Source organism: Procambarus clarkii, chromosome 12, assembly GCF_040958095.1.
Source record: "Procambarus clarkii isolate CNS0578487 chromosome 12, FALCON_Pclarkii_2.0, whole genome shotgun sequence".
Lineage (NCBI taxonomy): Eukaryota > Metazoa > Arthropoda > Malacostraca > Decapoda > Cambaridae > Procambarus > Procambarus clarkii.
Genome location: NC_091161.1, coordinates 12507353 through 12644434, shown reverse-complemented (window position 1 = coordinate 12644434; position 137082 = coordinate 12507353). Strand labels below are relative to the sequence as shown.

Below are 137082 nucleotides of genomic sequence, written 5' to 3'. Positions count from 1 at the left end.
AGAGAGACAGAGAGAGAGACACAGAGAGAGAGAGAGAGAGAGAGAGAGAGAGAGAGAGAGAGAGAGAGAGAGAGAGAGAGAGAGAGAGAGAGAGAGAGAGAGAGAGACAGAGAGAGAGAGACAGAGAGGGAGAGAGAGAGACAGAGAGAGAGAGAGACAGAGAGAGAGAGACAGAGAGAGAGAGAGAGACAGAGAGAGAGAGAGACAGAGAGAGAGAGAGAGACAGAGAGAGAGAGACAGAGAGAGAGAGAGAGAGAGAGAGAGAGAGAGAGAGAGAGAGAGAGAGAGAGAGAGAGAGAGAGAGAGAGAGAGAGAGAGAGAGAGAGAGAGAAAGAGAGTGTGTGTGTGTGTGTGTGTGTGTGTGTGTGTGTGTGTGTGTGTGTGTGTGTGTGTGTGTGTGTGTGTGTGTGTGTGTGTGTGTGGAGCCAGTGGTACAGACACACACAAACCAAGCCTTACAGTATGACATTACAACAACAACAATGACACCACTAGGCTACATGTGGGTTATTCTCCCCAGCCCCAACACGGAAATAATGCCCCTCTGGCCACCTCTCACGCACCTTTGTGCCTTTAGCGTTCAACGAGAAACTTTGCCACCTTTTTCACAACTATCTTTAGAGTAATAATAACACAGTGATAGTAATTTGTAATATCCGAATGGAGAAACCTTCATATACTGACCTCACGATCTTCAAATTCTGAGCAGACAATGAACGTATTACAGTGAGAGAAGGAAAATTAATTAAAGTGACCACAGTGTCAAATATCAAGTCATGATCTAAATAACATATTCACACTACCCAGGTAATGTCAGCACCTGAGTACGGAGAACTCAGTTCCCCAACATACGCCATTACAAAGTGATAGAAAAACGCAAATACCCTCTTTTCTATGCATGAGTAGGCTACAGGTTCGTTAGGTGGCGTTTCTGCTTAAGTTAGCACTGTGTATTTTAAACCTTGTGGCAAATGAAGAGATCCGGGGCTGCCCACACAGGCTTAGGAAAAGCTAAGAATGTATAAATTCGTGACTATTGATACCTGGTTGATGGGGTTCTGGGAGTTGTTCTACTCCCCAAGCCCGGCCCGAGGCCAGGCTATCACAATAGATACTTTCTAAACAGGAGGATGGGTTGCTCTCTCTCTCTCTCTCTCTCTCTCTGTCTCTCTCTCTGTCTCTCTCTCTCTCTCTCTCTGTCTCTCTCTCTCTGTCTCTCTCTCTGTCTCTCTCTCTCTCTCTCTCTCTCTCTCTCTCTCTCTCTCTCTCTCTCTCTCTCTCTCTCTGTCTCTCTCTGTCTCTCTCTGTCTCTCTCTCTCTCTCTCTTTCTCTCTCTCTCTCTTACACACACACACACCAGGGTGAAGTTTCTATCTAATTCAACACAGAACTAAGCTGGAGAAACTGCAGAGGTATTCAATGCTACCGGTCAAGTCCCAGAACTAAGAGGCAAGATTTACGAGGAAAGATTGTTAAAGTTGTTAAACCACGTCACATTAAGGAGAGAAACAGAGGAGATATGATCACATACAAAATTCGTAGGGGAATTGACTGGGTAGACTATTTAACACGGATAGTACACAAACAAGGGGGACAAAGATTACAACTATCCAAATTAACCACACACACATTAAAAAATGAATTGGTGGAGGCAGGACTCCACTTACAGCTACAAATATAGCTATGACAAGAGGCGGAACCCAAGAGGCGTAGTTCAACACACCCGTCACTCCATTGCACCAGCCTCGTCACCGCTCTCCAGCGAGATGGGCTTCACAACCCGTCCACCAGCACAATACAACAGGAAGTGCTTTGCTTCTCACAATGAAACAATGAACAAATGCCTGGATTGTGCCACTAGAAGCCACCGGCGCTAAAACGTTTGTGGCACATTACTGTGAATGATAGTGCTGATAACATTACTGTGAATGATAATGATGACATTACTGTGAACGATACGGCTGATGACATTCCTGTGAATGATACGGCTGATAACATTACTGTGAACGAGAGAGTGTGGGGGAGAGAGCGAGTGTAATATTAGGAGAGTGAGGGACAAAGAAGTGTAGCCTAAGACCAATGAGAATCAAAAACTACATCACTTTAGCGACTGTAAATACGTCAGAAAACGCGGGCTCACAACAAAATTTGGCGGGAATGTGGCGGCCATTGAGACTGTATTATTAATTACGAGTACCAAGGTCAAACCTGGCGCGTACACACCTGGCCGACACACCTGTAGCTGGTGGACTCTCTTTCTCTTCCCCTGCGTTCTCTCGAGCGTTTACAACGTCACTAAATTGATGTGCTAAATTGCCCGAGCCTAGCCTAGCCGAAGACCCACACAGATGGAACTTCGTGTCAATTTTTGCAAGCCGCTTTGATTTTTTGGTTTTAAGACCTGTATTTATTACGTCAAAATGCAATGTACTATTAGAGAGGATGGGTTGCACCAATCCCCTTCACTCCCTGTGATTTCTGTACCCAATCCTCCAGCCAACGGCCACCAATCCTCCCATCAACTGTGTAACTAATCCTCATGCCAACTGTAACCAAACCCCCCGCTAATTCTGTCGCTAACTTTTGCGCTTACCAAAACAGTTGGAAACCCTGAAGCTATCATCAGCTCTTGTCTACCTCCTCTAACGTTCTACTATTTACAATAGCCTAAGTCCTATTGTAAATCGCATTGGTGTTGTCTTAGCATCCTTATGGACCCTTGATGTCTAGCGTCCTTGGCTTCCTAGTGTCAATATCGTCCGGCGTCCTCAGCATGACTCTAAGCACAACACTCTCACACACTCATTATCTCAGTAACCAGGTGTAACAATACTGCGGGGGTTGAGCTCTGGCTCTTTGGTCCCGCCTCTCAACTGTCAATCAACTGGTGTACAGGTTCCTGAGCCTATTGGGTTCTGTCATATCTACACTTGAAACTGTGTATGGAGTCAGCCCTGTACCTTGTTCAGTCTCATCTGTATCTTGTTCTATCTCACCTGTAACTTGTACTGACATCTGAACCTTGTAATCATGTTCTGTTCAGGTATTCACATTCACTAGGCTAATTCTTACGTGACAAAGGGTATTCATTCAGCATAAACTTCAGTGATAGCATTAGGCCTAAAGTAGTAACATTCACTTAGTAATATTACAGTTTTAATATTCACCTTCAGAGACTAACCCATCCTGTGATAATATCACACTCAGTAAGCCTAATTGAGAACATTCACATCCAATAGGCCTAGTCTAATTTCATCTTTCTAGTAATGGCATACTTTGGAAGACTAATTATATGTATTTTTTTTCAGGGATATTCCTGCACGGGCCCTAAGCCTCTGGCTGGCCCACTGGGCGGGCCCTAAGCCTCTGGCTGGCCCACTGGGCGGGCCCTAAGCCTCTGGCTGGCCCACTGGGCGGGCCCTAAGCCTCTGGCTGGCCCACTGGGCGGGCCCTAAGCCTCTGGCTGGCCCACTGGGCGGGCCCTAAGCCTCTGGCTGGCCCACTGGGCGGGCCCTAAGCCTCTGGCTGGCCCACTGGGCGGGCCCTAAGCCTCTGGCTGGCCCACTGGGCGGGCCCTAAGCCTCTGGCTGGCCCACTGGGCGGGCCCTAAGCCTCTGGCTGGCCCACTAAGTGTTGCTTGTTTCTGTTTTACTTGGGCATTCACACACTCAATGTCTCAGTGACAACTGATCCGTGAATCAACTGGTTTTTCATCGACAAATCATCACTGAAAATAGCAAAGTACACCCAAATGAATTTTAAAATTACAAAAGCCTAAGAAACTAAGAATAGTTTTAGCTCCATCTATTAATTCCAGAACCTAGTAGCTACAAAATGGCAACTTGGCTTTGTCATACACTAGTCAAACATTGTTGTCTCACTAGATGACAAAGATTTTCTTCACTTGTATTTATCATGGCCATTTTAGGCTAAATAACTTTAGGAATATCATTAACAACTTCGTTATTTTCTTTTACATTTTGAGCAGGTTGTAATTATTAACACAAGATAAATATACCAGCAGGCTCCCGACATATAATATCCACAAATATTAGTTAAAAAACTGTAAACTCATTGACAGAGGATTTTAAGACGTCACTTAAGACGGGGAAAAGTTCCACAAGAGCGATTAGTGGCTGGCAAATGTCATACTGATTACCGATAATAAGAATATTAAGTCTTTTTCCCTATAGTCTAAATAATCAGCTTCAGCTCGGTAATAAACTGGAAGCAATTACTCAAAACCAAATAGCCTAGTTTAAAATTTAGTCATCATCTAATTAAAATTTCTATCATTATTTTCCGTGATCATTAATGTTAAGCAAATTATTTACTTATTTCTCTTAAGATATGAATATTTGTATCAGTCTGGGTTTAAAAACTGGTTATCTGGAAGGCAAACAAAGTGAAGGCCTTATCATAAACCTTAATATAATTAGAAACAAGTGGTGCGCAACGGCTTAGAGCATTGGCGCACTTTTGTTCTGTTCATTGCCGCCAATTGGATTGGTCATTCCCGCCAATTGGATTGGTCATTCCCGCCAATTGGATTGGTCATTCCCGCCAATTGGATTGGTCATTCCCGCCAATTGGATTGGTCATTCCCGCCAATTGGATTGGTCATTCCCGCCAATTGGATTGGTCATTCCCGCCAATTGGATTGGTCATTCCCGCCAATTGGATTGATCATTCCCGCCAATTGGATTGATCATTCCCGCCAATTGGATTGATCATTCCCGCCAATTGGATTGGTAGATAGAACGACGGGCTCCTTTTTTCGCGGGACCGGCTTTCTGACCTCCCTATGGTCCAAGGGATTGGGCACCATTCCATCACTTTCTCCCCATAACGGAAATGCTTTCTATGTAGTCATGTTAGCTTAACGCTTTCTCCTCGTAATTACTTCACCCCTGTTCTTAATGCCATCGATAGTGAGTTATATAGTAGGTATAACGCCACAAGTCAGCTATAATGTAGTTATAAATATTTGAAATGTAAATGGTAAGGCAGATTACTGGATGAACACTAGAGAGCTAGGTCTAATGAAAGTTACTGGAGAAAGGTACCGTGTACTAAGGCTGCAAAAAATGGGACAACAAAGAATTAGGCTTCTTTGGAAATGCTATACTGAAGGTGGAGTCATTTTCTATGATTCAAAGTTTACACTTCAAGCACTTGAAAACTTCTCTTGCAAGACACCCAAAAACCTCATAGCGCAGTCATTATAGTTAATAACCTGAGCGACGCACAGAATAAAGAGTTAAGAATATATTTTGTGAGGATTCCATTTTATATAAATGTTACATATCATGATGACTTAGACAAAGCAGCCATTTAGCATGCAACAAGAATGAAGTTGAAGTAGATCTAGACATCCCCATCTCTGTTATTCAGACAATATTGCTCCAAACATTCAGGTTTAATGGGAGAGAAATCACAAACTCTCAAAGGCCTAAAAGCCCCAAATGTTAAAATTGTGCTTTGTTTGGATCTAAAAACCTATGTATATAGGCAGCACAAAATGTCCACCCGTCAGTGACCTACTAGTTGACAGGATCAGGTTGGGCTACCGTTACTTTAGGCAGCTTGCCACAAGACTCGAATCTCCCCCAACCCTGAGCATTCCATGTGGAAACTCTAAGCAAGAACTCTGTCATGCTCTCACACATTGCATGTGAGGTACCTGGAGCTTTATAATTGCTTTATTCACTCGTGTTCAAGAGGATATCTTCATACTGTATCCGAGGTTTGAAAGCACAGGCAACTGATCCAGTCCATTCTGGCGGGCGTTGCACAACGTCAAGAAACTGACGTACTAACATTCCTTATCCTAACCTAACCTAGCAGACGACCCACGAACAGAGAACGGGACATTATGCAAATTTCAAGAGCCGCTGCCATGTTCTTGCTCGACATTTTTTGGCATTAGGTCTGCCCCGAAACGCTTTGCGTAATAGTGGCTTTAGGCATTGTATGTACTAGCTCTATCTATAAATCCATCAATTTTTTGTATCTCACTTTGTACGTATGTACTTTACCTGAATAAATATTTGTATTTAGGTAAAGTATACGACAATATGCTAACCATTAAAACCATTGAAGTCTTAAGAATATCGTGCAAACATTGAAGATCGTGCAATAAGGCGATCAAATATTACACGATCACATATAGCAAGGGAAAAATGGTTTTTAAATTCACAATACAAACAAAATTCCCCTCCATGGCGCCTCATTTCCCCCTCCCTCCCTCCCTCACCCCTCACTCTAACCTCTGCAACTTTTACTCTCAGGTGGTGTGAGCAGTGTTCCCACCAACCACTTTCACTTTCATGACATTACACCTGGCATCACTTTCTCCTCTCGACTCATTCATACCAGTTCTTCTCACTTTCATGTGGGGTGCATACAAGTTTCTCAGACTGCAGCATATCAGTGCTGCATTTTGGGTCAACAACATTTAAACAAATAATGGCTCCGTTATATATACTGCATATTTACGTGTGCAGTATATATATCGTAAATGAAATGATTATGTCTAGTATGCAGAGATTGAACGACTAGGCTATTGGGAATTTATCTAGCCACTGAGTACCTTTAAACTCAATGGAGGTGGAATGGTATTTTGTGACTCTAAAAGTGCTCTACAGTCTTTAAATAACCCATCACAATTAATGTCTGAAAATAGCTAGTAATAATATATGGAATGTGTTTTTTTTACCAGTGATAATAAATTTTGTATAAAATTTTTATGAATCCCATCCCATGTTGAGGTTGGAATGTATTATTTTGCAGATCGATTGGCCAATGAGCCTTGCAGAAAAAAAACACTGATTATGGCTTTGGACCATTTAATGCAATTATTAAAAACATTCAATTTAAAGAGATTACTTCAGATTTGGAACTACTTATGAATGCCCAGAGACCTGAAAGCTTCAGTATTAAAAGTTATGACAACTTTTGTAATAATAGGTATTTGTATGGTCAGCACAGTAACCGGACCAGGCAATGTGATGTAATCATTGCTAGAATTTTCCTTGGCTATAGACACATCTGGCAGGTTAGTGAGGCTGAACCACTACCACAATATTCAGATTGTAAACTCTGTGACAAGCCATTAAATCAGTCAATTGAATACTACATTAATGATTGTGAAATTGTAAAATATTTTAGACCTCCTGGCTTGTTGTACAATCAACTATGTAATTATTTCAAGGAATCTGGTATATATTGAAATACATCTTAACCATTTATCCTAAATTTGCTTGTCTATTCTATAGAATGAAGAACTAGAATTTGATTCAATATTTGTTAAGCTGTATATCAATACAAATCCATCCCTGCCTTGTGTGGTAGTGAACAATAACATGTTGCATCTACAAACCCACAAAATGAAACATGTATAACATCCTATGAAGTAGAATGTAACTTCATGAGATGTGTAAATCAATCTACAATTTAACCCTATTATCTTGCCTATGATCCTATCTTGTGTGGCTATGAGTAAAGGCAGTATTTCACTGTAATAAAACCTATTTGAATTACTCAGATTTGGCAAACAAAATTAATTTGTCAATAAAGATAATAATAATAATGTGTGTTAGACTTTCTAAAGCTTTCGATACATCCCTGAGCACAATGTTACATTGTTCTTTTATCGACATGACATTGGCTATATGTTCATAGATCAAGGCTATAGCTGTATGGAACCCTTTGGGGTTTCTGAACCCATGTTGCCTGATATCTATATTTTTAGTTCCACTTCCATTCTGCAGTTGATTATTCTTTCGAATCTCGAGCAAGGAAACTGGCTTGTAATTCTCTTTGTTGGTGATTTACCAGGCTTAAGAAGTAATTTGATTGTGGTATTTTCTAAGTTTTTTGGTATAGTTCAGATGCAAAAGCTAAATTTCATGTCCGTGTAAATTGCCGTTACTGGAAATTGAAATTGAAATAAGTTTATTGAGGTAAAATACACACAAAGGGATGAGGTAGCTCAAGCTATTCTCACCCCGTTCAGTACATCGTGTTAATACATACATATACACACATCACAAACAATAAACATATTACCAAACATTCTGAGAGATAAACATGTACATTTCCTGTTACTGGAAGTCTGTGTATCTATGTATTTACGTATGTAGGTTAGCTTAGCATTTTAAAAGCACCGAATCACCTTCTGTGGTTGAGTGTTCAATAAACCCCTGAACTCTATGTTTAACATTTCTCTAACCCTGTCCATGGAGGACAGAAGAAAATGTATATATGCTGGTTAGCATTGTAAATGTGTGGCCACGTCTGTGGTAGAAAATAATAATAATAAAAAAAAAAAAAACTGGAAGGATTGCGAATATCAGTTTGTTTATTTTACAAATGCCTAGCATCTTGTTCTTAAACTGTTTTTTTGAGCTCTTCAGTGGTTATGTGGTTCATAAGATGGCACTCATTGCGTATGCCTGGTTGATACCTGGTTGATGGGGTTCTGGGAGTTGTTCTACTCCCCAAGCCCGGCCCGAGGCCAGGCTCGACTTGTGAGAGTTTGGTCCACCAGGCCTAAGGTCTATTAGGTCTATTACTTAAGGTCTATTACTTGCGATGGGAATAAAGTTGCAGCTCTGTTCTCCACAAGATTTATCATGGCTGTTTCCGTCTTGGAACAAAAGTTGACGCTTTCTTAAGGGTTTGTTCTGAGTGCATTTTCCCAATACTTCCTGAATTCTTGTGCCCAAGTTCTGTCTTCCTATGACTTAATTCCTGAGGCTTCTATGATGTAGTGCTTCTTCGGTTGAGGCTCCCATTGTTTTTGTCTATGTTTCTTCCAGAACTTTCCTGGGCTTTGTGATCTCTTGATTGTGCATATTATTATTATTATATCATCCCATTTTGGGGTGTATTCTGTCTTGCATAAATCTTGCCGTTCATCCTGAAGTTCCCTTTGCAATCTTTTGGGCTCGTCTGTTAATCTGCTGTGTGTTGTTAAATCTGATCTGTTGTAAGTTTTTATTTTGTTTTGAGATATATAGAAGAGTTGTTACATTCTTGTAGAGCCACTAGTACGCGTAGCGTTACGGGCAAGTCCCTGGAATACGATCCCCGCCGCGAAGAATCCTTGTTACAACCAAGTACACATTTTACTGTTGTGTTAAACAGAGGCTACAGTTAAGGATTGGCGCCCAGTAAATCCTCCCCGGCCAGGATACGAACCCATGACAAAGCGCTCGCAGGACGCCAGGCGAGTGTCTTACCACTACACCACGGAGACTACTAAACTGACATAGAGACTGAGATGGGTTGGTTGATTTGTGTGTGGTGTTCATCAAGTTATTAGTTCTGTGCAGGACGCTTCCCTACCTCTGAAATCAGTGAGAATTTCATTGGAGGCTATCCCTACCCATCCGCCCCTTCCCCAAACCCCCATTATATCCTACCCCATAGGATTATCCCCCCCCCCCTACCCCTTACTCCCGACCTTGGATTTGAGGATTTGAGTGTAGTTTTATGTTAGGCTAATACTCCCACTTCCTGCCGCGGTCTCTACTCTCACCCTCCACTCACCCACGCCTTCTCTAAGGGGTTCCCCCCTCCCTTCCCTTTACCCCTGCTTGAAGGGGTCCCTTTCCTTTTACCCTTCCTTGATGGGCTTCTCTTTCCCGTTACCTCTCAAAGCGTTCTCCAAAATCGCCCTTAGCAACTCTGGCCCTCTGGCCGCACCTCTCTCCTCCCCCTTACACCTTTAACCTCTGAAACCTGCCCCCCTCCCACACACACACACACACTCCCCCCAATATCCTGCCTCGATTCCCATCCCACCTGTCTACCACCGGAAGTTCTGGTAGACGCCATATATATATATATATACCTCCTTGGTATTGTATCTACCCCACAGGAGACATATCTCCCGTCACGCAGGGTGCAGTCGCACCTCCACAGATCTCCAGTATCAGCTCTTGATACTGGTTATGACTCAAAAGGGCCACACCACTTACGGGCTATTCATGCCCGTGCCACCTTTTGGGGTGGCTTAATCTTCATCAATCAATCTGTATCTACCCGTCACATCCGGGAATACTGAGAAGATTCGGTCCTCTTGGAACGAACATTCAACAACAGTTATACAAGGCTTTAGTCAGATTGTATTTCTGATAGGGCATTTCTGATATAATGTACCCATAGTAGGAAAACAGCATGTAAAGGATTTGGGAATAATAATGTCTGACGACCTAACGTTTAAGGAGCATAACCAAGCAAATATTGCGACAGCCAGAAAAATGATAGGATGGATTACGAGAACTTTCAAATCCAGGGATCCCATCACAATGGTTGTACTCTTCAAGTCACTTGTGTTGTCCCGTCTTGAGCACTGCTCAGTACTCACTTCCCCCTTCAGAGCAGGAGAGATTGCTGAAATAGAGGGAATACAGAGAACATATACGGCACGCATAGACGAGATAAAACACCAAAATTATTGGGATCGTCTCAAAGCCCTCCAAATGTACTCACTAGAAAGAAGACGAGAGAGATATCAAATAATATACACCTGGAAGATACTGGAGGGCCAAGTACCAAATCTACACAGTAAAATAACAACGTACTGGAGTGAACGACATGGAAGAAAATGTAGAATAGAACCAATGAAGAGCAGAGGTGCCATAGGCACAATCAGAGAACACTGTATAAACATCAGAGGTCCGCGGTTGTTCAACGTCCTCCCATCAAGCATAAGAAATATTGCCGGAACAACCGTGGACACAAGAGGAAACTAGATTTATTCCTCCAAGGAGTGCCGGACCAACCGGGCTGTGGTGGGTATGTGGGCCTGCGGGTCGCTCCAAGCAACAGCCTGGTGGACCAAACTCTCACAAGTCGAGCCTGGCCTCGGGCCGGGCTTGGGGAGTAGAAGAACTCCCAGAACCCCATCAACCAGGTATCAACCAGGTATATCCTCCGAACCTTGCGGTTATCATGCGGTGATTCCGAGGATCAACGTCCCCGCGGCCCGGTCTCTGACCAGGCCTCTTGGTTGGTGGTCTGAGGGCCTGATGTATGAATCACAGCCGGCTTAATCAGATATCCTTTAGAGGTGCTTATCGAATGCTTTCTTATGTCCTATCCTGATTTTGCTTGTGTAGGCTAATAGCTTAGCCTCTTGTTTCAAGTTCCACCCTGAGAGATAGTAATAATAGATAAACTTATAGCTAGTTTTTGATTGGATACGGCAGCCGCACATTGTTGTACTCACCTAATTGTGCTTGCGGGGGTTGAGCTCTGGCTCTTTGGTCCCGTCTCTCAACTGTCAATCAACAGGTGTACAGGTTCCTGAGCCTATTGGGCTCTATCATATCTACACTTGAAACTGTGTATGGCGTCAGCCTCCACCACATCACTGCCTAATGCATTCCATTTGTCAACCACTCTGACACTAAAAAAGTTCTTTCTAATATCTCTGTGGCTCATTTGGGCACTCAGTTTCCACCTGTGTCCCCTAGTGCGTGTTCCCCTTGTGTTAAATAGCCTGTCTTTATCTACCCCTGTCGATTCCCTTGAGAATCTTGAATGTGGTGATCATGTATATACCTGGTTGATACCTGGTTGATACCTGGTTGATGGGGTTCTGGGAGTTCTTCTACTCCCCAAGCCCGGCCCGAGGCCAGGCTCGACTTGTGAGAGTTTGGTCCACCAGGCTGTTGCTTGGAGCGGCCCGCAGGGCCACGTACCCACCACAGCCCGGCTGATCCGGAACTTCTCTTAGAAAACCGTCCAGTTTTCTCTTGAAGATGTCCACGGTTGTTCCGGCAATATTTCTTATGCTCGCTGGGAGGACGTTGAACAACCGCGGACCCCTGATGTTTATACAGTGCTCTCTGATTGCGCCTATGACACCTCTGCTCTTCACAGGTTCAATCTTGCATTTTCTTCCATATCGTTCACTCCAGTACGTTGTTATTTTACTGTGTAGATTTGGGACCTGACCCTCCAGTATTTTCCAGGTGTATATTATTTGGTATCTCTCTCGTCTCCTTTCTAGAGAGTACATTTGGAGAGCTTTGAGACGATCCCAATAATTTAGGTGTTTTATCTCGTCTATGCGTGCCGTATATGTTCTCTGTATTCCCTCTATTTCAGCAATCTCTCCTGCTCTGAAGGGGGAAGTGAGTACTGAGCAGTACTCGAGACGGGACAGCACAAGTGACTTGAAGAGTACAACCATTGTGATGGGATCCCTGGATTTGAAAGTTCTCGTAATCCATCCGATCATTTTTCTGGCTGACGCGATATTTGCTTGGTTATGCTCCCTAAACGTTAGACGTTTCTGAGCCTATCTAAGTTTGTTACTAAAATAAAAGGCCGCCACCAGTAATAGATAAACATACCCTTCAACATTTGAATGGAAAGAGATCAATGTTTCTTTTCTTCGTGTAAGTATTGCTAAGTTTGTTTAGTTATCGTCTTAGCGACAATGTTGCCAAACTCTTCAATGTTTTTTAGAACGCAAGAATAAACGAATTGAGTTCCTCACGCGAGGCTATTTATAACTCAAGCCCACTCTCGCTCTTGTAACCTATTTGTCCGACCTGCGCTTGAAACTTGCCAGGAAAGTGAGTGAGTAACGGTCTAAAGCTACACTTCTTGTTAACTTATAATCTCAAGCCAAACTTTAGGCTTCTGTCTTTGGTAAATATCTTCAAATCACTATTTACATCCACTTTGGTCACGCTGCACTTCTGAAATACTTTCCAAAACTTCTGAAATGCTGTACTACTATCATGTTAAATTTGTAGCCACTGTAGTCAAAGCTACAGGTTAAAAATCTTGCCAAACCTTTTATTGTGGGGTTTATAAAGTAGGACACATGTATCCTCTTGTACCTCTGGAGGTATAAGAGGACACATATGCCCTTTAATGTCTCCTCTGGTACCTTTGGAGGTACAAAAGGACACATTGAAAGACACTCCCCCCCTTTACTCATTATAGGAACATCCGGCCACCTTCCACTCATTATAGGAACATCCGGCCACCTTCCACTCATTATAGGAACATCAGGCTACCCTCCACTCATTATAGGAACATCAGGCCACCCTCCACTCATTATAGGAACATCAGGCCACCTGCCACTCATTATAGGAACATCAGGCCACCCTCCACTCATTATAGGAACATCAGGCTACCCTCCACTCATTATAGGAACATCAGGCCACCCTCCACTCATTATAGGAACATCAGGCCACCCTCCACTCATTATAGGAACATCAGGCCACCCTCCACTCATTATAGGAACATCAGGCCACCTTCCACTCATTATAGGAACATCAGGCCACCCTCCACTCATTATAGGAACATCAGGCCACCCTCCACTCATTATAGGAACATCAGGCTACCCTCCACTCATTATAGGAACATCAGGCCACCCTCCACTCATTATAGGAACATCAGGCCACCCTCCACTCATTATAGGAACATCAGGCCACCTTCCACTCATTATAGGAACATCAGGCTACCCTCCACTCATTATAGGAACATCAGGCCACCTGCCACTCATTATAGGAACATCAGGCCACCTGCCACTCATTATAGGAACATCAGGCCACCCTCCACTCATTATAGGAACATCAGGCCACCCTCCACTCATTATAGGAACATCAGGCCACCTGCCACTCATTATAGGAACATCAGGCCACCCTCCACTCATTATAGGAACATCATTCTCCCTTTCCCTCATACAAGATTAACCATTCCACCCTTCCCTCAAAGTATTATAGGTTACAGCAGTCTTCACTAATTGTATAATAGGGTACAGCTTGCAATTACAGTTACATTAATAAGGTACACCATACTACCTTATACTCAAGGTACAGTAGGGGGCCCTCTTTCCTTTCATACAAAATACATATGGATACAGCTAGGTACAGGAAAGCCCTTCACCAAACTGCATATAGGTACAGCAAGGTACAGAAGAGCCTTTCACACAAACTACAGCTGGGTACAGCAAGGTACAGGAGAGCCCTTCACCCCAACTCCAGCAGGGTACAGCAAGGTACAGAAGAGCCTTTCACCCAAACTACAGCACGGTACAGGAGAACATTGAGCCCCAACTCCAGCAGGGTACAGCAGAGAGCATCCTGACGTACCTGCAGAAGAGTTGGAAGCTGCGGAGGAGCCAGGAGAGAGAAGTGTACCGTTCTCTCCGTCTATCCGCATCCTGTACCGTTTATCCGTCTTAACCGGCTGCCTGAGAGACGCAAACCGGTGTTCAATAGTGTTCACCACTGTTCACTCCTCCACGGTTCTCACGAGAGGCATGTTCAGTGTGTGAGAGACACGCTGCCTATCAGCCCTTGTATTTACACTGCTTGTAAATTACTCGCCATTTCTATAAAAGCAAATATCACACTAATTACGTATTTAACAATGTATTTTTACACTCAACTATGCGACGAATGATTTTTAACACTTAACACTACACGTTTTATCAAAAGTCAGTCATACACATTCATGGATATTAGAGGAATTGCGCTAATTGTTAATGTGTAAGGTAGAACGAGTAAGATGGGTAGGAGCGCCGCCGCAGTACGTCCTCCTCTCACCGACTCTAACAGCTGACTGGTGAGTTTTTTTGTTTACAGTCGGCTGTGTGGCAGCCTGGTGGTAGTTGCCAGGTGTCGCTTTAATCCCTTCTTTAGCGCTATTGTTACATAGTGTTGCCTGCGGCTGTGTAATACACACAGGTTCATTATCATCCCTGCAGTGCAATCATGCAGGATGATCCATTTTTGTTCGGAGGTTGATAGGGTGCAAGGGTAAAATAAATATATCAAAGTTGTAAGATTCATCTCAATCGCGCATGCGCAGGAAGCGCATTGAGCCAATCTTACAACTGTGTGAACCCAGCCAAAGGCATCGTATAATCTGTCGCCTCTAATCATCCAAATCACTCCATTGCTCGTATTCATCACACCATTCTAGTCAATTCGCTAAAGTAATAGATCATGAGAAGAGAGAGAGGGAGAAGCGTGCGAGCTCAACAGGTGAAGAAGGAGATGAGAACACCTGCCGGAGGGTACACAGCTCCCGCCATACCCACCTCTCTTGTTCAAGTCACTTCCGTCAAGGACATTTACACAAACTCTCAGATGCAACAAAGATGTGTTGCTTAAGGACTCTTAGTTCAGAAATTACGTCTATATATACACGATATCAGGATAATATTTTAGACGGGGTAAACGGGGACAAAAAAGCATTTACAGGACAGGGTTTAGAAAAACATTTATACTCACCATCACTATTTTTGCTGCCATTATCATATGCATGATTAGTAAATATATCCGCCACAGATGTAAATTTCCAGACTTGGAGACTGTTAATTGAGGTCCAGTTCTTGAAGCACTTTTATTATAAAATATTATTGATCCATACATTAATGTGTAACTAGCCTATCAAGACTCTTAAATGCTTAGCTAAAGGAATTTTGGGGGGTTCTTGGGCCCATTATATCTAACCCTGTCCATTACCCCCCCACAGGATAGGTATATGTGGTCCACTACTCCCCCCCCCCTACACACACACTTGTTGGAACAAGTTAGGTGAGAATGTGGTGGAGGCCAAAACCATCAGTAATTTTAAAGCTTTATATGACAAGAATACTGGGGAGAAGGGACACCACGAGCGTAGCTCTCATCCTGTAATTACGCTTAGGTAATTACACACACAGGATAATGACCAGACCACACACTAGAAATTGAAGAGACGACGACGTTTCGGTCCGTCCTGGGCCATTCTCAAGTCGATTGAAACGTCGTCGTCTCTTCAATTTCTAGTGTGTGGTCTGGTCATCATACTTCAGCCACGTTATTGTGACTCATCGCCTGCACACACAGGATAGGTATGTGGTCCACTACCGCCCACGAGAGATGGGTGTGGGGGTGCATAGTAAATGCATAGAATCGTTATCATTTACTGTTATTATATCTGATAAAGATTAGGAAGAGCAAGAGCTAGGTTTCCACCAATGGGCCACGACAGCACTGAGAGGGTCTGCCACAACTGAACAATAATACCTATCGGTAGGGCAGAGACCACCATGTCTCAGCTGAACGAATCAACAGGTCCCCTAATTGTGAGCAGATTTCCAGTTGTTTGTTGTTGTTATAGATTCAGCTACTTGGAGCAAAAAGTTCCAAGTAGCACGGGCTATGGTGAGCCCGTAGTGGACTTACCTGGCATAGGAGCGGGGCAGGTAGCACGGGCTATGGTGAGCCCGTAGTGGACTTACCTGGCACAGGAGCGGGGCAAGTAGCACGGGCTATGGTGAGCCCGTAGTGGACTTACCTGGCACAGGAGCGGGGCAAGTAGCACGGGCTATGGTGAGCCCGTAGCGGACTTACCTGGCATAGGAGCGGGGCAAGTAGCACGGGCTATGGTGAGCCCGTAGTGGACTTACCTGGCATAGGAGCGGGGCAAGTAGCACGGGCTATGGTGAGCCCGTAGTGGACTTACCTGGCATAGGAGCGGGGCAAGTAGCACGGGCTATGGTGAGCCCGTAGTGGACTTACCTGGCATAGGAGCGGGGCAAGTAGCACGGGCTATGGTGAGCCCGTAGTGGACTTGCCTGGCACAGGAGCGGGGCAAGTAGCACGGGCTATGGTGAGCCCGTAGTGGACTTACCTGGCACAGGAGCGGGGCAAGTAGCACGGGCTATGGTGAGCCCGTAGTGGACTTACCTGGCACAGGAGCGGGGCAAGTAGCACGGGCTATGGTGAGCCCGTAGTGGACTTACCTGGCACAGGAGCGGGGCAAGTAGCACGGACTATGGTGAGCCCGTAGTGGACTTACCTGGCACAGGAGCGGGGCAAGTAGCACGGGCTATGGTGAGCCCGTAGTGGACTTACCTGGCATAGGAGCGGGGCAAGTAGCACGGGCTATGGTGAGCCCGTAGTGGACTTACCTGGCACAGGAGCGGGGCTGTAACTCGATGCGATTTCCAGACACAAGTCTTCTAATAACGAGCCGCTACCCCAGGCTCCTTGAAAGGCGGAAACAAACTGCCCCTCTCCTGGGAGCCCAGGCCGACCTAGCCTCGGTTACGTTCAAGTACGTTTATCAAGACAATAAAATAAATCTGAAAGGAATAGAGTAGCTTAGGCTATTTCTACCCTTCTCTGCTTCAAGTGCCTCAAGGGACGCACAAACCACAGTACAAGAATCACATTTAACATTACAGGTTAATATAGTAAACAAAGCATTTAAGTGTTACACTCTTGGGTCAAAGTGCTTGTAGCTCCTGCGTATTCTATCATACCATTATCACACATCCAAACAATTTGATGTGGCACGTTCGCCACCGTGTCTCAATCAGCAATTCCGAGTCTCCACTACCACTGACCAGTTTGTGGTTGTTCCGCCTATATTTAAGACATTCTGTAAAACATATACGCAATAATTAGCTACAATACTGTGTAAATATTTATATTCAGTCTTATTGAATACTTTTTTGTTAACTCTAGATACTAAACTAGTCTATTAACAATGTTTCATAATGTAAATATCGATGACATCACGGAGTCTCCCATTTTCCATCCTGAAGGGAGACTGTGTTATATGTGTGTGTGTGTGTGTGTGTGTGTCGGTTTCCCGACAGTGACCCTTAAAATGTCACCCTAAAGACGTTAGCAAATTTGTAACACAGGTCACAGTTACAGGTTCAATAACCTCAATGGGACACTTTTAAGTGTTTGGCCAACGTTTATTTATTTATTTATATATATATATATATATATATATATATATATATATATATATATATATATATATATATATATATATATATATATATATGTTGTACCTAGTAGCCAGAATGCACTTCTCGGCCTACTATGCAAGGCCCGATTTGCCTAATAAGCCAAGTTTTCCTGAATTAATATAGTTTCTCTATTTTTTTTCTTATGAAAGGATAAAGCTACCCATTTCATTATGTATGAGGTAAAAAAAAATTTATTGGAGTTAAAATTAACGTAGATATATGACCGAACCTAACCAACCCTACCTAACCTAACCTAACCTATCTTTATAGGTTAGGTTAGGTTAGGTAGTCGAAAAAGTTAGGTTAGGTTAGGTTAGGTAGGTTAGGTAGTCGAAAAACAATTAATTCATGAAAACTTGGCTTATTAGGCAAATCAGGCCTTGCATAGTAGGCTGAGAAGTGCGTACTGGCTACTAGGTACGACATATATATATATATATATATATATATATATATATATATATATATATATATATATATATATATATACAAGAAGGTACATTGGGATTGTGAAGATACATAGTATAGTAATTACAATCTTGTAAAGCCACTAGTACGCGCAGCGTTTCGGCCAGATTTTTTTCTTTCACCCTTTCACTCGATGCACCTGTTCACCTAGCAGTAAATAGGTACCCGGGAGTTGGGTTGATTGATAAAGATTATCAATATACAAGAATTAAGAAGTGTTAGCAACATACTGAAAAATTTGATGATTCAAGAAATAAAGCAGAAATATTTTTAAGAATAGTTTCTAATACTGTAAAAGAAATCAGATTTCATTATTTGAAGGAATTAATTATACGACAGCAATTTTCCTCTTTTATATATATATATATTACATAACTCACTTTATATCCTAGCCTTAAGATTTGAACCTACGAAAACAGAAAATGTATTTAAGCTATATTAGTGTCATTTATTAAAACATTCATAATACATCCTTTCAAATTTGTTCCTGCATATGCAGGCGATGAGTCACAATAACGAGGCTAAAGTAAGTTGACCAGACCACACACTAGAAGGTGAAGGGACGACGACGTTTCGGTCCGTCCTGGACCATTCTCAAGTCGATTGGTCGACTTGACCGACTTGAGAATGGTCCAGGACGGACCGAAACGTCGTCGTCCCTTCACCTTCTAGTGTGTGGTCTGGTCAACTTTGTTCCTGCATTTTATAACACTAAACCAATTAAGTCACGAATCCTGCTATTTACTGAGTAAATAAAATCGCTTGCCATAATGAAAAGTTTCTCAATAATGGAAATAAAAGTGCCCTAGGCAGATTACTGACACAGATATGTAAAACTCAAAAGACACAGATAATATTATAAGATCACCTCCAATTTCTACAATACTGGTAATGGCCTTAAGTCAAACAATCCTTGTAAATATTTATTGTATGTATGTACCTTACCTAAATAAAATTGTATTGTATTGTATTGTATTAACAATAATCGCATCAATGTAAACACGAAACCTGTCAATCTACCACCAGTAATGCCATCTAAACACCTATTACCATACAGAACATCATCAAAACTCCCGAAATAATATGTATGTAATGTGCTGTAAATCTGTAACATAAATACTCCGTACTATATATATTATCCTTGAGAGACTTAAATGCGACTTTGGAGAAATACATTGATATCAAGCAGACATTTGTCACTATCTTAGAAGAGTTTAAAGCCTGCTCCACCACGTGGGGAGTCTGTACCCGCTGTGGGACTGCCAAAGAGTGAAGAGAAAAAGCCCGAACTACTCGACTCTTGAGCACTTTCACCATCACTTCCGAAGTTGAAATTAAAGAACCCTTCATTTCTCTTCGGCGACGACGGGTCTCCGAAGAGAGAGAAATTCACATTCGATTCTTCCTGTTGGGGAACTTCTGCAGAAGTCTCTGAAAATTATATACGTCAATAACATTGATGAACAAAATCTAAAATATCATGTTGACCAGACCACACACTAGAAGGTGAAGGGACGACGACGTTTCGGTCCGTCCTGGACCATTCTCAAGACGACCATTCATAATCGACTTGAGAATGGTCCAGGACGGACGGAAACGTCGTCGTCCCTTCACCTTCTAGTGTGTGGTCTGGTCAACATACTTCAGCCACGTTATTGTGACTCCTCGTCTGCCTAAAATATCATCATTAGATTTATGGAAGATACAAATATTTACTGGTGCTGCAATTTGTAAAATCAAGAAATATTACTTGGAATTAAAACTGCTTTTGCTAGGTGTTTCCAGTCATTCACAAGAGGCCAGATTCACGAAGCAGTTACGAAAGCACTTACGAACCTGGGGCCAGATTCACCAAGGAGTTACGCAAGCACTTACGAACCTGCCCATCTTTTCTCAATCTTTGGCGGCTGTGTTTACAATTATTAAACAGTTATTGAGCTCCGAAGCACCAGGAGGCTGTTTATAACAATAACAACAGTTGACTGGCAAGTTTTCATGCTTGTAAACTGTTTAATAAATGTAACCGAAGCCGTCAAAGATTGAGGAAAGATGTACACGTTCGTAAGTGCTTGCGTAACTGCTTCGTGAATCTGGCCCCCCTGGCTGTTAGCCACTTCATCTATACGTTATACTCAGCCATTCATGTTTTCGTTAATATTTCATACATTTTCCACAGCCAAGGTAACAGTGTGTTGACACATGTACACATATGTTTATTGTTTGTGATGTGTGTATATGTATGTATTAACACGATGTACTGAACGGGGTGAGAATAGCTTGAGCTACCTCATCCCTTTGTGTGTATTTTACCTCAATAAACTTATTTCAATTTCATTGTGTTGAGTAGGAAATGACTTAGTTTGTAATTCAATTGTATTGTCTGAATGTGCAGAACGATTGGGCTAGTCTCAGTAATAATATTGGGTGTATTATGAGAGTATTAATGGAACCTGACTTTAACGGAGAAATGGAGGAAGGGGGGAATTATCAGGGGGAAAGTGCCAAACCATTACGACTATATATAGCTCCTAAAAGGGGTTAGGATAAGGATTTGGGATGGGACGGGTTTAGGAATGGTACCCAACCACTTGGACGGTCCGGGATTGAATGCCGCTGACCTGCATTAAGTGAGGTCGTCGCTCTACCGTCCAGTCCAAGTGATGGAGATGTTGAAGATTGATTGATTGATGAAGATTAAGCCACCCAAAAGGTGGCACGGGCATGAATAGCCCGTAAGTGGTGGCCCTTTTGAGCCATTACCAGTATCAAGAGCTGATACTGGAGATCAGTGGAGGTGCGACTGCACCCTGCGTGACCGGAGATGTCTCCCGTGGATGTTGAAGACTGAGGAATAAGGCTATATATGAACTGGTGAAGCAAATGGGCGACCTTACGGGCTATTCATGCCCGTGCCATCTCTTGGGTGGCTTTATCTTCATCGATCAAATGGGCGGCTGAAATTTGTGTTGTGCACATGAGGCGACTGATCTGAACACGTCGCTATGTAGTCTATGTAAAAAGATTATGAAGCAAGGTCTGTGTCTCGGGCTATTTAAAAGGCACTAAATATTACCCAAGATTCTTTATGGGAATTGCATTGCCACAGTGTCACGTGACATCCTTTGCAATGATGACAGCTTGAACCCATCCATGTTGGGCACATACCCAACAGCAATTACTGTTAAAAATGGGACTAGACTAGCCCCAAGAATCTGACCTCCAACCTCGAGGGAGGGTAGGGACAGGAAACTACCAGGATAAAGCACCAAGTGTGAAGGATAGAAGAAATTGTTTATGTAATAATCTAAGATGAGGTCTGATAAAGACCTTTTGTGCCCTCTGTAATGCTTTTGCGCTACCGCTCACAGGATGAGTATGGGGTGCACAATAAACTAGCTGCCTTCGGCGGCAACAATCAAACCATTACAACGGGTAAAAAAAAGTAGCAAAATTACAAAAATTAATTGAAGAAAATTAAAATTAAAAATTAATGAGACAAACGCGGGACAACAGTGTCCCCGAGCACATACGTGTCGCAGGTGAGCCAAAGAGACTAAATGCTCCGGGAGTCCTGCCCTCATGCTCCAGGTCCTTGCCAAACATGAGAGCATAACTGGAAGCTGTAGACAAGCAGCTACTGGGTGAGGAGTCTTGCGTGTGACCACCCGAAGCGCCTGGCCTCAGTATTGGGCTCATTGTATACAGAGAGTCAGACGCCGGGGATGTGTGGAGATTGGTAGCCGGGGAGTTGGTGCCTCGCTGCGTGCCATCACTTGAACCATGGGGGGAGCTGAAGAGCAAAGGCTTCCCGGGCAGAAGACTGCTCTGGGGTGATGATACGACATTACTTAATGACTTCTCGGCCGCAGACGCTGGCAGTGTGTGTGAGGAGGTCACGGATAGATAGAGTGATCCCCCTGCAGGAAAGCTACGCGACTGGGGAGAAGATCCAGCCGACACATTCCTGCTAGCCGGCGGCTCAACAACCAGTGAAGAGGTTTGCAGTCCTGTCGATGACAGATGATATGGGGACGTATCCTGTAAAGAAAATATAAATACAGTTTCAAGATTGTGTTTCACTTGATGACAAGACCACACACTAGAATGTGAAGGGACGACGACGACGTTTCACAATCGACTTGAGAATGGTTCAGGACGGACCGAAACGTCGTCGTCGTCCCTTCACCTTCTAGTGTGTGGTCTGGTCAACATACTTCACCCACGTTATTGTGACTCATCGCCTGCTTGTGTGTCACTTCTCTCCTGCTGAAGATGTAACCATAATCTTAAGCCTAATCAAAAAATTCATCCATCAGCTAATGCATAAATGTCCCTCTTCAGCCCATCGTGGTCAATATGACATTACAGGCCAAACTTGTATGCATTTAATGGATTTAAAATCTCCATTCAACTACGCACTTCCCAGAGACAACTTTGTGTTTCACTCACAAACAGCATACGAATCATAAAATTAACAGTGTATATTAAGAATGGTATAAAGAAAAGTCAAAGAAAGTTGTAACAGTACAGGAAAAGATTCTTTTGCCTCTCACAAGAGGGCAAATTTTTAAGTCGCGCTTGTTAACTTAGATGTTATGAGATTAAATAAATGAAGTATATCACTTTAGTAGTAAATGAATTTCAAACAACATTAAAGTCTGTAATAACTGGCGGGATAATTGGAACAATTAGGAAAATCACTTTTTTTTTAATTTACAATATCAAAATAGGAAATGTATATGTTTATCTCTCAGAATGTTTGCTAATATGTTTATTGTTTGTGATGTGTGTGTATGTATGTATTAACACGATGTACTGAACGGGGTGAGAATAGCTTGAGCTGCCTCATCCCTTTGTGTGGATTTTACCTCAATAAACTTATTTCAATTTCAAAATATCCTTTTTAAAAATAAATAACCTACAAACAAAATAACAACATGTAAGCAAAATATTGGCATGTATGCGAGGAGTCACAATAACGTGGCTGGAGTATGTTGACCAGACCACACACTAGAAAGTGAAGGGACGACGACGTTCCGGTCCGTCCTGAACCTTTATCTCCAGTCGATCACTTGAGAATGGCCCAGGACGGACCGAAACGTCGTCGTCCCTTCACCTTCTAGTGTGTGGTCTGGTACACATTGGCATGTATACTCGCCATTTTGGAGGAGGATGGGATGTGGGTGTCCATGTCCGAGTCTTCTGTGAGGTTGAATCCCTGGGAGGAACTTAAATGGTCTTCCATCTGTAAGAACAAGAAAGAAGAGAGTAATTTCACAATCGACTTGACAATGGTCTAGGACGGACCGAAACGTCGTCGTCCCTTCACTTTCTAGTGTGTGGTCTGGTCAACATATTTCAGCCACGTTATTGTGACTCCTCGCCTGCAATCAATAATATATGTATTGTACAATTTATGTAAAAAGATTTTTTCAGGTATTAATTAACATATAACAAGAATGAAGATTTACACAGCAGCATTTTCCTTTTAAAAGGTGAAATTATGTCATTAAAATACTGCTTTCCGAAGGTAAAAAGGTGACACAAACTCCAGAGAGAGAGAGATACAGTTTACAGAGCACGTAAATATATTCCATAAACAACACCTTATCCTGGAAGTGAATCCACTGACCGTGTCATCGGGGTATAGAGCAGTGTTGTTGTGGTAAGATACAGAGGTGACGGTACTGGAGGTTTCTGCCACACACCCACCACTACCACTACTGCTGCTGCTACCACTCAGTGCTGCTGCAGCTGCTGTTCGTCCTGGTCCAGCTGCTGCCACACACCCACCACTACCACTACTGCTGCTGCTACCAATCAGTGCTGCTGCAGCTGCTGTTCGTCCTGGTCCAGCTGCTGCCACACACCCACCACTACCACTACTGCTGCTGCTACCACTCAGTGCTGCTGCAGCTGCTGTTCGTCCTGGTCCAGCTGGTGCTTCACTCTCACCACTGACTACTGCTGTTGCTGCTGCTGCTCCACCGCCCACACTGGCAGCTGCGCCACTTCTTGCACTACCTGTGCAAAATATCAAGTTCTGCATGATCACACCTGCTTCCTCGGCATCATTATTTACTGGGGGTTGTTTCAAGAGTAGGTCAGACTACTACTATATTTACCTAGTTGTGTTTGCGGGGGTTGAGCTTTGCTCTTACGGCCCGCCTCTCAACTGTCAATCAACTGTTTTACTAACTACTTGAATGACTTTGGGTGGATATAAATCGGGGGGCTGCTTCCTGAGGCCTTCAGCAGTTTTATTTATTCTTAAGCTCTTATTACTGTCACGTACTATTATCTCCTCCTTACACACACACACACACACACACACAAAGAACAAGAGGTCATAGATTTAAACTAGCTAAACACAGATGCCGAAGAAATATAAGAAAATTCACCTTCGCAAATAGAGTGGTAGACGGTTGGAACAAGTTAAGGGAGAAGGTGGTGGAGGCCAAGACCGTCAGTAGTTTCAAAGCGTTATATGACAAAGAGTGCTGGGAAGACGGGACACCACGAGCGTAGCTCTCATCCTGTAACTACACTTAGGTAATTACACTTAGGTAATTACACACATACACACATAGAGGAGGGCCTCACAGCTGAGTGGACAGCGCTTGGGGGTCGTAGTTCTAATGGCCCGGGTTGGATTTCCGGCGGAAGCAAATGGGCAGTTTTTTTTTCACCCTGATGCCTCTGTTCACCTACCAGTAAATAGGTACCTGGGAGTTAGACAGCTGGTACAGGCTGCATTCTGGGGATGTATGTATGTGTGCATGTGTTAAGAGATAAATAAATTAGTAGATATAATAGAAAAAAATAAAATGATTGGAAATTCGGGGTCAAAGAGCTAATAGCTTGATTCTGCATACACAAATAATATTAATATTTAATACACACACACTCTCTCTGCAGACGATGAGTCACAATAACGTGGCTGAAGTATGTTGACCAGACCACACACTAGAAGTTGAAGGGACGACGACGTTTCGCTCCGTCCTGGACCATTCTCAAGTCGAAACGTCGTCGTCCCTTCAACTTCTAGTGTGTGGTCTGGTCAACACTCTCTCTCTCCAAGTCTTTCATAAATGGTATGTGTCTGTAACTACCTAAGTGTAGTTAGCTAATAACGACAGCTGTGCTTGTGGTGACCCTGTGAGCATTCATTATTACCCAGACGTCATTAAATAATGACACTTGAGCGGTAGTTCATTACGGGGCTATTCATGCCCGTGCCACCTCTTGGCTGGCGGACGGGAGACATCTCCCGTCACGCAGGGTGCAGTCGCACCTCCACAGATCTCCAGTATCATCTATCGATACTGGTAATGGCTCAAAAGGGGCCACCACTTACGGGCTATTCATGCCCGTGCCACCTTTTGGGTGGCTTAATCTTCATCAATCAATCAATTGGACACATTACGGGAGACATCTCCCGTCACGCAGGGTGCAGTCGCACCTCCACAGATCTCCAGTATCATCTATCGATACTGGTAATGGCTCAAAAGGGGCCACCACTTACGGGCAATTCATGCCCGTGCCACCTCTTGGGGTGGCTTAATCTTCATCAATCAATCAATCAATGGTTCACATACCTGGGGTTTGGTCCTGACAAGCAGCCTCTGCATCTCCCCCGCGCTGCTCTGATGTCTTCTGGCTTTCCAACACAGGGATTGAATACGTCATCTGTAAGAATTCAGAAATCTTGAAAACCCACAGCCAATAAAAGACTTATTCACTTATAAATTTCTTATAAATTAAAATCTGTGTAGATTAATCTCTTTTTTTAACAATATGTAGAGATTTAAGTGTTGAGAAAACTGTAGGTTTTTTAAGTATTAACATATTTTCCGACATCATTTTATAAAGTGTTGAATTTTCGGCAACTGGGAAATTGTACTGTGGTGGACCAGGTACACTTTTCTCAACCAATAGTGACACTTTCTTCACTTTCCATCATTTATACTTTACTGTTCACCGTTAATCACTAACCACTTGGGCTGGACGGTAGAGCGACGGTCTCGCGTCATGCAGGTCGGTGTTCAATCCCCCGAGACCGTCCACAAGTGGTTGGGGCACCATTCCTTTCCCCCGTCCCATCCCAAATCCTTATCTTGACCCCTTCCCAGTGCTATATAGTCGTGGTGGCTTGGCGCTTTCCCCCTGATAATTTCCTACCCTTCACCGTAAATCATCTCTACATTACTTTTTTCACCGTAAATCATCACCCTTTCCATTACCAGTAACAGGATCGGTATAAGGCGCATAATAAAGATGAACTCAAATAAAACCTACATATAGTTTCTCAGGTGTGTTGGTGTGTTTTAGTGTGTTTAGAATATATATATATATATATATATATATATATATATATATATATATATATATATATATATATATATATATATATATATATATATATATATATATATATATATATATATATATATATATATATGTGTGTGTGTATATCACGAAAATAAACACGTGATTAAGAATGTGACAATGTCAGACCACGAAGGAAAAATGAAACAGGAAATTTCCTTAAGTACTTTCGTATATTAAATACATCTTCAGAAGGTCCAACCTTCTGAAGATGTATTTAATATACGAAAGTACTTAAGGAAATTTCCTGTTTCATTTTTCCTTCGTGGTCTGACATTGTCATATATATATATATATATATATATATATATATATATATATATATATATATATATATATATATATATATATATATATATATATAATATCACAAAACACTGATCCAAGTATGCTGAAAAAACTACATGTGAAAAACAGAGAATGCTAAACGCGTTTTCGGCTTAAATCGCCTTCATCAGAGCAAAGTAGAATGAAGGATTTGTATTTTTCTATTTTTCACATGTGGTTTTCCCGCATATATATATAAATAAATACAAATAAATAAACATACACTGGTCCGAGGCGACTGACGGTGGTACTGGATTTCAGGACTGGGCGCCAAGGTGGCGACATAGGCTCGACGTGCTGCTTCGTCAGGTAGAGTGACGGTCTCTGTAGAAACCTTCTCTGTACTCGCCTCACCTACAGGGAAAGTCACACCGAGCTATACACATCTTGCTTGCCAATAACAAGTTACAGCCCCGCTCCTGTGCCAGGTAAGTCCACTACGGGCTCACCATAGCCCGTGCTACTCTGAACTTACGTTTGATGTTGCTGGAGTCGTTACATAGAAACCACCCTCGACAGCCAATCATGCAAAAGCATCTTGAGGTTATCTTGAGATGATTTTGGGGCTTTAGTGTCCCCGCGGCCCGGTCCTCGACCAGGCCTACACCCCCAGGAAGCAGCCCGTGACAGCTGACTAACACCCAGGTACCTATTTTACTGCTAGGTAACAGGGGCATAGGGTGAAAGAAACTCTGCCCATTGTTTCTCGCCAGCGCCTGGGATCGAACCCGGGACCACAGGATTATGAGTCCAGCGTGCTGTCCGCTCGGCCGACCGGCTCCCTCAGAGCATCAGAGACAAAAGAAATAGATATATATATATTACATCATAAGCATTACCCAACTTTACACTTGCCAGGGCAGACTAGCAAATATACGTTACAGATATTAAATAATAAACCATTAGCAAAATCCTTCATTACACCATTGATAATACAACGTGTTGTGATAATTACTTTGGCATCGTCCACCACTTACTGGAGCGCATGCAAGTGCTTGTAAACACGGGAGACATCTCCCGTCACGCAGGGTGCAGTCGCACCGCCACAGATCTCCAGTATCATCTCTTGATACTGGTAATGGCTCAAAAGGGCCACCACTTAAGGGCTATTCATGCCCGTGCCACCTTTTGGGTGGCTTAATCTTTATCAATCTTGCTTGCAAACCTAAGTGAAATTGCATAATTAATACCTTGCAACATGCGCATACCAGCTCTACGAGGGTCAACACATCCTATAAGTCCAGTAAGTCCATCCTATAAGTCCAGTAAGTCCATCCTATAAGTCCAGTAAGAATAAGAAACCCTCCAAGGATAAGTTCTCATTGGCAAGTATAGTTTTGCATCTAAACTCTGTATGACATAAGAAATTGAAACCACATCCAAGTTCCTTGGATGCCTCAGCATCCTATTACGCTGTTTTATTCCATTCTGGAAAGCGGAGAACCTACGAGAGAGAGAGATAAGATTAAGCCACCCAAAAGGTGGCTTGGGCATGAATAGCCCGTAAGTGGTGGCCCTTTTGAGCCATTACCAGTATCAAGAGATGATACTGGAGATCTGTGGAGGTGCGACTGCACCCTGCGTGACGGGAGATGTCTCCCGTGAGAGAACCTACCTTTCTCAAATGGTGAAGTTGCAACATTGCCGGAGTCTCCAGCTCTTGCATAACTTTGAACAGTCCAAGCCGTGTCAGTACGCTGCTCCTGGTTGGTGGTATTCGCTGTTCTCCTGTCTTCCCGTCTCGTCTCCGAAGTGGAACCGGGTTCACCACGAAGCTCCTGAGTGGCACTCAGGCTATGATTACTGTTACTTTTTAGGGAGCACGGAGAGGCACTGGAAGGAGCGGTGTTGCTGGGGAGAGAGACACTGGAAGGAACAGTGTAACTGGAAAGAGAGACACTGGAAGGAGCAGTGTAGCTGGAAAGAGACACACTGGAAGGAGCAGTGTAGCTGGGGAGAGAGGCACTGGAAGGAACAGTGTAGCTGGGGAGAGAGACACTAGAAGGAGCAGTGTAGCTGGGGAGAGAGACACTAGAAGGAACAGTGTAACTGGAAAGAGAGACACTGGAAGGAACAGTGTAACTGGAATAAGAGACACTGGAAGGAGCAGTGTAGCTGGAAATAGAGACACTGGAAGGAACAGTGTAACTGGGGAGAGAAACTGGTAGACTGGTGGGTCGCTTTACTTCAGTGTCTGAACCTTCACCAGTTACAGGCACGGTAGCAGTCAACTGTATTCCCCTACCATCCGTATGTTCCATCTCTCCTGAAGTCCTGTACCGTCTCTTCCTCTCTTCATATTTTGGAACCTGGGCAAAGTAAAAAAAAACTTGAATTACTTTGGACTAAAGTTCATTTATAACACTGCATAAAGAATGTGTACCCGGCCAGCAAACTTTACAAATTGTCTAGTGATACCCAATCGAGAATTCCCGGTTTCCAATCCCGGCCGAGACAGAAATGGTTGGGCACCTCGACTGTCCATTTGCTTCCGCCTCCACCCGGAATCTTAGGACTACGAATCCCAAGCGCTGGCCACTCAGCTGTCAAGCACCCCCCCCCCCTCGCACTATCCTTGATCAACTACCTGATTTAATTATCGTTATAAACTATTCTTGTCTGAGGTCATACCTGAAGTTTGATGAGGGATAGTTTACTGCTAAACACGGTCTTAGTTCGTGGTGTATCTTTCCTCTGTCCCTGCTGGCACGCTTGTAAACGCTGTCCTGTATCTTGCCTCTGTCCCTCTGTTGTGACGGAAGCGTCGTACCGTTGCGTATCCTGTCTCTGTCCCTCTGTTGAGACAGGAGCGTGGTACCGTTGCGTGTCCTGTCTCTGTCCCTCTGTTGAGACAGGAGCATGGTACCGTTGCGTGTCCTGTCTCTGTCCCTCTGTTGTGACAGGAGCATGGTATCGTTGTGTGTCCTGTCTCTGTCCCTCTGTTGTGACAGGAGCATGGTACCGTTGCGTGTCCTGTCTCTGTCCCTCTGTTGAGACAGGAGCGTGGTACCGTTGCGTGTCCTGTCTCTGTCCCTCTGTTGAGACAGGAACATGGTACCGTTGCGTGTCCTGTCTCTGTCCCTCTGTTGAGACAGGAGCATGGTACCGTTGCGTGTCCTGTCTCTGTCCCTCTGTTGAGACAGGAGCATGGTACCGTTGCGTGTCCTGTCTCTGTCCCTCTGTTGAGACAGGAGCGTGGTACCGTTGCGTGTCCTGTCTCTGTCCCTCTGTTGTGACAGGAGCATGGTACCGCTGTGTATCCTGCCTCTGTCCCTCTGTTGAGACAGGAGCATGGTACCGTTGTGTGTCCTGTCTCTGTCCCTCTGTTGTGACAGGAGCATGGTACCGTTGTGTGTCCTGTCTCTGTCCCTCTGTTGAGACAGGAGCATGGTACCGTTGCGTGTCCTGTCTCTGTCCCTCTGTTGAGACAGGAGCATGGTACCGTTGCGTGTCCTGTCTCTGTCCCTCTGTTGAGACAGGAGCATGGTACCGCTGTGTATCCTGTCTCTGTCCCTCTGTTGTGACAGGAGCATGGTACCGCTGTGTATCCTGTCTCTGTCCCTCTGTTGTGACAGGAGCGTGGTACCGCTGTGTATCCTGCCTCTGTCCCTCTGACGGAAACATCGCACAAAACTGACGCATCTCTTGACTATAAATTTCTCTTCTAACCTCTGTGAAGTTGTGTTGAAGGTCCAGATGACTATCCACACTCTCCTTGTCCATCAGTTGCTCCTGTAAAGATAATGCTACTATAATGTTGGCATAGATGATAAGATTATGCAAATGATAAGCCATCAGGTAAACACTAAAAGAGAAAAGATGACCTTGTAACATCCTGAGTATGTAAATGTTATATCCTATGTTGACCAGACTACACACACTAGAAGGTGAAGGGACGACGACGTTTCGATCCGTCCTGGACCATTCTCAAGTCGATGTTCATTCTCACAATCGACTTGAGAATGGTCCAGGACGGACCGAAACGTCGTCGTCCCTTCACCTTCTAGTGTGTGGTCTGGTCAACTTACTTTAGCCACGTTATTGTGACTCATCGCCTGAACACGCATAGCTCTTCGGGCAGGTCCGAAATCGGCAAAGTCCGAATGCAGGTCCGAAATTCATCAGCCTTAATAGCGTTTCGGGCAGGTCCTTACTGATTTTCTCATTGCTACATAATGTTAATGTGATTTCTCTATGCATAAATAATAGGATAAATATTTGGGCCTTAAGCCCAACAGCTCAGGCGATGAGTCACAATAACGTGGCTGAAGTATGTTGACCAGACCACACACTAGAAGGTGAAGGGACGACGACGTTTCGGTCCGTCCTGGACCATTCTCAAGTCGATTGTGAGAATGGACATCGACTTGAGAATGGTCCAGGACGGACCGAAACGTCCGTCGTTCCTTCAACTTCTAGTGTGTGGTCTGGTCAACAGCTCAGTTTAGGTCCAGCAACTGACGTGGATACAAATGTGCTTAGAGAGGAAAGAATTCCCCCAAGAAGCTCACTAGGAAGAAAAAAAGTGTCTTAGAACAGCTTTATCACAGTGATTTGAGGCTTCCTGGGCAATTCCAGAGCCAAACCTATGTGGGTGCTGGTTGAGACTCTGGTGAAGAACTACGGAATAATGGGGCTGCAGGAGTCCATATATCCTTGATGCTCGTCTTGATAACTTTAAGGAGAACATGGAGAGCATAGACGGAGGATGTCCCTCGAAGTCCATATCCTTGAAGCTCATCTTGATAACTTTAAGGAGAACATGGCGAGCATAGACGGAGGATGTCCCTCGAAGTCCATATCCTTGAAGCTCATCTTGATAACTTTAAGGAGAACATGGCGAGCATACTCGAAGGAGCAAGGCAAGTGCCTTCACCAGGATATACTGGACTATAAAAGCCGTATATACTACAGTATATAGTGGCATATACGGTATACCAATCACAGTATAACAAGATCATGATTAGGAGATGACAATTGGGGGGGGGGGAAGAGTCGTCAAAAAGATTTATAGTATAATTATAAATCTCGAAAAACTACTCCGTGGCAGCAGTCCCCGTGGTGTAGTGGTAAGACACTCGCCTGGCGTTCCGCGAGCGCTATGTCATGGGTTCGTATCCTGGCCGGGGAGGATTTACTGGGCGCAAATCCTTAACTGTAGCCTTTGTTTAACGCAACAGTAAAATGTGTACTTGGTTGTAACAAGGATTCTTCGCGGCGGGGATCGTATTCCAGGGACCATAGGATTAAGGACTTGCCCGAAACGCTACGCGTACTAGTGGCTCTACAAGAATGTAACAACTCTTGTATATATCTCAAAAAAATATCTCAAAAAGATGCACATACGTCCGTTTTCTCATTGGAAATATGCAGATTCACACACACACACATATTAGAAAGAACTTTTTTAGTGTCAGAGTGGTTGACAAATGGAATGCATTAGGAAGTGATGTGGTGGAGGCTGACTCCATACACAGTTTCCAATGTAGATATGATAGAGCCCAATAGGCTCAGGAACCTGTACACCTGTTGATTGACGGTTGAGAGGCGGGACCAAAGAGCCAAAGCTCAACCCCCGCAAGCACAACTAGGTGAGTACAAGAATAGGCAGATTTCAAAATATATCTATCCTAAATCACAGTAGCAAAATTTGCGGAGAATGATAGACATTTTTTTGTATACAGTCTAGACATAAGCAATTAGGAAATAACACTTACTGCCCAAGAACAACAATTGTATTACATTGTATAATGAATGTACACGAATGATATACAAATGTGAATAAAAGGCAGTAAGTGATAGCCTTTATCTCGCCAGCACACACAGATTTAAGAACATAAGAACAAAGGTAACTGCAGAAGGCCTATTGGCCCACACGAGGCAGCTCCTATTCTATAACCACCCGATCCCACTCGTATACATGTCCAACCCGCGCTTGAAACAATCGAGGGACCCCACCTCCACCATTTCATTGCTTCATTACACAACAGCGGGATGTATCACGCTATTGTGATTTGTGTGTTCGTTAGTGGCGCACGTGGTGACCCAATGTCTGAAGAACAAATCCACAAGGGCCGTGACGAGGATTCGAACCAGCGTCCGAGAGCATCCCAAGTGTATGTAGTAAAGTAAGGGCGAAGAGGTAGAACGGCCTATTGACATAGCTCGAGTGCAGGGGGGAGTTGTGTAAAACCCTGGTTTGTGCCTCGGAGAGGCTGCAGGATCCAAGTAAGTCCAGTAGAACTTCTGGTTTCAACTCTTTTTGACCATGTCGTAGCTCAGTCGATTAAGGCAGCGTCTGGGATCATCTCGGACGTAGGTTCGAATCCTCGTCACGGCCCTTGTGGTTATCTTGAGGTTATCTTGAGATGATTTCGGGGATTTTTTTTTAGTGTCCCCGCGGCCCGGTCCTCGACCAGGCCTCCACCCCCAGGAAGCAGCCCGTGACAGCTGACTAACTCCCAGGTACCTATTTACTGCTAGGTAACAGATTTGGATTTGGATTTGTGGATTTGTTCTTTGTTCAAATAATCATCCCATAACACCTGGAAGCAAAATAACGACACTAAACCATCCTGGGAGATGGGGACTTTTAGTATCACTGCTTCCTTATTCATTCTTGTGCAGACGATGAGTCACAATAACGTGGCTGAAGTATGTTGACCAGACCACACACTACACGGCGATGGGACGAATACGTTTCGCTCCGTCCTGGACCATTCTCAAGTCGATTGTGGTCGTTCATTGATTGATTGATGAAGATTAAGCCACCCAAGAGGTGGCACGGGCATGAATAGCCCGTAAGTGGTGGCCCTTTCGAGCCGTTACCAGTATCAAAAGATGATACTGGAGATCTGTGGAGGCGCAACTGCACCCTGCGTGACGGGGGATGTCTCCCGGACCAAGTGGTGACCAAATGGGGTCGTTCATTCTTGTGGTCGTGGTGATATCCTCATAATGCACCCAGAGTTTGTCAATGCAGACTACTGATCACATGCCTCTGTATGACTAACCATCCTCTGTGATGGGGACTTTTAGTATCACTGCTATCTTATTCACTCTTGTGTTGATGATGATATCCTCAAAATGCTCCCAGAGTCTGCCAGTGCAGACTACTGATCACATGCCTCTGTATGACTAATCATCCTGTGTGATAGAAGACTTTTAGCATCACGCAGCTAGCTTTTTGTGACACGCTGTACTCCCCTTCACATAGTCTAGGGCAGCTGCACAAATGCAGCTGTACCTAACTGTATTAATAACAAATACAAACAAATAAAAAGACACCATACCTGGTGACCCCGAGAGCTGCCGGCCCGCTCTTGCTCAGTGGTGTCCCCAGCTGAAGCTTCTTCGCGTATCCTTACATCCTCCTTCAGTTTTCTGAAACACAAGTTCATAAGAATGAAATCAACTTCCCACCCTTTTGCTTGAAGTCAAATTTAGTGCCCAAATAATGGGAACCCTTATCAAATGCAGGCGATGAGTCACAATAACGTGGCTGAAGTATGTTGACCAGACCACACACTAGAAGGTGAAGGGACGACGACGACGTTTCGGTCCGTCCTGGACCATTCTCAATCGACTTGAGAATGGTCCAGAACGGACCGAAACGTCGTCGTCCCTTCACCTTCTAGTGTGTGGTCTGGTCAACAAAATTGGGAGGATTTTGTTAATAAGCCGTAAACAGCATATTCCCTTGAGCAAAGTCTGGAAAGGCAAACAATTATTGGTAAAAATGTTAATGCCAAAGCTAAATATCGAGTGTTTACGATGTCGAGTGCTTACGATGTCGAGTGCTTACGATGTGGAGTGTTTACGATGTGGAGTGCTTACGATGTCGAGTGCTTACGAGAGTAACCTTTACAAAACAGGCATTAGACGCCGACCTCAAATAGATATAATGACCTCTTCAATCATTGTATTAATCAACACAAAATGGAACATATATATAATGGGATTTAACGAAAGAGAAAGACAAACGACGATACAATAAAGAACTTACTGGAGGGACGTGTTAAGGAGCTCAATACTGCCTTGTTGTGAACGAAGATCTATCTGCACCTCAGCCATCTTCACTACCACCTCCTTGAAGGCTTTCCATTCTGGAAGGAACATATGTGTGCAGGCGATGAGTCACAATAACGTGGCTGAAGTATGTTGACCAAACCACACACTAGAAATTGAAGAGACGACGACGTTTCGGTCCGTCCGAAACGTCGTCGTCTCTTCAATTTCTAGTGTGTGGTCTGGTCAACATATGTGTCATACCAATAAGTTCTTAATAAAATCGTAAGTAAATCCTTTTAACTGTAGCCTCTGTTTAACTCAACAGTAAAATGTGTACTTGGTTGTAACAACGATTCTTCGCGGCGGGGATCGTATTCCAGGGACCTGCCCGAAACACTACGCGTACTAGTGGCTCTACAACCATGTAACAACTCTTGTATATATCTCAAAAAAAAGTAATTATCCAAAGAAGGCACCAAACCGGGAAGGCTGTGTAGCACCATCAAATGTGCGGGATAACCAGAGGGCGCTAAATATCACCAAGGATGCCAATACCAGAACAAAAAACGCATAAGGCGAACGATATCAAAAGTATCCGAGTCACCAAGAATTCTATCGAGGGACAAGTGACCGCGAGGGACGATTGATTGATTGATAAAGATTAAGCCACCCAAAAGGTGGCACGGGCATGAATAGCCCGTAAGTGGTGGCCCTTTTGAGCCATTACCAGTATCAAGAGCTGATACTGGAGATCTGTGGAGGTGCGACTGCACCCTGCGTGACGGGAGATGTCTCCGCGCGAGGGACGGTCGGAAAGTAAGACACACGCTCGTCCAGGAAGTCAGGACATTCAACAAGGATATGCACGACTGAAAGAGCGACAATGCAATTTGGACAATACGGAGCAGGTCGGCGTTCCATTAAGTGACCATGAGTTAAGCGCGTATGGCCAATACGCAACCTTGCCAGAGCCGTTTCCCACCGCCGGTTACGGTGGTAGGAGGAAGGGCCACGGGGACACACTACGCTTCAAAGTACGCAATTTGTTACCAGTAACAGAAGACCAACGACCCAGCCAACGGGCAAAGATAGAGGCATGAATAACTGGGTAAAACTCGGAATAAGGAATACCTTTACGGGAGATGGGACAAGTGCGGATATCTTCCTTAGCGGCAGCATCCGCACACTCATTTAAAGAGACACCAACATGATTGGGAACCCAGCAAAACTCTACAGACTTAAATTTACTGGAGATAAGACACAGCCACATTGTGTCATACCAGGCAATTATATATTAATATAATATATATATTTACTTAGTATCATACCAGGCAATTATATATTAGAATATATTATGCGAACAAGCCTGAATGGTCCCCAGGACTATATGCAATTGAACTATATGAGTCACTTCTGGGGTGTGAGTTTTCAGTTAGTATATAATATATATTAGAATGTATCATACCAGGCAATTATATATATATATATTAATATAATATATATATATATATATATTATAATATATATATTAGTATAATATATATATATATATTATATTTTATATGTGCTAATTAAACATGGAGTTTTGTCATAATAATTTCATGGATACATGAAGAGTTGTATCAGTTGTAGAGAGAGGGGGTACCCAAGAGCCGTAGCTCATTCCCCCTACAAATACAAGTAATAATAATAATAATGTATTTAGGAACAGCACATACATAGTTGCAGAGTTAATAATAATAATAATAATAATAATTTTTATTTAGGCAAAGGTACATACATAAAGAGATTTTACAAAGTTTGTTGGCTTTATAGATAGGAGCTAGTACATACAATGCCTAAAGCCACTATTACGCAAAGCGTTTCGGGCAGGCAGTACAGTTTCGGGCAGGACAGTTACAGTACAAACATTCTGTTTGATTGAAAGATAAGAGGTAGTACATACAATACCTAAAGCCACTAGTGCAAAGTACACAAAGATCTGTACCTTCAAGCGCCTGAGTGCGTTGAGCCGTCTTGAGAGCTGTTATCTGAGCGGTGAGACTTGTCTTCTGATGGTGGAGACTACTGAGCTCGTCCTCACCCTCCAGGTCTCCGCCCTCCACCAGACGATCGCCATATCGATCCTTATACATGTTAACATATGTTTAAATCACGAAAATTAACACGTGAGGAAATATGTGACAGTGTCAGACCAAGGAGGACGAATTGAAACAGGAATTTCCTTAAGTACTTTCGTATATTATACATCTTCAGAAGGAATGCAGGCGATGAGTCACAATAACGTGACTGAAGAATCTTGACCAGACCACACACTAGAAAGTGAAGGGACGACGACGTTTCGGTCCGTCCTGGACCATTCTCAAGTCGATTGTGGTACAAGTACAAGTACAATCGACTTGAGAATGGTCCAGGACGGACTGAAACGTCGTAGTCCCTTCACATTCTAGTGTGTGGTCTGGTCTTCAGAAGGAATGATTCCTGCCGAAGATGTATTAATATACGAAAGTACTTAAGGAAATTCCTGTTTCAAGTCTTCCTTCGTGGTCTGACACTTTCACATGTTTCCATGTTAATAATATCAACATTGAAGTGACATTAAACTTGATTAAGAAATGCTGAAGTTAATATATACTGTTAAATTGAGTTCAAGAACATAAGAACAAGGTAACTGCAGAAGGCCTATTGGCCCATACGAGGCAGTTCCTATCTATAACCACCCAATCCCACTCATATGCATGTCCAACCCGCGCTTGAAACAATCGAGGGACCCCCACCTCCACCACGTTACGCGGTAATTGGTTCCACAAATCAACAAACCCTGTTACCGAACCAGTATTTACCCATGTTTAATGAATCTAATAATGTACATGATCCGAGAGCTGTTTTAATGAGCTGATGAAACTGATACAGGAATAATGAGGCTGGACAGTAGGGGCTCTAAGATAAAATTATATACTATAAAACATGCAGTATATAGACCACGTTTCGGTCCGTCCTGGACCATTCTCAAGTCGATAGTGTGTGGTCTGGTCAACATACTTCAGCCACGTTATTGTGACTCATCGCCTGCATGCAGTATATAGTTTTGATCTTCACCCGCGAGCACAGGCAGGTGAGGACAACACACAGGTTAGTCCCAGCAAGCACTACTAGGTGAGTACTCACGTACATTATAACAGGCGGACAACCATTACGGGTTATTCATGCCCGTGCCACCTCTTGGCTGGCTTAATCTTTATCATTGGTTGTCCGGTTACGGGTTATTCATGCCCGTGCCACCTCTTGCCTGGCTTAATCTCCATCAATGTTGTTGTTGTTATAGATTCAGCTACCAGGAACAAGTTGCAAGTAGCACGGGCTAAGGTGAGCCCGTAGTGGACTTACCTGGCACAGGAGCGGTGCTGAATGTGCATCATGATTGATTGATGAAGATTAAGCCACCCAAAAGATGGCACGGGCATGAATAGCCCGTAAATGGAGGCCCTTTTGAGCCATTACCAGATCACAGATGGATTGATGATTGATGAAGATGAAGCCACCCAAAAGGTGGCACAGGCATGAATAGCCCGTAAGTGGTGGCCCTTTTGAGCCATTACCAGTATCAAGAGCTGATACTGGAGATCTGTGGAGGTGCGACTGCACCCTGCGTGACGGGAGATGTCTCCCCCGTGCTACATCAATGGAAGAGTACCTTGATATCGTCCAGCTGGGCCAGGTGGGTCTGGTGAACATCCTTGAGCCTCGTGCTGAGCGCCTGCAGCTCATCTTCCAAGTCTAAATTCTCCTGTTCTTCGTCACCAATTTGTTCCCTCACCAATTCTAAGCTCGACTGGAGGCTATTAAAAGAAAGATAGAATTCATAATAATTCCCAATGTCGGGGTATATAAGTCAGTGTATATAGATACATGGTAAGCTTATATCTACATCCCCTCCCCCCACCAGGAATGTCGGGGTATATAAGTCAGTGTATATAGATACATGGTAAGCTTATATCTACGTCCCCCCCCACCAGGATGCAACTATTCAACATGCTGACTGACTCCTGGGTACCTCTTTACTGCCCCCCCACCAGGATGCAACTATTCAACATGCTGACTGACTCCTGGGTACCTCTTTACTGCCCCCCCCCCACCAGGATGCAACTATTCAACATGCTGACTGACTCCTGGGTACCTCTTTACTGCCCCCCCCCCACCAGGATGCAACTATTCAACATGCTGACTGACTCCTGGGTACCTCTTTACTGCCCCCCCCCCACCAGGATGCAACTATTCAACATGCTGACTCCTGGGTACCTCTTTACTGCCCCCCCCCCCACCAGGATGCAACTATTCAACATGCTGACTCCTGGGTACCTCTTTACTGCCCCCCCCCCACCAGGATGCAACTATTCAACATGCTGACTGACTCCTGGGTACCTCTTTACTGCCCCCCCCCCCACCAGGATGCAACTATTCAACATGCTGACTGACTCCTGGGTACCTCTTTACTGCCCCCCCCCCACCAGGATGCAACTATTCAACATGCTGACTGACTCCTGGGTACCTCTTTACTGCCCCCCCCCCACCAGGATGCAACTATTCAACAAGCTGACTCCTGGGTACCTCTTTACTGCTAGGTGAGCACAAGCATTAGAGGATTGAAAACGCTGCAAATGATTTCTGCCCCGTCCGGGATTCGAATCTAGAATCCCAGTTGCAAGTCAAGAACGAATCCGACTTTATTACCGGGCCGTATTCTGTATTAAAAATGGGTTCAGGGGCCAGATTCACGAAGCAGTTACGCAAGCACTTACGAACCTGTCCATCTTTTCTCAATCTTTGGCGGCTTTGTTTACAATTATTAAACAGTTAAAGAGCTCCGAAGCACCAGGAGGCTGTTTATAACAATAACAACAGTTGATTGGCAAGTTTTCATGCTTGTAAACTGTTTAATAAATGTAACCAAAGCCGTCAGAGATTGAGGAAAGATGTACACGTTCGTAAGTGCTTGCGTAAGTGCTTTCGTGAATCTGGCCCCAGAGGCCGGGGTCGCAACTCCGGTGAAGGAGAGAGAGCGACCACTCACGTTGACCAAACCACACACACTAGAAAGTGAAGGGACGACGACGTTTCGGTCCGTCCTGGACCATTCTCAAGTCGATTGTCGACTCGCTTGTGGACACAATCGACTTGAGAATGGTCCAGGACGGAGCGAAACGTCGTCGTCGTCCCTTCACCTTCTAGTGTGTGGTCTGGTCAACATACTTCAGCCACGTTATTGTGACTCCTCGTCTACACCACTCACGTGTTCTCTGTGACGGCGTGCTGAGGTCCCTTCTCTGACAACGCCTGTATGCTGCCCTGCAGGCGCCGGACCTCATCCTCTAGCTCAGTTTCATTCTTGACTTCCTGACTTAGGAGTTCCTCTAGACCTGAAAATACAAATATATATGTGGTTATGCAGGCGACGAGTCATAATAACGTGGCTCAAGAATGTTGACCAGCCGGTCGTTTGAAGAATGTGGGAGCCGGTCGGCCGAGCGGACAGCACACTGGGCTTGTGATTCTGTGGTCCTGGGTTCGATCCCGGGTGCCGGCGAGAAACAATGGGCAGAGTTTCTTTCACCCTATGCCCCCTGTTACCTAGTAGTAAAATAGGTACCTGGGTGTTAGTCAGCTGTCACGGGCTGCTTCCTGGGGGTGGAGGCCTGGTCGAGGACCGGGCCGCGGGGACACTAAAGCCCCGAAATCATCTCAAGATAACCTCAAAATAACCAGACCACACACTAGAAAATGAAGGGACGACGACGTTTCGGTCCGTCCTGGACCATTCTCAAGTCGACTTGAGAATGATCCAGGACGGAGCGAAACGCCGTCGTCCCTTCACCTTCTAGTGTGTGGTCTGGTCAACATATGTGTTGCTAGTTTGCCTTTTACGCAACGTCTCAGGCTTTTCAGTCTTCTAACACCACTCATCTTCCCACATCTTCGTTGGACACGGTACCAACTTCCAAGGGGCAGTTTCTTGACTTTGTGATTCCTCCAGCGAGTGAGCTGATGACCCCTAATGGGTACTCTATGTCTCCTATGGAAGACCAACACCCAGAGAGAGGGGGAGGAGATGGGGTCAAAGGTTACCCCTACCGGACCCTTGGAGTCATGCATCAGCCCCCTTCCCCCTCACCACAAGGGGAGACATTTCAGGGGGAGGGGAAAAACACTACTAACATAAGGGGTATAAGTACCCCCCCCCTATGATACCCCTATAAAATTCTAATATATATATATATATATATATATATATATATATATATATATATATATATATATATATATATATATATATATATATACACACGTAACTTTGTATAGACTTTCTGCAGTTTGTTGTATTATTTTCGTGTTATGTACATTCACAACACAGGATACAAATTTAAGTTCTACCATTAAAATGACAGCTTAAATAAACCAGGTAGGTGTGTGTGTGTGTGTGTGTGTGTGTGTGTGTGTGTGTGTGTGTGTGAATATGACAACATACAGGAGCAGCACTGCTTCTCCTCGGCGATAGCTCGCTGCATCTTAGTAATACGGCCGGCCAGGGCGTCCATCTTGCTCCATACCAGCAACTGGGGCTCCACCACCACGCTGCTCTCTCCTGCACGCGCCTCACTACTCCCTCCTCCTTCCCACGACGCCATTCTCTATGCTGTCACGGGACACAGAAAGCCACATATGTTAATTAATCACATTAATATCTATGTGTATAATGAGATAACCTAGATGCTATGGGGCCAGCCTCACCTAACTTTCGTACAAGAAACATTGAGAGTACAGGCGAGTGTCAGAGATGGAAGTCGGCCCAGATGCCATTGTTTAAGAAATATTGGCATCTTAACTGCCCCCCTCCTGAGATTTTTCACCTCACCTCACACAACTCTACCACAAGTATATTTAACCAAAAAATTGCACCTTGTGTATTCATTCTTTACCTCAAGGAAGATGTTCCAGAGTGGAACGAAACGCCGCAGGAAATAAACCCTTCAATAACTACTAGTGTCTCTTTAAGATGAATTTTGGTAACTTGATTGTTCCTCTTAATCCAGAGAGTAAGAAATAGTTAGAAGCATAGAAAGTCTATATTATATAATAAGATCAATCACGCCAGCATTGCGGTCATATTTAACCATATATATATATATATATATATATATATATATATATATATATATATATATATATATATATAAAGGGGGGGGGGTACCACCTCTGGTGCAATTATAGGGACCCACAACCTCAGAGAAGGGAACACAGAGCATTCAGGGAAAAACTTGCCATTTAACTGAATACGTAAGAGTGTTCGCTTCTACCCCCACCCTCCTTTTATAATTATACAGTATAATTAATATATATATAATATATAATTTATAATTATTATATATATATATATTATATTTGAATTATCAAAATTTCCATTATATAGGATTTAATTAGTTTTTTCATGTGAGTTAAAACTAACATAGAATATCAAACCTGCCTAACTTAACCTATCCTAACCTAATACAACCCACTAAAATCAGTAATTCATGTTCCTAATATACATGAATTACTGACAGGTATAATTAAAATAAACCAATTTGTAAAGAAACATTTGAAAATAACGAAAATCACTGCCTGTTAGGCAAATCGGGCCTTGCATACTAGGCCAAGTAGTGTACTCTGGCTATTAGGTACATGAGAGAGAGAGAGAGAGAGAGAGAGAGAGAGAGAGAGAGAGAGAGAGAGAGAGAGAGAGAGAGAGAGAGAGAGAGAGAGAGAGAGAGAGAGAGAGAGAGAGAGAGAGAGAGAGAGACAGAGAGAGCGAGAGAGCGAGAGAGAGAGAGAGAGAGAGAGAGAGAGAGAGAGAGAGAGACAGAGAGAGACAGAGAGAGATTATACTAACCAAAATACACAAATTACCATATCCTAGTATTTAACAAATAAATTACTAAAGTTCTAAGCTGATCCAAATTAAAACATGTTTTATAATGAGTTAAATAAATAAAATATGTAAGAAATATATAAAATATACCCAGACAAATTGTTTAATGATCAAATATCACTGTCACGTGATTAATCCTATTTTGTGGATTATTTTCCTAAAATGATTCGTTTAAACACCCATATATATATATATATATATATATATATATATATATATATATATATATATATATATATATATATATATATATATATATTTATATATATATATATACACAGTAGGCCTATGTACCATTTATAATTCTTTTTTTGATAGGCCTCGACAAACGAGGCTGGACTGGGGCAGGACAGGAGGACAGGGCTCAAAATCCCACCCTACTCCCGGCCAGAAACGATTGGGCCTGTTTCCTATCACCTAATACCTCTGTTCACCCAGCAGGATGAGTTAGGGAGCTTATCGTGGGGGATTGCTTCGACCTTGGCTGACTTGAGGCAACCTCGATATAAACCTAACGTCACGCAGGCTTCCTGTCCCGGAGAAAATGAGTTATGATGAAATTATTGACTAGCCTCTGGTTGTGATATATGCCTATATCTCCCTTATTTACAAGCGTAAGGTTATTTAATATAGCCGCGTGTGAGCGTCTGTGTCGCTAGCACTAGTCTGTGGCGCGGAATATTGCATAGACAATACAAAAGGACATTATTTACCCGTTTTTCCCGCGGAAATGGAAGACTTGCTCGCCGCCTACCAGGACATCAACATGGCGCCAACTCCGTAGTCAAATGGGCAGTTATTTTATTTTCTATATGGTAATAATTATTTTATATTGGTTACAATATATTCTGAGCGTATTTTAACATCTTTATTATTTAAACTTCTTTATTTAATATACATTAGTAAGATATTTACTTAACTTTTAGGACTACTGTTAATATATATCTTCGCCATGTGTAAATTTTTTGGAGACGACCGAGAAATATTTTACTTTTCTTTATTTAACTTTCTTAATTAAGGAATATACCCATAACACGCTATGGAGTATATTCCTTAATTTGTTCTCAACCATTGGTGTGGGTGACGGGACGTCATCTCACCTCAGTAGTGTGAACACTGATGTAAAATATTTTGTCATGTTTGCTGGCCTAATGTCGTCCATTATAGCTTAATTTGTCTCATCTTTTAATGGTACTACTGAGTCCTTTGTTTTAGGGGTGTTTGACTCCATTAAAATGAATCTCGCTTCATGCATGTCGGCGTTCAATCCCCCGAGACCGTCCACAAGTGGTTGGGCACCATTCCTTTCCCTCCGTCCCATCCCAAATCCTTATCCTGACCCCTTCCCAGTGCTATATAGTCGTAATGGCTTGGCGCTTTCCCCCTGATAATTCCATTTTTCCTTCCATAAAATGAATAATACCAAATTCGACTTTCTATTGGTCCATCGCGTTGATATTTGACGAGCGTCTGAATAGTTACGAAAAGGACTATCTTAGGAGGTTTAGTGAGGTGGACGGGTGATGAGGGAGTTTAGTGAGGTGATGAGGGAGTGTAGTGAGGTGATGAGGGAGTGTAGTGAGGTGATGAGGGAGTGTAGTGAGGTGATGACGGAGTGTAGTGAGGTGATGAGGGAGTTTAGTGAGGTGATGAGGGAGTTTAGTGAGGTGATGAGGGAGTTTAGTGAGGTGATGAGGGAGTTTAGTGAGGTGATAAGAGGGGGGGGGGAGGTTGTAGAGAAGGGGACTAGTCGTTTCGTACATCGTCGGCTGACAACTTCGGATACAAGAACCCTTTCGTATACACTTGTGCGCTGGCTTGTGTTCGCTGCCACTCTCGTCTTTCTAGATAATAAAATTACCAAAAACGAGGCAATAGAAGTTGATAATAAGTTAAGAATATGAATAAATAACTCTCTTATTATCATATAATTAGCAGCACGTCTTTAAATAATATGTGAGTTAGGTTCTTTTAATTGTCCTTATACAGTTTAATGAATACAAAATTTTTCCTGCCTAAATGTTATTATATTATGATAATCACAACATATCTGCATTAATATTCATCAATCAATCGATGTTTAATTTATTTAGAAATACATCACATCTCCACAAAAAGAGTATATCCTAATCTTGGTATAAAATCTTTAGCTACGAGATTTGTAGATCTAAAAGGAAATTCGGAAGTAATAATGATACAGCTGATGCCATCTGTCGGCAGAAGAGAACACTATCAACTGGCTAGTCAATAGTGGCCATAAGATACAGCTTACGCCATCTGTTGACATCAAATTACACTTATAACAAATTACCCCACAAAATACCACTAACGCCATCTAGTTTTTTTCCAACGCACTATAAATAGCCAAACAGCAACCCATAAGGCGGGTTGTTGTGCTCGGGTAGGAGGTTCCAAGCTCCGCCCACAGATGGTATGGGGTGCATAATCAATGGCATATCATTGGTAGAAACTCTTTGTTGACATTTACACAACAGCCAATCACAGGTGATTGATTGATAAAGATTAAGCCACCCAAGAGGTGGCACGGGCATGAATAGCCCGTAAAATCACAGGAAGGGATCAGCTAAAGTTTCCATCCATTTAATAAATCATCTTTATTCAGCACTCCAGCCATGCTTATGACATTCTGCTTCAACTTTAATCTACCTAAAAAGTGAAATGTTAAGTATTTAAAAGTATTAATGTAGTGATAATTAAATACTGCCGGATGTATAACGAGTGTTAGAGAAACATGGGCTGGCTACCTGACTTGTGACGTCATCAGAGGGTGTTGCCACACACAAATAATATCGGGGATACAATGCCTCCGCCCTCTTATTAGTCTACATTATTCAGTTAGATGGAAATTGCTGTCTTGTATGAAACAGAAATTGTTGTTCTTTTGTACAACAACAACAAGGTTATTGAGCAAAAGGACGTATTTCTTATTTTGCATTTTATTCATATAAGCGTTAGCATTCCCCGCGACAGCCAATCACAGGAAGGGATCAGCAATAGGTGCCATCCACTTAGAAAATCATCTTAGTTCAGCCCACTAGTCCTGCTTATGGAATTCAGCTTTAACTTTAAGTTACCCAAAAAAGTGAAGTGTTAATTATTTAAAGTGTTAATAAAGTGATAATTAAATATTGCAGGATATAACAGATGTTAAATAAAAATGGGCTGGCTACCTAACTTGTGACGTCATCAGTGGGAGTTGCCTCACAAATAATGATACGCTGCTCTGCCTTCTTATTCGAGTAAATTATTCAGTTAGATGGAGATTTCTGTCAGGTGAAAAACAGAAATTGTTGTTCTTTTTCACAATAACCTTGTTGTTGTTCACAAGGACCTATTTCTTAGTTTAAATTTTATTCATAAAAGAGTGTTAGTATTCCCCGCAACAGCCAATCACAGGAAGGTATTTCTGGAAGCTCCGCCTCCTTATGGACTCAACACATCGCTCTAGCTCATGGCTCTCTGTTTCATCTCTTGTATATACAAACTATGACTTTTTACGATTACTGTTATAATTAATAGATATAAAAGTTCTTACATAAAATGGCTAAATTCTGCCATTAAATGGACTTTGTCTGGTATACATACAAACGTACACCAATTTATTACCATTCATCCATTATTAATTTCAAATGTAATGTATACTGTCTAGTTTTTTCCTCTCGCCATTACTTGGTGCAATATTTGAAAGTTGTCTATTTATTTATCGATCTATCTATTATCTTGTATTTATATTTACAAGTTTCTGTGCTTGGAAGAAAACTCTGCATTGAATTGGGACTAATTTATTAAATAATATTATTTAGTAATAATTAATATTTACAATTATTATTAATTACAATTATTTATAGCTTAGTTACTTTCAAGTAACTCATAATCGTACATTCTTCCCGTTGATTGATTGACACATTTGTCAATCACACTTCACACATTTGTGAAGTGTGAATTTAATCCTTAAGAAAACAATAATCATAGTCTAAGTTAATTATGGGTTAAATGAGTCACAGAAGTTAACTTTTTTGTTTTTGAGATATATAGAAGAGTTGTTACATTCTTGTAGAGCCACTAGTACGCGTAGGGTTTCGGGCAGGTTTCGGGCTTCGGGCCCTGGAATACGATCCCCGCCGCGAAGAATCGTTGTTACAACCAAGTACACATTTTACTGTTGCGTTAAACAGAGGCTACAGTTAAGGATTTGCGGCCCAGTCAATCCTCCCCGGCCAGGATACGAACCCATGACATAGCGGTCGCGGAACGCCAGGCGAGTGTCTTACGACTACACCACGGAGACTGTTATTTGTTAATATAACAAAATATGAATTAATATATTGTTACGATTATTAATGATGCCCATTATTAATCAGCATGCCCAGAAATTTATTCTCCCTAAATAAATAAACATTATTATCATTATGTTTGACTAAATCTAGTCCTTGAAGACTAGATCAGTTGTGAACGCCAGCCAGCGCACACGTACATGAGCGCCCAAGATACTTTATTTATTTTTATATATATATATACAAGAAGGTGCAATGGGTTTATGAGAGTACATAGCATTGGTGTTTATACATTCTTGTAAAACCACTAACACGCGTAGCGTTTCGGGCAGAAGAACACAACTTTAACTTTACTTATACTTTTTACTTCTACACAATAGACCTGTGGAGATAGGCTTGCGTTTTTATTAATTAATATTACATGTTAGGCGTTTACCCTTAATTCAAATGATTATATATAAGTATAACTATCACACAGTAAATGTAATAGGAGTCTACTCAAAAACTGGCCACAGTCAAGTGGTTAATTGATTGCTAAAGATTAAACCCGTAAATACAGTCAAGTGTTTTGTGCGTTCGACCATGTTTGTGGCCCTTCAGATGTAAGGAGTGAACACTTTCGGCGACACTAAAATGTTTATAATCTTTTCGGTCTGCTCATCTTAATATTCTATGTATGTATTTAAATTTGGTATCAATTTGTTCGCAAAAGAATGCTCTAGAGGAATATATATGTAAAATTTCACCAAACTCTACATGAGACCCGCACCAAATAAAAAACTATGGCTACCGTTAGGCGCGAGCTTCGAACCGCACTGAAATGTTTATGATCTTTTCATGTTTGTCAACCCCAGAATTGTTCTACGTCGTTAATTTTGGTATCACTGTGACCGCAATAAAATTCCCTACATGGACATATGCATATAAATGTAGAATCATGGTCGCGGCCCACCCGCAAGAGTGTACTCACCTAGTTGTGGTTGTGGGGGTTGAGCTCTGGCTCTTTGGTCCCGCCTCTCAACTGTCAATGAACTGGTGTACAGGTTCCTGAGCCTATTGGGCTCTATCATATCTACACTTGAAACTGTGTATGGAGTCAGCCTCCACCACATCACTTCCTAATGCATTCCATTTGTCAACCACTCTGACACTGAAAATGTTCCTTCTAATATCTCTGTGGCTCATTTGGGCACTCAGTTTCCACCTGTGTCCCCTTGTGCGTGTGCCCCTTGTGTTAAATAGACTGTCTTTATCAACCCTGTCGATTCCCTTGAGGATCTTGAATGTGGTGATCATGTCCCCCCTAACTCTTCTGTCTTCCAACGAAGTGAGGTATATTCCCGTAGTCTCTCCTCGTAGCTCATACCTCTCAACTCGGGTACTAGTCTAGTGGCAAACCTTTGAACCTTTTCCGTTTTAGTCTTATGCTTGACTAGATATGGACTCCATGCTGGAGCCGCATACTCCAGGATTGGTCTGACATATGTGTTATATAATGTTCTGAAAGATTCCTTACACAAGTTTCTAAAGGCCATTCTTATGTTAGCCAACCTGGCATATGCTGCTGGGGATGTGGCTGAAGAGTTACCTTACAGCATACCCAAAGGCAGATTGGGGATATACCTATTGAAAAGTATATATTCTTTCACTGTCCTGACCTTAATTTTCAATGTACGTACTTAATTTTTATACCAATGTGTTTGCAATTGAATGTTCTAGAAGAACATATGTATAATATGTCACACAAGTATGAGTTAGACCAGCACCAAATATAGAACTATTTCTATATTTGGTGAACAAATATAGACCAGTAATTTAAAAGTTTTGCTGAGAGCAGACTGCCATGTGTCTGGGGCCAGATTCACGAAGCAGTTACACAAGCACTTACGAACCTGGGGCCAGATTCACGAAGCAGTTACACAAGCACTTACGAACCTGGGGTCAGATTCACGAAGCAGTTACACAAGCACTTACGAACCTGGGGCCAGATTCCCGAAGCAGTTACGCAAGCACTTACGAACGTGTACACCTTTCCTCAATCTTTGACGGCTTTGGTTACATTTATCAAACAGTTTACAAGCATGAAAACTTGCCAATCAACTGTTGTTATTGTTATAAACAGCCTCCTGGTGCTTCCGAGCTCATTAACTGTTTAATAATTAGAAACAAAGCCGCCTAAGATTGAGAAAAGATGTACAGGTTCGTAAGTGCTTTCGTGAATCTGGCCCCTGGTCCCTGTGGCTCTCAACCATTCTTGGCACAGGAGCGGGGCTGTAACTCCTTATTTGTGATTGATTGATGAAGATTAAGCCACCCAAGAGGTGGCACGGGCATGAATAGCCCGTAAGTGGAAGATTTTTTTTGCAGTGAATGTGATCTTTGGTCGTGAAAGGATATACTGCGTGTTATGCTCCCATTTAAATCATCAGTCTATGGCTGCTATCGCGGGGTGCTTGTTGGTTTTGAATCTGATCCTAAATTCTTGAGATCCTTGGGAGTCCCCGTGGTGTAGTGGTAAGACACTCGCCTGGCGTTCCGCGAGCGCTATGTCATGGGTTCGTATCCTGGCCGGGGAGGATTTACTGGGCGCAATTCCTTAACTGTAGCCTCTGTTTAACGCAACAGTAAAATGTGTACTTGGATGAAAAAACGATTCTTCGCGGCAGGGATCGTATTCCAGGGACCATAGGATTAAGGACTTGCCCGAAACGCTACGCGTACTAGTGGCTCTACAACAATGTAACAACTCTTGTATATATCTCAAAAAAAAATAATAATAATCATAATTGAGTTTCTTAACATGCCCGAAACGCATTGCGTAATAGTGGCTTTAGGCATTGTATGTACTAGCTCTACCTATATATTAATCCATTAATGTAACATCACTTGTATGTATGTACCTTACCTGAATAAACATATTTATTTATTTAAAAATGCTCTCGGTGTTTCGGGCGAAATGTTTCTATTCTTTTTTTTTTTTTTGAGATATATACAAGAGTTGTTACATTGTTGTAGAGCCACTAGTACGCGTAGCGTTTCGGGCAAGTCCTTAATCCTATGGTCCCTGGAATACGATCCCCGCCGCGAAGAATCGTTTTTTCATCCAAGTACACATTTTACTGTTGCGTTAAACAGAGGCTACAGTTAAGGAATTGCGCCCAGTAAATCCTCCCCGGCCAGGATACGAACCCATGACATAGCGCTCGCGGAACGCCAGGCGAGTGTCTTACCACTACACCACGGAGACTGAGACTTTTCAGGGTTGTCAACTCCACACTTGTTCTACAGCGTTAAATTTGGTATCTTTGAGATTGCAATAAAATTCCCTACACGGACATATGCATATAAATGAAGAATGATGATTACGGTTTACCCGCAAGAGTGTGGGAAGTGGTCAAAGTGTTATCTGTTACCGCATATCGGCGATCTACAATAGTTTTACCATGAAGATACAAGACAATGCCGTTCTCTAAAATAGGCTATGTGGCTACTAAAGAAAACGTAAATATTATGGCAAACATGTTCATACTATCCCCAAGTCGATCGGATAAGAATTGAATTTTATAGAAATATTTGTTCGTAGGACATAAAATAATGTCCACTTCGGCACCTTCAAGTGACCCCCGGTGGACCCGCTCTTGTGGCCACGGCTCAGGAAAGTGATAATTATTAAGAATATAAAATATGCCAGTCCCCGTGGGGTAATGGTAAGATTTTCGCTTGGCGTTTCGCGAGTGATTTGGCCTGGGTTCGTATCCCGGCCGGGGAGGATTAACCAGGTGCCACTCTTTAACCCCAACCGTCCACAAGTGGTTGGGCACCATTTCTTTTCCCCCGTCCCATCCCAAATCCTTATCCTGACCCCTTCCCAGTGCTATATAGTCGAATTGGTCTGGCGCTTTCTCCTGATAACTCCCTCCTTAACTGTTGTAGCCTCTGATCACTCAGCAATGAATGGGTACCCATTGTTAAACGATTTGGCGGGTCATATTCCGGGGAAAATTAGGATTAAAGAAAAACCTGCCATGTACATTCGTGTGTATACGAGACAAAGTCCATTTAATGGCAGAATTTACCATTTTATGTAACAGCTGCCCACTGGATGGGGGGCGGTGTGCAGGACAAACAAATTGTGACACTAGCTCTCCACATATGTCAGTTGCTTAATTTAGAACCTGTACTTGAGGTCGATCTCGAACCCATTATTGATGTGACGACTTATACTGAATTTTGTAACTAGCTCATCAAGATCATCATCTTAGCTAAATGAATTGTGGGGTTCAGTCCCTGAGCCCATTATGTGCCTCTGTAACCCTATTCACTATACCGCCCACAAGATGGGTATGGGGTGCATAATAAATGAACTAAACTAACTTATGTAACAACTTTTATATCTCATACTTTTAATTATAATAGTAATCGAAACAAAAATAATTGTTTGGATACACAAGAGATGAAACAGAAAGCCATGAGCTAGATCAATGAGCTGACTGCTCCAGATAACGTCTATAAGGGGAGCGGAAATTAACTTCCATCAAATACCCTCCTGTGATTGGCTGTTACGGGGAATGCCAACACTCTTTTTATGAATAAAATATTAACTAAGAAATACGTAATTTTGCACATCAACCTTGTTGTTGTGCAAAAGAAAAACAATTTCTGTTTTGTACCTGGCAGAAATTTCCATCTTAATTGAATCATTTAGTTCAATATGAGGGCGAAGCATTGTATTATCGATGTTATTTGTGTGTGAGGCAACTCCCACTGATGACGTCACAAGTTAGGTAGCCAAGTCAATCTTATAAAACACCTATTATATTCCGCAATAATCAATTATCACTTCATTAACACTTTTTAAATAAATAATACTTCACTTTTGGGGTAGATTGAAGCTTATACAGAATGTCATAAGCATGGCTGGTGTGCTGACTAAAGATGATTTATTAAATGGATGGCACCTTTAGCTAATCCCTTCCTGTGATTGGCTGTTGGTGAATGTCAACAAAGAGTTTCTACCAATCATCATTTTTTTTATTATGCACCCCATACCATCTGTGGGCGGAGCTTGGAACCTCCTACCCGAGCCCAACAACCCGCCTTATGGGTTGCTGTTTGGCTATTTATAGTGCGTTGGAAAAAAACTAGATGGCGTTAGTTGTATTTTGTGGGTTAATTTGTTATAAGTGTAATTTGATGTCAACAGATGGCGTAAGCTGTATCTTATAGCCACTGTTGACTAGCCAGTTGATAGTGTTCTCTTCTGCCGACAGATGGCATTAGCTGTATCATTATTACTTCCGAATTCCCTTTAAACACTGATCTACAAATCCCTTGACTTATGATAACAAATTAGATGGCAAATTCCTTGGCGTTCTCATCGACCACAAGCTGAATTTCCAGGGTCACATTCTAAATATATCAAAAAAAGTTTCAAAAACTGTTGGCATTCTTTCTAAGATCAGATATTATGTACCCCGCCCTGCCCTGGTTACTCTCTATTACTCCCTCATCTATCCATATCTCAACTATGGTATTTGTGCTTGGGGTTCTACTACCCAAAATCATTTACGTCCTCTCATTACCCAACACAAAGCTGCTATTAGAACAATATCCAACTCTGGCCCCAGACATCACTCGGTACCCTTACTCAAATCTCTGAATATGTTAGATATTAAGTCACTGCACATTCTCTCTTGTGTATTATACATATATAAAACGCTGAACTGTAATGCCAATCCTGACCTCAAAAGCTTCATTGAAGGTTGTAACAGAACCCATGAGCACCACACCAGAAACAAATACAGTTTTGATATTCCTAGAGTACGACTTAATCAAACTAGAAATGCTCTGCAAATCAAGGGGCCCAGAATGTGGAATGACCTTCCCAACCATGTTAAAGACTGTACCTCTCTCAACCAGTTTAAGATAAAAACTAAACACTACCTAATAAATTCCCTGTAATCTACCTCACTCCTCTATTGTCAACCCATGTCTGTTATTTTCTTTTTTTAATCAACACTGTTTGTCAACCTATTGTATTTGTGCTGCTTTTTCAGTCATGTTCCCCTTTTTTTTTTTTTTATCTTTATTTGTATTTGTTTTCAACACTATTTATTCTTTATGCTCAATTAGTATTAAGTTCTAGATATTAATGTTTTTCTTGCCCGAAACGCATTGCGTATTAGTGGCTTTAGGCATTGTATGTACTAGCTCTATCTATATATCAATCCATTAATGTAACATCACTTGTATGTATATACCTTACCTGAATAAACATCTGAATCTGAATCTATATATATATATAATATGTATGTGTGTGTATGTGCATGTGCAGAAATAATAATAAAGCAATTACCATCGTGTAGTGTCCTCTATATATCAAAATATATTTGAAACCCATATCATTCACTCAAAAAAAAAAAATGGGCTACTTTTGTTACAAAATCGCTACTTTTAGCCCCTCAACTCGCTACTTTCCGCGAGTTGGATGTGGCAACCAGGAGGCTGTTTATAACAATAACAACAGTTGATTATCAAGTTTTCATGCTTGTAAACTGTTTAATAAATGTAAACAAGGCCGTCAAAGATTGAGAAAAGATGTACACATTCGTCAGTGCTTGCGTAACTGCTTCGTGAATCTGGCTCCTGTAGGGTGCTAGGTGCTGGTCTCAGTTGCTATCCAGCCACGGTCGGGTGTACACGCACGCTGCTCCACGCTGGTAGGTGGTCTATTACACACTATACCTATGGTTAGTATAGCCTTTTCTTCCCATAAACTGCTTGTTTGGTGCCATAGTTCAGGTTGAATAGTCGTATTAAAGACCTTGTGGTTAAGTTGGTGGGGACTGGCTGGATGGGTGATCATGGGGATAGGTGGGATAGTGTTATTATCCAGTATGATAGTGGACTAGGTGGACTATAGGGGCTAGAGAGAGAGGTCTATCCCACCCCCCGCCGACCTTCGGACGGGCTGGTCAAGGCTACGTTAGTGCGGCGTCATTACTCTCTCACTTTCCCCTATCTTACTTAACACATCTAAGTAACCTTTACACCAATTGATCACTAAGATAAAGTAACCTTTGTTATATACAGCTTTGTATAAGCCATTGTTATAGAGAATTCTATAACCCCGGGTCTGTATTGCTTCCCAAATGACTATTGTATTTACAATGTATTGTATAATTTATTTTTAAGAGTTGCATAAAAAAAGGCATTTTTATCTACAGCTTTATTATAATTGGTTGAATAATGCATGCGAGCCTTGCTTAGGGTACGTGGATATGTTGAGTATAGGCCTGTGTGCGAGGCTTTGTACTTCCGGGGGTTGGGCTCCGGCTCTTTGGTCCCGTCTGGATGGTTTAGGTGCGGTCCGTCTAATTACCGCAAGCTACACTAAGCCTCCTGGCAGTATGTTAGTAATGAATAAATATGATATATTTACTCGTTATAATGTTGTGCTGAATGTATAACACGAAAAAATGTAATTTTAATCTAAAAAAGTATCTTTTTATAAAGAAATTAGACGAAAATAGAGCTGGTGACGCCAAATAAAGTCGGCAATCCAAGCTTCGGTTAGGTTAGGTTAGGTCAGGTTAGGTCAGGTCAGGTCAGGTCAACCTAACATATATTTATTTATTACTAACGTATTGTCAGGAAGCTTTGTGAAGCTTGTGGTAGCTTGTAGTAATTAGACGGACCCGTTTAGGTGTCCGGGGGTAAAACGACAATTGCTGTTCATAATTGTACAGTGCGGGCTAGGGCCCAAGTTATTGTCTTTAATCTTGTATACAAGTACTATGGCCCCCAATGAGCTGTGTCAAGGTATCGGTGCTTCTAAATCCCGTACCTCACAATAAAATCAAATCAAATGTTTATTCAGGTAAAGTACATACATACAAGGTGAGATACAAAACATTGATGGATTTATAGATAGAGCTAGTACAGACAATGCCTAAAGCCACTATTACGCAAAGCGTTTCGGGCAAATAATTAGGTTAGGGATCAGTGGTGCCATACTATACTGAGAAAGACACCATGCTGTGCCTTTCCCAGTATGGTTTGCCTGCATAACCAAAGTGCAACATTATTGCTGCCAAGCGCCTGACCTTTCAACTTCTTTCAGAGCTTATGTACTGGAGAAACAAGTTTCGAGTTCACAAAGGCATCTGGTTCAGTAGTTTAGGGTAAATCCACAGGTCTCCTGAAAAGTTAACAACTTAATTGCTCACTAAAAATGGTTATAATAGGTTTATTGAAATATATTATGGCATGATTCAGAAGAGGTATTCAATAAAATGACACTGGAATGGATGCTGTACAGTACTTGCCATGCCCACAGAGATATTGACCAAGAAAGGTGCCATCAGAAAAAGTTTCTTTCCAGACACACTATTGGCGGTTTCCAGATGGCAAGATGTATCGCTTATTTGTACAAAAAATTTGCCAGCATAACCTTGTCCCAGAAGGGCTGATTGTAACTTTGCAGGTCATATCACAACCATATTTCACATACAGCACAGCAGTTGGGTTCTTTGATGCAGTGGTCGGTGGAGTAGTCACAGCCGAAAGGTCCTGGATTCAATTCCTGCCAAAGAACAAGCGTTTGGGCAATATTTCCTTTCACCTGATACTCCAGTTCGCCTTGTGGTACATACCCAGGAGTTAGGCCGTTGTTGTGGCTTGCATTCTTAGAAAGTTCAATAGTAGGCCAAAGGGGATCATGAGGAGCATAACAGGCTTCCTGTCCTTGATTATGGGGGATCATATGTTTAATCGAACTCTCCGAACATGGGAGCCGGCCGAGCGGACAGCACACTGGACTTGTGATCCTATGGTCCCGGGTTCGATCCTTGGCGTTGGCGAGAAACAATGGGCAGAGTTTCTTTCACCGTATGCCCCTGTTACCTAGCAGTAAAATAGGTACCTGGGTGTTAGTCAGCTGTCACGGGCTGCTTCCTGGGGGGTGGAGGCCTGGTCGAGGACCGGGCCGCGGGGACACTAAAGCCCCGAAATCATCTCAAGATAACCTCAAGATAACCTCCTGTGGTGGCCCTTCACAGCAAAATATAATAAGATATTGCCCTTGCCCAGTCTTTCTGCATGTCTTCGTTTTCTGATTTTTGCCCAGTTTTGAGATTGTAGTGTACTTTGCTCTCCTAAGCAGTGTGCTTCACTTGAATGACTTCCATAATACTTGTTTTACTATAGGAATTTAAGGCAGGTATTTGTAAGCTCTGATATTATAATTTTTTCAGATCTTGTGGACTGTCAAATTATGTTTCATGGGGTATTAGGTGATCCTTCCAAAACAGAGGATGAACGAAACGAAAACATAAGAAAAGGTACCAAGGTTGTACACGATGACAAGAATCCATGCATTAAGGTACATCGTATTTCATGCTCTTCATTGTCAGTTAGAAAACAACATATATATTAGTCCATTCTCCTGTTTAGGTTATATTTATAGTAACGATGAGGAGCATCATACATATACAGTATACATACCTAAAAGGTAATTAGTCCTGGGGACCATTCAGGCTTGTTCGCATATACAGTATACATACCTAAAAGGTAATTGGTCCTGGGGACCATTCAGGCTTGTTCCAATATACAATATACAGTATACATACCTAAAAGGTACAGTAATAAGATAGTAGAAATCGGTACTATTGAATTTGGACAAACCGGAAAGGTTTTGTATTGCAAAGGTAACCTAACCTAACCTTCCTCGGCCTAATACAGGATCTGAGGCCTAATGTAGTACATGTGTGTTATACTAGGCCTTGGAATATTTAAGTTTGTTTTTGGACTATAAAGTGAATAGTACAGTACTAAATTCACTATCTAATTGCCTTTTGCATTCATATATGTACAATGGTCCACAATTACAAACAGTACTCAATAAACAGGAGTATGGGTTTTATATATATACAGTACAAAGATCCTTTTAATTCTGTTTTTTTTAATACATGGGTAATCATTGTTATTGATCTCCCTTTCAATGCACAGTACAGTATCTTTTTCAGTCATTTCTATTTTTACTTCGTGTGGTCGTCTGTAACAGTTACATTAACATTTTTTGGTCTTATCAATTGGCCTTTTCTCGGCCTGAGGGATTTGTTTTGTTAAAACTTTGTGCTGCACAAAATATCACTGTATGAAGCTAATATTACTTGCAAGAAATAAGAGTGCATTTCTGTGACCTTGCAGCCACCTTTTTCTCCCTCTTGCATCTTGATTAAATATAGTAATTGTCTGAACATTATTTCCAAGTAATCTTGCCCATTCCTAACCATAAATGTCCTGTATTTGTAGATAACATTAAGCAATGCCTTTAGTATCTTAGGGTGAAGCAAATACTGTATTGCAGAAAGTTTGAGAATGGAGCATGATGCAAGAACGTGCAGTCATCCATAAAGTGTTTAAAACGCAGGTATCCACCCTCTCATGCCATGAGATAGACACTCATGTTGGGCAATGTTTTGTGGTGAAGCACAGGGTTGCAACAATGAGAACTATGCAATATCTATTTGATGGAAATTTTGTTTAAGATGTTTGGAAGTGACTTGCTGTCCATCACATTTTATTGCAACTTAGGTACAGTATAGTGTTTGATGAGTTCATGCATATAGCATGTCTGGCAAAATGATTCCATCCTGGGGGTGTCACTCGAGGTTTGGGTTTTTCCCCGAGTTTATATGCTAGTTTCCCCACCGTTAGGGGTACCGATTATGTTGAAGATATATAGTAGTTTCCAGTTTGAATAATAAGTTATTCAAAGCATAGGCCAGGAATACCATTCAAATCTTATTAGGGGGAAAAAGTGGACTGGCTTCCCTTTCTTTTGGATGAGAATCTAGCCTTTTCTCATTATATTCTGAGCACACTGAAGTGCTTTGTTGTTGCACTGGTTTAGTGCTTTCTCCTGATAATTATTTTACCATACCTCGCCTTATTGTGTGGTGTTAATTTGGTTCAGCTCTTCGGTGTGCCCAGTTTCCAGTACCTTGGTAGTTTGCTCAAGGCATTCTCAAGGCATTCCTCAAGGCGAGGAATGCCGAGAACTGTCTGTTGACAGTTCTCAGGGGCCAGTTTCAAGCATGTCCTGTCAGAATTATTTATTTATTTATATATATACTAGAAGGTACATTGGGTTTGTGAGGGTACATAGCATGGTGTTTACATTCTTGTAAAGCAAGATTTGTTGCTTGGATTGCTTGCCATCTTTCAGATTTTGGAAAGGGAGCCAGATTTTGATTCTGGCTTCCAGTAGACACTCGTGAATCTTAAAGCCCGGCATGGTACCCAAGAATTTTAACATATTACAAGGATAGCTTCGGGAGACATCAATGGGCTAACTTGAAATAGACATTTTATTACATTCAACCAATGATTGAAATAGGTTTTGGGAACTAGGTACAGTATATGGTAAGGCTATATCCAGGAATTATGCTTGAGGATCACAAGGGAATCTATCCTTAATTATTACAAATAAAGAAATAATTTAAATTGGTAAAAACTTGACAAAAGATAGCTAATAAATATCTCCATTAGTACAGAAACTGAAAATTAAAAAGACAAGTAAATTGAATTTGGCTCTGGCAAGCTGTTCCCTTTTGAATTCTGTGACCCTGGCCAACCTATGTTCACGCTGCACCCTAGACCATTCACCCTGCCAATTTGGGTGAATGGAACATACCCCAAACACATGGCCTCCAACTTTGAACAGACACATTCTCTTACAGTATACCTGTATACTGTATTTTGAAATAATGGAAGATGTTCACAGTCCCCGTGGCGTAGTGGTAAGACGCTCGCCTGGCGTTTCACAAGTGCTTTGTCCTGGGTTCGTATCCTGACCGGGGAGAATTTACTGGGCGCAAATCCTTAACTGTAGCCTCTGTTTAACCTAACAGTAAAGTGGGTTCCTGGGTATTAAACGATTTGGCGGGGTCGTATTCCGGGGAACGTAGGATTAAGGACTTGCCTGAAACGATACACGTGCTAGTGGCTATGCTATACAAGACTGTAAGAACTCTTATACTGTATATATAAGTAAAAATAAATAAATGTTACTTGGTCAGTTATTGGGTGTGGCCATTAACTGGATGGGTAATGTGGATGGCCTCACCTTGGTTAGGCAGATCCTGATAAGCATAACAGACTTGGAATCCCTGAGAATCCCTGAGTGTGCCAGTTATAACAGTATGCCAGTTATAGCAGTATGCCAGTTATAGCAGTATGCCAGTTATAGCAGTATGCCAGTTATAGCAGTATGCCAGTTATAGCAGTATGCCAGTTATAGCAGTATGCCAGTTATAGCAGTATGCCAGTTATAGCTGCATGCCAGTGATAGCAGCATGCCAGTGATAGCAGCATGCCAGTGATAGCAGTATGCCAGTGATAGCAGTATGCCAGTGATAGCCGTATGTCAGTTATAGCCGTATGTCAGTTATAGCAGCATGCCAGTAATAGCAGCATGCCAGTAATAGCAATATATTTGTAATAGCACTGTCAGTAATATTTAGCATTATGCCTGTTATAGTAGTGTCAATGATATTTAACATATGCTAGTAATAAGTGTCGGTAATGGCATCATGCCAGTAATAGTAGTATGCTGGTAATAGGCATATACTTACCATTAATGGCAGGATGCCAGGATTTGTCCATAAAGTTTAGGATGGATGAGCAAGCTGATCAACTAATCCTATTTTTTTGAATGAATACTGAATAATATATTTTTTGTTCAATATGTGTATTATGTTTAATAGATTACAGTGGAAACAATGCTTGTACTAGTACTTTCTATTTGCAGGAGCACAAGTTATCCTTCAAGTGTTTGGACGACAACAGCTACAATCGTGAACTTTGTGGGAGTTATTTTGACAACTACAATAGGTGTAGAGAATTTTGGGTATGTATAGTTATAGATTAAATTGTATTTCTAGAACTCCCAGAACCCCATCAACCAGGTATCAACCAGTATGCAGAACTATTACACTAAGCACTATTCCAGTGTTTTTATCAAGGCTGGCCCCAGGCCGGTGCTCGGGCAGTAGAAGAACTCTGAAACCCTCTCCAGGTAAGCATAGGTTAAGAAATGATCATTATTATTTTTGATCTGATAAATTGTAGTTCTTCTGAAATCCATGAAATAGTATTTAACAGCAGCCGTAGGGAGCCGGTCGGCCGAGCGGACAACACACTGGACTTGTGATCCTGTGGTCTTGGGTTCGATCCCAGGTGCTGGCGAGAAACAATGGCCAGAGTTTCTTTCACCCTATGCCCCTGTTACCTAGCAGTAAAATAGGTACCTGGGTGTTAGTCAGCTGTCATGGGCTGCTTCCTGGGGGTGGAGGCCTGGTCGAGGACCGGGCCGCAGGGACACTAAAGCCCCGAAATCATCTCAAGATAACCTCAAGATTTCCCTGTTCTTCACTCAATATATATTTTGTTTTCCTTGATTCAGTTTTTATGAAATTGTATTACAGTATTACATAAAGATTTTTACACATGTTACTTAGCATTAATTATTGAAAGCGTGTCATTTTACTAATTACATTGTATTATTTTGCAGAACCAAGTTAGGGTAGACCGCCGAAAGGCTGGCATAGTGCCGCACTTGCCACCGGCAGAAGAACGGGACCATATCAAGAAGGAATATATGGAGAAGATGAGAGCAAAGATACAAACACATTGACAGATATTTGCCCATAAATTGGTAGGAATGTTTATGTATTTTCATTATTTATTAATATTTATTTCAAGTTGATGGCAAACTTGTTTTTAAAATTTGGATTTCTGGTGGACATTTGGGACAAACAATAAAGCATACCAGTGTATAGTGTATAATGTTGTGTTGCAGCCTTCAATACAATGTACTACTGCTGAAGAATGTGTGTGCACCAGTGTTTTGAATATCATATAATGACAAAATGTTAAGTGAAAATGTCGCTGTCTTCGATAATTTGGTTGGTGTGTTAAAGGGAAACTGTGCTGCTAGAAACTTGGTATTCTCGCATAATTTGATGGTTATCTGAAGGTTCTTACTGAAGCTTTGAAAGTATCTTATCTACTCAGTCTTTGAGCTGTTTTGTATTGCTATTTTAACTGTTCTCATGTTCAAGAACTAGAGCTTGATGGCAGCACATATTATTTAGAATGGGAGCATTAAGGCCTAAGGTAATGCTCTGTAAAAATATATATACTGTAGCTCTGTGAATTGTATTTTCATTCTTGAAATTAATTAAAACTTTATTACATTACAATGAAATAATTTTTAAATTATGTAATTTTTATAAGGTTTTCTTATTATCATGTTACATGTTTGCATTAATTTTCTTGTATATTTGACGTAATGTGTTGGTTAATATATTGGAATTCATGCAAGATGTATATAATGCATTTTTATCTAAATTTATTTTTTATCGAGCTATTTTATTATTAAACATTTACATTGTCCTGGAACCTGTGATGTATATTTGTAAATAATGAGACATAGAGACATAACATTAGTTTTTCTGCTTGTTACCTCAACCACGTAAATGGAATGAACTAGGAGAGTGATGTGGTGGAGGCTGACTACATACACAGTTTCAAATGTACATGTGATAGAGCTCGAGAATCTAAACACCAGCAGATTGACTGTTGAGAGGCGGGATCAAAGACCCAAAGCTCAACCCCCGCAAGCACAACTAAGTGAGTATATGTATCTCTTGAGTAATTCACCCAACAAAATTTTTCTGTGGATTACATTCCTGGAATGTTAATGCAGACAAGATTTGTGAATATCAGACTGAAGGTAATATCATATAGAGAACATAGGGAATGCTCCAGACTTCCAAAATCCACCTTTTCTCCCCTAAAACTATCTTACCAATCAAGTGCCATACTACTCGAGTGTCATCAGTTGCAGAGTTTTTGCAAGCCTACCAGGGACTATGAGCCACAACCTGGCCCCCCTCAGAGAGAGAAATGGAGCAATGGCCCATGAACACTTTACATTTAAACTGTTATCTTGCTATTGACCAGGGAAGGCGCCCAGAAAGGTAGGCGATTCAAAAGACTATTGCCTGGTTGAAAAGTGCAACCTATGTCCTCACAAGTGCAAAAGAACTCCCCTAGTAAGAATACAAACAAGCAAAACTTTTTCCAACTAACATCCCCCCCTGCTCGTTAACTGCAACACCCCCTACAGGGGAAGGGGTGCCGGCCTGACTTACTCAGGCCAGCACCATCCAGTTCTTTGAATGATGAAAACCACAGATCGAAGCGAAGGAGGCTGTCAGGGTACCTCTGGGGCTCACTCAGACTGGCGTTTCATTACATTCAATGCTGATTTTCTGGGGGAAGCCATGTCAGCTTCCTGAAGTAACTACCCACAGGGAAGAACCTGGGAGGTGGCAGCCCCGCAGAGCACAACCTTACAAAGACGGCTGTCTGCTACAGAAACCCCAAAGCAACACAAAGAAGCAGAGGGCCTGGGACAATCACGAGAGACCTGGCAGCCAGGACCGTGTACGGCCCCCAAAACCCCCAAGCCTGAAAACAGTCCAAAGACATCTGAAAGAGCAGCACACATCCGAACACATCCGGTACAAAAGTAGACCACAGAGGCCAAGGCCAACAAAACAGCCACCAAAAACAAGCACGACCCGAAGAGACCACCACAAACCAAGGCAAAGACAGAAAAGATCCCAGTCCAAAGACTAAGAAGGCTCAGGCAGCGCATGAGCATGTCGGGGGTGAAAAATGCACGAACAAGCTAACGAAATGGAGGGAAGTGACATTTACCCTTAACACAAGCTGCTGCTGCTCCGCCAATGGCACATGATACGAAGCGGCAGTATTTGGCATGAGATGCCGATCCAGGAAAAGCCAAGAGGACAAAAAACCCGGTTCGACACTGATGAAACCTGACGAAGAGAAAGAAAATTGCGGAAAAACTGCCAAGAGACGTCGTACTGTTGCCGAGACGAAAACCACAGGTGGGACACCATGAACAAAGCCGCCTGATCATCAAGCAAGGTGTCCTTATACAGTACTAAAAGAATTATACACATTGTATAATTATAATATACTGTATTGCATCATAAATAGTTCTGATATTAATGCCATATTAATCACCAAGCTTGTTACTGTAAGGCCACTCTGACGTTTCATCACCAATTCCTTCTTTTCATGAATTGGTAATAATTCTGGGAGGGACCCCTCACTATCTACCCACATTTATCTCTGGCACCACCAGGCCATAACTCGATACACCTTGGAGATCCCTCCACTGCTTACCAGGAGTCTGGACCAGAATTTGGCTTACTTTGTGAGGGGTAGGGAAGCAGGGGATCAGAAATAAACCACACATCTTTGGAAAGTGCACTAGCAAGCATTCGGGCACCCCCCCCCCCTAAAAATGACTTTTTGAAAGAAAAAAGGCACTCAAAATGGAATAAGCCAATAATAATTTTTGCTGATATGCCCAACTGCCACCAGATGTCAGCCCAGGTCACTCAAGATTCCAGCCACCTCTCATTGACTTCATGCTTTCATCTAAGTGGTGTTTGCTTTTCCTTGAACATATGTTCTGCTGGGGGCCATTGCTCAATTTTTTGTTAATGCTTCAGGATTGTTACACCAACCACATTGTGTGCGCTCCATGTAGTGGCACATTTCCCCTCCCCCCCTCTTGTCAACACAGCCATGGACTCGTCCCAACCCTGGATGAACCAACTCGCCACAGGTCTGTAGTAGAGTTAAGTAGAATGAGAAGTTCGGATGATGACCCCGTCCGGACGTTGCACCTCTCGTCCTTTTGGCTCACCCGAACGGGAACAGGTCACCTGCATCTTTAGTTGCAGGAGGTACAGGAACTTCTGCAGCCAATGTCCACAAAATAATACAACTGACAAAATTGAAGCTTCTAAGCTGCCGATACCTGTGGAGGAGGCTAAGTACCCCTGATCAATTCTTATCGCTTATATCGAGACTCTTGTTCTGGCTTTCGTTGACAGTTTCACCACGGAATAACACTTGCTCTGGTACCTTCTGACTTTGTTGTCTGGAGCTTGACACACATGCACCAAAGCCCTTTCACTGCTTTCCAAGAATTTTTTTTTAAATTATAGCCTTGCCCACACAATTTGGTTTCCCATATTTAGGAAGTGGAGAACAGAAACACAGACCTTATAAAAGAGCATTTAGTAACAAAAATAAGCATTCTAGAGAAGCATTTATATATCTTCAATATGGCAACTAAATTCTCAAATACCCACCTGGCCACTGATTGTTGGGGGTTTGAAAATTAGATCACACCGGATATTACTTTTACTGGCAGCGCTCATCTTGGCGCATCACAAACTTCTAGTAGTCAAGCAAACTTTAGCCTCTAGTAAATATGATTAATCGTTACTTTAAATGTAATTATCTCAGACTAGCAATGTTAACTTTATCCACAAAATTACAGTAATCATCACCTCAACATGTCATAAGGCTTCAGCCATCAAATTAAATTACACCAAAATGGATGCACTCTTCACAGCATTATCATAAATCATATAGAAAATACATAATTATACACCATAAATGCATCGGTAATAATATTAAAGAAACATCTTGTCTCCCAAGACAAACTAATTCAAGGGACAAGGGGAGAGTTACATGATCTACCTGATTTATGCGACAGATTCCTGTTTCTGTTGACCCTCCACAGAAGCTCTCTCGTCATCACTTTCAGTGATTCTCTTTTCTTAATTAGCATGTTCCTGATACTTTTATTAGCAATCGCCTCCTTTTTCCTCTACCCTTGTACCCATGCACTCATCCTTAATTGCAGCTTCTCCTTTAGGTGACCAGGTATTGGAGGGAGAAGGAACACTGCAACCAGCTTTCGGCCCCCTTTAGCATGAGGCTACCGACAAACTGCCCTCCTTCTGCAAGAAAATCCAGACATATTAACTGACAACTGTAAATAATGCATATGACCTCACACTTAGGGTGTCACACAACTCTGTATACTTGGAGTTAAACAGGTGACCCTGCCCTTCAGGTAACTACACGTCAAAATGTCACTAATTAGTTCCCAGGTAAACAGGAGCCTACATTGGCTCATAGGCTTCTTCACTGCCATGTTGCATTGTCTCACAATCACTGCTGCACTGCACTAAGCTATGAAGCAATAGGCAATCACACATGCTCTCCTTCCTTACTGTAGCACTTGCACTGGCCACAAAGTTGCTTATATAGCAGGACTGCACTTGTAATTCACTGCACTTCATACCTCAGGTACTACTGACTCTTGTAGACCAAATTTTGTGCAATATATGATGACGGTACAACAAAATTTATACCAAGACAGATACGGAACTGGAAAGCAGGATTGGTTCAACAGATATTACATGAGAGGGCCAGAGAATAAGAGATATAAAATGGAAACAATATAGGAAGAGGCTGAACCCTCAAACATACCAGCAATGTAAACAAGCAAACAATTACACGATAGTGAGAAGATAGGTAGAAAGAAATTTTGAGAGATAGTGGACAAATGTAAAACAGAACCAGGCCTGTTCAATAAATTCATTAAAAGTAAATTGCAGGTAACGAATAATATCTAGAGGTTGAAATTGAGGAACACGTTCACTCAGAATGAAATTGAAGCGCGTGTAATGCTAAACGAATAGTTTGAAAGAGTGGTGCAAAATGAGGTTTACAAAGACCCAAACAAAATGCAGATTTCAGAGAACAGAGTACACAGAGGTGTTTCAAAATTAAGTAGAAAAATCACTGAAGCAGCTAGGAAAATCAAAGCAGTTGGCAAGATGGAGTATCCACCTTGGGTTCTGTGGGAAAAATCACTGAAGAAGCTAGGAAAATCAAAGCAGTTGGCAAGATGGAGTATCCACCTTGGGTTCTGTGGGAATGAACATTTGAGCTGAACATTCCACTTCAGTTGATTTTTCAGACATCATTGGCATTCTTGGTGATATTTAGCGCCGTCTGATTATTCCGCACATTTGATGGTGCTACATAGCCTTCCCGGTTTGGTGCCTTCTTTTGATAATTACTTACTTCAGACATCATTATGTACAGAAATCCCTGTAGAAATACAGTACCATATGGAAAAATGCAAATACTGTATATATCGGGTCTACAAAAATGGTAGCAGAAAAGATCCTTTAACTTATAGACCTGTATTACTGACAAGCATGGTAGTCAAAACACTAGACAAAATAATTAAAACCAGATGAGTAGAATACTGTACCTGAAAAAAATGACAGTATGGTTATTGAATAGGAATATCTTGTGTAACAAATGAACTTCGTTTCTATGATAGTCAAAGAGATTTTACACAAAATAAATGGTTAGGTTAAGTGTTTATCTAGATCTAAAAAAAGTCCTTTGTCAGAGTCCCACATAAAAAGTTGTTCTGGAAACTGGAAAATGCTGGAGAGATGTCAGGAAAACTTTCTGACAAGGATGAAAAATGTTCTGATAGAAAAATGACGACAGTAATCGGAGATAATGTACGAGACTGGAGAAATGCAATTACTGGAGTACCAGAGTATTTGTCAAGCACCGGTAATGTCCACTGTCTGTGTAAATGATCTATGAGCAGGAATGCAAAATTATAAGATGTTTGCTGATAAGTTACTAGGGATGATAAAAGAGTTAAACAATTGTTATGCATTTCAAGATGATTTGGACAAAATAAGTGAACTGGAGCAACACTTGGCAGATGGAATTAAATGTGAATAAATGCCACATTATGGAATGTGGAATTTGAGAAAATAGGCCACAGACAACCTCCAAATTATATGAAAAGGCAATAAAGACATTGACATATATCTAGATATAGTTGTGGATAGTAAACTGTCGCCAGAGAACCACACAAAGAAAATTGTATGAGCCTCTGCTATGCTTTCCAACTTCAGCATTGCTTTTAAATACATGCATGGTGAAATATTACTGAAATTATTATTTATATTAATATTAAATATTAAAAAAATTTCACATCTTTGAGACCAAAATTATAAAGATTCGCTACTAGATGGCTTCCAAAATGTAAAAAAACAAGGTTTATGAGAGGCTACTGGCATTAAATATGCCAAAGCTAGAATATAGCAGAAAAAGAAATAGTATGATAATTCTGTTGAAAATATTAACAAGAATCTCTAGAATTGACAGATGAAGTCTCGAAACTTTCAAGTTCGAGAACAGACAATCATAGATTTAAGCTAAGGAAAGAAAAGCACCAAAAAAAATGTTAGAAAGTTCTCTTTTAGTAAATATTGATAGATAGTTGGAACAAGACAAGTGAGATGGTGGTAGATGCCAAAATCATCAGTAGTTTTAAAGTGGGTGCAAATCCATAACTGTAGCCTCTGTTTAACGCAACAGTAAAATGAGTACTTGGTTGTAACAACGATTCTTCGCGGCGGGGATCGTATTCCAGGGACCTGCCCGAAACACTATGCGTACTAGTGGCTTTACAAGAATGTAACAACTCTTCTATAGTTGTTACATTCTTCTTTAAATTCACTTGAACGTGTCCAGCGTAGGATGACTAAGTTAATTCCCCAAATTAGAAATCTTTCATATGAAGAAAGATTAACAAAGCTTAAGTTGCATTCACTGGAAAGGCGAAGAGTTAGGGGTGACATGATAGAGGTTTACAAGTGGATGAATGGACATAACCGGGGGGATATTAATAGGGTATTAAAAGTATCAACACAGGACAGAACACGAAACAATGGATATAAATTGGATAAGTTTAGATTTAGGAAAGACTTGGGTAAATACTGGTTCAGTAACAGGGTTGTTGATTTGTGGAACCAATTGCCGCGTAACATTGTGGAGGTGGGGTCCCTCGATTGTTTCAAGCACGGGTTGGACAAGTATATGAGTGGGATTGGGTGGTTATAGAATGGGAGCTGCCTCGTATGGGCCAATAGGCCTTCTGCAGTTACCTTTGTTCTTATGTTCTTATGTTCTTATATATCTCAAAAAGTGTCATATGACGGTACTGGGAGGATGAGACATCACGAATGTAGCTCTCATCCTGTAAGTTCACTTAGGTAATTACACATGCATACATACATATACAGGAAATAAAATACATTATGCATTATACAGAAAGCTAATATTTATTTTCAGAAGTGACGCCGACACACAATTTAAAGAAATGGACTACTCACTATTAAAACTGTGTCAAAGCAAAGAGTGCATGAAGAAAATGAATGTATGGCACATTGTGGCGGTGTCAACGGTAGTAGCCTTGCTGGCCGTAGTTGTGGTGAAGGTCTATCCCAGCTATCCAAGTGGAAAAGTGGGTGTGCTCTTCTATTACTCAACTAGGTAAGCTGCCATTCAAGCATAAATTTATATATATACGAATATGCTTTACTATTTTTGTTCTTAATATGGTTGAAAGTGAGAAATTAGAAATGAAGTGTAATTTTACAGTAATACATTTTATGGTCACAATATCATAACATTCAAAAGGTTTTGTATTTATTTCTGAATAAGAAAATTTGGTTAATAAGAACCTAAGAATACGGTAGTACAGTAGACCAATTGGCCCATATGAGGCAAGTTAACCTATTTTCACTTCTGTTGTTGTTGTTAATTTAGGGGCAACAATGATTGAGGGATCAGATGCCTCACATGGGCCAATTCTGGCCCATGTGAGGCCAGAATTGGCATACCTGTGAAGGGTTAATTGTGAAGCTTAATGGAGAAATGAATGTCGTCTATTGGCAGAAATGAATGTGCCTCGCGGCAAATAAACATGAACCTACACCAACGTATCAACCTAGGAAAACATGGTGAAATGAGGCGTACACTGCCACCAGATCAAGATCCAAAAACGTACCCACTTCGTGCCTCGAGAAGCACTTCCGTGCCTCTTAGAGAAGCCAAGGTACTTGCATTATCTGGTGCAAAGCACTTCAAAAGGAGAAAAATTCCAAAGGGCAGAACTCCCAAATCTTTGTAGAAGATAACTTGGACCAAAGGCAGGAGCAATGCCAGTGGTAACTAGAAAAAATAAAGCCAATCTCATGTAGTCATGGTGTATTGTGAATTGGGGTTTACACAACAGGAAGACCAAAATGCATGCAAGTGAAGCCTGAAATAGGAACAAATACAAACATAGGCCCTGCAAAGATTTGGGAGTCCAAACGGAATGCCAACAGTAAGCTGAGAATTGTGTGTGAAGAATGGCGTGAACCCTCGAACACTAAGCATATGAATAAGTTATATACTGTATATACATTCTGAAATTCACTCAGAATTGTAAAATGATTTTTTAGGAATTTTCTGAGTAAGCAGAGTGGTGAGGGAGAAAGTGAGAGTGGTGAGGGAGAAAGTGAGAGTGAGGGAGGGAGAAAGTGAGAGTGAGGGAGGGAGAAAGTGAGAGTGAGGGAGGGAGAAAGTGAGAGTGAGGGAGTGAGGAAGTGAGAGTGAGGGAGTGAGGAAGTGAGAGTGAGGGAGTGAGGAAGTGAGAGTGAGGGAGGGAGAAAGTGAGAGTGAGGGAGGGAGAAAGTGAGAGTGAGGGAGGAAGGAAGTGAATGAGGGAGAAAGTCAGAGATAAGGAGAGAGTGTGCTGGTACAGCCAGATGGCTCATTGTCTCCCTTGCCTCATGCCGCCATTATCGTTGCACCTCCAACACCAATGTCTGCCCAATTGAAATATAATTCCACTTTTTCTTACCATCTTTAGCACCATAACTGTATCTGTAAGATATCTTGTTACTAAAAAAGGCAAATTACAGTGCATATACAGTAATGTGAAAATGAACAATAACATTGTACACTGTGATACCATGGGGCAGTATCCACTGTCTAATCAGCTCATTAACTAATTATAATCTGCCTTGCTAGTCGGTTTTATTTGTGATTACTTTATCGCTTATCATTCAATATGTGGTCTGTCCAGTAATACATATTAATAATAGTTTGGCTAATAACTGAAATGTTATTTTAATAGCACTGAACAGATATTTGAAATGTAAAAATTGTACATTGTACTCATAGTCCATCCAGGTATCTGTTTTTTTAAATCCATTTTGAGGGTCAGACAAGAAGTTGTTTATAAATGTATACAACATAGTAAATTTACAAAAATAAATAACTCATATTAGTTTGGTATTTAAATTATTTATTTATATTTGCTGTATTAATAATGGTCAGTGCCACACCTCTCTCTTTACCAGTGTGCATGAAGATAGGAAGGAGTTTCGAGCAACGGAAGAAGGCGTTGCATTATTGCCCGTCGGTCCTCACACACCCATCTTCATTGTAATCCACGGCTACACTGAGTCTTCCATCAGGCCTTGGGTAGTCTCTCTTACTAATGGTAACAACTAGAAACAACTTATTATTTTTCCTTTTATTTTGAATTAATTACCCAAACTAATTTTTCATTACTATCTTGTGTCTGTCACTATGTTCTTAAGAATAAGGTAGCAGTAAAGGCCTAGTTGATTGCTAGTTGCAGTTCCTTGTTGCTAGATCTGGTTTGACCAGTCCAGCAACCAGGAGGCCAGGTCGGGGACCGAGCCGTGGGGACGTTGTGCCCCCGAAATCATTGCAAGGTAGTAGAAACTACAGGCTCATGTAATGCTAGAGACTGATCATCTTTCTGAGGGGAATGCAAGAAAATGGGTTCAGACTAGGGCATGTGGAGAGAGAAGTCAGAAACTGGGACAGAAGTGGTAATGGGGAGCCAGTAAACTGTTGTAATGTCTTCAGTCAGATATGGCTCAGCAGATATACCAAATAGGACAAAGTTCAGTCAAATGTGGAGTTTTTCTAGATTTCATCACTGAAAGTGACATGACTCCAATGGGATCTTCACTGATATTGCTATAGGGAGCATTTGAGTGGAACAGCTTAGAAATGTTAATTGTAAAAATGTGACTGTTATACAGAAGCTTTTTTTATAATACACACACAGCTGGCGGTATTTTTTGCCATTGATATATAGCCTAATGCTGCAATTCTCGGCCTTTTTCCTTTAGATTATACTGCAATATAAACAGAATCTTAATTCTTTTTATTCTGTAAGTGTCACATTGTTTTGTAAATCCATTACAGTAATATTTTTTTCTCCTCCAGCTCTATTGGCTCATGACACGAAGAGTGTTGTCATTCTAGTGGACTACTGGGACCTGCTGACCATATCTCGCCCGTACATGATGATTAACGTCAGAAACATCGCAAATATTACAGCAAGCATGATTGATTTGCTTGTTGTGGAAAAAGGTGTAAAGTATGTGCTTTTCATTATATTAATTCATATTATTTAAAGTATTTTGATGAATATAGTAGTATAATATTATTACTGTATAGCAATTACTGTATTTTATTTTTAGAATTTTCAAGATGCTGGGCTCTTTTGTCAGTAGTAATAGTAGTAGTAGGCATCCATCAGTCTCAGGAGACTATGGAGTTGTACTCTGGTTGTCGGTCTGGAGTGGCCTCACGCACAAAGCCTGGGTAGGTTGATATGGAAAAGCTGTTATCCATGCAGCAGGTCCCCCCCTCTCTCCACGGCACCGAAAGTCTCCAATGGAAAGGCAAACGCCAGTTATGTACTGTAATTCATAACGGGATAAGTACATAATCTCTCAAAAATGCTAGGCATTAGCCTGAATAAGATATAGGTATGATGTTTCTTCTGAATTGGCAGTTTGGATGATATTCATTTTATTGTAGCTGTTCATGGACCATTGTCTGATCCCCAACACCAGTGTATCTAACTGGTTGGCTTCTTGAGATGATTTCTTGAGGTTATCTTGAGATGATTTCGGGGTTTTAGTGTCCCCGCGGCCCGGTCCTCGACCAGGCCTCCACCCCCAGGAAGCAGCCCGTGACAGCTGACTAACACCCAGGTACCTATTTACTGCTAGGTAACAGGGGCATTCAGGGTGAAAGGAACTTTGCCCATTTGTTTCTGCCTCGTGCGGGAATCGAACCCGCGCCACAGAATTACGAGCCCTGCACGCTATCCACCAGGCTACGAGGCCCCTGCAAATGATTGGTGGCTCTGTCTGAGCTGCTGCTATATGAATTAACTCTGGATTTGCAACCTGTCCGCTCAAGTGGTCCCATTGGACAGAAAAATGGTGTACTAAAACACCCACACTGAACCTAACCTAATCTAACCAATGACCCATGCATAGAAAATGTGAACTTTAGTGAGCATCTATGATTTACAGTACATTATACTTTGTCCATTAGGGATTTTGACGTCAAAATGCAATGTATTATTTGAGACGATAGGTTGGGATTTGTCCTCCCCCCTGATTCTTCAACTGGGCTATGTGTTTTTCCATCTTTCCCTTCCTTAGATTCCATTGGATTTATCTTGAGAACATTAGAATAGAGTAAACTGTAGAAGTCCATGTAAATTATTTTAATTTTACTCGAATTGGGGGTGGGCCCAATATAAATTCCGAGAGTAAACAATACTGGTCACCACCTGGCCGCTGGGGTTTGTCTTATTGAGTCTCTTGTTTGGGAATGCTTTTCCCCCTTTTTTTATGTATATAGCCATTCACTTCATGGAGGTTGATGGCTTTCCTCCTTCTTTCCATGGGAGCTGGCTTGGAGAGCAACCAAAGGAGCTAGCTCAAAAATAAAGCACTGCGAGTATTGAAACAGGGCTTTCTGAGCTGTCCTCGGGTTCTCGTTTGTCCTTTTCTGAGCTGTCCTCGGGTTCTCGTTTGTCCTTTACTTCTTGAAGCATTTTGGAGATGTCTAACATAAAGGGAGCTTGCAGCCTCTTCCGATGCTGTTAACATGTTTATAAAGTAGTATGCTACATCAAGTGATGGTTGATGTTGTGAATAGTGGTACTTGAGCAACCAGGGGCCAGATTCACGAAAGCACTTATGCAAATACTTACGAACCTGTACATCTTTTCTCAATCTTTGGCGGCTGTGTTTACAATTATTAAACAGTTAATGAGCTCTGCAGCACCAGGAGGCTGTTTATAAAAATAACAACAGTTGATTAGGAAGTTTTCATGCTTGTAAAGTGTTTAATAAATGTAACCAAAACCGTCAAAGATTGAGGAAAGATGTACACGTCCGTAAGTGCTTTCGTGAATCTGGCCCCTGGACAGCTAAGAAAGTGACATTTCAGTGCTCTTAACTCACTACTTTTCTGCTTAATACAAAATTACCTCTCAACAAACAGTGGATTGGAGGTGCTATTTTACTAGGTGAAAATATTCTTTGGTGTGTTTCACTAATTCTGGGAAGAGATACTGTGTTAATATTTTTTTATAGCTGTAGAATCAAAACCCAAATGTTAATCTTGTGAAAACAGTACAGTATATTTTCCCTTGTAGATTGTATTGTTAAGTAATATTTAAATTAGTTAATTTTAATCAGTTTTTCTTTCATTTGATATCTCCAGGCTGACCAACATTCATGTGATGGGCTTCAGTTTGGGTGGAAGAATTGGTGGACTTGTTGGAGATAGAATACAAACAGGTACCATTGGGAGAATCACTGGTAAGCTTGATATATTATTATAATAGTAATGAGAGGCAGGAGATCATTCCTGTGTGTTTCTTGTGTTCACTTGTATCTGAACCTTGTTCATAGTTTTTGTCACAGTCAGGATCTATTATGACACCCAGGAGAGGTGGCCCACAATTTTTTCCAAGATGGTGTCTGTTTACTGGAGGCCTGAGGAAAGATATGCAAGTCCCGTGTACCCACGGGACTTATAAAGCTTACGATAGACCTAAAAGCGACCCTGATTGCTATGTGCAGTTGAAGGGTTAAGATTTCGTAGCTCGAGTGCAGTATCTTAGCGGCCTACTGAAGGGGCTTTCCTAGAAACAATCTCTTCATTGTACAAGACTGGATATTTACATTTGTTCAACCTGCATTTGCTCCCTAATTTATAAGCCATCGTGATGAAATTTTGTAAACTGTACTGTATCGTAATTGCTATATAATGAGAAATGACTATTAGTTGTCCAATATTAATTTTTTTCTAAAATCTGGCAACTAAAATGCTGGTGTTGAGCATTTACTATCAAATTGATTATATTACTATAATGGTTATGTATTTTTTCAGGTATAGATGCATCATATCCTTGGCTACCACCTAAGACCAAGGATGAGTTCTTAGATGCTGGCGATGCATCTCTCGTGGTCAACATTCGAACTTCCTTCATCGGATCATATTCTCCTCCGGGTCACATTGATTTTTATGCCAATGGAGGACTTTCCCAACCAGGATGTGATGATTGGTTTCTCCCTAACCAAGGTTTGTGTGTTTGTGTTCAGGGAGACTTTATTAATATATACAGTACAGTGTGTACTTAGAATTTTGTAGATATTGTTATATTATGATATTAGCCCTCCAGGTTTTGGCCTCTAGTCTATGGTAGGTGATGTTTTGACTTGCAAGAGTGTCTTGTGTGACATGTTACTTGAAGAGCTTCAAATTTTGATGGGTGTCTTGCAGGTACCATGTTTTATACCCCAAGTATGTCCATTGTGATCTCGGGTGTGCACTGCATTTGATGTCCATTTCCTCGTGTGCTATTATAATATCACCCTAGGTGCATGCCCTGTTTTAGTGGGATTGGGAGTGGGATTTAGTGAGATGTTTACCATCTCTGAAATGGTTTATCAGTATATAGGGATCACTTTTAGAATTTCTGTAGCCTTGCATGTCATGGGGAATTGGTACAGGGGCCATCGGAGCATCTTTATATGAGAAATGGATTGTTGAGTGTAATAGAACATTTCTTAGCTGGTCTCTCAGATGCTTCCATTCCAACCATATTGCCTTATCATTTCAAACTTTCTTGATTGGCTTGGGCCTAAAGTGGATGTTGTGTGCTCTACCGATATGTTTTGTGACTGTTGTAGTCACAGTGGTGGTCGGAGTAACCTTTGTTTACTAACTCCTGAAATAGTTAGCGGAGTGATGCAGTACTTAATTTTCCTTGTATTTTTTATTAGTACTTGGAGGGGTGTTGAGAGTGTTGCTCCCACCATTGTTTTTCTTCCAAACTTTGTGACAAAATCCTTTAAAATGTTTGTGTCACAGTGAGGGGACAAAATCGATGAGAGAGTGGTGGGTAATGTGAATTTTTGTGGCTCTATATATTGGGTCTAGCTTAGTGGTTTTTGACTGATGGGTCAGGGAATCTAAATTCTGATAACTGGTACAGTATAGCTGAATCATTGTGAATTAGCAAGTGGTGAATTTCCTAATTCATCACTTATATGTAGAGCCAAGAGTGTAAAAAGATTGGGAACCACTGCTTTAGCTCATGGAGCATCTGAGTGACTGGATCAGAAAGGGAGTGATGTTTGTATAAATCATTAGGAAAAACAGGAGAAAAACCTGCCTTATTGATGTCAGTGAACCGTTTTTCATGCATTTTTTATACTTTACCTAGACATTTAATATAAGTAAATTGAAAATTCAATATAATGTTAGCAATTAATGTGTTAAATGACTGTAGGAGGAAAACCTACCTTGAGGTGCTTCCTTGAGGTGCTTCCGGGGCTCAGCGTCCCCGCAGCCCGGTCATCGACCAGGCCTCCACCTAGGTGATTGCCTTGCATAAGATTTGTATTCTAACAAATTTTAAGTATCTGTGTTTTATATCTTTCAGCTCATCAAGTCTGCAATCATTACCGCTCGGTTGCCCTTATGATAGAGGCCGTGAAGCACGCAGATGACAGGGTGTTCCCTGCTTGTGGCTGTCCTGATTGGGAGAGCTTTAAAAACCACACCTGTGACTGTCAGACTGTTAATAATTTTGGCTTGTATCCAAATACCAGGTAAGATTTCTTTAATTTAATATGCCTGTAGCTGTCAATCACAATTTCACTATCATTGGTGTCTTTAAAATTTCTACATGTTATTTTTATTTAGTAACTAAAGTTGGTTTATTTTTAAATTCAATGTTTACTTTACTGCCCTCTTCCGAGTGTCACAAAATCAAATACAGAGCAACAACTTGAAACAAAAGTTAGTGAAGCGTTCTAAGATGATTCAATTTTTCACATTAACCATTACCTCACATTTACTGATAATAGTACAAACAAAAATCTTGAGCCATCAATATGCTATGGCAATCAACTTTTAATTCCACCAAACTTGAATACTTTCATAGGCAGACACAATGACGAAAACAAATCATATAATATTAGCAGGTTCAAAATACTGTAAGTACCAGTACTGTATAAGAATAACGTAATATCATACCTCGGAACAAAACTAACTCAAGGGGAATAGGGGAGATGAGTTACTGTCTTATAATAATAATAATAATAATAATAATAATAATAATAATTATAATTCATTGTCGGGGGGACAGGAAGCCAGTGTGTATTCATACATGTTAGGCTTTTATCGAGGTCCCTCCTCCCCCAAGGTCGAATTTTACAGGGTACTGATCCGGCCCAGGATGCAACCCTACAACAAGCTGGCTAACATATGAGTACCTAATTACTGCTAGGTGAACAGGAACATTAGGTGATAGGAAATGGGCCCAACCATTTCTGCTTCACCTGGGATTCAAACCAGGAATTCTCGATTGTGAGTCGAGAACAAACCCGACTGTACTGCCGGGATGCTAAATAATAATAATAATAATAATAATAATAATAATAATAATAATAATAATAATAATAATAATAATAATAATAATAACTTGGCTACAATAGTGGTATTGACGATGATGGACTCCTGGAGTCTTTCTATCATGCAAGTGACCAGAAACAACAGCTGGTAACTCCCTCTTTCCCTCTAGTACTGTACTTGGTGTGCCAGAAGATAGTATCAAAACCCTATGGGGAAAATTGCGAAACGGGACGTGATCAGGCGGCCCACAGATGGAACAGGTGTCCAGATGTCCGCTCATCATCAAGGTTGAATCAGGAGTCAGGTAACTTAGTAGATCGGAGCCGGTCGGCCGAGCGGACAGCACGCTGGACTTGTGATCCTGTAGTCCTGGGTTCGATCCCAGGCGCCAGCGAGAAACAATGGGCAGAGTTTCTTTCACCCTATGCCCCTGTTACCTAGCAGTAAAATAGGTACCTGGGTGTTAGTCAGCTGTCACGGGCTGCTTCCTGGGGGTGGAGGCCTAGTTGAAGACCGGGCCGCGGGGACACTAAAAGCCCCGAAATCATCTCAAGATAACCTCAAGATCTGCCACTGTCTCACCACAGGAGATACACTTCAAAGGGTTGATCCGATCTTCCTGCCAACAGTTGCAGGTTACCAGTGTGTGAACTGGTACCCCAGGCCCTCTCTGTAATGCTGTGTCATTGCAAACAGTGTAGCTTTTCCTCCTAGCTAACACTGCACACATCACTGGTATCTAGCGACTCTATACTTAGACCACCACTTCATGTAAATGCCACTGCAAACTCTGTTACTCTTAAGTTAACTGTTACTAGATTACTGCACTGCACAGACTTGCTGCCACAAAATTCAGCAATAAGACCTGCAGACTTAATACTTCACTGCTCACTGCACTGTCCTTCACTGGATAAGAATGACACGGATTCATTCCTTATTCATTCATTCAAGTTACAATCACTTCACTGCACTGTTCTTACCTTCTGACTTCTTCTGGTCGGGACTGTCCTCGTCGTCATAGGAATTATAGCAAGTAGGATGGGGAACAGGTCTAGAAAACTCTCCGTACTGATTGATCTAATGGTCTTGCGCGCGCACACACACATACACACACACTTGGAATTCAAATGCGGTCCCAGACCTTTAGGTGACTACAACTCGACTTCTGCTATTCTTGACTAATCGACATAAAGTAATACACCTTACAAATATACGCTAGGTTTCTCCTTGTGTCTTCCCAGAGGTCTTCAACTTCCCACAAAGACTTAACTTGGTGTGCGTCTGCGAATTTCAGCAAAATTTGGGAGTAAACACTAGCATGTCTTGTTGTAATGATGGATGAGGAAACGGTGATGCATCTCACACTAGTGAGGCATCTCACTGTCCTCCTCGGAGGTCACGTGACATCAGGTCACCTGTTGATTGGTCCTTGCTTTCAACTTGCTGCCATTCATATCCTTCCTTCACATCTGAGATTCTTGTCATCTTTGCCCTTAGTCCCTCTGGCACTGGAAACTCTGCTCAAGTGATGGTGCCACAACTGCCATTTTGGGAAAAATGGTGGATAGGTGACCCCCTTCCAGAATTTCCTTAAGATTGAAATTTCTTTTAAACTATGCAACTTGCAAACTTCCTAATTGAAATGATCCTTTAACCTGATCCCTGGGCTGTCAAGTGTGTACATGGGGTGGAGAAAATGACTTGACGCTGGGAAAGGTTTGAACGAGACGGTAATCATAACATGTGCTAATTACCTCTCTCAATATTAACGTTTTCATCATATTTAGTTTTCAAATTGTGAAAACTTCACAATTTGAAGTTGTTGCTTCAACAACTTCTGCTGTCAGTGCATTCTAGTTGCTAATCACCCACACAGGGAATGAGGTCCTCCTTATATCTCTTTAACTCAATTGCGTATCCAGCTTCCACCAATGTTCCCCTTATCTCTGTCCTTGTGAAAACTGTTTAAATAGACCTCCTTTATCCACTTTATCTACTACCCACAATATTTTTAATATAGTTATCATATCCCCCCCTGTTTCTTCTCTCCTATAAGGTTGTGAGGTTGAGTTCTCTCAACCTATCCTCATAGCTCAGGCCTCTCAATTCTGGTACTAATCTAGTTGCAAGCTTCTAAACTTTCTCAAGTTTGTTTATACTTCACAAGGTGTGGGTTCCATGCTAGAGCCGCATACTTAAATAATGGTCTCACATGTACTTGAAAACCTTATTTAGATTCTTAAATGACATTCTTATGTTTGCTAACTTCCCATATGCAGCTAATGTTATCCTGGATCACATGAGCTTCTGGTGTTAGTGTTGGGTTTATATTAGTGTTAGAATTATGCCTTTTCTTTGTGGTATTGTTAAATATGTACCACAATACCTCCTGTCTCCCTTACCTATTTTCATTACTTTGCACTTATTTGGGTTAAATTCCAGCAGTCATTTATCTGCACACCCCTGAAGTTTATTAAGGTGTTCTTGCGTTTCCTTTTGGTGAAAAGAGACAATTAGATTTTTATTTGGCTTAACAACATCTTTACTGTAATTTGTAATGCTGGGTATCAACGGTTCAGGTAAGAAGGACACTGTATTTATGTTATGCTCTAACCTGACGGTTATAAATCTTGCAAATAATAGTTGCAAGTAAGGTTTCGTAGAGGCACTTTCAGCATGCACTAGATATTAGTGCAGTACAGTATCTGCATTCCTGGCTCTTACCCATCTTGTAACTGTTTTTCTTAAAGGGGCTGGTCAGTGGTCATTGAGCCTAGCTCTGGCATAACTGAGCCTTAGTCCAACACACCGCTTCTCTGAGACTCGTCCATCGCATTCCAAAATCCAGGACTAGAATCTGGCTCACACTGCACAGTAACGGGAAGCTTGGGAGCTCAGAGACAGGCCAAAAACTGGGCGGGAACCCATCAGAAAGCATAGGCACAAGAAAACAAGCATATGCTTGAAGAAAATTAGGCATCCCTAAACGATGCCATAGGGTAAATATCTTAACTGTGATGCGCCTGACGACCACCATATGGTAGCCCAGGTCACCTGGTGATTCAGCCAGCCTGCTCTCTCACTCTTCCACCTGGTGCTAACAGTTCAACACGTGTAGCCTCTACTGGACCCATCTCTGGCTTTTCACGTTCAGCTAAGGGGTGCTTTCTTCCTTGTCCTGGAACATTAGGTCTGCCAGGGACCATTGCTTTGTTCCTATTTATGCCTCATGATGGTGTAGATGCCACTTACATTGTGCATGCCCTGGTTTTTCATTTCATTCTGACTATAGCAAAGAGTTACCTTCCATGGGATTGGCTTACATATCCCTATACCCTGCCAGAGATACTGCTCTGAGAGGTTGAGGTGACTTCTTTCTCCCAGGCAGCTCATGAAACTTGGTCTACTCTACAAGGCCTATTGATGGGGAGAGAGAGTCTTTCGACTGAGTGCTTGTACACATATATTTCAAATGAAATAATTACTGTACAGTGTGTGCATGTAATTACCTAAGTGTAATTAGAAGATGAGAGCTACGCTTGTGGTGTCTCGTCTTCCTTGCACTCTGTCATATAATGCTTTGACATTACCGACGAGTTTGGCCTCCACACCTTCTAACTTAACTTATTCCAACCATCTACCACTGTATGCGAAAGTAAATTTTCTTGTATTTCTTCGGCAGCTTTGTTTAGTTTGCTTAAGTCTATGATTTCTTCTTCCTGAAGTTATAAGTCTCAATAGTTCTTCCATATCATTCTTGCCGATTGCCATTATTATTTTGTATGTAGTGATCCTATCTCCTCCATTTCTTCTGTCTTCTAATTTTGTCATATTTGTTGCCTCTAACGTCTCCTTGTAGCTCTCGTCTTTCAGTTCCAGAAGCCCTTTAATTGCCTGTCTGCACCTCTTACAGTTTGTTGATGTGCCTCTTAAGATATGAGCACCTTGCAACTGCTGCATATTATGCACATGAACAAGTACAGATCCTTTCAGAAATCAAGCATTAAATGTAGTGAAACATTACAATCTTTTGCTCTGGCCTCCAGTAGCTCTCTGTTTCCACCCTGTTCCCCGTCTTCTGTGTAGGGTTACAGGGGTTCAGCACAGGCAGCTCCAGGGTGAGAGGGCAGGTTGGCTAAGTCGCCAAGGGACCCGAGTTGCCATCTGGTTGCAGTCAAGTGCATCATGGTTAGGGCATTTTCCATGAAAAAAGGATACTATATTTGTTTACCTTAAGGGGTGCCAAATTGTTTTTAAGCAGTCATTTGCATGATTTCCCCTATCTCAGATTTTTTATCTTATCTTGATTTTGCTCTGGAGGGATTTTCACAGGTCAATTTTAAATCTGCAAGCTTCCCTTTATCTCAAAAGAATGTGGCCTATTTCTGTTTTGGCTTCTGATTACTGATAAATGCATTGCTTCAAGCAGATGCATTTCAGAGGCCTGTAGGTGTTGGGCTAAAACTTAGTGGCACTAGAACCAAGCTCAGGAAACCATTAAGAAGCCTGAAAGGGGGGGGGAAGGTTTCATTAAATTTGATGTTTGATTTTTAGTAAACCTATGAAATCGACCACTTCTCTCTCTAGACTGGGATTATATTAGTAAACCTATGAAATCGACCACTTCTCTCTCTAGACTGGGATTATATTAGTAAACCTATGAAATCGAACACTTCTCTCTCTAGACTGGGATTATATTAGTAAACCTATGAAATCGAACACTTCTCTCTCTAGACTGGGATTATATTAGTAAACCTATGAAATCGACCACTTCTCTCTCTAGACTGGGATTATATTAGTAAACCTATGAAATCGACCACTTCTCTCTCTAGACTGGGATTATATTAGTAAACCTATGAAATCGACCACTTCTCTCTCTAGACTGGGATTATATTAGTAAACCTATGAAATCGAACACTTCTCTCTCTAGACTGGGATTATATTAGTAAACCTACGAAATCGACCACTTCTCTCTCTAGACTGGGATTATATTTGAGCTATGCATGTAGAGAGCAGTACAATATACTAATCACTTTATTTGGGTCTTCGCTACAGTGTTTTTATTAATATCTAATTACTTTCCTTTCAGTGCCCTGGGTAAATTCTATTTTTCTACAAATTCAGAGCCTCCATATTCAAGACCACTTTAAAATTATGTTCAATTTTAATGTAGGCTGTATAGTATTCTCTTTTTATTTATGAATCGGCTACTGTCATATTAAAATAATTGAGTGAAAAAACTGTCATATATGTTCCCAGCATTCACAGGAAGGCATCACCTGTGAATGATTTGACTTAATACATTTTATGATGATAGAAACTCTATAAAAAAAAACACAGTAATGAAATAATTCTCAATGTTGGCTTGCTTACTAATTCAGAAATGTCAAGTACTGAATATGAATACCAAGTACTGAATATGGATACCACAATCGATTTGATAATGGTCCAGTCAGACTGAAACGTCATCGTCTTATCATCTTCTAGTGTGTGGTTTGGTCAACATGAATACCAAGGGCCGATATAACGTAAACAATTGTGAGATTGTATATTTTATATGTACTGTGCTGTAATACTTGGTGGTTTTGAACTTTTAAATATACTGTAAATAGAAGACCTCCGCGGGCAATCATAGTGGAACACGTGTTGATAAAATTCAGTACAGTACATTGAGAAGTATATTAGTCAAATGTGTGAACACCGAGAAGCTGGACAATACCCTCAACTATATATATCCAACACTATATTGGAGATGGCAAGGCTTTGCTTTCTCCTCTGTTCTCATTTTGTTCTCACTAGACATCAAGACGGTTCTTGTACTCCCTATGCTCTTCCCCGTATCTTGTCTTGCAATCGACGTCATGCCCCACCATTTATGAACTAGTGATAATGTCATTTTTCTTCTCTTCTATCAACATGTTCCTTGCAAGAAGTAGACCTCAGCTCACCACAATCACCCAAGGAAAATTGAAATTCAGAGCAATGTTGCTAGTAATTAAAATTAATTAATTAGTAGTTGGCTTAAATCAGTAATTGAGTACTTAGTAACTGAGTATAAATTAGTAGTTGAGTACAAATTCATAATTGAGTACTTGTGATTTGTTTGTGTATGGAACATGAAGGATTTACTAGTATTTTATGTTTAATTTTAATTGATTTAATTTTTGTTTCATACTATAGGTTCATTTCTATACAGAATTACTAGTTTCCAGCAGTGTTTTTGTAATGTTAGCAATGAGGAAAGTAGCACAATTATACCTTATCTAGATGAATCTACTATATTTTCTCTAATGTAGTGTAGTGAGAAAGCAGATTTCTCAATAGTTCTGGTGAGTTCAGCAGTAGAGGGCATTAGAATTCTAAACAGGGACATTAGTATTGCTATTTTTTGTAATAATTTGCAGTAAATTTAGAATCTGGAGTCAAGAATTTGATTCTTAGCACAAATGCTGCCATTTGTTATCAAGTGATATAACATTCCCTCGTACTAAAATCTTTTAGTGTTTTAAATATTATTTTGCTTTTCGGCTTAACCTTGCTATACAACTCCTTGAGATTAAAAGCAAAATGCTGTCACTGTAGCTGTGTCTTTTAGGCTGTCTGTTAACCTTTTAATGATGCTTCTTATTCTTAAATCATACATAAACACCACTTGTATCTCTTCTTTCAAAATATCTGATTGGTGTATGTGTTTGTGTATTGGCAAGTAAACTGCAGAAATTATATACGGGTTATGTTAGAAAGATTTGACATGACCACTGTCTCCACCACCGTTCCTGCGCACATGGGGTGGAGATACTCTCCCGGAAAGAATGGAATATACACAAATAGTGGGAAAGAAGGACCTCCGATATTCAGTGAGATGCCAGTTCTTTTGTGATACAAACTTGATTATGTGTAATATACTGGGTAACATAATTATATATCGAGTAAATAAAACTTTGGGTTTTATTCACCTGTATTCACCTGACTACCATATCTAGTGGCCATGGTGGAGGAGAAGAACCTGTGGCATGTGAAATCTTCCCATTTCTTAGGGTGAGTTTTGCATCTGTATTTTAAAGATGATAGCCTCTTGATGTCTTTGGAAGTCAGACTTTTCTCAGGTTAATAGCTCTTGGCGAAGAAGTAATTTATTTTCATTGGGTAAAGACAACCTAACAAGCTTAAAACTTTAATACTGTTTTTGTAACATTAAGTATCTTAAAATGTTGTAACACTCCATTTGCCACTGTGCATGTAGCAGTAATTAAGAACCTGAATGTAAAATGATTGGCAGATCATGTTCTGGGGAAAATTTGGCACTGTCCTACCCAGCTCCAGTCCTTGGACTGAGGACAAATTTTCAATATGCTATGTCTGTAGGTCATTGGTCAATGCAACCACTTCACAATTAAATGCTGCCAGGTTCGATTCCTGTACTGGAAGGAGATGTTTGGGCATAATTTATTACCTTTCACTTGATGCCTCTATTTACTTAGCAGTAAAAAAGTACTTGGGAGCTAAACAACTGTTGTGGAGTGCTATCTTGAGATGATTTCGGGGCTTTAGTGTCCCCGCGGCCCGGTCCTCGACCAGGCCTCCACCCCCAGGAAGCAGTCCGTGACAGCTGACTAACACCCAGGTACCTATTTTACTGCTAGGCAACAGGGGCATAGGGTGAAAGAAACTCTGCCCATTGTTTCTCGCTGGCGCCTGGGATCGAACCCAGGACCACAGGATCACAAGTCCAGTGTGCTGTTCGCTCGGCCGACCGGCTCCCTTGAGCTGGTCGGTCGCCTGCTAGTGACAATTGCTGGCCAAGGGTGGCCTTGATAAGACTAACAGGCTTTCTGTGCCTGACATCAGAAACATTAATTATATATGCCCGAAATCCTGTGCGTACTAGTGGCTTTAAGCATAGTATGTAGTAGTTCTATCTAGAAATCCAATATTCTGTTTGTAACTCATTTTTAATGCATGCACTTTAACCTGAATAAACATTTATTATATTATTATTATTATAATTATTATAATAATAATAATAATATGTGGAACTATAAGACCATGACGGAAAATGAAACAAGAATTACTCAAATGCTTTCATGTATATTTCAACACATCTTCAGAAGTTGTTGACAAGACTACACACCAGAAGGTGAAGGGACGACGACATTTCGGTCCATCCTGGACCATTCTCAAGTCAAGTGTCTCGAGTAGTAATAACATCTTCAGAAGTTATTACTGCACTTCTGAAAATGTGTTGAAATATACTGTCAACAAAAGCACTCGAGTAATTCTTATTTCATTTTCATGTGTGGGCGACATTTTCACATTATTTATAATGTGTTAATTTCTTCATGATGAATAATTTTCTAATCATCATACTCATTGGTTGAAATCTTAGAACTTGAATGACTTTTAGTAAAGCTAATAGAGCATTATGATTGGTTGATACCTGGTTGTCTTGAGTCTAATTAATTTTGTAATTAAATAATAGGGTAATTCATTATTCAACTAAATATTTGTACTTGATTAAGGTACCACACGTGTATTGTTTTGCACTTCTTCATTTAGAATTATTTTTAGGTTCTTGGACTATTTGTAAAGTTTATGCAGATCATTTTCCGTGAAAGTCTCCTGTTTGTTGCCTAACATAACATAAACATTCATAGTATCCACAAATTTCAGGATGTTTGAGATGTTTGTTAATGTTTATAAGATGTTTATAAGTTATGTGATGTTGAGATGTCTGTTATCAATGTTTCTTGAACATAAGTCAAATGTTTCACCTTTTAAATAGTATGTTCATGATCCATTATAAGATATAGTGGATGTATATATCACATTGTATAATATACTGGTGTATTTTAAATTCTTAAATGCATGGAACTTGATATGACCAATCAGGAGTTAATTTAAAAGCTCCTTGAAAGAGATGAATGTCGTCTATGCCTTCACATGCTCACTTGGGGACTGTAAGTTCCAGTGATTTCAAAATATAGGCAAGACACCATTATCTCCTTCAAGGTGCCTGACAATGAACAAACAATCCAACCACATGAACCTGTAAACCAACCCAACCACATGAACCTGTAAACCAACCCAACCACATGAACCTGTAAACCAACCCAACCACATGAACCTGTAAACCAACCCAACCACATGAACCTGTAAACCAACCCAACCACATGAACCTGTAAACCAACCCAACCACATGAACCTGTAAACCAACCCAACCACATGAACATGTAAACCAACCCAACCACATGAACATGTAAACCAACCCAAACAATATGTAATTGCTTCACACAAACAGATCATTATCAGAAACATCCCGACCAACACCACCAAAATAATCGACAGATGACTTTAAAACTCCAAATATGTGCAATCACCTTGAATTCCGCTAAAAAAAAAATGCTCCAGAGTCGTGTTTGCGATAGGCATCGTATTTTGAAAACTGCAGGAGGATTTGGGCAAAATCTCACCAATAGCAGTTTTCACTAATTTGCATATTTTTGTTATAAAAATTTGTAATTTAAATTCCAAATACTGTATGTGCAATTGCCCTGAATTCTGCTAAAAAGTAACGCACAATAGTTATTTTTCAATAAGCGTCGTATTTTGAAAACTGAAGGGCAATTTGGGCAAAATTGCTCCCAATGCCCAAAATTTGGGCAATTTTGGGCAAATTAGTGAAAACTCCGTTTTCACTAATTTGCACATTTTCAGTATACAAGTCGTAATTTAAAACTCAAAATATGTGCAATCATAATGAATTCCACTCAAAAATAACGTCCATGAGTTTGTTGTTTGAGAAAAAATAACGTTTGAGATATTTTGAAAAATGTGGGTCAATTTGGGCAAAATCTCGCCCATCACCATTTGGACACATATTTTTGTTATAAAAAGGCGTAATTTAAAACTTCAAAAATGTGCAGTCACCATGAATTCCGCTTAAAGAATAACGATCAAGAGTCATATTTACAATAGGCATTGTATTTTGAAAACTGCATGGGGATTTGGACAAAATCTCACCCATTGTCGTTTCCACTAATTTGCATATTTTCGTTATAAAAGGTTTGTAATTTAAAACTTCAAGCCTTTATAAGAACATAAGGAAGGAAACTCTGTGCTTCCCTCCCACCCCCCCTAGCACTTCACCCACGTCTTCCCTCCCCCCCCCCCACCCTCTCCCCTCGACACGCACTGATTCCCCCTTCCCCGAACTCCTCATGTTTCTCCTGCCCCCCCACTGCCTCTTCTTCCCTCCAATCACTTCTCTCCCTTCATCTTGCATCTTCACTGTATATATTACCTTCATCATCATAACCATCCTCACAACTCACCATCTTCATCACTGTAACCATCTTCCCTACTCAAGGTAAATGGTGGGAATAACTTCAACACACTGTGCAAAACACATCTGCGATTTAATTTCCGACTTGATGAAAATCGCACCGGGGGAAAGGGGAGGTGGCAATAGTAGGTTGGAGGTCTTTATTATTAAAGTATGGCACTGGAGCAAACCCTGACTGGCCTATATCTGTCCCATACCTACAACCATTCCCCTTGCAAAGTTGGGTAAGGCTAGCCCCAAGTGTCTTAACCTCTCTAGATACTGCAATTTAAAATAGGTTTTCTTAACCAGTCTTCATAAGGAATGTTTTGATTTCCTTGGATTAATTTTTGTCATCCTTTCATGTAAATGTAAATGGGGTCTAACGAAGGCAAAATTATGTCGTAGAATATTAGATGTATGAGATGTAACATTAGATGTAGCATTAGATGTGTGATTACTAATGCTGCTTGATATGAATCCCAGAATCCTATTTACCTTGTTTTGAACATTTATTATATATTTAAGTTTGGGTGGTGCATTTCCAGCACCCTCATACCTGTCCATACCTGCCATCTCAGCATGACACACCTGCCTATACCTGCCATCCCAGCACCTCACATATACAAGGCCCAACATCACACCATCATCCAGGCCCAATATTACATCGTTTCTCGGTTCCAATATTATAACATCTCCTAGGCCCAAACTTCACAACATCTCCCAGGCCCAACATCACATCATCCTGCAGGTCTGACCTGACATCATCTCCCAGGATGGGGGTATGTTATCGTCCCACAACAGGATGGGGTATAGACCCAGCGTCTTGGGTGCCCCAGATGCGAGTCATGCCCCCTGGCGCGCCTCTATGGGTATGGTTTCTCACGGATATATCACATTATTGTAATTTCCTTGTGTACACATAATTATTATTATCAATTTGTAAGTGGAATTTAGCAGTAAAATAATCACGAATATCATGGAAGAAACCTAAATTAATAAATATATCCTGACTTCAAAATAGTTACTGGATATGATGTATATACGTAGCCAGATGGAACGATGTATATATCTATCCAGATGGAACGATGTATGTACCTAGCCAGATGAAACAATGTATATATCTAGCTAGATGGAACTGTGTATACCTAGCCAGATGGAACTGTGTTAACCTAGCCAGATGGAACTGTAAATACCTAGCCAGATGGAACTGTGTTAACCTAGCCAGATGGAACTGTGTTAACCTAGCCAGATGGAACAATGTAAATACCTAGCTAGATGGAACTCCGTAAACAGATGAGACTCGTGTTATCCCCCCAATATTACTGCTCTTCAAAAGCTGAAAGGTGAAAATAAATGATAGTTGCAGCCCCTTTATTTTCACTCTATTGAAGATAGGCGTCTAAAATGCTCTATACTGTCTCTTTCTGTCGTTCTTTCCAAAGTTGTAGCAACACTTTTCTGTCAGTTTGACAGAATTAAAACTATTAAAGTCCCTGCTAGTTATATTTATCACGGCATAGGTACAAAATTCTCAACTTCATGTTCACTTTCTCACTAATAATCTAAGATCCTCTGCCTTTTAGTTTGTATACAAGACTTATACAGCTGTATACATATATACAGCTGTATACATTGTACAGCTGCTGGTGTAATGTTGACAAGACAGGTGTTTCTCCTCCACTATCTGGACCAATAGAGACTCTTGGAAGCCTCTTGTTGAATCACTTGATATAAAAAAATTATTGATATGTATATGTATTTGTGTAAAGCTCAAGGAACTATGTGTGTCTATTATATGTGCCTCTAACCCCTTTTCACCCCCCCCCCCCCGCCCACACATGGGGTGGGTATGGGTTGCATAATAAAGAAAGACATTGAAATTGAATGAACCAATTCTTCAGAACTTTATATATGAACAGAACACGAGTGTAGTGGGATAATATCTTCAGATATTAAGTAGTCTTAATAGCTTAAGATTGTTGATAAGTCAACTATTCATCTGCGTGTGACGTTGCAAGGAAGAGCAAAGATGCAAGATAACAGGTTATCGAGTACTTGGTGTTAAATGAGTGGTTATCTTGCCTGTGGGGAGGGGGGGGGGTACCCACCCCTCCACTAGTACCCAGGGGGAGGGGGGGTACCCACCCCTCCACTAGTACCCAGGGGGAGGGGGGGTACCCACCCCTCCACTAGTACCCAGGGGGGGGGTATCCACCCCTCCACTAGTACCCAGGGGGGGGTACCCACCCCTCCACTAGTACCCAGGCGGGGGGGTACCCACCCCTCCACTAGTACCCAGGGGGGGGGGTACCCACCCCTCCACTAGTACCCAGGGGGGGGGGTACCCACCCCTCCACTAGTACCCAGGCGGGGGGTACCCACCCCTCCACTAGTACCCAGGGGGGGGGTACCCACCCCTCCACTAGTACCCAGGGGGGGGGGGGTACCCACCCCTCCACTAGTACCCAGGCGGGGGGGTACCCACCCAAAACGCGCCATGTGTGTGTCACACGTTCTATCACTGTAATTTAATGATAGACGGGATTACACAAAAGTTAGCATCATACCTCTGTATACTATATGAGGCTTACCGGATTGATTTAGGTGTGTTTACAGACAGGAATTAAGCGAATGAACCAGGACTCGATTATAGATTTGGAACACAGCTGTTGAAAGGACTTTTCAAACGAACCAAAAGTAGACTATTGCGTGTTGTATAGCTCAAACTTTGAGCTTACACGCGATTCGAGACAGTGGATGACGGTATGTTCTTATCAGCCGATACTTAGTCACTTCCCTCCTATATATAAACTACCCGTTACCGAGCTCTTAAGACCAGTTACAGCCCCGCTCCTGTGCCGGGTAAGTCCACTACGGGATCACCATAGCCCGTGCTACTTGCCCCGCTCCTGTGCCGGGTAAGTCCACTACAGGCTCACCATAGCCCGTGCTACTTGCCCCGCTCCTGTACCGGGTAAGTCCACTACGGGCTCACCATAGCCCGTGCTACTTGCCCCGCTCCTGTGCCGGGTAAGTCCACTACGGGCTCACCATAGCCCGTGCTACTTGCCCCGCTCCTGTGCCGGGTAAGTCCACTACGGGCTCACCATAGCCCGTGCTACTTGGAATTTGTAGTTCCCAGTAGCTGAATATAGAACACAACCACTGAGCCGAACTGCACTGAACGAGTCCGTTCTCAGAACAAAGCCATTAGATCTAGGCACCAACTCCCCTCAATCAAGCCATCTAGATAGTTATCTAGATATTTGTGATGGTCTGAAACCATATTACGGGTTTCTATATCTTTCTTTTTTAATCTTTTCCCTCTGGGAAGAATCGGCTACAAATGACTGCCTATAGTGATGGTACCGCGTAAAGATAATATGGAAATAATATTCATTAGTGTGAAGTTCTGAACACAAAACTCATGAGAATCATTTTTGCATAGGTTACTAATCTAATAAACAGTGACTGGTTATATACTGGAAATGGTACGGTCCAGGAGGACCCGTAACCGAGTGATGAAGACGGGTGCAGATGGACAGGGCGTGATTGACAGGCGGGACAGGAGCGACCGCATGGTGGCTACCGTCAGTGACAGTAGTCAGGAAGAGACAGTGAGGGAACGAGCCCCGGTGACCCCAGGAGAGGGTCGGGTCACCTCTGGACACAACCCACAAGGACGGACGACCAGGGTGGAGAAGATACAGCAGGTGGCAGGTGGTGCTGGGGACGTCAACACATCGCAGGTGGTGGCAGGTGGTGCTGGGGACGTCAACACATCGCAGGTGGTGACCTTCCTGGTGGTCATCCACCTGGTCATTATCGTCCCTCTGGCACTTCACTACATTCCGTCTGGACGCAACGGCATCTTCTATTATTACTACAACAGGTATTTAGAACTCTCATCTCCCCCATACCTCTCTCAGGTGTTCTATTTCTCACAGGTGTTTCTCAGTTCTCTCAGAGGTGCTATTTCAGATAACTTTCCCAGTTCATGTGTTCTTTCAATGTGTTCTTTCATATTTGCTCCTTGTTTCTGATACATTTGGGGCCAGATTCACGAAAGCAGTTACGCAAGCACTTACGAACCTGGGGCCAGATTCACGAAAGCAGTTACGCAAGCACTTACCAACGTGTACATCTTTCCTCAATCTTTGACGGCTTTGGTTACATTTATTAAACAGTTTACAAGCATGAAAACTTGCCAATCAACTGTTGTTATTGTTATAAACAGCCTCCTGGTGCTTCGGAGCTCATTAACTGTTTAATAATTGGAAACAAAGCCGCCAAAGATTGAGAAAAGATGTACACGTTCGTAAGTGCTTGCGTAAGTGCTTTCGTGAATCTGGCCCCTGTTGACCTTTTGAAGAAGTCTGCATCAATATCCTCTAAATGGTTCAGTATTTTAAGTTTCGAACAGTTGAGCCCTGTCGTGTCTGATTTACAGTGTTTCTAGCCCTGTGGCCCTCAGCCTGTCCTGGTAAGAGAGTTGACTTAGCTTTGGAGTGATTTTTATTGCCCGGTATTGCACTTTCTCAAGAGCAGCTGTGTCTGTCTGAAGATGAGGGGCCTGATTCACGAAAGCACTTACGAACCTGTACATCTTTTCTCAATCTTTGGCGGCTTTGTTTACAATTATTAAACAGTTAATGAGCTCCGAAGCACCAGGAGGCTGTTTATAACAATAACAACAGTTAAATGGCAAGTTTTCATGCTTGTAAACTGTTTAATAAATGAAACCAAAGCCGTCAAAGATTGAGGAAAGATGTAAACGTTCGTAAGTGCGTAAGTCCTTTCGTGAATCTGGCCCGAGGTCTCCATGCTTGGATACAAGTGGAAGCCCACAGAGTGTCCCAATGATAACTAATTACCTTAATTATCATGATAATTACCTTAGTGCTCGTGATAAGAAACTTAAGTTCTCATGGTAAGTACCTTAATACCGTATAAGATTGTTTGATAGCCTACATCCATTTTTTTTTATAAGAAGGTACTTTGGGTACGTCTCCCCGCCTGAGATATCACTGTCTAAGATTGCTTGACTACGAAACCTCAGCCAATATTGCCAGTAATTTAAAAAAAATATAAAAAAATACGTAAAGCATTGGAACTCGACAAGCGAGTCACTGTGTCAAGCGCGCAGTACGGACCTAATTATATTATTCTCTGAAGATAAGATTATTGCAAGAGGCGACTAAGATAAGACTGAGGGCATCAGTCACGATAATATTTGCTCACGTTATTTTATATCTGATTGATTTGATTGACGAAATCTTGTCATTTGTCCAGTATAGAGGAGGATCTTAACTTGTCTTAGAAGAAGAGGGAATCGAATTCTTGTTGAACTAGAGTTGCTACATATACCCTCACCCCCTCTTATCTTTATCTCTTCCCCCCTTTCTACCCTCTTATCACCCCCTGTCTCGCTTTCTATCCATATCTCCTCCCCCCCCTCCCTCCATTTTTTGTACCGGAGGTGCTTATGATCTTGAAGAGGCTGAAGCTGTTATCCCACATCACCTCATCTGAAGCTGTTATCCCACATCACCTCATCTGAAGCTGTTATCCCACATCACCTCATCTGAAGCTGTTATCCCACATCACCTCATCTGAAGCTGTTATCCCACATCACCTCATCTGAAGCTGTTATCCCACATCACCTCATCTGAAGCTGTTGTCCCACATCACCTCATCTGAAGCTGTTATCCCACATCACCTCATCTGAAGCTGTTATCCCACATCACCTCATCTGAAGCTGTTGTCCCACATCACCTCATCTGAAGCTGTTATCCCACATCACCTCATCTGAAGCTGTTGTCCCACATCACCTCATCTGAAGCTGTTGTCCCACATCACCTCATCTGAAGCTGTTATCCCACATCACCTCATCTGAAGCTGTTATCCCACATCACCTCATCTGAAGCTGTTGTCCCACATCACCTCATCTGAAGCTGTTATCCCACATCACCTCATCTGAAGCTGTTATCCCACATCACCTCATCTGAAGCTGTTATCCCACATCACCTCATCTGAAGCTGTTATCCCACATCACCTCATCTGAAGCTGTTATCCCACATCACCTCATCTGAAGCTGTTATCCCTCATCACCTCATCTGAAGCTGTTATCCCACATCACCTCATCTGAAGCTGTTATCCCTCATCACCTCATCTGAAGCTGTTATCCCACATCACCTCATCTGAAGCTGTTGTCCCACATCACCTCATCTGAAGCTGTTATCCCACATCACCTCATCTGAAGCTGTTATCCCACATCACCTCATCTGAAGCTGTTATCCCACATCACCTCATCTGAAGCTGTTATCCCACATCACCTCATCTGAAGCTGTTATCCCACATCACCTCATCTGAAGCTGTTATCCCTCATCACCTCATCTGAAGCTGTTATCCCACATCACCTCATCTGAAGCTGTTATCCCTCATCACCTCATCTGAAGCTGTTATCCCACATCACCTCATCTGAAGCTGTTATCCCACATCACCTCATCTGAAGCTGTTATCCCACATCACCTCATCTGAAGCTGTTATCCCACATCACCTCATCTGAAGCTGTTATCCCACATCACCTCATCTGAAGCTGTTATCCCACATCACCTCATCTGAAGCTGTTATCCCTCATCACCTCATCTGAAGCTGTTATCCCACATCACCTCATCTGAAGCTGTTATCCCTCATCACCTCATCTGAAGCTGTTATCCCACATCACCTCATCTGAAGCTGTTATCCCACATCACCTCATCTGAAGCTGTTATCCCACATCACCTCATCTGAAGCTGTTATCCCACATCACCTCATCTGAAGCTGTTATCCCACATCACCTCATCTGAAGCTGTTATCCCTCATCACCTCATCTGAAGCTGTTATCCCACATCACCTCATCTGAAGCTGTTATCCCTCATCACCTCATCTGAAGCTGTTATCCCACATCACCTCATCTGAAGCTGTTATCCCACATCACCTCATCTGAAGCTGTTATCCCACATCACCTCATCTGAAGCTGTTATCCCACATCACCTCATCTGAAGCTGTTATCCCACATCACCTCATCTGAAGCTGTTATCCCACATCACCTCATCTGAAGCTGTTATCCCTCATCACCTCATCTGAAGCTGTTATCCCACATCACCTCATCTGAAGCTGTTATCCCACATCACCTCATCTGAAGCTGTTATCCCACATCACCTCATCTGAAGCTGTTATCCCACATCACCTCATCTGAAGCTGTTATCCCACATCACCTCATCTGAAGCTGTTATCCCACATCACCTCATCTGAAGCTGTTATCCCTCATCACCTCATCTGAAGCTGTTATCCCACATCACCTCATCTGAAGCTGTTATCCCTCATCACCTCATCTGAAGCTGTTATCCCACATCACCTCATCTGAAGCTGTTATCCCACATCACCTCATCTGAAGCTGTTATCCCACATCACCTCATCTGAAGCTGTTATCCCACATCACCTCATCTGAAGCTGTTATCCCACATCACCTCATCTGAAGCTGTTATCCCACATCACCTCATCTGAAGCTGTTATCCCACATCACCTCATCTGAAGCTGTTATCCCACATCACCTCATCTGAAGCTGTTATCCCACATCACCTCATCTGAAGCTGTTATCCCACATCACCTCATCTGAAGCTGTTATCCCTCATCACCTCATCTGAGGCCTGACCTTTGGAACTCCATCATTTTAACGAGCATTACCAGAGGTAAAGCTTCTGTACTCGCCTAGTTGTGTTTGCGGGGGTTGAGCTCTGGCTCTTTGGTCCTGCCTCTCAACCGTCAATCAACAGGTGTACAGGTTCCTGAGCCTATTGGGCTCTATCATATCTACACTTGAAACTGTGTATGGCGTCAGCCTCCACCACATCACTTCCTAATGCATTCCATTTGTCAACCACTCTGACACTAAAAAAAGTTCTTTCTAATATCTCTGTGGCTCTGTGGTGTACTTATACGTGTACAGGAGATCCGGTTTGTGATTGGTGAACGCGTTTGCTTGGCTAATCACATCACGCTACAGAAAGCCATTCCAATCTACAGAAAGATCTACATACACAAATCTACAGAAAGGCATTCCAAGTAAGGACCTGCCCGAAACGCTGCGCGTTCTAGTGGCTTTACAAGATTGTAAATACTATGCTATGTATTCTCACAAACCCAATGTACCTTCTTGTATATAAATAAATAAAATAATCAGTTGCTTGACCAGACCACACACTAGAAATTGAAGGGACGACGACGTTTCGGTCCGTCCTGGACCATAGGAAGTCAACATACTTCAGCCACGTTATTGTGACTCATCGCCTGCTAATCAGGTGCTTCTGTGTAGACGATTCATGAAAGCGTCATATCTTTAGCCACGTTATTGTGACTCATCGTCTGCTAATCAGGTGCTTCTGTGTAGACGATTCATGAAAGCGTCATATCTTTAGCCACGTTATTGTGACTCATCGCCTGCTAATCAGGTGCTTCTGTGTAGACGATTCATGAAAGCGTCATATCTTTAGCCACGTGATTGTGACTCATCGTCTGCATAGGGGTGCCACAGGTAAGCATCTTGATATTTCTTCAAGCGTCTTATTCTGTTTCTTCCATTCTCTACCTTCTTACAACAACCTTTTCGCGCCTTCGAGTCTTCCCTTGTTCCCGCTATTCATATTCTTATCTTCATCCTGTTCTTACCTTTCTGCTAACAGTCCGTCCTACTAAGGTGTCCCAGCGTCAAGAAAACGGTCAATTTAAAGTGGTCTCCCCTAACTTGCCAGAGGACCCAAAACAGAAAACGGGACAGTACGTCACTTTCGCTAGCCGCTTCCATTTTCTAGTACGACGATTTTTGGTCGTATGTAACGCATACGTGCGAAAAGCGACGTGCTTTGTAGGAGGACAGGTTGTAGGAGGACAGGTTGTAGGAGGACAGGCTGTAGGAGGACAGGTTGTAGGAGGACAGGCTGTAGGAGGACAGGTTGTAGGAGGACAGGCTGTAGGAGGACAGGTTGTAGGAGGACAGGTTGTAGGAGGACAGGCTGTAGGAGGACAGGTTGTAGGAGGACAGGCTGTAGGAGGACAGGTTGTAGGAGGACAGGCTGTAGGAGGACAGGTTGTAGGACAGGCTGTAGGAGGACAGGTTGAAGGAGGACAGGTTGTAGGAGGACAGGTTGTAGGAGGACAGGTTGTAGGAGGACAGGCTGTAGGAGGACAGGTTGTAGGACAGGCTGTAGGAGGACAGGTTGAAGGAGGACAGGTTGTAGGAGGACAGGTTGTAGGAGGACAGGTTGTAGGAGGACAGGCTGTAGGAGGACAGGTTGTAGGAGGACAGGCTGTAGGAGGACAGGTTGTAGGAGGACAGGCTGTAGGAGGACAGGCTGTAGGAGGACAGGTTGTAGGACAGGCTGTAGGAGGACAGGCTGTAGGAGGACAGGCTGTAGGAGGACAGGTTGTAGGACAGGCTGTAGGAGGACAGGTTGAAGGAGGACAGGTTGTAGGAGGACAGGTTGTAGGAGGACAGGTTGTAGGAGGACAGGTTGTAGGAGGACAGGCTGTAGGAGGACAGGTTGTAGGAGGACAGGCTGTAGGAGGACAGGTTGTAGGAGGACAGGCTGTAGGAGGACAGGTTGTAGGAGGACAGGTTGTAGGAGGACAGGTTGAAGGAGGACAGGTTGTAGGAGGACAGGTTGTAGGAGGACAGGCTGTAGGAGGACAGGCTGTAGAAGGACAGGTTGTAGGAGGACAGGCTGTAGGAGGACAGGTTGTAGGAGGACAGGTTGTAGGAGGACAGGTTGTAGAAGGACAGGTTGTAGGAGGACAGGCTGTAGGAGGACAGGTTGTAGGAGGACAGGCTGTAGGAGGACAGGTTGTAGGAGGACAGGTTGTAGAAGGACAGGTTGTAGGAGGACAGGCTGTAGGAGGACAGGTTGTAGGAGGACAGGTTGTAGGAGGACAGGTTGTAGAAGGACAGGTTGTAGGAGGACAGGCTGTAGGAGGACAGGTTGTAGGAGGACAGGCTGTAGGAGGACAGGTTGTAGGAGGACAGGCTGTAGGAGGACAGGTTGTAGGAGGACAGGTTGTAGGAGGACAGGTTGTAGAAGGACAGGTTGTAGGAGGACAGGCTGTAGGAGGACAGGTTGTAGGAGGACAGGCTGTAGGAGGACAGGTTGTAGGAGGACAGGTTGAAGGAGGACAGGTTGTAGGATGACAGGTTGTAGGAGGACAGGTTGTAGGAGGACAGGTTGTAGGATGACAGGTTGTAGGATGACAGGTTGTAGGATGACAGGTTGTAGGAGGACAGGTTGTAGGAGGACAGGTTGAAGGAGGACAGGTTGTAGGAGGACAGGTTGTAGGAGGACAGGTTGTAGGATGACAGGTTGTAGGAGGACAGGTTGAAGGAGGACAGGCTGTAGGAGGACAGGTTGTAGGAGGACAGGCTGTAGGACGACAGGCTGTAGGACGACAGGCTGTAGGACGACAGGCTGTAGGAGGACAGGGTATAGGAGGACAGGCTGTAGGAGGACAGGCTGTAGGTGGACAGGTTGTAGGAGCTGCTTGCGTAACTGCTTCGTGAATCTGGCCCCAGATTCGTAAGTGCTTGCGTAACTACTTCGTGAATCTGGCCCCAGATTCATAAGTGCTTGCGTAACTACTTCGTGAATCTGGCACCACGGTTGGCCCCTATGGCTCTTGACTTAAAACTATCTACCGGGTGTATTTCCTGTGTCAGCGGGTAATGCGTCTCTCCTCTCCTTGTGTCTTGAACCCCTCAGACAACCGCCGGTCCAGACATGACATGAAGGTCAACAGGCTATTAAGATGTCTAATTATGGCTCGATAATTGATTACCTTACTATCTCCTTGCGAAGGCAAACCATCGTGGAATGTGAGGCTTTTGGGGACTTTAAAAGTGTCGGCATGTTATCAGCATTGTGCTGTCAGTAATTGAGGACAAATTGGGGGAGAGGGGGGAGCTTTGACAATCCGCTGGCTTGCTGTCCTCGTCGAAGCCGCTAGAGAGATAGTGGGCCCCTTAGGTAAATGTGCAAGGACTCTTAATAAAGGGTACCAGCTCTAAAATAGAGTTGCTACCACGTCTTGGAATGTGGAAAGGGAATATTTTAGGGAAATTACGAAAGTTGTGCATTTTAAACATACATTTTTTCCCCTCACGTGACAATATGTCTTGGTTAGTGTTCTGCTAAGGGTTCGGAGACATCTCCCGTCACGCAGGGTGCAGTCGCACCTCCACAGATCTCCAGTATCAGCTCTTGATACTGGTAATGGCTCAAAAGGGCCACCACTTACGGGCTATTCATGCCCGTGCCACCTTTTGGCTGGCTTAATCTTCATCAATCAATCTGCTAAGGGGCCCACAATCGACTTGAGAATGGTCCAGGACGGACCGAAACGTCGTCGTCCCTTCACCTTCTAGTGTGTGGTCTGGTCAACATTCTGTTAAGGGCCCTATATCAAGTCTTTTTAGTTTTACTTCGTATATAGACTTTATAAAGACTTTGAATCTTCCTTTATGTTTTGAGCAAGTTTTGTTTCGTATGAACAAATCCACAAGGGCCGTGACGAGGATTCGAACCTACGTCCGAGAGGATCCCAGACGCTGCCTTTATCGACTGAGCTACGACAGGGTCAACGACAGTGTTCTTCTTTCGTAGTTTCTTTTGGCTGATCTGGGTCCAGATTCACGAAGCAGTTACGCAAACACTTACGAACCTGTACATCTTTTCTCAATCTTTGGCGGCTTTGTTTACAATTATTAAACAGTTAATGAGCCCCGAAGCACCAGGAGGCTGTTTATAACAATAACAACAGTTGATTGGCAAGTTTTCATGCTTGTAAACTGTTTAATAAATGTAACCAAAGTCGTCAAAGATTGAGGAAAGATGTACACGTTCGTAAGTGCTTGCGTAACTGCTTCGTGAATCTGGCCCCTGATTTCCTGGGTGGTTGGGTTTAAGGCTCTTGTGCATATCTCATAATCTATATTATTTTTCTTTGAGGACTGATAACTGCTCCAGAGGTTGATCTTAATTATTGTAGCTCTTTTTACTATCTGTCATCCATCTAGTTTTCTTTCTTTTCATTCTCTTTCTCGGTACGTTTTTTTTAACAAGTTCAGGTATAACATTTTGTTTAAGTTTTTCTATGATATTTCCATGCCTTGAACTACCGGGGTTGTCTAAAATTTTTAAATGGCTAATGTATTTGTCCTTCTGCAATGTATTCTGTGAAAATATGAACTGACAGGCGATGAGTCACAATAACGTGGCTGAAGTATGTTGACCAGACCACACACTAGAAGGTGAAGGGACGACGACGTTTCGCTCCGTCCTGGACCATTCTCGAGTCGATTGTGAATGGTCCAGGATGGACCGAAACGTCGTCGTCCCTTCACCTTCTAGCGTGTGGTCTGGTCAACATACTTTAGCCACGTTATTGTGACTCATCGCCTGCACTGTGGTTGGTTTAGTAAGTTGTGATGTTAATGAGTTATGATTTGTGTGGTACAGGACTGAGGGCGAGAGCTACGCCCTGTGGCCGCAGGAGGCGGAGATGGGACGGCTGCCCATCACGGCCGCCACCCACGCTATCTTTATCATCCACGGCTTCAGCGAGTCCTCCCACAGACCCTGGATAAAGAGACTCACTCATGGTATGTCTATACAGTATACCTAGGTCATAAAAGTATTTGTGTACGTCTGATAACATACTCCTTGTGAAGGAGGAAATGTATATGTTTACCTCTCAGAATGTTTGGTAATATGTTTATTGTTTGTGATGTGTGTCTATGTATATATTAACACGATGTACTGAACGGGGTGAGAATAGCTTGAGCTACCTCATCCCTTTGTGTGTATTTTACCTCAATAAACTTATTTCAATTTCAATTTCAATTTCACTCACGGTAAGCCTCGAGCGATACCCTGTACTGGGAGGCGGGGGCCAAGAGCCAGATATACACTGTTGACTAGACCACACACTAGAAGGTGTGTGGTCTAGGTGTGAAGGTGATTATGAACGACGACCTTTCGGTCTGTCCTGGACCATTCTCAATCGACTCGAGAATGGTCCAGGACGGACCGAAACGTCGTCGTCCCTTCACCTTCTAGTGTGTGGTCTGGTCAACATACTTGAGCCACGTTATTGTGACTCCTCGTCTGCAGATGTTCACTGATTGCCGTGCACTAAAACAAAGGCGTGCATAATTTCCAGCCCGTTCTTGCGAGCGTTCCCAACGGCAGGTAACTTGTACTAAAATGCCCGTTAGTATGTGTGTTAAGGCACTACGGGCTCACCATAGCCCGTGCTACTTGCCTCGCTCCTGTGCCAGGTAAGCTACGGGCTCACCATAGCCCGTGCTACTTGCCTCGCTCCTGTGCCAGGTAAGTTACGGGCTCACCATAGCCCGTGCTACTTGAAACTTTGTTTCAGGTAGCGCATCTTTAACAACGTTAGTATGTTAAAAGTCCTCCTCCCCCCCATTTTTCCTTTCTCTTTTCCAGTTGCGAGCGTTCTCAACGTCAGTAAACTGTCCTACTAAGGGGCCCTCTAATACGTCCAAGGGCCCCTTCACCCATTTCCCTTGATGCTCTTATTCCATTAGATTTTAAAATGTAACAAGGGTTTTGGCATTTACGACTTCGACGGGTAGGTAGTTCTAAGGGCTTTTAACCCTGTGTGAAGAAGCATCTTCTATTCTCAGTCCTATATGAGCTTGATGCTTCTTGAGCTTGACACTGTTGCTCCTTGTTTATTGTTGTTCTTGTTATAGATTCAGCTACTCAGAACAAGTTCCAAGTAGCACGGGCTATGGTGAGCCCGTAACTTACCTGGCACAGGAGCGAGGCAAGTAGCACGGGCTATGGTGAGCCCGTAACTTACCTGGGACAGGAGCGAGGCAAGTAGCACGGGCTATGGTGAGCCCGTAGTGGACGTCCTTGTTTGTGTTACATCTGACCTTTCGGAGAAATTATGTGAGTTAGTGGCTTTGCAAGAATGTAAGAACACGTCCAGCAAGAACACCTTGGTGGACGTGGCATAGTCATCAGGGAAGCATCAGGGGTGACTGGTGCCTGAGGTGACGGGCAAGAAGTGGATGGCATTGTGTGAGTGTGTTCTCTGTGTTAAGAGCAATGGACGGTAGGTGTTGATTGATGAAGATTAAGCCACCCAAAAGGTGGCACGGGCATGAATAGCCCGTAAGTGGTGGCCCTTTGGAGTCATTACCAGTATCATTAGCTGATACTGGATGATACTGAAACATTCTGAGAGATAAACATATACATTTCCTCCTTCACAAGTAGTATGTTATCAGACGTACACACAAATACTTTTATGACCGAGGTATACTGTATAGACAATTTGCAAGAGACATGCAGATAATTCAACAAAATATTACAGTCTTGGTGCAAAATTCTTATATCTCTCAAAAATATCATCAACCTTTCCGTTCTGACACATCCAGGCTATTTGTTCAGGAACAGTCCTTATCTCAGTGTTTCTATATACATTAATCAACGGACAATCAAGAACATAATGGGCAAGGGTGTGAGACCTTAACATACCACATAGTTTACACTTCGTGTCATTATCATGAACGCCTATCCCATATTCCCAGTAATATTTGTACCCAAGCCTGAGCCGCATGTACACAGAGTCACTCCAAGCATTTCTCCTTTTACCATAAGTGAAATGGGTGTTTTGACTCACATGTAGTGTTGCATGGTTTGACTTCTCTCATACATTATCTCTCTCCTCTCCACTCCTGCCTGTGCCTGGATATTTCTGATTTTGCTTCTTATTTGTCTCATTGTGAATTCACATTCAATGTCAACTTGTGGTTTTGATGTGGCAAGTTTGGCATGTATAATTTTTTACCACACCTTGCCCGAAACGCTGTGCGTATTAGTGGCTTTAGGTATTGTATGTACTACCTCTATCTATAAATCCAACATGATGTATGTAACTAATCTTCTATGTATATACCTTTACCTGAATAAACATTTTGATTTTGTAAGAGGTGAAGAACAGGTAAGAAAAATCCGGATCCGAGCGCGTCTACCCGAACGAGACTGAATCCGAGTTCGTCTTCCCGAACGCGACTCGGATTAATGGTTTGTTTTGAATGGCGGAGGCGACTATGTCCTGCTGGAGGAGGAGGAAGATGTCCCTTTTTCACCTCTGGAGCACCTTAGTGATTTTGTCACCCGCTGCGGCCATGCGTTTTGCTGTTAGGTAAGGCTAAGGACTTGATATACTGCCGTATTTGGTTGGACTTGCGAGTATATAGGACTCTTGGTATAGGCGAGGAGACAGCACGCTGGACTTGTGGTCCCGGGTTCGATCCCAGGCGCCGGGGAGAAACAATGGGCAGAGTTTCTTTCACCCTATGCCCCCTGTTACCTAGCAGTAAAATAGGTACCTGGGTATTAGTCAGCTGTCACGGGCTGCTTCCTGGGGGTGGAGGCCTGGTCGAGGACCGGGCCGCGGGGACACCAAAAAGCCCCTAAATCATCTCAAGATAACCCTATATCGTCTGGGGTTATCTTTCAGTACCCGGCACCTGTTATATCCTGGGGACATATATGTGGCATTGGTATAATAGGATAGGTATAATGTATAATGGATAGGTATAATGCAGGATAACATATACAAAATTGTGATGTCAGGACATTGTTTTCAAGTATTCAGTACGGCAGCATCATAAATGCATTGTCCTTCCTTAGCTTAGGTGAATGACAAATATATGTCTTCAGGGAAACTACTTATTCCTTCACATAGTCCGCACCTTTTTTTTGTATGTGTGTGTGTACACCATAATAATAATAATACTAATAATTCACAATTCATTGTGTCGGGGGACAGGAAGCCAGAGTGTATTCATACACATCTGGCTTTTATCAAGATCCCCCGCCAAGGCCAATTTCATGAAATTGCTTCAAATCATCGTCGACTTCCTATGCCATCGCTTGCCAATATATTTTAGTCTAATTTCGTTTTAAAACGAGATTATTTCCTTGTAAAAAAAAAAAGAAGAAAGTTTTTCATGTTCTACATTGAACACCAATATTATAGTGGGTAAATATACCACATTTCATTACTTTAATAATGCTAGTAGGCTCTGCATAGCTTAGGGAGGCATTGGGGTAATTCTATGGATTGGTTTTTCATTCATAAACAGGGGTGGTTTGGCAGGTGGATTAACAAGCATTTTCCCAGTGTTTGAGGAGCAGTAATGAGTGGGTTATATAGTGACAAGTGTTATATTGACAGCACTGCTGGCAGCGAGAGTGGAGGAGGAGCGAGTGGTGGTGGTGGTAGACTACTGGGACTTCCACAGCCTAATCTACCCCCGCGTGAGGAAGAACGCCAGCAAGGTGGCGTCGCTAGTCGCTCAACTCATCGACACTCTTGTCATTCACAACCACCTACAGTGAGTCACAGTTCCTTCCGTTTCTCTCGTGTTAATTATATAAACTGTATCTCGACCCATAGTTCTGAAGTCTCGCTTGTTCTTGGTGCTGTGGCTACTCAACTTGATATATCACTAGCTGTGTGTATCACCAAGTGTCATAAAAGATATTTGTGCATCGCCAATCTTTTTGCATTATGAGCCGTGTGCATTTTTTATTTTATATTTTATTTTATCGATATATATACAAGAAGGTTACGAGTTGAGAAAGTTTACATACATTAGGGTTTGAGTGTAACATTCTTGCAAAGCAACTAACACAACATTTCAGGCAAATCCTTAAACTTTCCAATAAAAGTAATAATAGGTACAGTACAATATAACCGAATTTGAGTACAACGTAATAACTACATTGCAAGTTGATAGACCGCAAATTGCATCATGTGTCATATGCATCACGAGGAGGTAAACATGACGACTAATGTGAGTGTGACTGAACAAGTGAATGTGTTCCACAGGCTCGCAAAAACACACCTGATTGGTTTCAGCCTTGGAGGCCGGATTTCTGGGATGGTGGGAGACAGGATCACCACTGGCAAAGTGGCCAGGATTACAGGTAAATTTTCCAGCTTTACAGGTAAATTTTCCAGCATTATGGGTAAATTTTCCAGCATTATGGGTAAATTTTCCAGCATTATGGGTAAATTTTCCAGCTTTACGGGCAAATTTTCCAGCTTTACGGGCAAATTTTCCAGCTTTACGGGCAAATTTTCCAGCTTTACGGGCAAATTTTCCAGCTTTACGGGAAAATTTTCCAGCTTTACGGGGTAAATTTTCCAGCATTACAGGCAAATTTTCCAGCATTACGGGGTAAATTTTCCAGCTTTACGGGCAAATTTTCCAGCTTTACGGGTAAATTTTCCAGCTTTACGGGCAAATTTTCCAGCTTTATGGGAAAATTTTCCAGCTTTACGGGGTAAATTTTCCAGCATTACGGGCAAATTTTCCAGCATTACGGGGTAAATTTTCCAGCTTTACGGGCAAATTTTCCAGCTTTACGGGCAAATTTTCCAGCTTTACGGGTAAATTTTCCAGCTTTACGGGCAAATTTTCCAGCTTTATGGGTAAATTTTCCAGCTTTACGGGTAAATTTTCCAGCTTTACGGGCAAATTTTCCAGATTTGTAGGTCAAATTTTCAGCTTTGCAGGTCAAATTTTCAGCTTTACAGGTGAATTGGTGTGGTTTACAGTTAAAATGACTAGGTTCACGTGTAAAGGGCTAGTTCATAAACAGTGCAGATTTACTGATTAATTTAACCTACACCATGGTTCCCAAATCTACTTTATCTAGATTTTTCCCAAATCTAATTTATCCTACACCAGGTCCCAAATCTACATAGTAAAATAACAATGTACTGAAACATTGAACAATATGGAAGAAAATGCAGAATAGAACCAGTGAAGAGCAGAGGTGCCATAGGCACAATCAGAGAACACTGTATAAACATCAGAGGTCCCCGGTTGTTCAACGTCCTCCCAGCGAGTATAAGAAATATTGCCGGAACAACCGTGGACATCTTCAAGAGGAAACTAGATTGTTTTCTAAAAAAAAGTGCCAGACCAACCGGGCTGTGGTGGATATGTGGGCCTGCGGGCCGCTCCAAGGAACAGCCTGGTGGACCAAGCTCTCACAAGTCAAACCTGGCCTTGGGCTGGGCGTGGGGAGTAGAAGAACTCCCAGAACCCCATCAAGCAGGTATGGTGTAGGATACATGAGGGAATATCATGTAGGATATCCTGTACCACAGTAGTTCTTTTATCCTCGCAGAATACCTCCATACACCTTTCCTGTTGCTTAGTAAAGCACCTTTACTCCTATAAAAAGGCACTACTGTATCTACATGTTTTTTCCTGGCATCTGGTACAATTCTAATTCTTTAGAAATAAAAGGATCTTGGACATTGCAAACTTGTCGTTTGCATTTATTTCTGGTAAAGACATTATGGGCATATTTTGCTCCCTAAACAAGTTAATTTTTTTATGGCAATATCTTCACTTTTTCTAAAGGTGATAAAAGTACTGTACTTCCATAATGTGCACAAGTACTATATGTAGCTGTAAAGACTTTATTGATTCACTTTTGATATAAAATTATAAATGAACATACAAACTCAACACATTGAATGTTGTCTATGGGAAATTTTGTTGAGAATCTACTCGAGAGAAATTTGATGTCAAACATATATCCACATCTGCAATTGTCTTGATTTATATTTGTGCAAATGTCTGTGGTGGATTAATTTTATCCAACATTTGTTACATGATTATTACATTTCTCATTTCTTTTCAGGTATAGATGCATCATATCCTTGGACACCACCTAAGACCAAGGACCAGTTTTTAGATGCTGGCGATGCATCTCTCGTGGTCAACATTCGAACGTCCCCTGTAGGATCGCACGCTCCTCCAAGCCACATTGATTTTTACGCTAATGGAGGACTCTCTCAGCCAGGATGCGATGACTGGTATTTCCCTTACTTAGGTTTGTTGCTTACCTTGCATTCTGGTTACTTATTCTTAATTGTTTTTCTTTTCTTTTCCTAATGGGATGTCCAGCTGTGTTTGTGTCAAATGCAAATATTCCTAATGGGATGTCCAGCTGTGTTTGTGTCAAATGCAAATATTCCTAATGGGATGTCCAGCTGTGTTTGTGTCAAATGCAAATATTCCTAATGGGATGTCCAGCTGTGTTTGTGTCAAATGCAAATATTCCTAATGGGATGTCCAGCTGTGTTTGTGTCAAATGCAAATATTCCTAATGGGATGTCCAGCTGTGTTTGTGTCAAATGCAAATATTCCTAATGGGATGTCCAGCTGTGTTTGTGTCAAATGCAAATATTCCTAATGGGATGTCCAGCTGTGTTTGTGTCAAATGCAAATATTCCTAATGGGATGTCCAGCTGTGTTTGTGTCAAATGCAAATATTCCTAATGGGATGTCCAGCTGTGTTTGTGTCAAATGCAAATATTCCTAATGGGATGTCCAGCTGTGTTTGTGTCAAATGCAAATATTCCTAATGGGATGTCCAGCTGTGTTTGTGTCAAATGCAAATATTCCTAATGGGATGTCCAGCTGTGTTTGTGTCAAATGCAAATATTCCTAATGGGATGTCCAGCTGTGTTTGTGTCAAATGCAAATATTCCTAATGGGATGTCCAGCTGTGTTTGTGTCAAATGCAAATATTCCTAATGGGATGTCCAGCTGTGTTTGTGTCAAATGCAAATATTCCTAATGGGATGTCCAGCTGTGTTTGTGTCAAATGCAAATATTCCTAATGGGATGTCCAGCTGTGTTTGTGTCAAATGCAAATATTCCTAATGGGATGTCCAGCTGTGTTTGTGTCAAATGCAAATATTCCTAATGGGATGTCCAGCTGTGTTTGTGTCAAATGCAAATATTCCTAATGGGATGTCCAGCTGTGTTTGTGTCAAATGCAAATATTCCTAATGGGATGTCCAGCTGTGTTTGTGTCAAATGCAAATATTCAGTTTACTTGTAGAATTTGTATTGATTTTAATCGTGAATTAGCATGTGAAATTGCAAATTGATATCCTAGTTGTGTGTAGCAGTTGTCAAAAGGGACAGGAATCTAAAATATTTGTTTCGAAAAGCCTCAAGTTAAGACTCATGCGAGTTATTCAATAAGTTGGACGCAATAAATTTAGGAAGTGTGTACTGTATCATCTTTGAGTAGTTTTGTTAACCTGTGTATGCGACTATTGGCTACCAGTTTCTAGCCTGATATGCATCTTCATTCATACACTCTTGTAACTACACTTAGGTAATTACATCAAACTCAAGTCATAAGAACCAAGATATAATGATGACAGCTTCCAAGAAGAGTAGAGAGTTGGAATTAATCAGCTGAAAAAAAAAGATAGAGCTAGAAAACAGCTTCATTATAAAAAAATAAAATATATATTGTAACCGATTTAAATGGCAACATATCCACTTTTAGTTTACACTGTGCAAGGCTAGTGGGTACACTAATACAATAATTTACACTGCAAGGCTAGCAGGTATGCTAATGCAATAATTTACACTATGCAAGGCTAGTGGGTACACTAATACAATAATTTACACTGCAAGGCTAGCAGGTATGCTAATACAATAATTTACACTATGCAAGGCTAGTGGGTACACTAATACAATAATTTACACTGCAAGGCTAGCAGGTATGCTAATACAATAATTTACACTGTGCAAGGCTAGTGGGTACACTAATACAATAATTTACACTGTACAAGGCTAGCAGGTATGCTAATACAATAATTTACACTGTGCAAGGCTAGTGGGTACACTAATACAATAATTTACACTGTGCAAGGCTAGCAGGTACGCTAATACAATAATTTACACTGTGCAAGGCTAACAGGTACGCTAATACAATAATTTACACTGTGCAAGGCTAGCAGGTACGCTAATACAATAATTTACACTGTGCAAGGCTAACAGGTACGCTAATACAATAATTTACACTGTGCAAGGCTAGCAGGTACGCTAATACAGTACAATAATTTACACTGTGCAAGGCTAGCAGGTACGCTAATACAATAATTTACACTGTGCAAGGCTAGCAGGTACGCTAATACAATAATTTACACTGCAAGGCTAGCAGGTACGCTAATACAATAATTTACACTGTGCAAGGCTAGCAGGTATGCTAATACAATAATTTACACTGTGCAAGGCTAGCGGGTACACTGACACAATAATTTACATTGTGCAAGGCTAGCGAGTACGCTAATACAATACACATTCTTTATAATGTACAGTATAAGAGATCCTAATAAATGACAATTAATAAATATACTGCAAACATCATCATTCATTATTTATAAAAAATACGTAATTAAATGTCTGAAAATGATCGATCCAGGTTCTTTGAAATAGCTGCCTTACACAGCACTGTAGTTTTGAGAAGTATTTTGTGTGTCAAACTGTTTCTCTAACATATTTTTCCTGTCATTGCACCATCATGGACCATAATTTATATTAGAAAAAAAGTATTAGATACCTTGATATGAATTAAATGCTTGCTATTTGCTCATTGTATGTAATTATTCTCTTCCAGTCCAGCAAGTCTGCAATCATTACCGCTCGGTTGCCCTTATGATAGAGGCCGTGAAGCACGCAGATGACAGGGTGTTCCCTGCTTGTGGCTGTCCTGATTGGGATAGCTTTAAAAACCACACCTGTGACTGTCAGACTGTTAATAATTTTGGCTTGTATCCAAATTCCAGGTAAGATATTAATGTAATTAATTTATATAGCCACAGGTTGTTACTCTAAAATTAAAGACTGAATTCATTTCTGATAAATTTTCGTCAATGTATAAAATGGGGCAGTGGTAGCAGACTTTAGTGTGTAACACTAGTGGTACGTTACTTTGTCTGTGACTTGTTTAGCTCCATATTAGTATGTCTTGAAGGCATCAGTATTTAAATGAGGATGTCTGGGTGGTCCCAGACAAGAGGGTAGATGGTCCCATATAAAAGATGGTGTTCTTACAGGTTGGTCTGAATGAATTAGTTTACTTAATATTTATACCTGTCAACTATATTTACTGTATCAAACTGCAAATATGGTTGATAGATAGATAGATTTATGTATGTATGTAATATACTCACTCTGTACCTGTAAATCCGAAAGTCAAATGTTCAAGTCAATTAGTAATATTCCGTAAACATTAGGCTATCTTTTCCTGACATGATGTAGCCAGGGAAACTGTTAGAGACGTTGTTTATGTTTTATATTAACATTTTGTTTTACTGTCAATATTTTCATTGTGAACAGAGGCATCAACATGTGAGTACGGGATGCAAAGGTGTTTTATCTTTCCGATCACATTAGTGGTTAGGGTATTTAACATTCATGCTCACCATAATTGCTAATTAAGTTATCAACAAAATAAGTTTCTTGACATTCTCAATCGACTTGAGAATGGTCCAGGACGGACCGAAACGTCGTCGTCCCTTCACATTCTAGTGTGTGGTCTGGTCATCATACTTTAGCCACGTTATTGTGACTCCTCGCCTGCAAGTTTCTTTACACTTCTCTGGGTCATTTTACTAGGCCAAATAGTCTTTGCAATGAGACAATAAACCCAGTGTGTTCTTTGGGAATGACTCCACAACCCCAACTAAACTTTCATCATGTACACTCTTGCTGTAGGTTCATTAATATAGGCTGTCATTTGCTGGGTTTGCAAAAAGAGGTATTAACTGTAATTAGTTGTACACTTAGGGAATTGTAATTGGGTGACCAAGAATTGGCATAAGACTTCTAGGAATGTGAAATTTAGAGATAGGTTATGTGGAATTATCAGATCCATCTCATTATCTGCACATAAGTTAATGAGAATATGGAGTAAGTAAATGACTTACATAGTATACTTGCAACAAGCAAGTTGTCTGTCAGTGGAAAACTGCGGTGCATTATTCCAGATTAATACAAAGGACAGCTAGATAATGCAAACTTAATCCAGTGCCTTGAGAAAATAGGCACAGTAGCACTTGACATATGTGGACGGTACATGCCACTAAGAACAAAAAAAAACAAAGGACACAAACTGAAATGAGAACAGCATTCCCACTATAGGCCGGTCGGCCGAGCGGACAGCACGCTGGACTTGTGATCCTGTGGTCCTGGGTTCGATCCCAGGCGCCGGCGAGAAACAATGGGCAGAGTTTCTTTCACCCTATGCCCCTGTTACCTAGCAGTAAAATAGGTACCTGGGTGTTAGTCAGCTGTCACGGACTGCTTCCTGGGGGTGGAGGCCTGGTCGAGGACCGGGCCGCGGGAACACTAAAGCCCCGAAATCATCTCAAGATAAACTCAAGAAGATGACAAGTAACTAATTTGTCATGTAACTTATGATGAGTAACTGGGGAATAAATAGAAGAGTCACTGTGATAAAATTTTCTTTAAATATAAGATCTATGAACTTAAGTGACATTACTTGGGTCTTCAATTCAGCATTTTTATTAATACAGTCTGTATTTACTTTGCTTTCAGTGCCCTGGGTAAATTCTACTTTACTACAAATTCAAAGCCTCCATATTCAAGACCACTTTAAATAAGTCATTTTTTGTATGTATGTATATACTAAATATATTTAATTTTAAGCATCAACTGTGTTATTAAAATAATTTAGTAAACACAAAGTCTGTCAAAGAAGAATTTCAACTCTAGGAGCAGGAAACACATGCAACAAGATCATTTAAATATTTCGATAATTATTCGATACCAAGTTTTCTGGTAAGAATATTATTGAAATGTAATATGTATAGCCAGATGAGAATTCTACATTTAGTGTTACACAATGTTAGTTCTTTGTAGTGTATGTTAAACAATGGCGCTGGTAGGATGTTGTGAACTGACACACTTTCAGATCTCTCTTCCGTCTTCACCCTTGTCGGCAGGGGAGCCGGTCGGCCAAGCGGATAGCACGTTGGACTTGTGATCCTGTGGTCCCGGGTTCGATCCCAGGCGCCGGCGAGAAACAATGGGCAGAGTTTCTTTCACCCTATGCCCCTGTTACCTAGCAGTAAAATAGGTACCTGGGTGTTAGTCAGCTGTCACGGGCTGCTTCCTGGGGTTGGAGGCCTGGTCGAGGACCGGGCCGCGGGGACACTAAAGCCCCGAAATCATCTCAAGATAACTTTGTCGATGTTGAAAACTGGTGGGTCGCCTCATGGTATTTAGGCATTCGCACTATTTCCTATGTTGATCTTTCTCCCTCAACCTTTTCCCTCTATTGGCTGCCTTCAAAACAGCGACCGTTTCCTCATTCTCTTGTCTCTTTTATTTTTCTTCTTTCCATTCTCTTCTCCAGTTCTATTTTGACAAACCTTATTTGAGCCTCTTTATTGCCCCCTCTTCTACTCATTGTACATCTGGGGCCAGATTCGCGACAGCACTTACGAACCTGTACATCTTTCCTCAATCTTTGGCGGCTTTGTTTTCAATTATTAAACAGTTAATGAGCTCCGAAGCACCAGGAGGCTGTTTATAACAATACCAACAGTTGATTGGCAAGTTTTCATGCTTGTAAACTGTTTAATAAATGTAACCAAAGTTGTCAAAGATTGAGGAAAGATGTACTCGTTCGTAAGTGCTTGCGTAACTGCTTTCGTGAATCTGGCCCCTGGTCTTCCTATCCCTCAGTACTTTCTTCTCTTGCGACATACTGTACTCTGCTTGATGCTACTCGTCACTCCATCCCCACATTATGCTTCACCCAGCTTGAAAAAGTGCATTTTTTGTGGAATTCTAAATATGCACGGAAATCTTTTTTTTGCTGTAAACACGCTGTCTGGAAACAGCACTGATAATTAGTGGATCTTTAATTATGTTTAAGAATGCTAGTGCAGATCCCTGCAGAGTCATTCGTCTGTAAAAGTCATAAGAGGTGATTTTGTCTCCACTATCAATGTTACCATCCTTCATATCTAGATGATATGAAGATCTATAAAAATGGTAGCAAAATCTTAACTAATGAGTGCATCCTGCATGGATATTATGTTTGCAGGAATGTACAGTGAAGCTTGAAATGTGTCCCTATGTATTGTTGCTACGTTGCCCGTGTGGAGGATCTGTCCCAGTTTGATCTGGAAAGTGAAGGTTTATATCTTTCTTCAATCATGAAGCTCCTTATCCTTGAATATTTTTGCTATCATTCATGCTTTATTTACTGAAGGGATTAATTGTGCTGATGGCGTTGTCTACTTTGTAAATTTTTCTGATCAAACGTGCAAGTGCCACTTCTCCCAGAAACTACCATTTTCACAGCTGAGTTTTATGTATTTTTGTATACTCTACATCAGCTATTCATATGTAGATGTTCATTTGTTATCGTGGTCAACTTGTAGTGCTTTCAATTATATGTTTTATAATAGAGTAGAACCATTCTCATCCGGTGATCAAAATCAAACAATCTCTCTACCTCATCTGTGCATGGGGTTCAACTACTGAAAATTACCTCAAGTCCATTGTCACCCAGCAAAAATCTGCTATCAGAGCTATAACACACTATCTTCAGACAACACACAGTCTTAACATACTCTCACTCTATACATTCTCTTGTGCTGTTTACACTTATAAAACCTTATTCCCTGCTTCTAGCATTGAATTGAAACTCTTCCTCAATAGATATAACAGAACCCATGAGCATCACACTAGAAATAAATGTATCTTTGATATTCTTAGAGACTAAATCAGGGCCAATACTCATGCAAATACAAGGATCCGGTATATAGAACTCACTCCGTAATCAATTAAAAAAGTGTCCGACCTATAATTTATTTGAAAGGAAAATAAAAAAGTACCTAATTTCATCCTCATAGTTCCCACCTTGCTCTCCTAACTCACACTGTATCTTGCGCTACCCACTCACCCAATTTAGTACTTAAGACATGCAACTTCATCAGTCTAATGTATTCTAGCCATTTATAATGTAATTATTATGTTGAATTCAAATACTGTTACAATGTACTTATTACATTTATTGGTTAGCTTAAGGACCTCAGAAACGCTATGCGTGTTTGTGGCCTTGCTAGAATATAACACTCGATCACCATTGTATGTACTTTCTTATATATAAATAAATATTAGCCCCAATTAATGTGTGTAATGTCCTGATTTTTAGGATGATTGGAAATTTTCCTAGTCACATGTCCCTCAATATAATCCTTGGTGAATTTGACTCCTTTGACACCATTTATCTCGTGTCCTTCTCTTCTTGTATTGGCATCCTGAACGTTATCATGAAATGCGTTTTTAATATAGTCGACCCTTATATAACAGTAATTGATATAAGTTTTTCCCATAATGCAGCATGCAGTGTTTTACTGACCATTGATTTGAATTTATCGCACACTTATTACTCACACAGCATCATGCTCAACTGTGTTCTCGAGCCAAGAAAACCCATGACTATCACACTATCACCTTCTCCATGTGTGGTCCATGTTAGCAAATATTACTACTGCCTTATCTAAATCTTGTCCATCACTCACTCTGACCAGTAAGATCCAGGGTGGAAACGTCAGTGAGGTCCAAGGTGGAGGAACCGGTGAGTTCACTGGACGGATTGGCAGCCCCACAACTCTACACACTATATCCATCCTCACCACCACAGACTCGCACATCCACCAAAACTACCACCCATCTGCCAATAGAACTGCCTACAATACTATCCACAATACCAAACCTACCCTACTCTACTACCCACTTCAGTATGCACACAAGGCCAAAGAGCCAAAGCTCAACCCCCGCAAGCACAATTAGGTGAGTACAAATCAAAATAACATAATATACCAAATGAACAAATCCACAAGGGCCTTGAGGAAGGTTCGAACCCATGTGCTGGATGTTTCCAGATGCACTCGAGTCATTTGTTCACCACCCACTCCATTCACTATCACACAACTCTGCCACATACGTTCCTTTCACACCTTCACACACTTTCACCCTGAGTAAAATACCCATGCAATGTTCAACTTTTCCATAACTGGAACTCTAACCTTATTTTTCCCCATATGTTATTCAATGAAAATCATTTCGAGGCAATGGAGTGACTCAAACCTGTATTCTGTAGTACTGTTATTCACACTATATACAGTAATGTGTCTTCATATAATGCACCATTTTCTAGCAGTGTAACTCGCATTATACAAGGCCTGTATTCTGTAGCAGAGATATAGCCTCGAGCCTGGCCTCGGGCCGGGCTTGGGGAGTAGAAGAACTCCCAGAACCCCATCAACCAGGTATCAACCAGGTATATCCTTCCAGGCTTAGCAGTATCTTTTTATCACTCCACCACCTGTTTACAATACCTAGTTTATATTTACTTATAATATTATAATCTACAAATGTAGAAATTAGTGCTACAAGGGATCCAGGCACACTGTAGTATGTACTGACAGTCCAATAGCAGCTTAATTCAGGCAAATACTGTACCTATACAGTGTATTATATATTGGTAACCTGTTGACCACACTGATGACTAAGCTAATGTGAAAACAAGTATAGAATTACAAATGTTTTGAATGTAACAAAAATATAAATATTTTCAGGGATTTATTTTTCCTCGTATCATAATTGAAGAACCTGAGGAATCTTGATTTCCCCGAAAACAGTTATAGGAGCCATAGGTTGGCTCCTATAACCAAGTTTGCATCAGTTTTAATGTCAAGTCATTCCTGGAGGATAAAGAAGTAGTCAACACTGTTTTAAGTGTGTATTTGTTGTGGTGAGAGTGAGGCCGGCGCCCCGGCCCGACATCACCTCCAGCGGCCAACAGTAATACTATACATGTGTGCTATGCGGTAATCAGTAACTATATATATTGTATGTAATAATAAAATAAAGATTATGCTGGATTATGACTAGACTCACATTTTTAAGTACTGTATATGTCATGTGCATCATGCAATGCTTCAGGTCGTCACATCTCATGTACATCATCATATTATGATCCAGAGATATCATATGATGACACAGGGGCATTATGTGATGATCCGGGGGCATCATGTCATGTACAACATCACAGCATGATACAGGGACATCATGTGATGATCCAGGAGCATCGGGTCATATACGATATCACAGCATGATCCACAGATATGATATGATGACCCAGGGGCATTATGCGATGATCGAAGGGCATCGTGTCGTGTACAACATCACAGCATGATACAGAGGCATCATGTAATGATACAGGGGAAGTGGGGGGGGGGGTGTCATGTTTTGATCTATGGGCATCACATTTCATGAGCGTTGTGTGATCCTTACTGTATACTGTATGATGTTTACTGTATATCATATGATGCTGCATGGCCATCATGTGATGCATCATGCAATATTTTGTGTATCATGTAGTATTGAGGTGATTTATCACAATGCTATATTATGTCTGTACAAATATGTATGCAAATAATGATAATGATAGTGTTTATATATATATATATATATATATATATATATATATATATATATATATATATATATATATATATATATATATAATAATAATATATTATAAGGGGGACCATCTCTGGTTGTTTGTAGGAACCCTCACTCCTCAAAGAAGAGGATATGCAGCACCCAGGGAGGAGCCTTGTCGAGCTCCCGTGTGATCTGTATATGTATGTATATACAGGTGTGTGTATATTATATATATATATATATATATATATATATATATATATATATATATATATATATATATATATATATATATATATATATATATATATATTAAATGTAATAAAATGGAAAATTACAACTATCCACAAATAATTCAAATGGAAATATTTCAAAACAATGAGTATACTGCTAGTTAAGATATAATGAAATGTTGCAACAGGTGATGGATGATGATGGTAGCGACTTGTGAAGGTGGAGCTCATACCCTCTTTGACCCTCCTGCCGACCCACCAATACTGTACTTCTGACACCCCTATCAATCTTGCCGAGAGGTGCTTGCTGGCCCCCTAACATCTTCAGTAGCTTTCCAGCCTCGCCTTTATTGATGGGTGCAACACCTTGTCTGGTGATGGGTGGCAGAGGGCCCCTCCTGCTGTGAGCCGAGGGAGCGCACCTGTGGCTCGTCGCTCCTTTAAAAAACAACAAACCCTTCATGGAAGGTAAGCCGCACTGGCGGTAAAGCACAAGTGAAGACTGTGTCTTCTGTTGATAATGCTCAGATATAATCGAGTCAATTTGTGTTTCTCAGATAAAAAAAAATATCACTTCTAACTTTAAGTCACTTTCACTGATGAAAGGTTCGACAAAGTTTCACTCCAAAATTATAATTCATCTACGTTTGTACCCAAGGTTCGCAGAGTGTCCAGTATTGGACATAACTGGGATAAATTTCACTCTAACCAAGCACTTATGGCATCACTAGAAACCTGACTGAGATGAGCTGGTTTAGCCAGCCTTTTCAATACGATATAGCCGTGTCGGCCTCCGCTCACTGTGAATGCGGCCAGGGTGCAGGCCCTAAAGCTGGCCGGGAAGTGAAGGAGGCCGCTGGCCGTCAGAGGCGCGGCGAGCGAGCACGAGCCAGCCCGCGGGTGCCACTCATGTGGTGGAACCATACACGTGCTGGCCGAGGTGAAGGCGGAGGTCAGACGATGGTACCTTGTAGCTGGATGGAGGGAACAGAGGCCTCAGAGCCGCACTCCTCGGGCGGCGTCACCTGTGGCACATATTTGGATTAATAATTCAAAGGAAAAATAAATAATAAATGACTGGTGCCCAAACCACACTAGAAATTAAAGAGTCGATGACGTTTCAGTCTGCCCTGGACCATTATCAAGTCGATAGTGGTCAAGACTATCGACTTGATAATGGTCCAGGATGGACTGAAACGTCGTCGTCTATTCAATTTCAAGTGTGGTTTGGTCAACATTTTTCAGCCATGTTATTGTGACTCATCATCTGCAATAAATGACTGCTTTAAAAGTACAGTTTTGTTTTTTGTTTTGTTTTGTGGCAAATGTTAAATTTAACCCCTGTTAATAGTTGACAACCTCACTGTGCACAAGAAAAATTTCAAAATTTGTTTTCCTTTTAATATTGTTATATATTATTGTTATATATTATTGTTATATTAATATTGTTATATTTCCCTTTAATATTGTTATGTGCATTCCCTGGTCATGTAAAAAAAAATAAAAAAAAAGTCACGTGACTTAGTTTGCCCCTTATGAAGTCTGGAACTCTTGCGATGATGTCATGATTCACGAGCGTTCATCGAGCAATCACTGTCGGGTGGTTGCCCAGAGTCAGCCATGAGGCGGGAGTTGCCACGAAGATATTTTTTACATATTTATTCCAGTGTGATTAGCTTTTTCACTTTTTTTTTTTTTTTTGCAGTATTATTCAATAGTATTGCTGGAATAACCGTGGATATCTTCAAGAGAAAACTAGATAATGTGGTTTTCTTAAAGAAGTGTCGGAACAACTGGGGCTGTGGTGGGTATGTGGGCCTGCGGGCCGCTCCAAGCAACAGCCTGGCGGACCAAACTCTCACAAGTCAAGCCTGGCCTCGGGCCGGGCTGTGGTGTGTATGTGGGCCTGCGGGCCGCTCCAAGCAACAGCCTGGTGGACCAAACTCTCACAAGTCAAGCCTGGCCTCGGGCCGGGCTGTGGTGTGTATGTGGGCCTGCGGGCCGCTCCAAGCAACAGCCTGGTGGACCAAACTCTCACAAGTCAAGCCTGGCCTCGGGCCGGGCTGTGGTGGGTATGTGGGCCTGCGGGCCGCTCCAAGCAACAGCCTGGTGGACCAAACTCTCACAAGTCAAGCCTGGCCTCGGGCCGGGCTGTGGTGGGTATGTGGGCCTGCGGGCCGCTCCAAGCAACAGCCTGGTGGACCAAACTCTCACAAGTCAAGCCTGGCCTCGGGCCGGGCTGTGGTGTGTATGTGGGCCTGCGGGCCGCTCCAAGCAACAGCCTGGTGGACCAAACTCTCACAAGTCAAGCCTGGCCTCGGGCCGGGCTGTGGTGGGTATGTGGGCCTGCGGGCCGCTCCAAGCAACAGCCTGGTGGACCAAACTCTCACAAGTCAAGCCTGGCCTCGGGCCGGGCTGTGGTGGGTATGTGGGCCTGCGGGCCGCTCCAAGCAACAGCCTGGTGGACCAAACTCTCACAAGTCAAGCCTGGCCTCGGGCCGGGCTGTGGTGGGTATGTGGACCTGCGGGCCGCTCCAAGCAACAGCCTGGTGGACCAAACTCTCACAAGTCAAGCCTGGCCTCGGGCCGGGCTGTGGTGGGTATGTGGACCTGCGGGCCGCTCCAAGCAACAGCCTGGTGGACTAAACTCTCACAAGTCAAGCCTGGCCTCGGGCCGGGCTGTGGTGGGTATGTGGGCCTGCGGGCCGCTCCAAGCAACAGCCTGGTGGACCAAACTCTCACAAGTCAAGCCTGGCCTCGGGCCGGGCTTGTACATAATTTTATTTATATATAGATATATATAATAAAATTATGTACATTTTCATGCACAATTCTGAACAACTAAGGTGGGTATCATAATCTCATATCATGTGGTTAGAGTTCAGTCTAGGTCTGCATGTTTTGCATGAAAATGTAACTGCACACATTAAATATATAATATTTTCTCTATACCTCTAATGTTTTACTATGGTTTCTTCAAGTGTAATGATCCAATGGGATGTCAATAATGTTATTTGTATTACAATATATATTGGACATAGGAATGCACAGACATTCTCCAGTCACTAATATGTGCACCATATTATATTCTTTGAACAATAAAGCATGCAGTTTTTGTCATTACACTCTATATGCACCTTGTATAATGAGCAGCTGTAGTGGGGGTGGTAATGAAAGGTAAGGACAGAATAGTGCGCCACAAACTGCCAGCAGACGATGCAACCTGATAGCGGCAATATGTGTCATCATACACTACGCATATTTGCTAATTCTAGGCACAATGTTGCAATTATTATTATCAGTAATCCTGATAATAATAGTGTGTATCTTTGTAATGTGTTGAACATCGCTATACTCAAAAATATGGTTCACATATTGGTGACACGATTATTACAGTTTTAGAGCAAGAAAACGGTGCTTTTACTGTTATTACCCTACATATACACTATATAACTATGTACATTTTTATGCACCATAAAGAACCGCTAAGCTGGTGTGGTGGATCCAAATACAGCATAGCATCAACGTGCTTGTCAGCTGATGACGACACCTGACTTGACATGATGCCTCCAATATAACACACCTATTGCTAACTCTAGACGCAATGTTGTTCTTATTATCACCAGCATCCTGGTCACTAAATCCTGAATATAAATCATTTTGCACAAGTTTATTTTCTAAGGAAGTATGAGGTTATTTCATGATGCGCAGATGCACCAAACAGTGGCACTCTTATGGCTGTCTGCATCACACTGTGAACATCATAAACAATATTGTGTTTACTGATATCTTAAATCTTATTCAGCACTAAATCATCCCTGTATGATTTGCACAGTGTGATATGATATGCCATAAGCCTCTTGGCATGACATGCCCAGTGGAATATTTGTTTCTATAGAGAGAGATTTTAAATGCTTAAATTATCACCATACGAGATGGAAGAAGAACAATTAATAATATGTTCCTTACTTCTAAGCCAATAGAGCCATTGGTGGGGATCTTGATAGAGCCAGTACGCTGGTCCCTGGTGAGGGGAGTGAGAGGACTGATGCCCAACTCTTCAAAACTGTTGATCTTACGAGTTCCTTCAAGTCCAAAGCGCAGAGAGTTGGAACGCCGCATGAGGATGTCGTCCACACGGAGGGAGTTGGAGCGGCCGCGGACATACCCTGTTGGAGGGGACATGGGGACGTGAAGGGATTCTACAAGGGAACCCAGGACGGGAGCTGAAGGAATAGGGAATTGGAGGAAGAATTAGTCAGTTAGATATAGAAGGTGAAAAAAGTGAAAGTTCTGATACGAGTTTCAAAGTTTGCAGGCAGTTCTTCGTTGTCAAGTTGGAACTATTACCTACGTGAGTGAGGAACAGTTAATGCAGCAGCTGTGACTACCTGCTCAGAAGTGTAAACTTACCAGGAGAGATCTGAGGGCTGTCCGGGAGACTGAGAGAGTTGGACTTTGGTGCTGTGGTCAGCGGCGGTGGGCGGGTGAAGGTGGTGCTACGGCGTCGTGTGTCGCACAATGATATGTTGGACTTCCGCCGAGAGTTGTGCCTCTCGAATGTCTTCTGAGCCGAGAATGGGCTTGGCCGGATGAGATATCTACGTTAAAACTCTCATTAGTTTTTATTAAGAGTAAGGGTGCAGTTATAATAATGAAAATTAATTACATTTACATAAAGAAATCACACTAATGTGATACATGTCAATGAGTAAATCAATTGGAACAATGAAGTGACTTGAATCAGCAATGAGGGTACTCCCAGCCGTGCACCTTACTCGTGTACAATTTCTAAGTTACAAAACCTGGGATTCCACTAAATCCACAGGAAGTATGGAGGCTTCTACTGAAGCCAGTCCATATTTTACATATAACCCCCATGCACTCTGGTGAAGGTAGAGTAGTCCATCAACCGTACACTCCAACTTCAGATACACAAAGAAATCAGTAATATGATATATCAATAACAATGTCAATTAGAGCGTTGTGTATCTGAAGCTGGAGCACACAGTTGATGGACTACTTTACCTACACCAGAGTGCATGGGGGTTATATGTAAAATTTGGACTGGCTTCAGTAGAAGCCTCCAGACTTCCTGTGGATTTAGTGGAATCCCAGGTTGTATAACTTGTACCATGTCGTGGTACAGTGGTAAGGTGCGTGGCTGGGAGCATACCCTGATCGCTGGTTTGAGACACCTCATTGCTCCAATTGCTTTTCTCGCTAATTACATTAATAATAAAACTAATTAATTGTTACAAGTAATAATAAATATACAAGAATGGCTGCAGTATTAGTAGAGATAGAGTGAGTTGAGGGCAGAGGAAGGGGAGAGACTACACAGTCATTATCGGTTTTGTCTCCTGTACATTATTTTAAAGGTGCATCAAAATATTTATTTTCACAGCTCTGTATTTGTTTTTAATTTGCTTGTCTCACATTTATTTAATGGGAATAAGTGCTATTAGAGTTGATCTGTTTTAAACAAAGCTTTTATTATATCTATTAGTGACAATCTCATTTTGTTAGCAGTTCCTTAGTCACTGGAAATTATTAGTTAAGTAGTTACACACACAAATAGCCTGATGCATCAAATGAACAAATCCACAAGGGCCGTGAACTGGGTTCGAATCTACGTCCGAGAGGATTCCAGACGCTGCCTTAATCGACTGAGCTAAGACATGGTCCATGTCGTAGCTCAGTCTATTAAGGCAGGTATCTGAAGAGTCTGAAGAACTCGAAGAGCAATGACAGTTGTTGCTACCACCATAAAAGCAATATGATCACTTGTTTTTGTTCTATCTAATGCCATTGCTAGATTATGTGACAACAAGTTTTTTGTGATTTGTTGAGACTGGTGGAAGGTTTGGGGGCGTGTCTTCTTGTAAGATGCCTCACGTTAAGATTACACTGGTGGAAGGTTTGGGGGCATGTCTTGTAAGATGCCTCACGTTAAGATTACACTGGTGGAAGGTTTGGGAGCGTGTCTTCTTGTAAGATGCCTCACATTAAGATTACACTGGATAACAGATGATAGCACACAAGCTAAGCACAGTAATTATGCAAGGTAGAGGCTCAATATCACTGCTTTTATGACTGGAAACTACAAACGCACCTGTAAAAGCAACAAAACTTCAAACTTTAAAAGACGGCGCTAAAAGAGAGAGGAAAGTGCGAGAGTGAGTGAATAGCTACTTACACAATACTGCACTAAGAGAGAGTGAGTGAGTGTGAGTCAATAGCTACTTACACAGTACATAACCATAGCCTCACCAGCCAACTTACACAATGTCGCCTTCCTCGAGCTTGAGGTCACACGATGGGTTGATGATGACGAAGGAGAGAGAGTTGCGCTTCTCGGACACGTCGTCATAGTCCTCGGGGGGCAGAGCTGAGGGCAGACCCCATCTTTATTAGGCAGAGTGCAGCTAGTGTATGTAGGATTATTCCATATATAAAATGGAGAGTTCAAAACCGAGTCGGACAAAATCAAATGTTTTACTAAAACGATTTGGGAGGATGAGTGACATTTAGCAATATTTAAAATATAGGAAAATAATTAACAAACATATATTAAAGAAGCTGAAGAAAATCTTGCACAAAGGTTTGGATTCTACCATGATGATTATTTTGAAGATGTCTTACTAACCAAATCACAAATTAAGTAAATATTTGTATAATTTTGGATGGTTTGATGTGTGTGTGTGTGTAATTACCCAAGTGTAGTTACAGGATGAGTGCTACCCCTCATGGTGTTCCGTCTTTCTTTAGTATTTCACCATCCATGTAATTCAAAACAAGTTTGAAGTTGGAAAGTGACGCATATGTCCCATCACAATGTTCTTGTGTTCCTCTGGTGTCAGTTTACTATCTAAAACCACTCCTAGATCTTATTCTTTATTAGTTACCTTTAGTTAGAGAATGAGTTAGGGTCTTCTTCTCCTTACTGGATGTATTATAAGGTGCCAGTCTTCCTGGTTAGAGGACAATCCTCTGTTCTCCTTAAGGGGCTTTGTCGTTCTTGCACTCTCGAGTGGTGTGAAGTTGCGACTGCGTTTCAGATATTTTAAGGGTGGGCTTGACCTTGAGCCAAGATCACACCAGGCCTTGGCTAAAGGCCTGGTGTGGGGGTTTTGGTGTCTGGTGTGGCTTCATTTACAGCTCTTCCCAAGCTATATGCACCCATACCCTGGGAGGCGGTGGCCGTGTTCTTCGCTGCTCGCCCTGTGTGTTGACAGGCTGTGCTGGCCCAGCTGTTGGATTCAGCTTGGGCCCTGGCCCTCCCTATTTTTGCCTCTGCTTCTGAATGAGATGGTTGCTCAGTCCTTGTTCTCAGCGACTGCTTCCTGTCGACCTGTATCAGATCTTTTGTGTTCTAGTTCCTTGTTCTTGCCTTGCAGGGCTGGGGTTTTACCTTTTCTTGGTTGAGTTAGGCCTACTGTCGAGCCTGATTCTGGGTTTCATGTGTCTCCCGTGGCTGGTTCTTTGTCGGCTGGATGGCGTGAGGTTCACTCTTCGAGGAAGGTGCCTGCTTTTCGTGGTTCGTACCAGCCCCTTTGACAGGGTGGTGGGGGTGCAGCTTGTCTGTTTTTCCAGCTTTGGGTCCCACGATTTGTATGCTTATTGCGTGGCCAGAAAATCTCAATCCTCTCGCAGATGTCGAGATTTTCTGGGCAAGCCTCTTTTTTCCTTGCCAGCATCAGGTAATTTTGGGATGGGTCACTTCTGGCATGGTCGAAACGATCATGTCACTCTGGTGAGTGTCTTGTTTCTTCCTGGTCCTGAAACGTGAGTCGGCGGAACTCCAGTTCATCCTCGATCTTTTGAGGCTGAACCCTTGCCCCACTTTTCAGACGACCAATTTAGCCCAAGTTCACCTACTCTTGAATTCGAGCACTGAAAGGAATTCCATGGACCTCTGGGATGCATAGTGGCATGCCCTTATATATTTGAGGTTCAGGGAATGGTTAGGTTTTATGGTGGGATGCCAGGCCTTCTGCTTTCAGGGTCTTCGCTTTAGTCTGAGTGTGGCTACCCGAGATTTTACCAGGTTGGCTCAAGTCGTGGTTGCTCTACTTCAGTTGCTGGGGGCGTGTGTCTTGGCCAACCTGGTGTTGGCTCCCAGCTGGTCCACATGTCTGCTTGCCAGGAATCTGGTGCTTTCTCAGCTTGCCAGGTTCAGGATCCTGGTGAATGGTAGACAGTTCCAGTTGGGGACTTTCTGCTGCTGCTGGGGAGGGTGTGGCTCTGGTGGCTGTTCTAGCAGCTCTGAAAATGTCCCTTTGGCCCTTTGCTGTCTGCTACACCCCTGGGTTTCTCTTTGGGTTTTTTAGGGTTTGGTCTCCTGGGCTCCTCCTCCCTCTCACACTTGACATGTTCATGGACACCTCAGCTCTGGGCTGGGGCTTCGTGACCAGCGCTCACCAGGCTGCACAGTGCTGTGAGATGCGAACCTATGGTCTCTTTTGAGCCCAGCAATTGTCTATTTTGGTTCACTGACTTTCTTGAGGCTTTTTTCAATGGGGTGATGGTCAGACATCGTCTCCCTGCACCTCTTCTAAGGGGGGCCATGTTGTAGCTCTGGTTCCAGGTAGGCCAAAGAACTCCACAGCCGATGTAACTTTGCCGGAGGGAAGGGGGGGGGGGCATCACAGAGAAGATAGCTTTAGGGAGCCACCGGTACTCAACCAAAAATTGCCATTTCATTTAATTTAACAGTGTTTTTTTTGTTGGGTGATTAGTTTTTAAGGGCTAGTTTTTTATTGAAGGTTTGGGCAATTTGTAGTTTTTTGTTCTTATTTGATAATTTTTGTTGGGTAATTTGTAGTTTTTTTTGGGCGATTTGTAGTGTTGAGATTTTATATATTTTGTTGAGTGATTTATAGGAATTTGTTTGGCAATAGTTTGTTTTTGGTGATTTTTTTTTCCTTTTTCTTGAACGAGTTGTATTTTTTTGTTGAATGATTTGTTGTTAAATGTTTTTTAAATGTAATAAAATGCATTTTTTCTGGTTGGTCCCTTGGTGGTACTCATTCATGCCCAGCCCCTCATTCTTGTCTTTTTTGCAGAGTCATTGCTTGGGCAGTGTGGGCGTAAGTGATGGCTGGCTACGACCCTCGGGGTCACCTGGGTCGCATCTGGTGCCCAGCGAGTGTTGCTAACTTGAAGTTAGACCTAGACAATGAATGTATACATAGTTCAGATAAGAAATGCAAATGTTCTCCATGCAGACGCATCTTGTAGTGTACACTTATCTTGAGGTTATCTTGAGATGATTTCTGGGCTTTAGTGTCCCCGCGGCCCGGTCCTCGACCAGGCCTCCACCCCCAGGAAGCAGCCCGTGACAGCTGACTAACACCCAGGTACCTATTTTACTGCTAGGTAACAGGGGGGCATAGGGTGAAAGAAACTCTGGCCATTGTTTCTCACCGGCGCCCGGGATCGAACCCGGGACCACAGGATCACAAGTCGAGCGTGCTGTCCGCTTGGCCGACCGGCTCCCTACACTACCTTTTTTGATGGATTTTCCACTGGTCCTTGGTTGATCTTTTATCACCAGACTCCCTTTGCCTTTATTGAAGAGGCCATAGTCTGGTACTGACCTCTGGTAAGAGCTCGTGAATCATTAAGAGCCTGGTAGGGCACCCAAGATTTTGAGCATCCCAGTTTATTTGCTTGGAAAACCATTGAAGGAAGCTCTCCCTCCCTCCACCCCCAAAAATAGTATACAATATATAGTACTGTACTTTATAGAAAGTGGACATAGTCAAAACATGAATAGAAGATGAATTCCCATCCCAACTTAAAGCACATGTAATGGGTGGAGCAGATATTGAAATGGGTTAAAACTACCTATGTCTTGTAAATAATCCATTTTGGATCCACACTATACCTAGTAAAATGAAACTGATAAGGCCAAGCAGACGGGGGCAGGAACTTACCTAGACTCTGCATACGAGAGCGGACGAGCTGGGCGATCTCTGCTCTCTCGATAAGATTACTGTGGCCTTCCTTGGGGTCATCAGAGATGTTGAGCGAGAACTGAAACATAACCCGAGACTCCTACATGCTCTGCCACCCACAGCTCACCACACTATTTTTTTTATGTCATCTGATTTATATTCTTGCAAGGAAAGTTAAGTTTGATTTATAGACATAAAATTACTTATATTTCACTTTGAAAAAATGGAATATTGTATTGATGTGCTTAAAATTCTACTCTAGACAATAAGGGTGACAAAGGTACATGCAACTGCACTATCTATGTATATAAAAGGCAGGCAGCACCACGAACACAGAAGCCACGGGCATTCTACCAGAGACCACCATCAGATACATAGACTATAGCTCTCGGGACTGACGTGACACACAATACTATGTCATATACTTGGTATGATGCATTTACACTGAGCAACGTGCACTGGCAAGGCTTACCTCTAAGTTATATTGAATTAAAATTATTGATCATACACGTGGAGTTATATCCAGAGATAAGATGGTTTGCCATACACCACACCCAAGTCCTGTGACTAGCAGATGTACACAAAAACAGGATGCATCGTCTTCCAGATTCTCAAGTATGGTATCTTATTATGAAACGCCAGGGGTCTACAGCAGGACTGATGCAAGCGGAAGTATGGGTAGTGTAGTAGGTGGTTACTATGAAATGTAGTGGTTGGTCACTGTAGCAGGTGGGTTACTGTGTTCCAGGTGGTTATTGTGAGGTGTTGGTCATTGGTCACTGTGTAGAAGGTGGGTAATGTTTGGTGTAGAAGGTGGGTAATGTTTGGTGTAGAAGGTGGGTAATGTTTGGTGTAGAAGGTGGGTGCTGTGATGTGTCGCAGGTGGTTACTAAGAGGTGTAGTTGTAGCAGGTAGTTACTGAGAGCTGCAGTGCTTGGTCACTGGTGTAATACTGATAATACTGTGATGTGTAAGTGTAATGATTGGTGACTGTGTAGCAGGTGGCTACCATGTTGTGTAGATGTAGTGGCTGGTTACTGTAGAGTTTACCATGAAGTGTGAGCATAATATGTGGTTGCAAAGGGAGATGATGATGTATTGTGCAGTAAACCATGTGGGTATATTAGGCGGTCACCATGAGGTACAGTGAGTAATCACTATGAGGGGAAAGATTGTGTAACAAACTGCCACAATGAAGGTGATGCACCATGTAATTACACAAGATGTGTAGGTGCCATATTAGATCTCTGTGAGGTGTAGATTATGTGGAGGCATATAGTGCCATGTTTCCCCAGAACACTACGTGCAAATAATTTTACAACCAAATCTTCAATTACAACACAGTGGGCAAATAGTGAAGAACAGTGCATCGGTATTCAAGCCCAGTTTGCTCCTGCCACCAGTTACTACTAACAGTGTATCAAGTTGATGTAACAGGTTGCCACTATGGAGATGAAATAGGGAAATAGGGAGGGGGGATGTGTAGAAGATAGTTATCAGTGGTAGATGTTTAGAAGATAGTTATCCTCCTTGTAACTTATACCTCGCAGCTCTAATACTCAACTGGTGATACACCTCCAGCTTTATTTTTTGTTTAATGAGATAAGGACTCCATGCTGGTGTCACATGTTCCATAAATGGTCCAATATAAATGATATACAAGGTCCTGAACACACATCCGAAAGTAGTTCCTATATTAGCCAATCTTACATATGCAGCTGAAGATGTTCTTTTGATATGGGCGTCTGGTGACAGGACTGGTGTAATATCAATCTTCTACTTTTTCTCTGTCTGATTGCAGGACGATTTTCTCTCCCATGTGTCTGGTCTCTTGTACCTAGCTTCACTACATATCACCTTGAGTTCTGTAGCCACTTGAGGGACCATACTTTCATTTTTGTCCTTGTCTCCTTGTAGTTTCATGCTGTCTTCCATCGTGTTTATCCTCATAATTTTTGTACCATCAGCAAACATTGAGGGGAAGGAATATCTATCCCATTGGCAGGTTATTTGTAAAGATTAGAGAATAGGATCAGCTTCAGACCTGACACTTGCGGAATGCCACTGGTAGCATCCTGCCACTCATAGATTGCTCCTACCATGGTGACTCTTCTGTTGCAGAGGTAATTATTTTTCCACTGAATGTCTCTCCTGTCATTCACATCTGTTTCTCCATTTTGTGCACTAGTCTTCTGTGGGGGTACACTGTTGAAGGCTTTCTGATAAGTCCAAAAACACTCAGACCAGCCATCTTTATCTTATTGCATAGCCTCCAGGCTTGGTGCTGCCCTTGGATAATTACTTACAGTACTTCTTCATCTTGTATGATCTCAGTTGCTGGTTTGTGAGGCAGGTTTTGCCATCTCTGAAATCATGCTGGTGTTGCGTTATGAAGTCCCTGCTCTCCAGATGTTCTACTGGCCTCTTTATTATGATCTTTTCCATCAACTTGCATGATAGGCAAGTAAGAGAGACTGACCTGTAGTTTAAAGCCTCCTGTCTTTTACCTTTTTTGTATGTTGGCACTATATTGGATGTCTTCACACTGTGACAGTTCTCATATTTCCAGTGACTTGTTGTTGTTATTATTATTATTATTATTGTCGTTAATATGAGAAAATCAATTGTAGCGATGAGGTGACTTGAACCAGCAATCAAGGAACTTCCACCTGTGCACCGTACCCATGTACCACGACTTTATTAAAGTTCCACAACCTGGGATTCCACTGAAGCCACAGGAAGTTTGGAGGCGTCTATCCAGTCCATCTTTTACAGATAACCCCCATACACTGGTGGAGGTAAAGTAGTCCATTAATTGTACACTCTAGCTTCAAATACACAAAGAAATCACACTAAAATGGTGTATATAAATGAGTGGGTAAGATGCACAGCTGAGAGTTCCTTGATTGCTGCTTTGAGTCATCTTGTTGCTTCAATTGATTTTCTCATTAATATATACCATGTTTGTGTGATTTTGTTGTGTATCTGAAGCTTGAGGGGTATGATTGAACTACTGTACCTACACTAGATTACTTTGGTGTTATAAGTAAAACGTGGACTGGCTTCAGTAGACGCCTCCAGACTTTCTGTGGATTCAGTGGAATCCCAGGTTGTGTAACTCTCACAAAGTCATGGTACATGGGTAAGGTGCACGGGTGAAAGTTCCTTGATGCTGGTTCGAGTCACCTTATCGCTACAATTGATTTTCTCATATAGCAATAATAATAATAATAATAATAATAATAATTATTATTATTATTATTAATAAATGCATACAAAGTACAAAAGAAGAGGTAAATTGTAGGTAGAGGGTATACACGTTAAATTAAGCCACTACTATGTAAATCATTATTGGCAGAACTTTGAATAATTCAGTAAAAAATTATTAATAGCAATAATGGGGTAAACAATTAATGTTAAATGATTAGTAAACATAACATTATAGTAAGCAACCAGCACAAGGCTTCCAATCCTTGTCATGAAGCCATTTAGGTTAGTGTCTTTGCTTTAGTTGCAGTCATTTTTAAATTGCTTCTGTGCCTTCCCTTCTCCTAGAAATTCATTCATTGCTCATTGGTACCTTTCTCAGCTGTTCATTTGTTCTTGTAGTTTTCCATTCCTTTGTGATTAGGCATGATACTTCCTAATTTCCTTGGTGAAACCATGGACTAGTCCTATGCCTTTCATTGTCCTCTCTCTGGAGAGGACAAATTTGCCAGCTGGGAAGGTGTTTACTCATGAAGGCAATTATAAAATGACGGACCACCAATACAGTGCACGTGTATTTAATTTATTTATTCATGTAATTATACTACTTCACTCTTCAAAAAGAAGCAGGATAACTCCACCATTCAAGGTAAATAATGTTGTGGTTTTGTGAGGGGAGTCCCTATAGCTCCCCGGAGCTAACCAGGCTGATATGAATGTATTAGACCCTGGCATCAATCAAGCGAATGGAGTTCTTAGACCTGCCCGGGACCACGAGCCAGTACCTGGCCCACCTCAGAGAGGCACAAGGAGCAATGGCCTATTGAAACCTCCCATCTGAGTGGAAGCATTCTATGTCTGCCATCGACCGGGTCAGGCACCCAGAAAGGTAAGCGCCCCAAAACAAACCCCTATTCTGGTTAAGAAATTGCTACTGAAAACCGATCTAGTGGACAGAACTTCCCAAATGAAAACGAGCAAACAAGCATGACATCACCACATCACCGCGCCACTGTCTACACAGCTTCCCCCTTCCCTGGCAGGGGGAAGGGGGAGCCCCAGTCCCCCATGCCAGCTATTCACCCTACAGTTCTGTGACTGATGTGAAGTTGGTATTGGGTTGTTGATGCTTGGTTGGTTAGGCTGGGGGTGCACTGTGTGTTATGTCCGGTTGCGGCTCTCTGCTGTTATTTGCGCACCACGGCTTCTGTGTCTGGGGACGCGCTTTGGATTGATCCGGTTTCCCTTCTTCCCTGTTGCAGGGTTTGGGTCTCCCAGGTTGTCCGCAGGGTTATTTGGTCCAGCCAGCCTACAGTCTATCCCCGTGCCCACGACGTTCATAAGTTTGCTGCGCTTGCTGCAGTCTTTGGTAACATGTCTTGGGCTGACATTTCGGGGATGAGGTTTTTGGTGGTCGAACAGGGTAGATTGTGCGCTACCTGGTCAATGTTCCTGGGCCTCATCGGGCCCATGTCGCTTTGGGTCGGTGGTTGCAGCCAGTTGTCTTGACTTCCAGTTGACGAGAGAGTGCCTCCCGCCTCCCAGATAAGGCCCTTTTGTTTTTGTCTTTGGGTAAGCAGCTCTGGGGAGCCGACAGGGCTTTCCTCAGAAAACTAGCATTGAATGTAATGAAATTTCCATTTTCTGGGTGAGACCTGGAGGCTCCCCCAGCAACCCTCCCTCCCTCCAGTCGGCCGTTTTTTGCGTGTTTTTGACATCCAGCCTTGGAACTGGGGTGTGGGTAGCCGGCATCAGGGTCTGGGGCTCCCCCTTCCCCCTCCCAGGGAGGGGGGGACTGCGCAGACAAGCGGCTCAGTGACGTCATGCTCATTTGCTCGTTTTCGTTTGGGGAGTTCTGTCCACTCATTTGGCTTTCAGTAGCAATTTCTTAACCAGAATAGGGGTTTGTTTTGGCGCTTACCTTTCTGGGTGCCTGACCCGGTCGATAGCAGACACAGAATGCTTCCAACCACACGGGGGTTTCTATAGGCCATTGCTCCTCGTGCCTCTCCGAGGGGGCCAGGTTCTGGCTCGTGGTCCCTGGTTGGCCTAGAACTCCATTCACATTGATGCCAAAGTCTAATACAGTACAGGTATATCCATATCAGTCTGGATAGCTCTGGGGAGTCTGAGTCTCACCCAGAAAATGGTGTTTCATTACATTCAATGCTGTTTTTTTTAATTCTTCAAGCGTCCCATATTGCTGATTATTCATCCTCGTAGTAACTAATGATTATCTATTTTCTTATCTTTTTAAAATCTTAGATATATGTTACACTCCTTTTTATGTGATGGAAAGTCTGCATTTGGCACCAAAAAACCCCACAAAAAGTCAATTTGAACACAAGACTACATGACGATCTTAGGTTCAAGTAGGCTTATTGAGAGTAGCTTAAGCTATGTTTTTTCTTGTAACTGCTAGTAGTTCTTCTGAGAGAGGGGTAATTATACTAGAGATTAATTTGTCCGCCCAAGCTTTTAAGAGATAATTTAAAAAGGTAATGGTGAAACAAATCAAAATGATGCGCTTAGTGATTTATTATTAAAGTGGCTGGGTGCGCACAATAGGTATGCAATCACTGCATCCACAAAACATGTACATGGGCATGAAGCAAACGAGTTTTGCCTAATGGCACTTGATAGAAATAATTGGCTGGCAGTTTGCTAATTATGCATTATTAATTATATTTTGGATATTTTCCATTTCTATGCAAATATCTAATAGCAGGGTTGTGGATTTTGGAACAAATTACTGGGTAATATAATAGATGTGGGATTCCTTGAGTGTATTTACACTTCTGTTTATATTAGCCTATAAACTGTTCCATTAATCAGTAACCTTGCTTCCTAACCAATATTTACCAACATCTTTATTGATTTCTAAACTTTATTAATTTGCCTGTGAATTTGCTGCCTGCATTGTTTTTTTATATTTTCTATAAATTTTCTATAAATGTGAAATTCCATAACATAGGTTCTTCCATTGCTTGGTTGATTATTATATAAATCTTAATTTCCCCAGGTTCAGTATGGGTTGGTTTTTCAGTAAGGATCATTAAATCCTTCTTTGGAGTTGTAGAAGATTGTACCCTTGGAGGTATAGAAGATACTGGTAGTTACCTTTCGAAGTGCATTAAGTGGTTACCCTTAATAGTGTAGTAGTTGGTAAACCTTGAGGGTGCTGTTGGTGGTTACCTCTGGAGGTGTAGTAGGTGGTTACACTTGAAGATGTAGAAGGTAGTTACATTTGGATATGTAGTAGGTAGGTACCCTTGGAGGTGCAGTAGATATTTACTCTTCTAGGTGTAGGTGGTGTAGTAGGCAGTCACTGTGGAGGTGCAGTGTAGTAGATGATCATTGCAAATGTGTAGAAGCAGAATGTCACAGTTAGGATTTAGGCAGTGCAGTTGGTGAGTTAATTGTGAGGTGCAGGTGTAGAAGATGGTTCAGTGGAGACGAAAGTGGTGAAGTGTAAGTGGTCAGTGAAGAGGCTTGTTACCATTAAGTGCAGGGTGTAAAGTTGGTAACTGTTATGCTGCAAGCTCTGTCTTACAGGTCTACCATGATGTCCAGGTGTAGATGGTGTGCTTGCACACTTGAGGTGTAGGTGGTGTAGTGGGTGGGCATTGTGAGGGGGGATAGGTGGTGACCAATGGAGAATAAGTAATGAATGAGGAGTATGAAAACTATACAAATATTATACCAACTAAGTAATCACTGCAATCCAATCCTTTGAATATCTTATAAATAGATTACAATAATAATTATTATTATTATTTATATAGTGACACCTTCCTTTCGGTGTCACTATATTATTATTACAGTGACACCGAAAGGAAGGCAAGTGACATTAGTGAAATCTTCAAAGATGTGAGCTCGTGCTGCATGTACCAATGAGTGCTTATATTGTTACTGTGACCCTCTAGGCTACTGTGATTGCCAGAATAGTCACAGGTAATGTGTGTATAAATATGCGACATTAGCATACAATAATGATAAACTAATTGGTAACTGATCGTAATGAAACACGAATGATGAGGGTGGCAACGTAGAAAGTTGTGATGGTACATCTTTTGGGTTGAACAAATGGTGTTTGGTGAAGGATGAGTCGTGTGGAGCATGGTGACCTGGTCAGTCACTGCAGTGTAAGTATAGTGTTGCTATACTTACACGTATAAGTTAATGTTGTAAGTAATGTTGCAGTGTAAGTATAGTGAGAGCATGAGGGTGAATTATGTTATTCTCACTGTGTAGGTTGTCATGAGAAGTATCATGAATGATAGAGAGAGAGAGAGGAGTGCTTGGTCAAGGACCGGGCCGCGGGACGTTGAGCCCCGAAATCATCGCAAGGTAGGTAACTGCCCCCTGGTGAATCAGATACCGACAATGGATAGACAATACCACTGTCAACAAAGCTGACTATAATTAGGATGCCTATCTCATCAATTGACCATTAGTAGACTTCAGATATGCCTGCTGCCTCCATTCATCAACTTACCATCTCCCAAACTGTAATTTAGTCTCAAAAGAAGCCCACAATCTCCAGACTATAATATGACAATATCAAGGTCAATTGGGAGGTGGAGGATAGAACAGCATCTTATGTTCCCTATTAAGTTATCAAGACATGCATACCACCTCCATCCAGTTGTTGAGAACAGATGGTAAACAAGGGAGACTTGTTGTTTATACCATGCATTAGTGGTGGTGCAGCTGTGTGGGTGGTGGTGGTGGTGGTGCAGCTGTGTGGGTGGTGGTGCAGCTGTGGGGGTGGTGGTGCAGCTGTGGGGGTGGTGGTGCAGCTGTGGGGTGGTGGTGCAACTGTGTTGGTGGTGCAGCTGTGGGGGTGGTGGTGCAGCTGTGGTGGTGGTGTGGGTGGTGCAGCTGTGGTGGTGGTGGTGCAGCTGTGGGGGTGGTGGTGCAGCTGTGGGGGTGGTGGTGCAGCTGTGGGGGTGGTGGTGCAGCTGTGGGGGTGGTGGTGCAGCTGTGGGGTGGTGGTGCAACTGTGTTGGTGGTGCAGCTGTGGGGGTGGTGGTGCAGCTGTGGTGGTGGTGCAGCTGTGGTGGTGGTGGTGCAGCTGTGTGTGGTGGTGGTGGTGCAGCTGTGTGTGGTGGTGGTGCAGCTGTGTGGGTGGTGGTGGTGGTGCAGCTGTGTGGGTGGTGGTGGTGCAGCTGTGGGGGTGGTGGTGGTGGTGCAGCTGTGTGGGTGGTGGTGGTGCAGCTGTGTGGGTGGTGGTGGTGGTGCAGCTGTGTGGGTGGTGGTGGTGGTGCAGCTGTGTGGGTGGTGGTGGTGGTGCAGCTGTGTGGGTGGTGGTGGTGCAGCTGTGGTGGTGGTGTGGGTGGTGCAGCTGTGGTGGTGGTGGTGCAGCTGTGGGGGTGGTGGTGCAGCTGTGGGGGTGGTGGTGCAGCTGTGGGGGTGGTGGTGCAGCTGTGGGGGTGGTGGTGCAGCTGTGGGGTGGTGGTGCAACTGTGTTGGTGGTGCAGCTGTGGGGGTGGTGGTGCAGCTGTGGTGGTGGTGCAGCTGTGGTGGTGGTGGTGCAGCTGTGTGTGGTGGTGGTGGTGCAGCTGTGTGTGGTGGTGGTGCAGCTGTGTGGGTGGTGGTGGTGGTGCAGCTGTGTGGGTGGTGGTGGTGCAGCTGTGTGGGTGGTGGTGGTGGTGCAGCTGTGTGGGTGGTGGTGGTGCAGCTGTGTGGGTGGTGGTGGTGGTGCAGCTGTGTGGGTGGTGGTGGTGGTGCAGCTGTGTGGGTGGTGGTGGTGGTGCAGCTGTGTGGGTGGTGGTGGTGCAGCTGTGTGGGTGGTGGTGGTGGTGCAGCTGTGTGGGTGGTGGTGGTGCAGCTGTGTGGGTGGTGGTGGTGGTGCAGCTGTGTGGGTGGTGGTGGTGGTGCAGCTGTGTGGGTGGTGGTGGTGCAGCTGTGTGGGTGGTGGTGGTGCAGCTGTGTGGGTGGTGGTGGTGGTGCAGCTGTGTGGGTGGTGGTGGTGGTGCAGCTGTGTGGGTGGTGGTGGTGGTGCAGCTGTGTGGGTGGTAGTGTTGGTGGTACAGTAGTGTTAGTGGTGGTACAGTAGTGTTAGTGGAGGTACAGTAGTGTTAGTGGTGGTACAGTAGTGTTAGTGGAGGTACAGTAGTGTTAGTGGTGGTACAGTAGTGTTAGTGGTGGTACAGTAGTGTTAGTGGAGGTACAGTAGTGTTAGTGGTGGTACAGTAGTGTTAGTGGAGGTACAGTAGTGTTAGTGGTGGTACAGTAGTGTTAGTGGAGGTACAGTAGTGTTAGTGGTGGTACAGTAGTGTTAGTGGAGGTACAGTAGTGTTAGTGGTGGTACAGTAGTGTTAGTGGTGGTACAGTAGTGTTAGTGGAGGTACAGTAGTGTTAGTGGTGGTACAGTAGTGTTAGTGGTGGTACAGTAGTGTTAGTGGAGGTTCAGTAGTGTTAGTGGTGGTACAGTAGTGTTAGTGGTGGTACAGTAGTGTTAGTGGAGGTACAGTAGTGTTAGTGGTGGTACAGTAGTGTTAGTGGGGGTACAGTAGTGTTAGTGGTGGTACAGTAGTGTTAGTGGAGGTACAGTAGTGTTAGTGGTGGTACAGTAGTGTTAGTGGGGGTACAGTAGTGTTAGTGGTGGTACAGTAGTGTTAGTGGTGGTACAGTAGTGTTAGTGGAGGTTCAATAGTGTTAGTGGTGGTACAGTAGTGTTAGTGGTGGTACAGTAGTGTTAGTGGAGGTTCAGTAGTGTTAGTGGTGGTACAGTAGTGTTAGTGGTGGTACAGTAGTGTTAGTGGTGGTACAGTAGTGTTAGTGGTGGTACAGTAGTGTTAGTGGAGGTACAGTAGTGTTAGTGGTGGTACAGTAGTGTTAGTGGTGGTACAGTAGTGTTAGTGGTGGTATAGTTGTGTTAGTGGAGGTACAGTAGTGGTGGTACAGTAGTGTTAGTGGTGATACAGTAGTGTTAGTGGAGGTACAGTAGTGTTAGTGGTGGTACAGTAGTGTTAGTGGGGGTACAGTAGTGTTAGTGGTGGTACAGTTGTGTTAGTGGAGGTACAGTAGTGTTAGTGGTGGTATAGTAGTGTTAGTGGAGGTACAGTAGTGTTAGTGGTGGTACAGTAGTGTTAGTGGTGGTACAGTAGTGTTAGTGGAGGTACAGTAGTGTTAGTGGTGGTACAGTAGTGTTAGTGGTGGTACAGTTGTGTTAGTGGTGGTACAGTAGTGTTAGTGGTGGTACAGTAGTGTTAGTGGTGGTACAGTAGTGTTAGTGGTGGTACAGTTGTGTTAGTGGTGGTACAGTAGTGTTAGTGGTGGTACAGTAGTGTTAGTGGTGGTACAGTAGTGTTAGTGGTGGTACAGTAGTGTTAGTGGAGGTACAGTAGTGTTAGTGGTGGTACAGTAGTGTTAGTGGTGGTACAGTAGTGTTAGTGGTGGTACAGTAGTGTTAGTGGTGGTACAGTTGTGTTAGTGGTGGTACAGTTGTGTTAGTGGGGGTACAGTAGTGTTAGTGGTGGTACAGTTGTGTTAGTGGTGGTACAGTAGTGTTAGTGGTGGTACAGTAGTGTTAGTGGTGGTACAGTAGTGTTAGTGGTGGTACAGTAGTGTTACTGGTGGTTCAGTAGTGTTAGTGGGGGTACAGTAGTGTTAGTGGTGGTACAGTAGTGTTTGTGGAGGTACAGTAGTGTTAGTGGTGGTACAGTAGTGTTAGTGGTGGTACAGTAGTGTTAGTGGTGGTACAGTAGTGTTAGTGGAGGTACAGTAGTGTTAGTGGGGGTACAGTAGTGTTAGTGGTGGTACAGTAGTGTTTGTGGAGGTACAGTAGTGTTAGTGGTGGTACAGTAGTGTTAGTGGTGGTACAGTAGTGTTAGTGGAGGTACCCTGATGGTGTAGTTGTGGTGCTGTGTGGTGGTGGCGTAGTTGTGGTGCTGTGTAGGTATAGTGCTGAGTCCTACAGTGCAAGAGTAACACCGACTGGAAGAGAGGAGGAGACTGGTATGGTTGTAAAGTAGCCAGAGTCAGGTGTGAGCCAGGCTGGTGTCCACTACCTGCCCTCGACAGTGGATGTT

General features: G+C 42.3%; 5 protein-coding genes across 41 annotated transcripts in view; 2 read left to right on the top strand and 3 right to left on the bottom strand.

The window, feature by feature from the left end:
- The window catches only part of LOC123772905 (echinoderm microtubule-associated protein-like 2), a 116199-nt gene extending 101599 nt beyond the window's left edge, over nt 1-14600 (bottom strand). For 6 of the 9 annotated variants that reach the window (XM_069323269.1, XM_069323270.1, XM_069323273.1 and 3 more), the window contains exon 1: nt 14127-14340. In XM_069323269.1, coding sequence (XP_069179370.1) covers nt 14127-14196 — 70 coding nt within the window. In that variant the 5' untranslated portion in view covers nt 14197-14340. Of the gene's footprint in view, nt 1-14126 lie in introns of all 9 variants that reach the window. The other 3 variants (XM_069323271.1, XM_069323272.1, XM_069323274.1) reach the window with 2 other exon arrangements.
- A 4346-nt stretch (nt 14601-18946) lies between these two features.
- LOC123772950 (uncharacterized) lies at nt 18947-43739 on the bottom strand. The gene is made up of 15 exons (XM_069323268.1): nt 43664-43739; nt 41511-41678; nt 40278-40404; nt 38682-38826; nt 36975-37113; nt 34983-35082; nt 34270-34360; nt 29609-30709; nt 28593-29286; nt 27201-27331; nt 25861-25951; nt 23895-24286; nt 23421-23507; nt 21793-22300; nt 18947-19693 (listed from the first exon to the last, which is right to left on the bottom strand). The coding sequence occupies exons 2-15, from the start codon at nt 41668-41670 to the stop codon at nt 19467-19469; spliced, it is 3993 nt and encodes a 1330-aa protein (XP_069179369.1). The 5' UTR covers nt 41671-41678; nt 43664-43739; the 3' UTR covers nt 18947-19466.
- A 10069-nt stretch (nt 43740-53808) lies between these two features.
- LOC123772903 (lipase member H) lies at nt 53809-83803 on the top strand. The gene is made up of 10 exons (XM_045766320.2): nt 53809-53964; nt 60060-60158; nt 60822-60965; nt 68390-68590; nt 70450-70592; nt 71354-71507; nt 73661-73758; nt 74333-74524; nt 75891-76059; nt 81954-83803. Exons 4-10 carry the CDS (start codon nt 68418-68420, stop codon nt 82012-82014), a joined length of 990 nt encoding a protein of 329 aa, XP_045622276.2. The 5' UTR covers nt 53809-53964; nt 60060-60158; nt 60822-60965; nt 68390-68417; the 3' UTR covers nt 82015-83803.
- A 6191-nt stretch (nt 83804-89994) lies between these two features.
- Nucleotides 89995-118994, top strand: LOC123772901 (lipase member H). 12 transcript variants are annotated; one of them, XR_011228175.1, is made up of 10 exons: nt 90161-90274; nt 90637-91080; nt 99731-99873; nt 103494-103653; nt 104151-104248; nt 105983-106174; nt 108767-108935; nt 115765-115855; nt 116063-116342; nt 117580-118994. XR_011228175.1 is itself a non-coding variant. In XM_069323263.1 (9 exons), the coding sequence occupies exons 2-9, from the start codon at nt 90677-90679 to the stop codon at nt 116090-116092; spliced, it is 1287 nt and encodes a 428-aa protein (XP_069179364.1). In that variant the 5' UTR covers nt 89995-90050; nt 90637-90676; the 3' UTR covers nt 116093-118994. The 12 variants fall into 12 exon arrangements, 7 of the variants coding, with proteins under 7 accessions (XP_069179364.1, XP_069179363.1, XP_069179362.1 ...); XR_011228174.1 differs by having other exon boundaries at nt 116533-118994; XM_069323263.1 differs by lacking the exon at nt 90161-90274 and adding an exon at nt 89995-90050 and having other exon boundaries at nt 116063-118994.
- SLO2 (slowpoke 2) overlaps nt 116760-137082 on the bottom strand; it is a 591490-nt gene continuing 571167 nt past the window's right edge. For 17 of the 18 annotated variants that reach the window (XM_069323242.1, XM_069323238.1, XM_069323244.1 and 14 more), the window contains 5 exons: nt 125816-125915; nt 122160-122265; nt 120288-120475; nt 119844-120043; nt 116760-116899 (listed from right to left, as the gene is read on the bottom strand). In XM_069323242.1, coding sequence (XP_069179343.1) covers nt 116828-116899; nt 119844-120043; nt 120288-120475; nt 122160-122265; nt 125816-125915 — 666 coding nt within the window. In that variant the 3' untranslated portion in view covers nt 116760-116827. Of the gene's footprint in view, nt 116900-119843; nt 120044-120287; nt 120476-122159; nt 122266-125815; nt 125916-131087; nt 132372-137082 lie in introns of those variants that run through there. The other variant, XM_069323253.1, reaches the window with a different exon arrangement.

Excerpts from the sequence above, each read along its gene's own strand:
- LOC123772950 (XM_069323268.1), bottom strand. The coding sequence starts at position 41,670 with ATGGCGTCGTGGGAAGGAGGAGGGAGTAGTGAGGCGCGTGCAGGAGAG. Across the intron at positions 34,361-34,982 it reads CTCCTTAACACGTCCCTCCA|AAAACTGAAGGAGGATGTAA; the intron begins GTAAGTTCTTTA and ends CTTGTGTTTCAG. Across the intron at positions 30,710-34,269 it reads GCAGCTCTCGGGGTCACCAG|GAGCAACTGATGGACAAGGA; the intron begins GTATGGTGTCTT and ends TTATCTTTACAG.
- LOC123772903 (XM_045766320.2), top strand. The coding sequence starts at position 68,418 with ATGGACTACTCACTATTAAAACTGTGTCAAAGCAAAGAGTGCATGAAG. Across the intron at positions 70,593-71,353 it reads GGTAGTCTCTCTTACTAATG|CTCTATTGGCTCATGACACG; the intron begins GTAACAACTAGA and ends TTTCTCCTCCAG. Across the intron at positions 73,759-74,332 it reads TACCATTGGGAGAATCACTG|GTATAGATGCATCATATCCT; the intron begins GTAAGCTTGATA and ends GTATTTTTTCAG.
- LOC123772901 (XM_069323263.1), top strand. The coding sequence starts at position 90,677 with ATGGTACGGTCCAGGAGGACCCGTAACCGAGTGATGAAGACGGGTGCA. Across the intron at positions 99,874-103,493 it reads GATAAAGAGACTCACTCATG|CACTGCTGGCAGCGAGAGTG; the intron begins GTATGTCTATAC and ends TTATATTGACAG. Across the intron at positions 106,175-108,766 it reads CTGGTATTTCCCTTACTTAG|TCCAGCAAGTCTGCAATCAT; the intron begins GTTTGTTGCTTA and ends ATTCTCTTCCAG.